At 47.8% G+C, this 144,179-nt stretch overlaps 5 protein-coding genes across 13 annotated transcripts in view; 4 read left to right on the forward strand and 1 right to left on the reverse strand.

The window, feature by feature from the left end:
• Positions 1–7,595: 7,595 nt before the first annotated feature.
• On the forward strand, positions 7,596–10,309 carry LOC138801471 (tripartite motif-containing protein 16-like). Its single transcript, XM_069984341.1, has one exon. The coding sequence runs from the start codon at positions 7,672–7,674 to the stop codon at positions 9,022–9,024; it is 1,353 nt and encodes a 450-aa protein (XP_069840442.1). The 5' UTR covers positions 7,596–7,671; the 3' UTR covers positions 9,025–10,309.
• Positions 10,310–22,727: 12,418 nt separating this feature from the next.
• LOC138801857 (E3 ubiquitin/ISG15 ligase TRIM25-like) lies at positions 22,728–24,287 on the forward strand. The gene has a single exon (XM_069984958.1). The coding sequence runs from the start codon at positions 22,728–22,730 to the stop codon at positions 24,285–24,287; it is 1,560 nt and encodes a 519-aa protein (XP_069841059.1).
• A 3,125-nt stretch (positions 24,288–27,412) lies between these two features.
• Positions 27,413–43,234, reverse strand: WDR24 (WD repeat domain 24). Of its 6 annotated transcripts, none has more exons than XM_069984342.1 (10): positions 43,160–43,234; positions 39,257–39,942; positions 36,242–36,419; positions 34,961–35,639; positions 32,113–32,228; positions 31,910–32,025; positions 31,721–31,825; positions 30,777–31,114; positions 29,579–29,763; positions 27,413–29,482 (listed from the first exon to the last, which is right to left on the reverse strand). In XM_069984342.1, the coding sequence occupies exons 2-10, from the start codon at positions 39,735–39,737 to the stop codon at positions 29,314–29,316; spliced, it is 2,367 nt and encodes a 788-aa protein (XP_069840443.1). In that variant the 5' UTR covers positions 39,738–39,942; positions 43,160–43,234; the 3' UTR covers positions 27,413–29,313. The 6 variants fall into 6 exon arrangements, with proteins under 6 accessions (XP_069840443.1, XP_069840446.1, XP_069840447.1 ...); XM_069984345.1 differs by lacking the exon at positions 43,160–43,234 and adding an exon at positions 43,072–43,116; XM_069984346.1 differs by lacking the exon at positions 43,160–43,234 and adding an exon at positions 42,427–43,065.
• Positions 43,235–49,264: 6,030 nt separating this feature from the next.
• FBXL16 (F-box and leucine rich repeat protein 16) lies at positions 49,265–108,436 on the forward strand. 4 transcript variants are annotated; one of them, XM_069982177.1, is made up of 7 exons: positions 49,282–49,350; positions 54,894–54,943; positions 102,245–102,943; positions 104,032–104,540; positions 104,791–104,875; positions 105,479–105,542; positions 106,650–108,436. In XM_069982177.1, exons 3-7 carry the CDS (start codon positions 102,257–102,259, stop codon positions 106,796–106,798), a joined length of 1,494 nt encoding a protein of 497 aa, XP_069838278.1. In that variant the 5' UTR covers positions 49,282–49,350; positions 54,894–54,943; positions 102,245–102,256; the 3' UTR covers positions 106,799–108,436. The 4 variants fall into 4 exon arrangements, with proteins under 4 accessions (XP_069838277.1, XP_069838278.1, XP_069838275.1 ...); XM_069982176.1 differs by lacking the exon at positions 54,894–54,943 and having other exon boundaries at positions 49,265–49,350; XM_069982174.1 differs by lacking the exons at positions 49,282–49,350; positions 54,894–54,943 and adding an exon at positions 78,860–79,272.
• Positions 108,437–143,035: 34,599 nt separating this feature from the next.
• The window catches only part of METRN (meteorin, glial cell differentiation regulator), an 8,848-nt gene continuing 7,704 nt past the window's right edge, over positions 143,036–144,179 (forward strand). Inside the window, exon 1 of the mRNA XM_069982178.1 lies at positions 143,036–143,299. Within this exon, the coding sequence (XP_069838279.1) occupies positions 143,208–143,299 (92 nt within the window). The 5' untranslated portion in view covers positions 143,036–143,207. The remainder of the gene's footprint in view (positions 143,300–144,179) is intronic.

Here is a 144,179-nt window from a genome sequence, read left to right on the forward strand (position 1 = left end):
AGATAGATAGATAGATAGATAGGAGATAGATAGGAGATAGATAGATAGATAGATAGATAGATAGATAGATAGATAGATAGGAGATAGATAGGAGATAGATAGATAGGAGATAGATAGATAGATAGATAGATAGATAGGAGATAGATAGATAGATAGATAGATAGATAGATAGATAGATAGATAGATAGATAGGAGATAGATAGATAGGAGATAGATAGATAGGAGATAGATAGATAGATAGATAGATAGATAGATAGATAGATAGATAGGAGATAGGAGATAGATAGATAGATACAGGCTCGGACTGGGCCACCGGGGAGCCGGGGGATTCCCCGGTGGGCCCCGCCCCCTCCTCCCTCTTGCTGGGCCCTGCCCCTGAGCCGGAGAGGGGCCTCCTGTTTAGATCCCGTTTAGTATGGGGAGCTCAAGGGGGCCCCCTGCTGGCTCCCACACTGCTGTGGTGAGTAAAGATCGGCATCAGCACCGCCCGATGAGCTAATCATGGGCCCTCCCCTCCCCCTGCACTCAGTCAGTGTGGCCCAGCTCCCGGCACTGCTCTCTTCCTGCTTGTTATCAGGAAGATGCAGAGAGAAGGAGCAGCTGCAGGGCCCCTCCATCCCCCTCCCCTCTGCAGTGACATCTCTTCTCTTCTGCTACTGTGTGTGCTGTCGGTGCAGAAGAGAAGGGGGAGGGGCTGCAGGCTGCCGGGTCTGGCTGGGAGAAGAGGAAGTGAAGATGGAGACCAGAGGACTCCATGGAGCTTCCTGCCCTGCTTAACATGTGAGTTTTGTTTACTGTATATTTGTCTGTCTTTGTCATCTGTGTGTGTTTGTACATCTGTGTCATGTGTTTATGCATGTGAGTGTTATATCTATGTAATGTGCCTGTGTGTGTGTGTGTGCATCTACCATGTATATAGTGTATATTATGTAATGTAGTTCTATAGATATTTTATTGTATATATGTAATCTGCATGCTTTTGTATCTGTCTGTCCTGTGTGTGTGTGTGTTAGTATGATTAGATGTATGTATATATGTAAGGCTAGGTTCACACTGCGTTTTCAGCATCCGTTTAACGCATCCGTTTTTTGCAAAAAACGCATGAAAAACGGATTGCAAAAAACGGATTCATTTGTGTGCATCCGTTTTTCCATTGACTTCCATTATAAAAAAAAACGGATCCGTTTTTTTTTGGCGGACCAAAACGGACCAAAAAACGTTGCTGACCCTATTTTTCTGGACGTTAAAAAAAACGGATCCGTTAAACGGATGCTGAAAACGCAGTGTGAACCTAGCCTAAGGTGTGTTGTGTCTGCATGTTTGTGTATCTCTGTCATTTTGTGTGTGTGTGTGTATGTATGTATGTGTATGTGATGAGAAGACGTTCGCCTTTTGGAGGTCCCAGTTGTGCAGGAGATCTGTGAGGCAGGGCCGTTTCTATAGGCGGGCGGGCCGGGCGACCGCACGGGGCGCCGACAGCTAGGGGGCGCTGGTGTCACCCCTGCCCGCCCCATCATCTGCCCGCCCCATCATCTGCCCCTCTGGTCGCCCCTCCGCCTACCCCATCATCTGCTCTGCAGCTGCCGAGGCGCCGCCCGCCTGCAGCTCTGCTCAGCTTGTGGCCGGAGGCTGCATTCTGCCTCCGGCCACAAGAGGCCGCTCTCTCCCCCCCCCCAGAGCTCCAGCACAGGAGTGACGTCACTCCTGTGCTTGTGCTCAGAGCGGGAGAGAAGACGCAGGACCTGCTGTGCTGCATTGAGGTGAGTATAACTGTTTGTTGTTTTATACAGAGAGCCTGGGGAGATGCCTGGGGGGGATCTAACAGGGGAGATGGCTGCATATGGGGGATCTAGAAGGGAGATGGCTGCATATGGGGGGGATCTAACAGGGAGATGGCTGCATATGGGGGGGATCTAACAGGGAGATGGCTGCATATGGGGGGGATCTAACAGTGGAGATGGCTGCATATGGGGGGGGAATCTAACAGGGAGATGGCTGCATATGGGGGGGATCTAACAGGGAGATGGCTGCATATGGGGGGATCTAACGGGAGATGGCTGCATATGGGGGGATCTAACAGGGGAGATGGCTGCATATGGGGGATCTAGAAGGGAGATGGCTGCATATGGGGGATCTAGAAGGGAGATGGCTGCATATGGGGGGGATCTAACAGGGGAGATGGCTGCATATGGGGGGATCTAACAGGGGAGATGGCTGCATATGGGGGGGATCTAACAGAGAGATGGCTGCATATGGGGGGATCTAGAAGGGAGATGGCTGCATATGGGGGGGATCTAACAGGGAGATGGCTGCATATGGGGGGATCTAACAGGGAGATGGCTGCATATGGGGGGGATATAGAAGGGAGATGGCTGCATATGGGGGGGATCTAACAGGGAGATGGCTGCATATGGGGGGGATCTAACAGAGATGGCTGCATATGGGGGGGGAATCTAACAGGGAGATGGCTGCATATGGGGGGGATCTAACAGGGAGATGGCTGCATATGGGGGGGATCTAACGGAGATGGCTGCATATTGGGGGGATCTAACAGGGAGATGGCTGCATATGGGGGGGATCTAACAGTGGAGATGGCTGCATATGGGGGGGGAATCTAACAGGGAGATGGCTGCATATGGGGGGGATCTAACAGGGAGATGGCTGCATATGGGGGGGATCTAACAGGGAGATGGCTGCATATGGGGGGATCTAACGGGAGATGGCTGCATATGGGGGGATCTAACAGGGGAGATGGCTGCATATGGGGGGGGGAATCTAACAGGGAGATGGCTGCATTTAGGGGGGATATAACGGAGATGGCTGCATATGGGGGGATCTAACAGGGGAGATGGCTGCATATGGGGGGATCTAACAGGGAGATGGCTGCATATGGGGGGGATCTAACAGGGGAGATGGCTGCATATGGGGGGGGAATCTAACAGGGAGATGGCTGCATATGGGGGGGATCTAACAGGGAGATGGCTGCATTTAGGGGGGATATAACGGAGATGGCTGCATATGGGGGGATCTAACAGGGGAGATGGCTGCATATGGGGGGGATCTAACAGAGAGATGGCTGCATATGGGGGGATCTAGAAGGGAGATGGCTGCATATGGGGGGGATCTAACAGTGGAGATGGCTGCATATGGGGGGGGAATCTAACAGGGAGATGGCTGCATATGGGGGGGATCTAACAGGGAGATGGCTGCATTTAGGGGGGATATAACGGAGATGGCTGCATATGGGGGGGATCTAACAGGGGAGATGGCTGCATATGGGGGGATCTAACAGGGAGATGGCTGCATATGGGGGGATCTAACGGGAGATGGCTGCATATGGGGGGATCTAACAGAGAGATGGCTGCATATGGGGGGATCTAGAAGGGAGATGGCTGCATATGGGGGGGATCTAACAGTGGAGATGGCTGCATATGGGGGGGGAATCTAACAGGGAGATGGCTGCATATGGGGGGATCTAACAGGGAGATGGCTGCATTTAGGGGGGATATAACGGAGATGGCTGCATATGGGGGGGATCTAACAGGGGAGATGGCTGCATATGGGGGGGATCTAAGAGAGATGGCTGCATATGGGGGGATCTAGAAGGGAGATGGCTGCATATGGGGGGGGGATCTAACAGGGAGATGGCTGCATATGGGGGGATCTAACAGGGGAGATGGCTGCATATGGGGGGGGATCTAACAGGGGAGATGGCTGCATATGGGAGGGATCTAACAGGGAGATGGCTGCATATGGGGGGGGATCTAACAGAGAGATGGCTACATATGGGGGGGAATCTAACAGGGAGATGGCTGCATATGGGGGGATCTAACAGGGAGATGGCTGCATATGGGGGGGATCTAACAGAGAGATGGCTGCATATGGGGGGTATCTAACAGAGATGGCTGCATATGGGGGGGATCTAACAGAGAGATGGCTGCATATGGGGGGATCTAGAAGGGAGATGGCTGCATATGGGGGGGATCTAACAGAGAGATGGCTGCATATGGGGGATCTAGAAGGGAGATGGCTGCATATGGGGGGATCTAGAAGGGAGATGGCTGCATATGGGGGGGATCTAACAGGGAGATGGCTGCATACAGGGGGGATATAACAGGGAGATGGCTGCATACAGGGGGGATATAACAGGGAGATGGCTGCATATTGGGGGATCTAACAGGGAGATGGCTGCATAGGGGGGATCTAAATAATAGGGGATATGGCTGCATGGGGGGATCTGAATAACAGGGGAGATGGCTGCATGAGAGGGGGTAAGGGGGGGGTCCTACATAGGGTAGATGCCTAAATCGGGGTGAGGGGGCTAAATCATAGTGGGGATGCCTACATAGCAGGTGAGTAGGGCTAACTAACAGAGAAGATGTCTAAAAGAGGCAGGGGGCTAACTACCAGGGGGAGTGCCTACCATGGGGATGCTATCTGCTGGGAGGCTAACTAACTACCTAAACTGCCATGTCTCCGACATTGGGTGTTACTATATATAGGGGGGGATGTTTAACTATCAGAGAGATTACTTACAGGGGTTATGGCTAAATGCCTAAGGGGGTGGGGGATTACCTAAAGAGGGAATACTACATACTGGTGGCCTTACTATTGGGGGATCCCTACCTGCTACGTGCTGTGGAGATTTGCTACACTGCGGACACTATCTATTGGGGGAGGGGGGGGGGCAACCTGCACAGGGAGGCCTAACTTCTATACAGATGCACACAGGGGGGCCTGTGGACACTATTACTATATGGGGGCACAGCAGGGGATCCTACATACAGGGGGAAACCCACATACCTACTGACTTTACTGCAGATGACACAAAAAAAGTGGAAGTTGTTGAAAAAGTGCGGAGCCTAAGATATTTGTCTCGCAGGTTCAGAGGAGAAGGATCGTAGCTGCAAGAAATCATCATGGTGGTCCGGGCCAGATGGAGGATGAAAAGGAAAGTGACACCTCAAAGAAGACGTCACCTGTGAGCCACTGAATGCCTTTTTTTTTTTTCCCCTTCAAATTGAAAAGGGTTGAAAAACACTGCTCTATGCCATAATACACACACCACTTCTCCCTAGTAACAAACGCCCCCCGACACCACCTGGGGGGGGGGGGGCTCCTTTAGCAGGATTCGCCCTGTAGTTAAAATTACCTAGAAACTGCCCTGCTGTGAGGCTTAGGCGCCGATCAGCTGATTGAGGATTCTCACATCAAAGATGATAGGAGTTGTAGTAGACGTAACAGTAAGACTTTAATCAATGGATAATGTGTTTTGTAGAAAACCCTCAATAGATCTAACGAAGAAGGTTCCCCTCAAAACATCCATTGATTAAAGTCTTACTGTTACGTCTACTACAACTCCTATCATCTTTGATGTGAGAATCCTTAATAAGCTGATCGGCGCACAAGTCTCACAGATCTCCTGCACAACTGGGACCTCCAAAAGGCGAACGTCTTCTCAATTATTGCACCGACTCAAAAAATAAATATATAAGCAGCATCAGCTGCCGCAGTAGACGCAGGTAGGATAATGCACTCCATCTGAACAGAGTTTTAAAAAAGCAGCAGAGACAGCACCGAAGTAGTGAAAAAATTTTGTGACTTTATTCAAACCCTCTAATGTGATGTTTTGATTTTAGTCGCACAAGAGGGAGTGAATAAAGTCACTTTGGTGCTGTCTCTCCTGCGGAATGATTGTACCGAGTCTCCTGGTTGTGTTGAAAGGGCTGCAGATGGCGCCAAGGTGTATAAACCACCACTAAAGTGACTGGCAGTGTTGGGCTTGTAGCCCCCATGGTGAGCAGCAAGTTTAGCTACTGGCACAAATCTGTTCTGCAGTAATACGCCATATGCGCCTTATGGTGTTCTCTGCCTTTTCCTTGTACATGTATACAATGGCAGATCACACCTTGATAAGGCTAGATTCACACTATGTAAAAGTACTGCCGTTGTTGCCATTTGCAACAACGGCTGTACTCTGTACGGTGTAGGACACTGCCTTTACTGCTATGGGATCCCGGTCGGAGAGTACACACATGGTATACGCTTCGGCCGGGATCCCATACTGCGCCGCAAAGAACATGTCAGTTTTCGCCCGCCGCAATTCAGTGAATTGGGGCCGAATCCTCTGGTGCACTCCCATCTGCTTCTTCCGGTCCTAACTAAAAATCTCCAGTCTTCTAGTACTTATCAGCAGCTGTATGTCCTGCAGGAAGTGGTGTATTCTCTCTAGTCTGACACAGTGCTCTCTGCTGCCACCTCTGTCCATGTCAGGAACGGTCCAGAGCAGGAGAGGTTTTCTATGGGGATTTGCTGCTGTTCTGAGACAGTTCTGGACAGTCTCACTGTGTCAGACTGGAGAGAATACACCAAGTAAAGCAATTTACTGATCTGTAACTTCTGACATCAGAGTTGAAAATTGTTTTTTCTTTACCGGATAACCCCTTTAACGCTTTAATGACCACTGATATGCCATTCATGAAGGTCCTTAAAAGTCTTATTCTAGCCCAACAGCTTGTGGTGAGGCTAGAATAAACCGTCATGGGTCTCCTCTGCTGGAGATTGTAATAGAAGAGAAGACTAGATGGTCATTTTCTCCTTCATCTTCTGAGGCTGTGTTCACACATGACATTTTTCATATGTTTTTGCAGCAATATTCTTGAAATTTCATTTAGGTTTCTACATAAATAATCCTGTTTTACCGTAACTGCATAAACCAGTAACAACTGTACAAGTGACTGGCAGTGCACTAGCATTGCTGCTCACATACACAGCTCAATGCAAAGTCACTGTAGTAACGTGAAAGGTTTGCCGCTGATTATGGCTATGTTCACACTACGTAAATCTACGGCCGTAGTTCTCGCCGCAGAACTACAGCCGTAGATGTGCGGCGTGGAACATAGCATTGTTTGCTATGGGTCCGCAGAAGGACCTGGCAGTTCACACAGTGAAGCGAGCGGCTCCGGCCGCTTGCTTCACTCTGTGCTATGGGAAGCTCTGATGCGGGCGCGCGCTGATGCGCCCGCATCAGAGCTCCACGGAGGAAAGATCATCCGGCCGGTACTTAAGTACCGGACGTGATGATCTGGGCTGAGACCGGCCGTTCCGTGACCCGGCCGGAGTCACGGAACAGCTGGTCTCCTCCATAGTGTGAACATTGCCTTTGTCTGTGTATGTCGGGTGGGCCCCAAGAATCAATTTCCCTGGTGGGCCAAGGTACCCCAGTCCGACACTGGATAGATAGATAGATAGATAGATAGGAGATAGATAGATAGGAGATAGATAGATAGATAGGAGATAGATAGATAGATAGATAGGAGATAGGTAGATAGATAGATAGATAGATAGATAGATAGATAGATAGATAGATAGATAGATAGATAGATAGATAGATAGGAGATAGATAGATAGATAGATAGATAGATAGATAGATAGATAGATAGATAGTTTTGCATTGGCGCTCCACCTATAGTTATAGGATTTGGACTCTGTTCTCTACGTGACTCAGTAGTGAAGGTCGTAAACATAAAAGGTTCATTGCCATAACATTCCTTTTATTCCCTGCTCACAGCATAGAGCGTCTCCATTCACACCTGGTACTCTGCACATCAGGACGGCTTCCTCTGTTCTCAGGTTGCTCTCTGTAAAGTTTGCACTTGTTTGAAGTCTAAGATGGAGACGCCTCAATCTGGAAAAAAAGATGAGATCTTCTGCAGCTACTGCGTCCAGTCACCGATGCCTGCTACAAAGACATGTCTGCACTGTGAAGCTTCTCTGTGTGAAGAACACGTCAAGGTCCACAGTAAGTCTACAGAGCACATCTTGGTGGAGCCCACCACCTCCATCAAGGATATGAAGTGTTCCATCCATGATAAGGTCCTGGAGTTCTGCTGCTCCAAGGATGGAGCCTGTATCTGTGTGTCATGTTGTATCATCGGAGAACATCGAGGTCACAAGGTGGACTCACTCAAGGAAGCCTTTGAGAAGAGAAAAGCAAGTTTTAAAGATACAATGGACAACTTGGCTTTGGAGAGAGAAGAGAATGAGAAAAAACTGGAGAGACTGTTAAAGAAAAGAGACTACATGGAAGGAGCAGCTGAAGGGGTCACAGAAAGGGTGGCTTCTCTTTTCCAGGACATGGCGGAACAGCTTGAGGCTCTTAAGTCCAGGGCAATGAGTGAGGTCTCCAGGCAAGAGCAACAAGTCATGGGCCGGGTCAATGGTCTGATTGAACAACTGGAGAAGAAGAAGGATGAACTCTCAAAGAAGATGAACCACCTTGAGGAGCTGCGTAATGTGACCAACCCACTGACAGTTCTAAAAGAAACATCTCATGTGGAGGTCAAGCATAGGGGCTCTCGAAGAGCCAGCGAAGGTGACACAGATATCCAGGTGTCCACGAGTGTAGATGAAGGCCCCATCTCCCTCATCCTACACATAGGACTGTTAAACTTTGCTGAGAGTCTGCAGGACCTCAAAGCCTTAAGACAGTTCACGAATATAAAAAAGGCAGACATCACGTTCGATGTGAACACTGCTCAAAACAAAATCTTCATATCCAGTGACCTAAAATCCGCCACACACTCCACAACATCTCAGAGGTATCCGGAAACCCCTGAAAGGTTTAAGTCATGTCAGGTCTTGAGCACCAATGAATTCTTCTCTGGGCAACATTACTGGGAAGTGGATGTGAGTGAAGCCAAGAGGTGGATCATCGGGGTGGCCTACAAGAGCATTGAAAGGAAGATTGCGAGCAATGAGTCTTTTCTTGGATACAACGACAAGTCATGGAGCTTATTTTTCCAAAAATTCCTTGGAGTCTCCTACAACAATGTACAAAACACAGTGGTCTCCGATTCCACGGTGCAAGGAGTTGGGATCTACCTGGACTATGATGCCGGGTACCTGTCCTTCTATCAGCTCAACCCTAGCAGACACCTGCACACCTTCACCGCCAGCTTCTATGAACCTCTCCATGCCGCCTTCTACATATTTGACAACAGCTGCATTAAAATTAAGGATTAGCAGGAAAATCTTGAGATACAATTTGGGAACTGGAGCTTCTTAAACTCTTGACCTATCGAAGGATCCTTTTACGTCACCCATTGGTGTCTAATAAGGTACCAAGACATCTGCAAGACTTCTGGTACACTGGCAGCACTGGAGGACTATAGTATAAGTATGTACCACGTCTGTTATATTTAGGGGTTGTTAGGTGTGGCACCTATAAGACAAGAGTGTCCACCTCCAGTTTGGCTATATATCATCAGTATGTGTCTTCTCACAAGAAGGTCCGCAGATGTAAAGTGAGGGGACTGACTTTAAAGAGTCACTGTCATAGAGACATGTTAAAAGTTTTGATAAGTACAGGTCCAAGTGTTTGGACCCGTACCGATTGGGAGAATTAGCCGGGAGATGACCACACTGCATTGCATCCGCTTCCCGCACTGTGTAAGAAAAAAAAAAATCGGTCTCCATTTTTCTAACACAGTACTGGTAGTGAACTGGGCTGCAGTGCGTCTTCTTCCGGCTTGTTCTCCCAAATGGTACTGGTCTAAACACTTGGACCCGGACTGATCAAAACTTTTGTCATGTGTCTATGACAGGTCAAAAGTTATTTAAAACGACAGGTACACTTTAATGGGCCGAGCAAAGTCTACTACTATCTACTCTAAACATATACTTTATGGTATTTTGCTGTAGACTATGTTTTTGAGTCCCGTACCTGTATTGACCAAACTCAGTCAGTAGATTTTGTCCCTTAAAGTGTCGCCCTCTCTTTTAAAAGACTTTTAAAATATAAAAAAAAATTCATCAGTGGAGATTGAAATGCTTAGACTCCGACCGATCACCAGAACAAAGCGGAAGAGGAAGCGCTCGGTTAAGTGCTTTTCTCCCTGTCTCACTCATTGCTGCAAAACAACTATCAAGACGAGGAGAGAAAAGCTTGACCAAGGTTGGGGGCCTGAATATCCAGGTCCCGACCAATCCAAACTTTTTGTGACAATGACGCATTAAAGCCAATGGGCTCGGTGTCTGTTCGTGATGACTCATGACCCAAACCTGGTGTAAAGCCGACCTTACAACTGGTCTCTAACAGGAACGGATGAAGGACTGTTGAGGTCCTTGGAGGACATTTATTAAGACTGGCTTACGTGTATGGCGGTCTTAAATTAGGCCCTGCCCCCTTTTCCTGCCAAATTCACTAGGTGCACGCCTCTTACTGAATCCAGCCAGCCGTGTGCACGACCGTCCAGAAGGTGTAGATTTGAATCATGATTTACACAACGCCTCCTCTCCACCTTAACACCCCCCCCCCCCCCACACACACACACATACCCCCAGTGGCCCATCAGGTAAGCGGGGGGGGGGGGGGGGGGGGGGGGGGGGATATGGCAGGCGAACGCAAGGCAGAAGGGGCAAATCTGTGTCTTCTCCCTGGCTTTCACCCCAGCTGTAGGTTTGATAAATGTCCCCCCTAGAGTAAAACACTGTGTGATACCGCCACATACTGCCTGCATAACCAGGCTCGGAATCAGAGGCATTAGCCCCTGTTACCCTCTACTACTACTATATTTGAGTGTATCTAATCTACTCTCTGCATGGCACTGACTCCAATCCAAAGCAATACACTAATGTATAAAACAGGGGGGGGGAGCTCGTATGGCTGTAGAAGTGAAAGAAAGGTTTTCTATGGGGATTTACTGCAGCTTTGGACAGTTCCTGACATGGACAGAGGTGGCAGCAGAGAGCTCTGGGTAATACTGGAAAGAAAACATCACTTCCCGCAGGACATACAGCAGCTGATAAGTACTGGAAGACTGGGTATTTTTAAACAGAACTAAACTACAAATCTATATAACTTTCTGACGCCAGTTGATTTGAAAGACAATGTGATGGGATGGGAGGTGACTGAGCTCCGGGATTGTTATCACCATATAATATAACACTTCATGTCAACAACTGGCGCCGTCGTCTTTCTTCTCGTTCCAGGTTCTATAAAGTGATAATATAGCGTCCATAAAAGCAGATTAGCCCGGGAGCATGGCATTTAGAGGAGGATTATTAAGCCTGGAATCCCTCGGCTCATGACAACACTCAGCGTCGGACTGGGCCACCGGAGGACCGGAGCTATACTGTGTTGCCGCAGGCCCCCCTTGCCACACTCTTGTGACCGTAAGCAGTGTCTTGCTTGCGGTCACAAGAGGCAATCCGGCCCCCAGCTGATGCTGCGTCCCTGGGGGGGTGTCCCGCACCCGCCCGGCGCACGCATCAGGAAGCTCTGTGTACGCCGAAGGCCGGAATTCCAGTACAAGCGAGTGCGTATTTGAGATGCTCGCTGTACCGGAAGTAGCGGCCCCAGCGCGCACAGAGCTTCCTGATGCGTGCGCCGGGCAGGTGCGGGACTGGGAGTGTCAGCCGGGGATGAAGAGAAGAAGACAGCCGGCGGGGGAGCGAGTGGTTAGGTGAGTTTTTTTTTTTAATTACTTTTTTTATCTGCACTGGGGGGCATCTATAAGGGGGCTAACGGGGGCCGGCCATCTATAAGGGGGATATCGGGGGCATCTATGGGGGGATAACGGGGGGGGCATCTATAGGGGCTATTAGGGGGGAGATCTATAAGGGGGTTAACGGGGGCCGGCCATCTATAAGGGGGATATCGGGGGGCATCTATGGGGGGGCTATCAGGGGGGCATCTATAAGGGGGCTATCAGGGGGGGCATCTATAAGGGGGCAATCAGGGGAGAGTCTTCTCCCTGTGAGTCACCTGATGTAACTGCACTGTAATGTATATGGTGTATAGAGCGTGTGTGGAGCTGCGTCCACCTCTATATGACTGGATGAGGTGATAGTGATCTGTGTACAGTGGATGTTATTCAGTAGCATTAGTCAGCATGTGGGGTTATTATTTGCAACTTGTTATCTGGTACTGTGTTTTATTGGTTTTAGTATACAGGATTTGGTCAGTAAGGGCCCTATTACACCTACAGATTATCTGACAGATTTTTAAGCCAAAGCCAGGAATGGATTTGAAAAGAGGAGAAATCTCAGTCTTTCCTTTTTTACCTGTTCACTGTGTATAGTCCATTCCTGGCTTTGGCTCCAAAAAAATTGTCAGATAATCTGTTGTAATAGGGATGTAATAGGGCCCTAACAGTGTGGCGGTAATATGTATTGTGATAATATTTCCTTCCTATATACTGGTATTATTGGTAATATCGGTATTGATATATATCAATAGCATCGCTTGGTCATTAGTAACTGCGCTGTAATCGCTTACATAGTGTGCAGGGCCTGTGTACCATTGGTGTCTAAATGGTTCAGTGTATGGCAGTCCCATGGTCACTACAGTACACTAGTGCCATCATAATTAATCCAGATGCTGGGAGCTCCCAGGTCCAGTCCCCAGAACAGTGATAATATGGTAGGGGATCTCCCCTATTAGTGATGTTCTGGGGTCACTTCCCTACTCTGAGCCCCCACAGATCTATGTATTCTGATCTTCCACAAAGCCTCCAGTGTATAATGCACCTAGGACCCAACTACAACAGCTGCAGGCACTACAACTCCCAGCATGTACTGACAGTCTGCAGCCCTCAGGATATGCTGGGAGTTGTAGTACAGTAGTACAATCCTCTGATAGCTGCCGCTGTAAACAGATGTATTGCTGGACCTTTAGGGCTGATGGTTGTCACCCACAGATTGCAGCCACCAGGAGCCTCTGCACACAGTGATCTATTATAGTGTTGTCCTCTCAGAGACTACAACTCCCAGCATACCCTGAGAGCTGTATAAAGGTACGGGGTTCTGAGATTTGTCACAGATACAGATGAATCCAGGAAAGGGGCGGGTCAGCATGTCGTGTCTCACTGGTTCTATATTGGTGGGCCCCAAGGATCATTTCCTCTGGTGGGCCCCAGGTACCCCAGTCCGACACTGACAACACTCCCTGTCCCTCACGCTTGCAGTCCAGTGTTATCATAGGGAGGTTATCTACATCTCTCCAGTGAAGACAATGGAAGGATTTTCCTACAGCCAGAGTCAAAGAGATGATAACTGTTTAAAGGGGTTACCAAGAATTAAAGAAAACATGGCTGCCCTAAAGAGCGCCACACTTGTCGCCAGCTTGTGTGTGGTATTACAACTCTGCTTCATTTACTTCAATGGGAGTGAATTGTAATCCCACACATTGGTATTGGATAACCCCTTTAAAAAAAATCAGTATTGCCAACTGGTAATGGGATTGTGCTGTGAAATGGTCCTGGAAGTGGGAGGAGTTTATGCAAATATGTCCCAAGGTGGATGGATCTGGGTGTTCATTAAAACGTCCAATGAATGTGGTTGAAATATTGTAAGGTATGAGTGACTATGAGCCCATCAATAATGAAGCAGTCTGGATCTACACCCCCCGAAAAGCATTTATAAAGAAAAATGTACCTTTTTTTTCCCCCCTTCAACATTACTATTGTCAGCCATACTAAGAAGTCCCTGGCTGGCTGTATCTGCAACATTGTATCTTCTTTGTAATGTTGGGAGGGTTAGTCTGAGGTCAAGTTGCTGATAAACTCACTGTGATTAACCCTCCCAGCATTACAGAGTTGCAACAATGTTGCAGGTAAAGCCTGCCAGGGACTTGTTTACATCATGTGTCTCAGAAGGGAAGGGGGAGGAGGGGGAGACAGAGAGAAAAGCTCACACACATATTTTTGTGTCTTCAGCAGAAAGCAGCAGCTGAGAACTTGGGGAAGAAGAATGAATAGATGATAACAAGTATGGAAGAAATTGTTAGTCTCACCATGGGCAGCAACATATGTTTCAGTGGAATACCCCTGTAAATCCACTCAGAAAAGCAGCATCTTTACCATTTTGACTAGAGATGAGCGAACCTCGAGCATGCTGGAGTCCATCCGAACCCGATCCTTTGCCATGTGATTAGCGGTGGCTGCTGAACTTGGATAAAGCCCTAAGGTTGCCTGGAAAACATGGAGACAGCCAATGACTATATCCATGTTTTCCACAGAGCCTTAGGGCTTTATCCAAGTTCAGCAGCCACCGCTAATCAAATGCCGAACGTTAGGGTTCGGATGGACTAATTTTGACAGGACAGGTGTAATGCCTCTAAGTTTCCACTAGTTGGCAGCTGATTTTCTAGGCATTGGTCACAGTTGCTCTCCTCCAGAAGGAAGACGGCTCTGGAGCCTGGACACTGTCCACATACAGTATACATAAGATAACATGTGCGGTGATCCGTATACATACATGACCTACAAATACACGTATGACACACCACAATCCTCTGCTGAACCTTATGTAACAGGTAATTCTCCTTTAAGTAGCAAAGTACAAGGAGTTTCCCCGCTCAGCAGCATAAATACCAGAAATATTACAGATAACAATGTCAGGAATGTTAGCAGGAAGCGCCTCCGTGCACCGTGACCCGGATCATCAAGATTTTCAGGGTTTTAGAAAAACGAAAAAAAAAAAAAATTCTCCTGTAAATAGGAGACAAGCACTTCCTGGTGTGAGCTCCTTATTTCTACCACAAGATGGCGCTGAGGGAACATAGCGACGCCACCTACTGCTGTAGCTGCTGTGAATGCCGCAGGATGGTGAAGGGACACAGTTTACGGCGGCTAATAGCTGGCAAAACAAAATGTTTTTTATTCAAAGCAAGAATTCCACCAAAGGGGTACTACACGGAAATCTACTGGTGCCAGAAAGTTGTATAGATTTGTAATTAACTTCTATTTAAAAATCGTCAGTCTTCCAGTACGTATCAGCTGCTGTATGTCCTGCAGGAAGTGGTGTATTCTCCCCAGTCTGACACAATGCTCTCTGCTGCCACCTCTGTCCATGTCAGGAACTGTCCAGAGCAGCAGCAAATCCCTATAGAAAACCTCTCCTGCTCTGGACAGTTCCTGACATGGACAGAGGTGGCAGCAGAGAGCACTGTGTCAGACTGGAAAGAATACACCACTTCCTGCAGAACATACAGCAGCTGATAAGTACTGGAAGGCTGGAGATTTTTTAAATAAAATTTACAAATCTGTATAGTTTTCTGACACAATTTTCTTTATGTGGAGTACCCCTTTAAGTATTTTGGGATGCTGGGCCCCTGTGGTTAGGGGAAGACGGACGGACAGACGGATTCGGTATTCCTGGATCCCCTCACAGTAAGTTTCCTACATTCCCGGAGATAAGAGCCGTCTCTGCCAATCACAGCAGGGAGAGGATCCAAGATTCCCATCCTGTGTGTTCCTGCAGAATGATGGGTCTAGAGGAGGATTCATTGCTGCAGATGTTGAGCGTATTGCAGCCTCTCACTAGAACCGGAGTTACAATGGTGTCAGGCAGACATCTCACTGCTGCCGTGCTCCTGCTCGGGGCTGTGGTCTCCGCCATGTCAGGTGAGTGCTGCTTCTTCTCCACTGCTCGCGATACATCCACCGCCCACTCTACCTGCCATACATGTTTGGACATACCTACTTTGGTAAGTCTCCTCTGCTTTTAGGCCCTGTGGTGACCTATGACCCCTAGTAGTTGGGGCCCATTAGTACCCGACCTTTGAAACCCTACCAGTAGTGTTGAGCGGACTTGCCACCTTTAAATGCTGAAAGAAGTTGGATGGCGTCTTAGGGAGTCCTGGAAAACATAAATACAACCATAGGCCATATCCGTGTCTTCCTGGCAGCCCTAGGGCGGCATCCAGCTTCTCCAGCAGCCGGAAGTCAAATGGTTCCGAGAACGTTGCCAAACCCTAATGGTTCCCATCTCTTTATGGAATAAATCCAGTGATTCTCCGTGACATTTTATTGTTTCCTTTTAGACAAGATATACAGGAGATACCCAGGTTATACCAGCATGGTCCATGTCACTACATATAGGAGATACCCAGGTGATACCAGCTGTACATATATAATTATATACAGGAGATCCCCAGGTTATACCAGCTGTACATATATAATTATATACAGTATATACCCAGGTAATACCAGCTGTACATATATAATTATATACAGTATATACCCAGGTAATACCAGCTGTAAATATATAATTATACACAGGAAATCCCCAGGTTATACCAGCTGTACATATATAATTATATACAGGATATACCCAGGTAATACCAGCTGTAAATATATAATTATATACAGGAAATCCCCAGGTTATACCAGCTGTACATATATAGTTATATACAGGAGATACCTAGGTTATACCAGATGTACTGTACATATATAATTATATACAGTATATACCCAGGTGATACCGTCTGTACATATATAATTATATACAGTATATACCCAGGTTATACCAGCTCTACATATATAATTATATACAGGAGATACCCAGGTGATACCGGCTGTACATATATAATTATATACAGTATATACCCAGGTAATACCAGCTGTACATATATAATTATATACAGGGGATACCCAGGTCTATAATACTGCTCCTATAAACAAGAATATAACTACTATAATAGCAAACAAGAGTTCAGTCGGCTGATCAACAGCTGATCAACACGTTGCAGCGAAGCAGTACAATGGGCGGGATGCAACACACTGATGACTGCGTGGGGTGCCACCGTAAAAAACACAGATTCAATATTAAATGGTAGAAAAAGACGGCGCAGTCACCATTTATGACAGTCTTTAATTTCTCATTAGCGGTACATAGCCCCCAGGTCTTTTTCTACCATTTAATAACTACTATAATACTGCTCCTGTATACAGGAATATAACTATTATAATACTGCTCCTATATACAAGAATATAACTACTATAATACTGCTCCTATATTCAGGGATATAACTACTATAATACTGCTCCTATATACAAGAATATAACTACTATTATACTGCTCCTATATACAAGAATATAACTACTATAATACTGCTCCTATATATAAGAGTATAACTACTATAATACTGCTCCCTATATACAGGGATATAACTACTATAATACTGCTCCTATATACAAGAATATAACTACTATAATACTGCTCCCTATATACAGGAATATAACTACTATAATACTGCTCCTATATACAAGAATATAACTACTATAATACTGCTCCTATATACAAGAATATAACTACTATAATACTGCTCCTATATTCAGGGATATAACTACTATAATACTGCCCCCTATATACAAGAATATAACTACTATAATACTGCCCCTATATACAAGAATATAACTACTATAATAATATCGAGTGAGAGCTGGATGGCTGGCACTACGGGAATGCACACTATATTAGCAGTCCTGTGGAAAGGCAAGCTCTCTCCTGGATGTGATTACGGCTGATGGAGGTGCACAAAGCCCAAGATAACAGTCCAAAATGGAACAAGGTAGAAAAAGAGAGGCGGTCACTCACCATTAGTTGCCGAAAACATTCATTTATTCATCCGGGCATGAACAAAGCAGGGAAGGGGGAAGGTGGAGGAGCAGGTGCAATCAGACAAACGTTTTCACGCTATCGCGCTTCGTCAGGTCTGGCGTGTCTAACACAGGTGGGGGTGTGTTTATAGGTCATGTGACATATGTGAAAATAGTACAAAAAGTTATAAATTGCGAAAAACACATATGCAAAACACATTAAAACCAAGCCGGAGTAACATACTAGAATAGTAAAGCATTGAGGTCATTTCTCTCATTAAGACCAGACACCCCTGTAGCATCCAATCGGATGATCCATTTCGTCTCGCATTTTAAAAGGAGTTTGAGCCAGTCAATACCACTGCTGGGGGGGTTAACCCTTTCCAGGCCTATAATTCTTAAACATTTAGCGTCATTTGCATGATCGTTGCGTATATGATTAATAAGGCGTGGAACGCCCTTACCGGATCGCAGGGAATAGAGGTGCTCTTTGAAACGAACCCACATAGCTCTTTTAGTTTTCCCTATATAGTATCTATGGCAGGGGCAGATAACTGCATATACAACATGGGTCGTTTTACATGTTATAAATTGTTTTATGAAGCATTCAATGCCTCCGAGGACGATGTATGACTGTGCCAACACCTGAGGGCAGTATTGACACTGTCCACATCGTCTGTTGCCGGATGGCAGGGACTTAGTGAGCCAGGACTTAGGGCGATTAACTTTACCGGCCGAGAATATATCACCTATGGTTTTACTTTTCTTGAAAGTGAATAGGGGTTTGTTGAAGGCGGCACTTTTTATGTCCTCGTCCTGCTCCAAAATGTACCAATGCTACCTGATAATATTTTTCAGGGTCTCATTCATGGGAGAATTTTGGAAGGAGAACGTGAACCTTTTAAGGCTGTCATTGTGAAGCTTATTATCTCTCAATTTGGGTTTACGTAAGGAGGTGGTGCTTATATTACAGGCTTTAAGGTACGCGTCGTTGATGACGTCAGAGGGGTAACCTCTGGTCAACAAGCGGCTGTGCAACTGATTAGCCTGTACATGGAAGGACTCGTCATGGTTATTAATGCGTCTAATTCTGATCATTTGGCTATAGGGTATTGATCTTTTCACAGATGGAGGGTGTGAACTAGAATAATGTAACAAGGCATTAGATGCTGTTTCCTTACGGAACACTGATGTGTGAATAGAGTTATCTATAATTTCAATTTTGACATCTAAAAACTCCAGCTTGGTGCCACCAAAATTAGATGTAAAAAACATGTTCACAAAATTATGAGTATTCAGATATGTGACGAATTCAAGAAAAGTCTCAGGTGAGGCATTCCAAACAATGAAAATGTCGTCCACATATCTGAAAAAAGAAACAATGTATTTAATGAAAGGGTTATTGACAGAAAAAATTAAATTTTGTTCTAACCAAGAGAGAAAGAGATTGGCGTACGTACAGGAGACCGGCGTGCCCATCGCAGTGCCGGTCTCCTGACGATACCAATCTCCCTCAAACATAAAACAATTATTGCCCAAAACAAACAGAAGAGCTTCACTGATGAAGGATCTAAAGGCTGATGATTGACCCGTGCGCCCAAGGATGTGATCGACAGCCCCCACACCCGCATCATGAGGGATGCGGGTGTACAGGCTCTCGACATCGATGGACGCCATAGAATAACCAGACTGCCAAGAGATGGTGTCCAAAGCGTGCAGAAAGTCATTAGTGTCTTTCAAATAAGTGGCAAAGGTGGGAAGCAAAGGGCGAAGGGCCCAATCAAGATATTGTGATACTCCTTCCGTCACTGAGCCGACCGCCGAAACGATGGGACAACCCGGCGGCCGGCTCAGTGGCTTATGTATCTTTGGTAACAAATACCATTTTGGGGTGCGGGGGGAATCAGGAATGAGCTTTTCGGCTGTTTTCTGATCAAGGGCTTTATTAGCCACTGCTCTGTGCAGTAGTCCCGGCAACCGCTCTTTAATCTTGAGGGTGGGATCTTTGTCAATCTTGACGTACGTGATCGTCTCGCCTAGTTGGCGATAAGCCTCTTCTAAATAGTGTTTCTTCTGCATAATGACAGTGGAGCCACCTTTATCTGCACGCACAATTTTCAGATCGGGTCATTTTTTGAGCCAGTCCATTGCTCGTTTCTCACTCTGTGTCAGATTGTTCTCAGGCTTGGGATATACTTGCGCTTTAGCATCCCGGAGTACAGATTTGTAAAAAATGTCAATTGCCCCGCCTGGAGGAATCTGGGGAGAGAATGTCGAAGGCTTTCCTCCCAAGAAAGGCTCTTCTGTATGTACCACTGAACGTGATAAAGGTTGTTCACCGTCTAGGGTAGATAAGGTATGTATACTTGATAGGTCTTGGATAGTCAGTTCTTCTGGCATGAAGAAACCCAAGGGACCAATATGGTACTGGGGGGTGGAAAGCTCTAAATTAGACGTGGATGTTTTGTGGATACTGAAAAACTTATGTAGATTTATTTTCCTGATAGCCTTGAAAAAATCAGCCTCAAAGTTTTCATAGGAAAATTCTTCATGAAGGCCAAAGTTCAACCCTTTACTTAATAGGGAGTCGCAGCCGTCCGGTAGATCGACTCCTGAAATGTTGACTACATTAGGAGGATCAAGGGAGGTTATGTTGGTAGAGGTTACTTCCAAGATACCTGCTTCCGTTTGGGGGCTCTCTTGCGGTCTGTGTCTCTGCCTCCTCGTGCGCCCTCTCCGGATCGGCCTCCTAAAGGGTTGCCCCTGGATCTGCTGGGGTCCGACCTATGTTTATTGCCATTGTCAGACTGACTAGAGTCAGAGTCCGTTGTGCCATAATCCATAGCTTTTTGATGGAAGGCACTTTTATTTTTGTTGCTATGGACTTTTGTTTTATTTCTGGTATTCCAGGTAAACACCCGACCCTGGTCATAGTCCAGCTTATCTCTTAGAAATTTTTCTTTTCTTTTTTAATTTCTTTAATCTCATCCTGAAAGGAAAGCAGATGGTTGTCCAATTTCAAAAAGAAGGCAGTGACTTTATCCTCGGTCATGCGGTTAGTATATTCAGCTTTAGCCTTGAGAAGGTCTGCATTAACCCTTTCATGTTCTAGTTGGTTCCTGTTCAACACTAGAGACATAAGGTTGACCGCGTGCACATGATGCGCTTCTTGCCAAGCTTTATTAAAAGATTCATCCTCCTGGAACTGCGAGGGGGGTTTGAAAGATCTTAGTCCTCTTGGGACACGATTGCTGGCCGAATACGATTTGAGCGAATTCACCGCCCAAAAAAGACGTATTTCTTTCTCCGCTAAGGAGGTGATACGATTCTCCAGCGTTTTGAGATTGATGACCTCTACTTCTTCTTTAGTGTTACAAGCGGCAAAAAATGCATCTGCATCCACCCTTCCTGCATTCAGTGTTCTAATTGCGGAGCTGCCCGTAGTATCCATCTGGGTGTCGCTTTGTGTGCTCATGTGTGCTCAAGCCAGAAAAAACATGTACAACAATATCGAGTGAGAGCTGGATGGCTGGCATTGGTACATTTTGGAGCAGGACGAGGACATAAAAAGTGCCGCCTTCAACAAACCCCTATTCACTTTCAAGAAAAGTAAAACCATAGGTGATATATTCTCGGCCGGTAAAGTTAATCGCCCTAAGTCCTGGCTCACTAAGTCCCTGCCATCCGGCAACAGACGATGTGGACAGTGTCAATACTGCCCTCAGGTGTTGGCACAGTCATACATCGTCCTCGGAGGCATTGAATGCTTCATAAAACAATTTATAACATGTAAAACGACCCATGTTGTATATGCAGTTATCTGCCCCTGCCATAGATACTATATAGGAAAAACTAAAAGAGCTATGTGGGTTCGTTTCAAAGAGCACCTCTATTCCCTGCGATCCGGTAAGGGCGTTCCACGCCTTATTAATCATATACGCAACGATCATGCAAATGACGCTAAATGTTTAAGAATTATAGGCCTGGAAAGGGTTAACCCCCCCAGCAGTGGTAGTGACTGGCTCAAACTCCTTTTAAAATGCGAGACGAAATGGATCATCCGATTGGATGCTACAGGGGTGTCTGGTCTTAATGAGAGAAATGACCTCAATGCTTTACTATTCTAGTATGTTACTCCGGCTTGGTTTTAATGTGTTTTGCATATGTGTTTTTCGCAATTTATAACTTTTTGTACTATTTTCACATATGTCACATGACCTATAAACACACCCCCACCTGTGTTAGACACGCCAGACCTGACGAAGCGCGATAGCGTGAAAACGTTTGTCTGATTGCACCTGCTCCTCCACCTTCCCCCTTCCCTGCTTTGTTCATGCCCGGATGAATAAATGAATGTTTTCGGCAACTAATGGTGAGTGACCGCCTCACTTTTTCTACCTTGTTCCATAACTACTATAATACTGCTCCTATATACAAGAATATAACTACTATAATACTGCTCCCTATATACAAGAATATAACTACTATAATACTGCTCCTATATACAGGAATATAACTACTATAATACTGCTCCTATATACAAGAATATAACTACTATAATACTGCTCCTATATACAGGAATATAACTACTATAATACTGCCCCCTATATACAGGGATATAACTACTATAATACTGCTCCTATATACAGGAATATAACTACTATAATACTGCTCCTATATACAGGAATATAACTACTATAATACTGCTCCTATATACAGGAATATAACTACTATAATACTCCATCCTATATACAAGAATATAACTACTATAATACTGCTCCTATATACAGGAATATAACTACTATAATACTGCTCCTATATACAAGAATATAACTACTATAATACTGCTCCTATATACAGGGATATAACTACTATAATACTGCTCCTATATACAGGAATATAACTACTATAATACTGCTCCTATATACAAGAATATAACTACTATAATACTGCTCCTATATACAGGAATATAACTACTATAATACTGCTCCTATATACAAGAATATAACTACTATAATACTGCTTCTATATACAGGAATATAACTACTATAATACTGCTCCTATATACAGGAATATAACTACTATAATACTGCCCCTTTATACAGGAATACAACTACTATAATACTGCTATGTGTTTTCTCTCCACTACTGTGCCATCTATACATAACTTTTCCTGTCCTGTCCTAATCTTTACATGAACTCTTAGATTTTCTTCCCCCGGTCATGTGATTAGGGGCCGGCTCTGATGGTTTGCAGGTCCTAAAACCAGTGTGCCAGCATTTTCCGCATAGAAGCGACCTCTCGTGAGCTGTGCTGTACACATGAAGTCCCGTGTAGTGTGACATGGCTCTGGCCGTTTGGGGAGAAGAGCTGACATGCTGCATCTGTCTGGACATTTACACAGAGCCGGTCACCCTCTCGTGTGGTCACAGTTTCTGCAGGGAATGCATTCAAGACACATTCGAAACTCAGGAGGATCATGGGTTGTTCTCCTGTCCCGAGTGCAGAGCAGTCTTCAAAACACGGCCAATGCTTCAGAGGAACCTGAGGCTCAGTAATATTGTGGAGACTTTCCGGACCATCCAGAGCGAAAAGGGCAGCGTCATTCACTGCTCCTACTGCGTCCACTCCATAGTGCCGGCCATAAAGACCTGCCTGAGCTGTGAAGCTTCTCTGTGTGCCATCCACGTGAGGGTCCACAACACGTCCCTGGACCATGTCCTGGCAGACCCCACCACCTTCTCCAAGGACAGAAAGTGCTCGAAGCACAACAAGATCCTGGAGTATTACTGCACCCACGATGCCACTTGTATCTGCATATCTTGCCGGCTGGATGGTGACCACAGTGGACACTTGGTGGAGATGTTGGAGGAAGCTTCTGAGAAGAAGAAGGAGGAACTGAGAACAGTCCTGGAGAAGATGACTTCTAAAAGAAAACTTATCGAGGAGAACATCCAGACTCTGAAGGAACGAAAGGGAAAAATTCATAACAAGATGGTCACTCTGACGGAGCGGGTATCTGGACTCTTCGAGGAGATTACAGAACAGATGAAGGCTTTGGAGAAGGAGGTTCTGGGGGAGATCACCAAACAGAACGATCTGCTGTCACACTCAGTCTCAAATCTGATCCGTCAGATGGAGATCCAAAATGAAGAGCTGCTGGCACAGATTCTGGAGGTTGAACAGTTCTGTTCTAATCCCGATCCACTGACTGTTCTAAGGAAGAGAGTCCCAAACTACGACCTTCCTGTTGGAAGTATTCTGCTGCCAGACACTGGACACCTCGATGAAGGACTCGTGTCTCTCATGTTGCACACTGGTGTCGGTCACGTTGTCAGTCTCTTTTCTAATGGTGTCGAGAGTCGATTTCCCCAAACGATAAAGCCACGTAAGGTCTCACTAGATGTAAACACAGCCCATCATAAAATCCTCCTCTCCAGCGACCGTACCTGCGCGTCCAGCTCTCCCACCTCCATGAATTATCCCGATCGGCCAGAGAGGTTTAGATCAAGACAAATCCTAAGCTCCTCCAGTTTCTCCAATGGGAACCATTACTGGCGAGTGGACTTGAGCAAGGCCAAGAAGTGGATTATAGGAGTTGCCTACCGCAGTATTGAGCGGAAAGTGGACGGGGACAAGTCGTATGTAGGTTATAATGATAAATCATGGGGGCTAACCTTCCGGCAGTTTCTCTCGGCTCTGCACAACAAAACACACTGTAGGATTCCTCTGGAGGCTCCGCCGCAGAGAGTGGCAATCTATGTGGACTATGACGCTGGCTGCCTCTCCTTCTACCAGCTGCAACCCATGAGACACCTGCACACTTTCACCGCCACCTTCACTGAGCCGCTCTATGCCGCTTTCTACCTGTTTGAAGATTCGTGTATCAGAATTCTGCAATGAGCAGCTGCAGAACTATAAGTACCAGCATGTCCTCCCAGCCTTTCCTTCCTGATGCTCTAAAAGTAGGTATAAGGGAACTTTTATACTATGAGCTGCTGGGACTTGCTTATTTGTTTATGTAGTGTATACATCAGAGGTAATAAGAGTATACAGCTTGACACAGAAACAGTCTGTCCTGTAACGTGTCTATTTGTATTATTACAATGTTACTGCTTTTCTTCTATTGACCACCCGATGCTGCTGTACTTTCATAATTACAGTATACTCTCTTCTCCTGCTGACCACCAGATATCGTCGTACTTCTATAATTACAGTATACTCACTTCTCTCATTAACCACCAGGTGTCGTTGTATGATTATAAATTACAGTATACTCGCCTCTCCTGCTGACCACCAGGTGTCGCTGTATGATTATAAATTACAGTATACTCGCCTTTCCTGCTGACCACCAGGTGTCGCTGTATGATTATAAATTACAGTATACTCGCCTCTCCTGCTGACCACCAGATGTCTGTTGTATTATAAATTACAGAATACTCACTTCTCCCATTAACCACCACATATCGTTGTATTTATATAATTACAGTATACTCACTCTCTCATTACCACCAGATGTCGCTGTAGGATTATAAATCACAATATACTCACTTGTCCCCATGAAACCTGTATTGTCTCTATTTTCCCAGCTATGAATAAGGACTATTAGCACCTGTAAACAAGAAAAGAAAGCCCCATTCTGTAAAACATTAAAGGGGTTATCCAGTGCTACAAAAACATGGCCACTTTCTTTCAGAGACAATACGACTTGTCTCCAGTTCGGGTGCGGTTCGCGAATTAAAGGACAACTCCGGCGGGACCCCCCCCCCCCAAAAAAAAAAAAAAACACAGACACACACAGACACCATACTCACCATCCCTCCGGTGACGATCGCCACTCCATTCGCCCGCCGTCCGCCTCACCGTCACCTGCGTCCGCCGTCCAGCGATGTCTCTTGCTTCCGGGTCCATGAGAGAGAAAAGGCTGCCAGTGCGATTGCGCACCGGCAGCCTTTTCATTGGCTGGAGCGCATCACATGGCTTCCAGCAAGCTCAGCCAATCAGGGCTGGAAGCCATGTGATGCGCTTCACTCTCAATGAAGACGCCGAAGAGGAAGAAGACCCGGACCGCCCCCCAGCTCTGACGTCACCAGATGCCGCCCGGGAGAAGAGGACCGTGACGACCGTAATAGGTAATGTATACATTCTTTAACTTCCGGGGTGGGGGGTCGGAAAGTGGGGGAAGGGGGCCAGACCGGGTATTTAACCACATTACAAAGTTATATAACTTTGTAATGTGTGTTAAATAAGCCAAAAAAAATTTCGCCGGAGTTGTCCTTTAAGCTCCATTCACGTCAATAAAACGGAGTAGCAAAACCCTGCCAAAACTGGAGACAAGAGTGGGGCTGCTTCTGGTAGAAAGTGGCCATGTTTTTGTAGCACTGGATAACCCCTTTAAGGCTGGCACATGGATCTATAAAGGGTTACTCTGTGCATCCCTACGCACATTGTATGGCAGACTTACAGCAGCTTCCGTAATTCATGAGAAGTGAAGAAGTGTAGCTAAAGGCTTGTGGTGCAAAATTTCAGCTTGGGCATATCATTAGGGGACTGCCTCCTCTACTGTACTATATACCACTGTCCCCTCCAATGTACTGTGCCACTGTCCCCTCCAATGTACTGTGCCACTGTCCCCTCCAATGTACTGTACCACTGCCCCCTCCAATGTACTGTACCACTGTCCCCTCCAATGTACTGTGCCACTGTCCCCTCCAATGTACTGTGCCACTGTCCCCTCCAATGTACTGTACCACTGTCCCCTCCAATGTACTGTACCACTGCCCCCTCCAATGTACTGTACCACTGCCCCCTCCAATGTACTGTACCACTGTCCCCTCCAATGTACTGTGCCACTGTCCCCTCCAATGTACTGTACCACTGCCCCCTCCAATGTACTGTACCACTGCCCCCTCCAATGTACTGTACCACTGCCCCCTCCAATGTACTGTACCACTGCCCCCTCCAATGTACTGTACCACTGTCCCCTCCAATGTACTGTACCACTGTCCTCTCTAATGTACTGTACCACTGCCCCCTCCAATGTACTGTACCACTGTCCTCTCTAATGTACTGTACCACTGTCCTCTCTAACGTATTGTACCACTGCCCCCTCTAACGTACTGAACAAACTGCCCCCTGCCACTGCCAGAAGTGGCTTCATCCCATAACACCACACTGTTACTGACCAAATCCAATAGACCAGTATATACAAACATTATCACCATGTCTTCACCACATAGTGACTGATTGACTAATGCCACCATACCATTACTAAGAACCAGAGCTTGAGGCCCCTGCCCTGCCAGTCAGTACCAATCAGTGCTGCATTTAACTGTGCCCATTAGGGCTGCTCACAGAGGGATACTCGCAGCATGGGAAAAGGGGGGGAGTGGGACACATTGAGGCAGCTGGGTGGTATTACCCATGTATGTAAGTACAATATGACAGCTTACTCCCCTCCACAGCACTGCCCTACCCTCCCATCACTCTGTAGCACCCCCTGGAGGTCCCAGCTCTACCTGTGCCTCCCCACTAAATACCCCAGGTGCACAGACCACACACATCACCGGAGGGGAGTGTTAGAAAATGCCTGCAGGCTTTAATAAATACACGCACAAACTAAAACATGTCCGTCTTCCATAATGGCGGCCCGACGCAGGAGAGCCGAACCACCGCGAGGTAACTGTGAAGAGAAACTAAGCATGGCTCCTGCAAGAGAGACTGCACAGATCTGCCTAACCAGACGTGGTGACGGAGTGGGTGCCGGGGACCGGGGCCCAGCAAGCAGCAGGGGGTCACTGTGCAATGTATGATGGGTGTACAAGCCCCCGGCACACTTGTATGTATCAGATCCTCACAGACGTCAAGACCTCTGCTACCTGCCAACCAGGGGAAACATCTCATGTTTATAGATATCTGTCCCGGTCATGTGATATACGCACAGGTGATTGGCTCGCTAGTGTCCTGGTCATGTGATATATGCACAGGTGATTGGCTCGCTAGTGTCCTGGTCATGCGATATACGCACAGGTGATTGGCTCGCTAGTGTCCTGGTCATATAATATATACGCACAGGTGATTGGCTCGCTAGTGTCCTGGTCATACAATATATACGCACAGGTGATTGGCTTATTAGTGTCCTGGTCATGTGATATATGCACAGGTGATTGGCTTGCTAGTGCCCCAGTCATGTGATATATAAACAGGTGACTGGCTCACTAGTGTCCTGGTCATGCGATATAAACACACAGGTGATTGGCTCGCTAATGCCTTGGTCATGTGATATATGTACAGGTGAATGGCTTATTAGTGCCCTGACTATGTGGTATACGCACAGGTGAGTAACTCAATACATTATAGCTGTAATACACTGTAGAGAGCCACACACCTGTATGTATATTACATAAGCAGAGCACTAACAGGCCACTCACCTGTGTGTATATCACATGACCAGGACACTAGCGAGCCAATCACCTGTGCATGTGTGTATCGCATGACAAAGACACTAGCGAGCCAATCACCTGTGCGTATATCACATGACCAGGAGACTAGCGAGCCAATCACCTATGTGTATATCACATGACCGGGAGACTAGCGAGCCACTCACCTATGCGTATATCACATGACCGGGAGACTAGCGAGGCACTCACCTATGTGTATATCACATGACCGGGACACTAGCAAGCCACTCACCTGTGCGTATATCGCATGACCAGGACACTAGCGAGCCAATCACCTGTGCGTACATCACATGATCGGGACACTAGTGAGCCACTGACCTATGCATATATCACAGCACCAGGACACTAGCGAGCCAATCACCTGTGCGTATATCACATGACCGGGACACTAGCGAGCCACTCACCTGTGCGTATATCACATGACCGGGACACTAGCGAGCCAATCACCTGTGCGTATATCACATGACCAGGAGACTAGCGAGCCAATCACCTATGTGTATATCACATGACCGGGAGACTAGCGAGGCACTCACCTATGCATATATCACATGATCGGGACACTAGCAAGCCACTCACCTGTGCGTATATCGCATGACCAGGACACTAGCGAGCCAATCACCTGTGCGTATATCACATGATCGGGACACTAGCGAGCCACTGACCTATGCATATATCACAGCACCAGGACACTAGCGAGCCAATCACCTGTGCGTATATCACATGACCGGGACACTAGCGAGCCACTCACCTATGCGTATATCACATGACCGGGACACTAGCGAGCCACTCACCTATGCGTATATCACATGACCGGGACACTAGCGAGCCAATCACCTGTGCGTATATCACATGACCAGGACACTAGAGAGCCAATCACCTGGGTATATATCACATGATCAGGACAGATATTTATCTTCACTGAAAGGTTCCCACTGAACATGACAGCAAGCAGAGATGTTACACAGGCTCCTCTCCTCTCCACCCGGCGGGCCCAGGCTCCTCTCCTCTCTGCAGGCCCGGCCAGAAGACACTGCAGTCACTACACAGGAACAAGTGACCTCATACAGGGAGATGGGACATTACAGTGCAGGGAGATCCACGACTTCCGGACCCCATGAGCCGCTACAGGCTGCAGCGGGGGACAAAAATGGTCAACATAAAATAGATGAATATAAAGGATTAAAAAAAATACAGGAGCGTACTCAACTTAGAGGGGAACTCCAGGTGAATGGTCAGCTCTGGCTGGAGCTTCGCTTAATCCCCGACCACAAATGAGGAGGGGCTAAAGTCATAAAATAAAAGTGAGCTGTCCAGTACCCCGGAGAGCAGGGATTTACAGGGAAAAAACTTCAAATCAAGGAGGGGGGGGTAATAAAACACACGATATGGGATACTTATGGGAAAATCACTGTCATGGCGCCAACACACACCAGGGGGCGCTATGGAGCTTGTATATACAAATCCTATGTTCAGCTGTATTCACAGGGGTGACCGCAGCCGGCCGGGCAGTGAGAGTTCGTCTGCATCCAGTTCATGATGTGTTGGAGATGGCCGCCGTGCCCACAGCCCTGGCACCAGACAAAGAGGCCTTTCACCACATGGTGGCACACGGCACACATACTGGCACACTGTCGGCACCTGGGAAGGAAAGCCAAGAGAGCAAGGTCACCTTCTCTGATAATAAGGAGTGGTGGCTGTAGGGCGCCCCCTGTCTGCAGCCCCAGCGGCACTCACCGGTCACAGATCCAGCCCTTGTTGCTCATGGGTCGCTTGCAGTTGCTGCAGTTGATGTGGAGGGTGGTGGACGCCTGGTTCATGCAGTTGATGGCGCTGCACGTGCTTAGTTTGATAACCTGGTTGGAGACGTTCCACAGCTTGAAGCGTTGCAGCAGATCGATGTAGGAGGTGAACCAGTGCTCCTGCCGAAGAGAGTGTCCCGGGTCATACACAGTGGTGTGAGAGTCCTCCCCGGTCATAGACAGTGGTGTGAGAGTCCTCCCCGGTCATACACAGTGGTGTGAGAGTCCTCCCCGGTCATATACAGTGGTGTGAGAGTCCTCCCCGGTCATAGACAGTGGTGTGAGTCTCCTCCCAGATCATATACAGTGGTGTGAGTCTCCTCCCAGATCATACACAGTGGTGTGAGAGTCCTCCCTGGTCATACACAGTGGTGTGAGAGTCCTCCCCGGTCATACACAGTGGTGTGAGAGTCCTCCCCGGTCATACACAGTGGTGTGAGTCTCCTCCCTGGTCATACACAGTGGTGTGAGAGTCCCTGGTCATATACAGTGGTGTGAGAGTCTTCCCTGGTCATATACAGTGGTGTGAGAGTCCCTGGTCATATACAGTGGTGTGAGAGTCTTCCCTGGTCATATACAGTGGTGAAAGAGTCCCTGGTCATATACAGTGGTGTGAGAGTCCTCCCTGATCATATACAGTGGTGTGAGAGTCCTCCCTGGTCATACACAGTGGTGTGAGAGTCCTCCCCGGTCATAGACAGTGGTGTGAGAGTCCTCCCCGGTCATATACAGTGGTGTGAGAGTCCTCCCTGGTCATACACAGTGGTGTGAGAGTCCTCCCCGGTCATAGACAGTGGTGTGAGAGTCCTCCCTGGTCATACACAGTGGTGTGAGAGTCCTCCCCGGTCATACACAGTGGTGTGAGTCTCCTCCCAGATCATATACAGTGGTGTGAGAGTCCCCGGTCATAGACAGTGGTGTGAGTCTCCTCCCAGATCATATACAGTGGTGTGAGAGTCAGTGGTCATATACAGTGGTGTGAGAGTCAGTGGTCATATACAGTGGTGTGAGAGTCAGTGGTCATATACAGTGTACTCAGGGGGGCACCCCGCCACCAGCAGACGCCACTGTCACCAGATGATCCTGAGCATAACAATGGTGACAGTGGGAATAATCCCTATTGGGGTCTTTACCTGCATCTGTTCGTCTATCTCCTTGCGGATGCGATCTCCCAGCACGATAAGGACGGAGGCGGCCATCTGTACATCGCCCTGCTCCGCATAGTAACACAACATATCCCGCACTGTGGGGTTAAAGAAGTCCGAGGGAAGCCGGTTCTCATATAAGGCATGGGAGATGGAGATGAGGGAGAAGGACTCCACCGGGGTCAGGGACACAGTCTCGGCCTCATTGCCGCTGACATGCGGAGAGTCCGCCTTATCCTGTAGGTGATCCAGAGCTGAAGGGTTGTCCGTGATCTCATGACGCAGCGGGAAACCTTCCTGGGGGAGGACGTACTCCTGCTCCTCCGCTGTAACAGAAGAAGGTCCATTACTGGTGACCAGAACAGATCCGGCCCCATAGAGATTCATCTACACATCCTGTACTCCAGAGCTGCACTCACTCTTCTGCTGGTGGGGTCAATATATATACATTACATTACTGATCCTGAGTTCCATCCTGTATTATACTCCAGAGCTGCACTCACTATTCTGCTGGTGGGGTCACTGTGTACATACATTACTTATCCTGTACTGATCCTGAGTTACATCCTGTATTATACTCCAGAGCTGCACTCACTATTCTGCTGGTGGGGTCACTATGTACATACATTACATTACTGATCCTGAGTTCCATCCTGTATTATACCCCAGAGCTGCACTCTATATTCTGATGGTGGGGTCACTGTGTACATACATTACTTATCCTGTACTGATCCCGAGTTATATCCTGTATTATACTCCAGAGCTGTAATCACTATTCTGCTGGTGGGGTCACTGTGTACATACATTACATTACTTATCCTGTACTGATCCCGAGTTATATCCTGTATTATACTCCAGAGCTGTAATCACTATTCTGCTGGTGGGCTCACTGTGTACATACATTACTGATATGATGGGTGCATGTTACTCACGGTGTGGGTGCTCGTGCTCCACCATATACAGCTCGTCCTCGTCGCCCTCCACGTCCCCCAGGAGATAGTCTGCAGGGTCATCACTGCCCTCAGTCTCCTCGTTCTCTGTACAGTGAATAGGAGATGGTATGGGGTCAGTGAAGCAGTGGACAGTCGGGGGACCTCCATGGGGGGGGGGCGCCCTCTTACCGTCATTGTTTATGGCTGTGGAGTCCAGGAGAATGCTGTCGGCCCGGCTGTCCCCCTTGCTGTGCTCCAGTCGGGCCTCAGTGCCCATCCCCGGGGGCATGTCCTTAAGGTTAAAGCTGGAGAGAGGAGAAGAATTATAGTGGGGGGGGGGGGGGGGGTGTACTGGGGGTGCAGACAGGGTGCAGGAGCCGGCGTAACCTCACCTGTTCAGGAGGGGCAGGGAATTGACACTTTTGCCCATGCTATGGTTAAGGTTGGCAGGTGGCATGGTGCCCGGGCTGCAGTAGATGATTCTTAGCATTGTCCATGTCTGAGCGACCTGGAGGAAGACAGCGGAATACATGACAAGCTGGTGAAAACCCAGGGGCCTAATGCTTCTCACAACTGAGGCTCCGCTACAGTGTATAAGTGTAGCCTACACCGCCCGCCATGTGGAGCCCAGGTTACACACACACACACACCGCCTGCCATGTGGCGTCCAGGTTACACACACACACACACCGCCCGCCATGTGGCGTCCAGGTTACACACACACACACCGCCCGCCATGTGGCGTCCAGGTTACACACACACACACCGCCCGCCATGTGGCGTCCAGGTCACACACACACCGCCCGCCATGTGGTGTCCAGGTCACACACACACACCGCCCGCCATGTGGCGTCCAGGTCACACACACACCGCCCGCCATGTGGCGTCCAGGTCACACACACCGCCCGCCATGTGGCGTCCAGGTCACACACACACCGCCCGCCATGTGGCGTCCAGGTCACACACACACACACCGCCCGCCATGTGGCGTCCAGGTCACACACACCGCCCGCCATGTGGCGTCCAGGTCACACACACCGCCCGCCATGTGGCGTCCAGGTCACACACACACACCGCCATGTGGAGCCCATTCTACAGTCATGGCCAAAAGTTTTGAGAATGGCACAAATATTATATTTTCCATGATCTGCTGCCCTCTGCTTTTTATGTGTGTTTGTCAGATGTTTTTATCACATACAGAAATATAATTGCAATCATATTATGAGTAACAAAAGCTTATACTGACAGATAGATGAGTTACTGCAGCATGTCAATATTTGCAGTGTTGACCCTTCTTCTTCAGGACCTCTGCAATTCTCAATCAACTTCTGCACCAAATCCTGACTGATAGCCGTCCATTCTTGCACAATCAATGCTTGCATTTTGTCAGAATTTGGTGTTGGTTTTTGTTTGTCCACCCGTCTCTTGATGATTGACCACAAGTTCTCAATGGGATTAAGATCTGGGGAGTTTCCAGGCCATGGACCCAAAATCTCTATGTTTTGTTCCCTGAGCCATTTAGCTATCACCTTTGCTTTATGGCAAGGTGCTCCATCATGCTGGAAAAGCCATTGTTGATGGCCAAACTGCTCTTGGACGGTTGGGAGAAGTTGCTCTTGGAGGACATTCTGGTCCCATTCTTTATTCATGGCTGTGTTTTTAGGCAAGACTGTGAGAGAGCCGAATCCCTTGGCTGAGAAGCAACCCCGCACATGAATGGTTTCAGGATGCCGGTTACAGTTGGCAAAAGACAAGACTGGTGGTAGCGCTCACCTCGTCTCCGAATAAGCTGTTTTCCAGATGTCCCAAACAATCGGAAAGGGGATTCATCAGAGAAAATTACTTTCCCTCAGTCCTCAGCAGTCCACTCCCTGGACCTTGTGCAGAATATCAGTCTGTCCCTGATGTTTTTTCTGGAGAGAAGTGGCTTCTTTGCTGCCCTCCTTGAGACCAGGCCGTGCTCCAAGAGTCTCCGCAGTCTCACAGTGCACAGTACAGATGCACTCACACCTGTCGGCTGCCATTCCTGAGCAAGCTCTGCACTGCTGGTAGCCCGATCCTGCAGCTGAAACACTTTTATAAGACGGTCCTGGCGCTTGCTGGTCTTTCTTGGGTGCCCTGGAGCCTTTTTGGCAACAATGGAACCTCTCCTTGAAGTTCTTGATGATGCAATAGGTTGCTGACTGAGGTGCAATCTTTCTAGCTGCGATACTCTTCCCTGTTAGGCCATTTTTGTGCAGTGCAATGATGACTGCACGTGTTTCTTTAGAGATAACCATGGTTAACAGAAGAGAAACAATGATGCCAAGCACCAGCCTCCTTTTAAAGTGTCCAGTGGTGTCATTCTTCCTAATCATGACAGATTGATCTCCAGCCCTGTCCTCATCAACACCCACACCTGTGTTACTGGAGCAATCAATGAAACAATGTTAGCTGGTCCTTCTAAGGCAGGGCTGCAATGATGTTGAAATGTGTTTTGTGGGATAAAGTTCATTTTCTAGGCAAATATTGACTTTGCAAGTAATTGCTGTTAAGCTGATCACTCTTTATAACATTCTGGAGTATATGCAAATTGCCATTTTAAAAACTGAAGCAGTAGACTTTTTAAAAATTAATATTTGTATCATTCTCAACAATTTTGGCCATGACTGTATACACCGCACGCCATGTGGAGCCCAGGTCACACACCGCGCGCCATGTGGAGCCCAGGTCACACACCGCGCGCCATGTGGAGCCCAGGTCACACACCGCGCGCCATGTGGAGCCCAGGTCACACACCGCGCGCCATGTGGAGCCCAGGTCACACACCGCGCGCCATGTGGAGCCCAGGTCACACACCGCGCGCCATGTGGAGCCCAGGTCACACACCGCGCGCCATGTGGAGCCCAGGTCACACACCGCGCGCCATGTGGAGCCCAGGTCACACACCGCGCGCCATGTGGAGCCCAGGTCACACACCGCGCGCCATGTGGAGCCCAGGTCACACACCGCGCGCCATGTGGAGCCCAGGTCACACACCGCGCGCCATGTGGAGACCAGGTCACACACCGCGCGCCATGTGGAGCCCAGGGCACACACCGTGCGCCATGTGGAGCCCAGGTCACACACCGCGCGCCATGTGGAGCCCAGGTCACACACCGTGCGCCATGTGGAGCCCAGGTCACACACCGCGCGCCATGTGGAGGTTACAATGAGCATCTGATACAGTTCCCTCCCCCAGCACCGTCACCCATTGCTCACCTGCCATCTGTTCAGTTCTCTGGCCACTTTGGCATTGTGGTCACACAGTTCCGCCAGAGGTTTCCCGGCCAAGGCGTACCGCTCTGCAGTGGCCACGAACCAGCCCATGTCCCCACCATTTGCCTCAAACACCATCAGACCGCTGGAGATATTCTCAAACTGCTCCATGGGGTCCTGCTTCCTCAGAAAGAAGATGGGGTGCCGCCTGTCATAGGGCTTCCGATTGGAGTCATGGGAGGAGGAGGACGAGGAGGAGGAGATCAGGCTTTCCTTGGCTGCAAAGGCCAAGTCGCCGAAAAGTCCATAGCACAGGCCCTCAGGATTGGCGCGGTCTATGGGCCTGCGGGCATCTCTGAAGATGTGCTGGTACAAGGTGCTGTCCTTAGACCCCGAGAGCAAGAAGTACGGGTCGTGTAGGTGCCGCCAGATGATGCCCGTCGTCACGTCCTTGTGTTCTTCAAAAGTGGCAAAAGGTATGTAAGGCCGGCGCACGTCCCACACGTAGATGTTATGGTCCACCATCATGGAGCACGTCCCTATGTGGTACTTCCTCTCAGGGCGCCACTTCACCCTGGCCACAGAGGCGATCGTCTGGACGCAGTAAATTTCTTTGGCTCGGTTGGTGTTCATGTCCCACACTTTCACCATCTTATCACGGCCGCCGGTGGCCAGCCATCCTCTGGGGGAAGGAATTAAAAAGTGTTAAAGGGGTACTCCAGCGGAAAATATATACTTTTTCCAAATCAACGCATACCATAAAGTTATACATATTATGGAAGCGATGTATTCTTTCCAGTCCTTATCAGCTGCTGTATGTCCTGTAGGAAGTGGTGTATTCTCTCCAGTCTGACACAGTGCTCTCTGCTGCCACCTCTGTCCATGTCAGAAACTGTCCAGAGCAGCAGCGAATCCCCATAGAAAACCTCTCCTGCTCTGGACAGTTCCTGACATGGACAAAGGTGGCAGCAGAGAGCGCTGTGTCAGACTGGAGAGAATACACCACTTCCTACAGGACATACAGCAGCTGATAAGTACTGGAAGACTGGAGATGTAATTTACAAATCTGTATAACTCTCTGGCACAAGTTAATTTGAAAGAAAAAAAAAATTGGCATAGTTCCCTTTTAAGGCCTAGTCTAATACAAGGAGTAGGGGGATGCAGCTGCAGTTACTCTAATAGATTCAGGAAGGACAGACTATTTAAACTATTACCCCACCTGCTGTAGAAAGGGCATGACACGTCCTAGAACAGGACTCCTTCCACCATGTGCGGGGTACTTGCCTATCCTCAGGGTGCCAGTCACAGCAAAAGACAGGGCCATTGTGGGCAGTAAACATGCGCTCAAACCGGTCCGGCCGCCGGATGTCCCACAGCTGGACGTTTCCATTCTCAAACGTAGCGGCAAAGGTGAAGTAATCCCGAATGCTGAACTGGACGTCTCTCACGCTCTCCGACTGACCTGGGAACGGGAGGGGGATGCGGTCAGATCATGTACACGAGGTAACGGGGGCACAGACGCCATAAGAAGCTACACCCATACAGGTCAGTCTCCGCATTATTACACCGTACAGCCGCCTGATCACCGGGACCAGCTCAGGGCTCCAGCTCAGCTGCTGCAAAACTACAACTCCCATCAGGCCTTTGGTTGTCCAGGCATGAAGGGAATTTTTTGCAACGGCTGGAGAGACGAAGGTTTCTTATTGCTGCTTCAAACTCACAAAGGTTTTGCCTAGTGTGGACAGAACTAGGGCCGGGGCCACTAATCAAATTCATTCCATTAATTCACCTACAATTTGTAAATCGATTGAATTTGTTTTTTTTAAATCATTAATTCGATTTTCAAAAACAAACAAATAAAAATGTAGGGGGGCAGGGGCACTCCTGGCAAGCTGCTCCTCCTGCAGGTTAGAGTGGGACCGCTCACACAATATCATAGCCAGCTGGCCTGCCTGCAACAGAACCAGCAGCAGCCGGGCACTGACCAGCCCCTGGGGCATTACTGGAGAGGACTGGAGATTACTGGTGAGGTTTCGGACTGGTGTTCCGTCCCTTTGTATCCACCTAACTAAAACTACTACTCCCATTACTATGGCCACTACCACCTCCACTCCTGTTACTACTACTCCCATTACTATGGCCACTACCACCCCCACTCCTGATACTACTACTCCCATTACTATGGCCACTACCACCCCCACTCCTGTTACTACTACTCCCGTTACTATGGCCACTACCACCTCCACTCCTGTTACTACTACTCCCATTACTATGGCCACTACCACCTCCACTCCTGTTACTACTACTCCCATTACTATGGCCACTACCACCTCCACTCCTGATACTACTACTCCCATTACTATGGCCACTACCAACTCCACTCCTGTTACTACTACTCCCATTACTATGGACACTACCACCTCCACTCCTGTTACTACTACTCCCATTACTATGGCCACTACCACCTCCACTCCTGTTACTACTACTCCCATTACTATGGCCACTACCACCCCCACTCCTGATACTACTACTCCCATTACTATGGCCACTACCACCTCCACTCCTGTTACTACTACTCCCATTACTATGGCCACTACCACCTCCACTCCTGTTACTACTACTCCCATTACTATGTCTACTACCACCCCCACTCCTGATACTACTACTCCCATTACTATGGCTACTACCACCTCCACTCCTGTTACTACTACTCCCATTACTATGGCCACTACCACCTCCACTCCTGTTACTACTACTCCCATTACTATGGCCACTACCACCTCCACTCCTGTTACTACTACTCCCATTACTATGTCTACTACCACCCCCACTCCTGATACTACTACTCCCATTACTATGTCTACTACCACCCCCACTCCTGATACTACTACTCCCATTACTATGGCTACTACTACCTCCACTCCTGTTACTACTACTCCCATTACTATGGCTACTACCACCTCCACTCCTGTTACTACTACTCCCATTACTATGGCCACTACCACCTCCACTCCTGTTACTACTACTCCCATTACTATGTCTACTACCACCCCCACTCCTGATACTACTACTCCCATTACTATGTCTACTACCACCCCCACTCCTGATACTACTACTCCCATTACTATGGCTACTACTACCTCCACTCCTGTTACTACTACTCCCATTACTATGTCTACTACCACCTCCACTCCTGTTACTACTACTCCCATTACTATGGCTACTACCACCTCCACTCCTGTTACTACTACTCCCATTACTATGGCTACTACCACCTCCACTCCTGTTACTACTACTCCCATTACTATGTCTACTACCACCCCCACTCCTGATACTACTACTCCCATTACTATGGCTACTACCACCCCCACTCCTGTTACTACTACTCCCATTACTATGGCTACTACCACCTCCACTCCTGTTACTACTACTCCCATTACTATGGCCACTACCACCTCCACTCCTGTTACTACTACTCCCATTACTATGTCTACTACCACCCCCACTCCTGATACTACTACTCCCATTACTATGTCTACTACCACCCCCACTCCTGATACTACTACTCCCATTACTATGGCTACTACCACCTCCACTCCTGTTACTACTACTCCCATTACTATGGCCACTACTACCTCCACTCCTGTTACTACTACTCCCATTACTATGTCTACTACCACCTCCACTCCTGTTACTACTACTCCCATTACTATGGCTACTACCACCTCCACTCCTGTTACTACTACTCCCATTACTATGGCTACTACCACCTCCACTCCTGTTACTACTACTCCCATTACTATGTCTACTACCACCCCCACTCCTGATACTCCTACTCCCATTACTATGGCTACTACCACCTCCACTCCTGTTACTACTACTCCCATTACTATGGCTACTACTACTTCCTGTCCAGATACTACTACTCCTGTTACTATTGCTACTACTCCTCTTATTCCTGATACTACTACTCCCATTCCTGCTACTCCCTTTATCTACTACTCCACCACTCATCCACAGTAAATAAATCGAGATTTAAATAGAGAGAAAAAAACAAGATTTTATCTTTTGGCCATAGACCTGGTCCTAGACAAAACTGTAACAGACCCTCATTCTAATGGTGCGTTTACACAGACAGATTTATCTGACAGATTATTGAAGCCAAAGCCTGTTCTCTGTTCATAGTCTGTTCCTGGCTTTGGCTTCAACGATCTGTCAGATAATCTGTCTGTGTAAACGCACCCTTACACTAGACAGGAGAGTTCCTCTAAGTTCCTGATATATAGGACATGTGATCACCTGAGAAGGTGCTGACAGAGTCCTTCTTGCGGAGGTCGAAGCACTTCATGAAGCCATCTTGGGATCCGCTGAGCAGCATGTAGACCTCGGTGGGGTGGAAGCAGACCTTGTTTACTGTCCTCTTGTGCTCGGTGAAGAGCTGGTCCTGCTTGTTCCTGGAAGGTTTGCCCAGGTTCCAGGTCACCACCACGCCATTGGTAGCAGCCGTGGCCAGCAGGTTCTCGTCCATTTGGTGCCACACCACATCGGCGCAGCTGAAGTTGAGAGACGGCTTCCGTCCGACTCTTAGGTTCAGCTTCTCCGCAAAGTGGTCGTCCTCCATGGAGTAGATCTTAAATATGTTCCTCCCGGCCACCACTACCTGAGTGGCGTCGCGGCAAACACTGATGGCGTTGGCAGGGGCATCGAGGTGGCAGAACATGGTGCGTCCTGTCAGGGTGTTACCTCCCAGGGCCGTGGTGACCCTCGCCATCTTCTCCATGGCAGGTCCCCGGCCACTGGCCCCCTTCCACACGCCGCTGAGGGTCTCCACAAGAGCGGCTTTACAGACCAAGCACGAGAAACAGCATACCACTCCAAAGAAGAGGGGCCGGACAGCGAGGAGGGCCCCTAGGAGCCGGCCAATAGGAATCTACAGTCAACCTGGAGCTGTATGGAGACTGTGCAGAACCTCCGGAGAACAGGACCTGCAAAAGAGAAAGGAAAAGCTGAGGATTCTGGGAGGCATCACTGACTGGTCACATGACACTGTCAGATCCCGTCCTAACACTGACCCAACCAACCATAGCGAAACATACCAGTCAAGTCAACGCAAATCAAAACATAGAACCAAACAAGAAGAAGAGGGCTAAAAAGAGAAGAAGCAGCAGAGTATGTCAGGTAAACGGGGCCTCCCTATCCACTATGGCGTCTCCTTGGAGGGGCACCTCTGGTATTCCTGCTTAAAGAGGCACTCCTCCAATTCTCTCAATACACTTTTTTTTTTAGGTTTTCTATGTTTAAATCCACATTATACATATGGCCACAAGGCGTCTCCCCTTCCTGTCAAACAGTGATCCATGCTCCCACAGTTTGGTCTTTTTTTGTTTAAACAGAGAAAAGACAAACCACAGGAAGTCACCGTCCTTTGTGCGTATTGAATGACCCCCATTCCTGGGCGGCCACAGAGCAGGACAATCAGTATCAGAAAATCCTGGGTGTACTCGCATTGTATGGTCAGCTCTCCTGTCAACCGGCACCAAAACCTCTGTAATCACATAGTGACATCATACTGACTGAATTGTCCCATAACAAAGAGCATTGTCTCCTGATAAGCTGCAGAGCTCAGGAGAGAATTAGCTAAAGTTAATTGCCCTCAGGTGATATTTAAAGGAGAAGTCCAGTGAAAATTTTTATTAAAGTATTGTATTGCCCCCCAAAAGTTATACAAATCCCCAATATACAGGTATTACTGGAAATGCTTATAAAGTGCTTTTTTCCCTGCACTTACTACTGCATCAAGGCTTCACTTCCGGGATAACATGGTGATGTCACTTCCGGGATAACATGGTGATGTCACTTCCGGGATAATATGGTGATGTCACTTCCGGGATACCATGGTGATGTCACTTCCTGGATAAACATGGTGATGTCACTTCCTGGATAAACATGGTGATGTCACTTCCTGGATAAACATGGTGATGTCACTTCCTGGATAAACATGGTGATGTCACTTCCTGGATAAACATGGTGATGTCACTTCCTGGATAAACATGGTGATGTCACTTCCTGGATAAACATGGTGATGTCACTTCCTGGATAAACATGGTGATGTCACTTCCTGGATAAACATGGTGATGTCACTTCCTGGATAAACATGGTGATGTCACTTCCTGGATAAACATGGTGATGTCACTTCCTGGATAAACATGGTGATGTCACTTCCTGGATAAACATGGTGATGTCACTTCCTGGATAAACATGGTGATGTCACTTCCTGGATAAACATGGTGATGTCACTTCCTGGATAAACATGGTGATGTCACTTCCTGGATAAACATGGTGATGTCACTTCCTGGATAAACATGGTGATGTCACTTCCTGGATAAACATGGTGATGTCACTTCCTGGATAAACATGGTGATGTCACTTCCTGGATAAACATGGTGATGTCACTTCCTGGATAAACATGGTGATGTCACTTCCTGGATAAACATGGTGATGTCACTTCCTGGATAAACATGGTGATGTCACTTCCTGGATAAACATGGTGATGTCACTTCCTGGATAAACATGGTGATGTCACTTCCTGGATAAACATGGTGATGTCACTTCCGGGATAAACATGGTGATGTCACTTCCGGGATAACATAGTGATGTCACGACCCGACTCCCAGAGCTGTGCGGGCTGTGGCTGCTGGAGAGGATGATGGCAGAGGGATGCTCAGTGTCCCTCCAGTGCCCTGTGTCTCTCAGTGTCCCCCTGTCATCATCCTCTCCAGCAGCCACAGCCCGCACAGCTCTGGGAGTTGGGTCGTGACATCACCATGTTACCCGGGAAGTGACATCACCATGTTACCCGGGAAGTGACATCACCATGTTACCCGGGAAGTGAAGCCTTGATGCAGTAGTAAGTGCAGGGAAAAAAAGAACTTTATAAGCATTTCCCATAATAAGTGTATATTGGAGATTTGTATAACTTTTGGGGGGCAATACAATACTTAAATAAAAATATTTGCCGTACTTCTCCTTTAACCTGCATGAACAGGTGTCTTTTCCTTGTGAGAGCACAGAGGGCAGGGACTGAATGTTTGTTTGTTGAACAGAGAAAAGACCACATATCAGCCCGGAGGGGTACGGAGCACAGTTTGTCTGTATGTATAACACTAATTTAAATATAAAACATGTAATAAATACATAAATATAAGTATATTGCAAAACTGCTACAATCACAACCCCTGTCGATTTCTTAAAAAAAATTAAAAATTTTGCGACAGGTGCGCTTTAAGGTGCTGTGGTATACAGGGCTGATAGCTGTGCATGGATATAGGAGGCAGAGCACCTTGGCTTCATGGCTCGTCAGGGGTCTCCTGCATAGTCCTGTTGGTTTCTCCCTGTCTGTATATACGCTATGCAGATAGTGCTATATACCAGCTGGTGTTGTGTATACCTGACACACTGGGGTCTCGCACCTTGCCTCCTGGGTGTAGCTACCACTATGGTATATAGGCTGCTCTCTCCTGACCGCCATGTACTAGAGTCACTAGGAGCCTCCTTGTTTCCTGACATTAGGAGGGGTCATTACACGAGTCCCAGGCAGCCAGCTATAGGGGAACCCCGAGTCCCAGGCAGCCAGCTATAGGGGAACCCCCGAGTCCCAGGCAGCCAGCTATAGGGGAACCCCCGAGTCCCAGGCAGCCAGCTATAGGGAAACCCCAAATCCCAGGTAGCCAGCTATAGGGGAACCGTAGTAAGCTATGGGAGAACTACAAGTCCCAGGCAGTCAGCTGTGGGAGAACCCCGAGTCCAAGGCAGTCAGCTATGGGAGAACCCCGAGTCCCAGGCGCAGTCAGCTATGGGAGAACCCCGAGTCCCAGGCAGCCAGCTATAGGGGAACCCCCGAGTCCCAGGCAGCCAGCTATAGGGGAACCCCGAGTCCCAGGCAGTCAGCTATAGAAGAACTACAAGTCCCAGGCAGTTCGCTGTGAGAGGACAGGTCCGTGCAGTAATGTATAGGAGAGCTACATGTGACAGTAAGGGAGGCACAGCTATACACAGGGATAAAGTTGCAGGAGGGAAGCAGAATGGCGCTACACCCGCTGTGTCCGCTCTCTAACCCTTGGGAGAGAAGCCCCAGAGGCCGGATAGCCGTTACCGATAACCCCCGCCCCGGTCACCGCCACCCCCGACACACGGGACACTCACCGGCTCACTCCTTACACCGGAAACAGCCGAGTTTGTAAATGGTCCTCCGCTTATTTTCTTCCCCCACCTGCTTGTTGGTCACAGAAGAAAGGTTCCGCGCTCGCAAGGTTCCGCCTGCAGCAAATCCATTGCGTGAGTGAGTGCAGAGCTGCACATCCCATACATCCCACCCAGGGATCTCCAGCTGATCTACAACTACAGCTCCAAGCCACTGGCTGCCCGGGCATGCTGGGAGTTGTAGTTTGGCACCAGCTGGAGAGCCACCTTGGAGATCACTGAACTTGACATGGTATATCGGGAACACAGAGCATGGCGGTGGCCGCATAACACAATGGACACCATGATAAAAACCCGACTGATGTGTCGATGATGTCCGCCATGTGGTGGATACGGTGTCACCATAATTTCTGTTTATAACTAGTGTTGAGTGGACCTGATAAACTGTTCGGGATCAGCAACGTTCTCTAAACCTGACTGCTCTGCTGGCCGCGAACCTAGGATTCATGGGGCCCTATATCAAAGTACTGGGGCCCCATGAATCCTGTACGCCCTCACATACTCACCTGGGCCAGCTCCCTGATGTTCCTTCGTTTTACCAGCTCCCCAATGAGTGACATCACTCATGTGCTGAAGAGCTGGGAGAGCGAACTCCGGGGGTACTGCTCCGGAGAAGGGGAGCATGTGTATGGGGGGGCCTCTTGTGGCTGGTGGCGACTGCAGCTTCAGTGACGCAGCTTCATTTATTCTAATAGAGCCACTTCATGGAGGGGAGATTGTCCCACCAGGGGCCAGTGGGCCTGCTCCCAGTACTTCATGCCAGTCCGGGCATCCCGGCGCTGGTGCTGATCTATTAAGGTATAATACCCAAAATTACTTTAAGGCGCTTTAGTGTTCACACACCGTATATTTTCGTAAAACCATGGCCGTTATACAACGGCCGTCATTTATACGGAAGTATGCCTGCCATTGCTGCCTATGGAATCCCGGGATCCATAGTGGCTCCGCAAAAAACTATCAGTTTTGTGCAGCCGCTATTCATTGAATAGCGGCCGCAGAAAACCCAGTCAGTGCACACAGTGGAATGAGCGGCTCTGACCGCACGCTCCATAGTGTGCTGTGGGGAGTTCTGATGCAGGCGCACACGGATGCGCCCGCATCAGAACCCTGCGGCCCTAAAGATCATCCGTCTGCTACTGCAAAATTTTGGGTCACGGAACGGCCGGTCTCTAACTATGTATGAACATAGCCTAACTGTGAACGTTCATCACAAAAGCGCACAGTTAAGGGGCCTGTGGTCCCCCTTAGTGCATGGGCCCCATAGCAGTGGCGTGGTCTGCCTGTAGCTACACCACTGTGCTCGGCGTTCAATTCCCCGCAGCTGCAGAAGTTAGATGCTACCCTAGTGCTGCCAGGAAAACATGGGTACGGCCTATGGGGGGGATTTATTAAACTGGCCCAGTTGCCCCTAGTAACCAATCAGATTCCACCTTTCATTTTCAAAGGAATTAGTGAAGAATGAAAAGTGGAATCTGATTGATTGCTAGGGGCAACTAAGCCAATTCTACTTTACACTCCTTTGCTATATCTCCCCCTATGGCTATAGTCATGTTTTCCAGGACTCCCTAGGGCGACATTCAACTTCTGCAGCAACAGGAAATCAAGCACAGAGCGTTTAGGTTTGGATATCGTTGTCAAACCATTTGACAGGTCCACTTCACACTATTCATGACACCAAGAGCAGTACATTTTGCCAGGATCCTAAAGTATACCTCATACATGGTGACTGCCTTAAAGGAGTTAACCAAGATTTCTTGGTTGGGGCGCTGCTTTTGGATATAAACAACAGATGCAGCTGTACAGGTTCCCTTTGACCATGGACTGAGCAGAGCCATGCGTGATCAGGGTATCTGTTAATGGACAATAGTTTGGAAATTGATTAAGAAATTTCACACCGATTTTTTCTTATGACCAACTTAAAGGGGAATTCCACATATCTATATTATACTGGACCTGCTGGGTACATAAAAAGAACCTATACTCGCCTACCTCACTCCCTCGGGGATCACTAAGTGCCGTCTTCTGGCCCGCTGCTCTACTTCTTACTTCTCTGCTCAGCCAATTACTGACTACACGACTGTCCCCCCTTGGCTGAAGAGGCAATCACTGGCAAGACGAGCCTGTATTTTACAAACCGGTGTCAGAAAAGTTATATAGATTTGTAATTTACTTCTGCTTAAAAATCTCCAATGTTCAGGAATTAAAGCAGCAAAGAGCACCGTGTCAGACTGGAGAGAATACACCACTTCCTGCAGGACATACAGCAGCTGATAAGGAATTAAAGGCTGGAGATTTTAAAATAAAAGTAAATTACAAATCTATATATATCTTTTTGAAACAGGTTGATTTCCCCTTTAAGTTTACAGCAGCTGATAAGTACTGGAAAACTGGGGATTTTTTAATAGAAGTTAATTACAAATTTAACTTTTTGGAACCAGTTGATTTGAATTTTTTTTTCTGGAGTACCCCTGTAAGAACAAGAGAGGGAAGAAGTTGTCACAGGGGAGAATGGACTCTTTTCTTATGTTCATGGTAGTCCTGGTATAATATAAAATAATGCAGCTATCTGGAACGCCCCTTCAAGGGTTTTACTTTTTGATGGCATACAGTGCACTGACACAAAGGCAGCATTGTCTGCTCCACTGCAGGATGGGCCAGGCAATACAGATCTGTACTGAAACTATAATGTATCCCTATGATCCCTATAGATTACTGCTGTTGGTTCGGGACTTTTCCATGGGGCGACAGCGCACGTCCTGAGAAACACAATGAGAAGTACGACTGTGTGTGCTAAAACTGCATACAACCCTGTGCACATGTGGGAGATGCAGCTATTTACTACTCAAAAAGTGAGTGTGTTCCTGCAGCGTTATCCTGCAGAGGCAGTGACCGTTAACATCCACAAGATGGCGCTAATCCTATAGAACTGGATTGTTCACATAGAGCATATGAGGCCAGATGGTACCTCTCGCTGCCCCTGGAACCTGAGCCAGCAATATGTATGAAGATATAGAGGGTGAACACTGACCTGTCACAGCTAAGGGTTTGTTACACTGTATCAGTGTATTATTATTATTATTATTATAATTATTATTATTATTATTACTATCAATATGAAAGGGGAAGAGTAAGGATCTGAGCAACTGTGACAAGGGGCGAAACCTGGGGTAGGCGTCGGGGTTGGATCATCACCAAAGCGACCATTTTTGTGTAGTGTTCCCGGTATTTAGTGGACGTGGTTATGAGGGGGCTAAGGGGTCATTCACATATCCGTACATGTACAGTTAGATTTCTACGCATGTGTGAATGACCCCTAAGGCTAATTGACGTGTGTGGAGGGGGTGAAGGCAAACCATCACAAAAAAAGCTGCTGTAAAGCAAACTGCTGAAAAACTCCCTGCTGGCTGTGATAGAAAGGAGTCAGATCACACAGGACATGGCAGCTTGGTGTATATGAGGCCCCAAAGAGCGGGCAAAGCCCATGTGACACCTGTCCACCCCCGGATAGTGTCTACAAGGGACATCAGAACCGAAGCAATGGCAGAAGGCGTCTTGTCTGATCACATTCTCCATCTTGTGGACGGCCGGGTGCATGTCTGTCACTGACCAGGGGAGGAGATGGCAACAGGATGCATTATGGGAGGAAGACAAGGTGGTGGAGGCAGTGTGATGGCCAATAATGTGCTGGAGACCTTGTGTCCTGGCATAATGTGGCACATGCCACCTACCTAACCAATTAACACCCACCCCACCCCCCCATCATGACAAAGAGACCCCTAATGGCAGCAGATAGTGACTTGAATCTCACAGGTCTATGGGATTCGCGCCCTGGGGGGACATCACAGGGATATGGAGACCAGACCTTTGGGGTCACGACATGAAGGAGGGGACACGCTATTAGGCAGGTGGCATTAAACTCAAACTTAACTTCTGATATGCTGCCACCCATGATGAGACTAACAATTCCTTCCATACTTATGTATTCAGTCTCCTTCCCCCAGTCCTGAGCTGCTGCTTTCTGCTGAAGACACAAAAATCTGTGAGTGAGCTTTTCTCTCTGTCTCCCCCCTTCTGAGACACAGGATGTAAACAAGTCCCTGTCTGGGTGTATCTGCAACTTTGTTGCTTCTTTGTAATGCTGGGAGTGAGTTCATTAGCAACCTGACCTCAGAATAAGCTCCCAGCATTACAAAGAAGCTATGAAGTTGCAGATACAGTCTGCCAGGGAGTTATTTACATCAGCTGTCTCAGAAGGGAGGGGGAGACAGAGAGAAAAGCTCACACATAGATTTTTGTGTCTTGAGGAAGGAAGAACTATGGGGAAGGAGACTTAATAGATAATAACAAGTATGTACAGCAACATATCAAAAGTAATGTTTGAGCAGAATCCCCCTTTAATGTGATGGCTGATGGGTGGGTATATTCTCATGTGTCTTATGAGCGGGGGAGGATGCGGCAGCGAGGCTCCTGTTATATAACCAGAATATTTGCAGGAAGCATTGGGGAGAGAAGTGACGCACAGCACATCCTATATTTGTTCGTCACGCAGAGAGGAGAGATCTGTAGTGAGTCAGCGGTCGTGACGCTCACAGTACAGGGGGACACCGGCAGGAATAGACGTCTGTCACCTGTGCTGCCAGATGGGATCAACGCCTGATGCCGGGCACCCCGGACATCGCACAGTCATAGAGATTATACGTTATTGTAAGGGTGGACTATCTGCAGACAGTACTCCATGTTTCTATGTCCTGAGCCTGACCCATTGTGAGGAAACGAGGAAGTGACTGGAGGCGACACATCCAGCTCCCCCCGAAGTGACTGGAGGCGACACGTCCAGCTCCCCCTGAAGTGGCCAGAGGTGACACATCCAGCTCCCCCGAAGTGACTGCAAGCAACACGTCCAGCTCCCCCCGAAGTGACTGGAGGTGACACATCCAGCTTCCCTTAAAGTTACTGGAGACGACTTGTCCAGTTCCCCCCGAAGTGACCGGAGGTGACACGTCCAGCTCCCCCGAAGTGACCGGAGGTGACACATCCAGCTCTCCTTGAAGTGACTAGAGGCAACACGTCCAGCTCCTGGGCCCCAGTGCATCTGTATCAAGGCCCCCAGCTCCATGTATAACACTGCTTGAGGTGTGACCGCTCCTTATGGTATACAAGTGCAGCCCATTACCTGGCCTATAGCCTTCATCCCGACTGCTCCCCAGCACAGTGGGGATGAGGAGGATTGGACGGAGCATGGGGCACCATGGGCATTTATAGGGGCATCTGAGACAGGAACCAAAGGCTGCCATTCATGGGGGATTAAAGGTGGGGTTCTATGGGGCACAATATGCGGGAATTGATGGGGGCATCAGAGGAAGACAACAACAGGGACATCAGAGGTCAGAACCTAGGGGTGTCAGGGGCAGGCATATATGGGGGTATCAGAGCATTAATGGGGGTATTGGAGCCAGACATTTATTGGGGTATCAGGGACAGGCATTTATGGGGGTGTCAGAGCAGGGTATTTATGGGGGTATCAGAGTCAAGCAATGTATGAGGACACTTGAGTTGGGGGGCACCATACAGCATTCATCTTGGCTACCTCTAGGAACCTCAGGGATACCTTGTGTGGCAAATAACAAGTGCAAATAATCAGAAATAATCTTAAAATCGATCTTTTTTTATTGACAAGTAACTCCTACAGCACAGCAACACCATGACTGACAGGGTCTCCATGGAAACCTCTGACAAGTCTTGTGTCTCGTATCGTATTGCACACTGTATAATGTTAGTAGAAAGCTTTAGCAATAATGTTTTCACAACATAAATCATATTTTATTAGCAAAAATGTCCCTCCATTATAAAGATAATTGGCTGCTGCCCTTAATAAACATGGCCGCCGCGCCCCCGTGCATCTGTTAATTGATTGGCCGCCTCTCCGGAAGTCGTGTGAGCGCAGCAGCAGGCACTTCCGCCCTCATTGCCCTTTCTGCGGGCATTGTTATTCTGCTCGGCTGCGGCTGTACGTGCGTCATAGTGACGTCACTGCGCTCCTGCTCTTTGTGGAGGGGTCACCCAGCCGCAGGCAGTGCGGGGGAGGAGGAGAGAACTGTTTGTGGTAGAAATCATTGTCAGTGCACAGGCATCAGGTGGGGGACTACAACTCCCAGCGTTATTACACAGTTCCTCCATGTTTATTATTCATGCTGGCAGCTGACTCTGAATAGGCCCAAGAGCTGACAGTTCCTCACACATCTCCCTGGTGGCAGGGCCCATGGGCACAGACTGGCACAGTCACATGTATAACCCAGCAGAGCCCCCTGCTATCCTGATGGTGAGCGGCCTGTGGCGGTGGTATCTCCATTACCCCCTGTATAATGAGGGGGCACGATACCTGATGGCACCCGGGGGCCGGGCATGGAGAAGCCTGGATTACACTATAATTACTGATAATATGCCCACAGCTGGACCAGTGTGATTACCGCCATCACCTGGCTGCTAACACCGTATATTCTATACCAAGATGATGCCTCACATATTACATCTATATATGTATGGTTATTACCCATAGGGAGCAGTATTATAGTAGTTATATTCTTGTATATAGGGAGCAGTATTATAGTAGTTATATTCCTGTATATAGGAGCAGTATTATAGTAGTTATATTCTTGTATATAGGAGGCAGTATTATAGTAGTTATATTCCTGTATATAGGAGCAGTATTATAGTAGTTATATTCTTGTATATAGGAGAAGTAGTATAGTAGTTATATTCCTGTATATAGGAGCAGTATTATAGTAGTTATATTCCTGTATATAGGGAGCAGTATTATAGTAGTATATTCTTATATATAGGGGCAGTATTATAGTAGTTATATTCCTGTATGTAGGAGCAGTATTATAGTAGTTATATTCCTGTATATAGGAGCAGTATTATAGTAGTTATATTCTTGTATATAGGGGGCAGTATTGTAGTAGTTATATTCCTGTATATAGGGAGCAGTATTATAGTAGTTATATTCTTGTATATAGGAGCAGTATTATAGTAGTTATATTCCTGTATATATGAGCAGTATTATAGTAGTTATATTCCTGTATATAGGGAGCAGTATTATAGTAGTTACATTCTTGTATATAGGAGCAGTATTATAGTAGGTATATTCCTGTATATAGGGGGCAGTATTATAGTAGTTATATTCTTGTATATAGGAGCAGTATTATAGTAGTTATATTCTTGTATATAGGAGCAGTATTATAGTAGTTATATTCTTGTATATAGGAGCAGTATTATAGTAGTTATATTCCTGTATATAGGAGCAGTATTGTAGTAGCTATATTCCTGTATATAGGGGCAGTATTATAGTAGTTATATTCTTGTATTTAGGAGCAGTATTATAGTAGTTATATTCTTGTATATAGGGGCAGTATTATAGTAGTTATATTCCTGTATATAGGAGCAGTATTATAGTAGTAGTTGGTACACGGGGCAATATGGCTTGATCAATTCATATACAGACACTCTGGTGTTGATTTTTAATATAGGCCTAGCGGCATTAGTATCAGCCATAGATGGGATGTGCAGTGGTTCCATTCTCTCCAGTTCGTGTATTATAGTAGTTATATTCTTGTATATAGGAGCAGTATTATAGTAGTTATATTCCTGTATATAGGGAGCAGTATTATAGTAGTATATTCTTATATATAGGGGCAGTATTATAGTAGTTATATTCTTGTATATAGGAGCAGTATTATAGTAGTTATATTCCTGTATATAGGAGCAGTATTATAGTAGTTATATTCTTGTATATAGGAGCAGTATTATAGTAGTTATATTCTTGTATATAGGAGCAGTATTATAGTAGTTATATTCCTGTATATAGGAGCAGTATTATAGTAGTTATATTCTTGTATATAGGAGCAGTATTATAGTAGTTATATTCCTGTATATAGGAGCAGTATTATAGCTGTTATATTCCTGTATATAGGGAGCAGTATTATAGTAGTTATATTCCTGTATATAGGGGGCAGTATTATAGTAGTTATATTCCTGTATATAGGGGGCAGTATTATAGTAGTTATATTCTTGTATATAGGAGCAGTATTATAGTAGTTATATTCCTGTATATAGGAGCAGTATTATAGTAGTTATATTCTTGTATATAGGGGGCAGTATTATAGCAGTTATATTCTTGTATATAGGAGCAGTAATATAGTAGTTATATTCCTGTATATAGGAGCAGTATTATAGTAGTTATATTCCTGTATATAGGAGCAGTATTATAGTAGTTATATTCCTGTATATAGGAGCAGTATTATAGAAGTTATATTCTTGTATATAGGAGCAGTATTATAGTAGTTATATTCCTGTATATAGGAGCAGTATTATAGTAGTTATATTCTTGTATATAGGGGGCAGTATTATAGTAGTTATTCGGTTCAGGGAAGAAACAGAGTGCTGCACCTCACACCTATGGCTGATACTAGTGCCGCTAGGCTAAATAAAAAACACATCAGAATTTTGTGTATGAATTGATCAAGCCATACTGCCCCATGTACCATCGTGCAGGTATCTGATACACATGGGTCCCTACACTAAGTCCACACCGTGCCAGTCAGTGGCCACCAACCCCGCAGGCGTGCACAGCCAGGGAGCGGGGGCCATGGGACGGCCCTGCGACCCCCATGCCACAGGACCAGACCCAAAAACACCACACCAGAACCCGGCCAGCACCACCGGCGGAGAAGGTCGCCCCCAAGCAGCATAAGTCTGGATAAGGTATTACACTCACCATAGCTGCAGCAAACAGAATTAGCAGGATATGTCTGTGCTCACATGTCTGGACCCTATGTCTTCCCCATTCTGTGAGAGCAGCAATGGTAAGTGTAATACCATATCCATACTTGTGTCGTTTGGGGGCAGCCTTCCCCGCCGGTGGTGCTGGCTGGGTTTTGGTGGGGCTTTTTGGGTCTGGTCCTGTGACATTGGGGTTGCAGGGCCGTTCCATGGCCTCCCTTCCCTGCATGTGCACGCTTTGCGGGGTTGGCGGTCGCTGACCGACACAGTGTGGAGTTGGCGTAGGGACCCGTGTGGACCAGAGGACCTGCGCGGTGGTACACGGGGCAATATGGCTTGATCAATTCATATACAGACACTCTGGTGTTGATTTTTAATATAGGCCTAGCGGCATTAGTATTAGCCATAGATGGGATGTGCAGCCGTTCCACTCTCTCCAGTTCGTGATTATAGTAGTTATATTCTTGTATATAGGAGCAGTATTATAGCAGTTATATTCTTGTATATAGGGAGCAGTATTGTAGTAGTTATATTCTTGTATATAGGGGGCAGTATTATAGTAGTTATATTCTTGTATATAGGGGCAGTATTATAGTAGTTATATTCTTGTATATAGGAGCAGTATTATAGTAGTTATATTCCTGTATATAGGGGCAGTATTATAGTAGTTATGTTCTTGTATATAGGAGCAGTATTATAGTAGTTATATTCTTGTATATAGGAGCAGTATTATAGTAGTTATATTCCTGTATATAGGAGCAGTATTATAGCAGTTATATTCTTGTATATAGGAGCAGTATTATAGTAGTTATATTCCTGTATATAGGAGAAGTATTATAGCAGTTATATTCCTGTATATAGGAGCAGTATTATAGTAGTTATATTCTTGTATATAGGGAGCAGTATTATAGTAGTTATATTCCTGTATATAGGAGCAGTATTATAGTAGTTATATTCCTGTATATAGGAGCAGTATTATAGTAGTTATATCCCTGTATATAGGAGCAGTATTATAGTAGTTATATTCCTGTATATAGGAGCAGTATTATAGTAGTTATACTCCTGTATATAGGAGCAGTATTATAGTAGTTATATTTTTGTATATAGGGGCAGTATTATAGTAGTTATACTCCTGTATATAGGGGGCAGTATTATAGTAGTTTTAGTTCAGGGAAGAAAAAGTGCTGCACCTCACACCTATGGCTGATACTTGTACCTCTCGGCTGCATTAACAACATCAGAATTCTGTATGTGAATTGATCAAGCCACACTGCCCCATGTACCGCGTGCAGGTATCTGATACACATGGGTCCCTACACTAAGTCCACACTGTGCCGGTCAGCGACCACCAACTCCCGCAGGCGTGCACAGTCAGGGAAGGGAGGCCATGGAACGGCCCTGCAACCCCCATGCCACAGGACCAGACCCAAAAATGCCACACCTAAACCCAGCCAGCACCACCGGCGGAGGAAGCTGCCCCCAAACAGCACAAGTCTGGATAAGGTATTGCACTCACCATAGCTATCTGACTGGCACGGTGTGGACTTAGTGTAGGGACCCATGTGTATCAGATACCGGCACGAGGTACATGGGGCAGTATGGCTTGATCAATTCATACACAAAATTCTGATGTGTTTTTTATTTAGCCAAGCGGCACTAGTATCAGCCATAGGTGTGAGGTGCAGCACTCTGTTTCTTCCCTGAACCGCATTATAGTAGTTATATTTTTGTATATAGGGGCAGTATTATAGTAGTTATATTCCTGTATATAGGGGGCAGTATTATAGTAGTTATATTCTTGTATATAGGAGCAGTATTATAGTAGTTATATTCTTGTATATAGGAGCAGTATTATAGTAGTTATATTCTTGTATATAGGAAGCAGTATTATAGTAGTTATATTCTTGTATATAGGGGGCAGTATTATAGTAGTTATATTTTTGTATATAGGGGCAGTATTATAGTAGTTATATTCCTGTATATAGGGGGCAGTATGATAGTATATTCGTATACAGTTCAGTATCATAGAAGGTGTAATCAGAGAGATATTTTATTTTCCAGCATAGTTTAATGGGATATATAGTAAGAATATATACTGCTGATGGTTTCTCCTCCATGGATTGCAGTATTCAGAGTGACTACAATTGCCTTTTTAGTGGATGACAAGCAGGGAATCACCTCTTACAATGGCCCTGGGCCTGGACTCTGTCCTGTCTGTATAATTTTTCCTCCTCCGTCAGTGTGACATGCAGGGTGTGACAGTGCGGTATATCTCCGCCGTCTGCTCTCTCCAGGGGGTCCGGCTTAGTATTTCCTCAGGCAGATAATTCTCATGGGTCAGTGTCCCACATCCCGGCCTCCACATAGAGATGGTGAATCTTAGGAGCTCAGTAATGACACACATGCAGCATTATTCATGACCCCCCTCTGTGACGGCTTAAACCCATCATGTCATGTAGAGTGTAAGCTCTAGTGACTATGGTTTTGTCAGTGTTTAAATGATAATACGGCTCATCCTGGTCCTCGCTACGCTCCCTTCCTGTATTATCCCTATTCCTGACCATAATAAGACCATTGGGGTTGTGATGATTTCATGTCATCTATAGGGATGGGGCTACCCACACCATCCTCCTCTATATCCTTGTATATTGGGTTATGAGTCCCTCAGGACATCTTGGTGGGCCGTTAAATGGACGTAAACTGTTTACTTGGATGTAAACGTAAGTGGCGGCCATGTTGATTTGGAACCTTGAAAACACTGGGTGACTTTTTGTGCAGGCGCTCTGACTGTGATGTCGGCCATATTGTCTGGTACTCTGCTTTCCTATACCTTCCCCTTCATGTACAGTTTCCCTGTGACTACTCTTCCCCTCTAAGCTCATTCTTTTCTCATCCGCAGATGCAGATACATGACACGTGAGGCTGTACGGCGGACCTCACCACATATCAGTAAGGGAAGGGTTAAAGCGGTGCCCTGATTATCATGGAGGACCTGTGTATCTTATAGAGCCGCTGTATCTGTCCTTAGAAGCTTCTTCCAGAGAGGCCCCCCGCTCCTGCCTATAAATAGATGCAGACTCCCCCCCCCCCCCCCGTCCTCCCCCGCTCTCTCTACATCCAGGGAGCCGGGAAAAATATCCCGTTGCCAGGCGACCACTGTTACTGGGGGAGACGGCCATTGCTAGGAGACAGCAGTTGCCGGGGCGACAGAAGAGGCCTGTCTCATCCGCACTGCAGTTGGACTGATCATGTCTATCCGAGGATGGGATGAGGAGGAGGAGGATGGGGGTGATACTACTGACTCAATGAACGGCTTCCACATAGGGATGACATCCCAGTCTGTGAGGATGTATGATGCGTGAGGGAGAGAAATCACTATACAAGTGCATCACAATACATTAGATTTGCATCAGAAAGTGCTCCCCCCCCCCCAGTAATTCAATTCATAAAGTTAAACCCCCTATATTATATATAGTGATTACACACATTATATATATAGAGAGAGTCATTAGACACATATATATTATATATAGTCATTAGACACATTATATATATAGAGAGTCATTAGACACACATATATAATATATAGTCATTACACACATTATATATATAGAGAGAGAGTCATTAGACACACATATATAATATATAGTCATTACACACATTATATATATAGAGAGAGTCATTAAACACATATATAATATATAGTCATTACACATATATTATATATATAGAGAGTCATTAGACACACATATATATATGTATATAATATATAGTCATTACACACATTATATGTATAGAGAGAGAGTCATTAGACACATATATATACAGTATATAATATGTGTAATGACTCTATAATATATACAATATGTGTAATGATTCTATACAATATAAATGTGTAATGATTCTATATAATATATATAATATGTGTAATGATTATCTATAATATATATAATATGTGTAATGATTATCTATAATATATATAATATGTGTAATGACTCCTATAATACCTCCTAGATCTGAATGAATGAAATCTTCTCAGTGATACTTTGTCATGTACAAAGTTGAATGTGCTGACAACAAAGTCACACGCATCATCAATGGAAATCCCATGTATTACCCAATGGTGGCCGGGATTTGGAGTCACACACAAAATTAGAGTGGAAAAACACACTCCAGGCTGATTAAACTTTGCTCTAATGTCCTTAAAACAAGTGACAATGAGGCTGAGTATTGTGTGTGGCCTCCAACTGCCTGTATGACCTCCCTACAACACCTGGGCATGCTCCTGATGAGGTGTCTGTATGACCTCCCTACTAGGCCCAGGTATGCTCCTGATGAGGAGGCTGTATGACCTCCCTACAAGGCCCGGGCATACTCCTGATGAGGTGTATGACCTCCCTACAAGGCCCGGGCATGCTCCTGATGAGGTGTCTGTATGACCTCCCTACAAGGCCCGGGCATACTCCTGATGAGGTGTATGACCTCCCTACAAGGCCCGGGCATGCTCCTGATGAGGTGTCTGTATGACCTCCCTACAAGGCCCGGGTATGCTCCTGATGAGGTGTATGTATGACCTCCCTACAAGGCCCGGGCATGCTCCTGATAAAGTGTATGTATGACCTCCCTACAAGGCCCGGGCATGCTCCTGATAAGGAGGCTTTATGACCTCCCTACAAGGCCCGGGCATGCTCCTGATTAGGTGTATGATCTCCCTACAAGGCCCGGGCATGCTCCTGATGAGGTGGCTGTATGACCTCCTTACAACCCCTGGGTATGCTCCTGATGAGGTGTCTGTATGACCTCCCTACAAGGCCCGGGCATGCTTCTGATGAGGTGTCTGTATGACCTCCCTACAAGGCCCGGGCATGCTCCTGATGAGGTGTCTGTATGACCTCCCTACAAGGCCCGGGCATGCTCCTGATGAGGTGGCTGTCTGACCTCCCTACAAAGCTCGGGCATGCTCCTGATGAGGTGGCTGTATGACCTCCCTACAAGGCTCGGGCATGCTCCTGATGAGGTGGCTGTATGACCTCCCTACAAGGCCCGGGCATGCTCCTAATGAGGTGTATGACCTCCCTACAAGGCCGGGCATGCTCCTGATGAGGTGGCTGTCTGACCTCCCTACAAGGTTTGGGCATGCTCCTGATGAGGTGGCTGTATGACCTCCCTACAAGGCCTGGGCATGCTCCTGATGAGGTGTCTGTATGACCTTCCTACAAGGCCTGGGCATGCTCCTGATGAGGTGTCTGTATGACCTCCCTACAAGGCCCGGGCATGCTCCTGATGAGGTGTCTGTATGACCTCCCTACAAGGCTCGGGCATGCTCCTGATGAGGTGCCTGTATGACCTCCCTACAAGGCCTGGGCATGCTCCTGATGAGGTGGCGGATGGTCTCCTGAGGGATCTCCTCCATGACCTGGACTAAAGCAGCCGCCAACTCCTAGACAGTCTGTCCTGCAACATGACATTGGTGGATGGAGCGAGACACGATGTCCCAGATGTGCTCAATCTGATTCAGGTCTGGGGAATGGGCGGCCAGTCCATAGCTTCACTGCCTCCATCTTGCAGGAACTGCTGACACTCCAGCCACATGAGGTCTAGCATTGTCCTGCATTAGGAGGAACCCAGGGTTGTAGAGTCCGTCTCATGCTACCACGAGTGTGAAAGCACCACCAACATTCAAAAGTGACCAAAACATCAGCCAGAAAGCCTTGGTAGTGAGAAGTGGTCTGTGGTCCCCACCTGCAGAGCCCTCCTGTATTGAGTGTGTCGTGCTAATTGCCAATAATTTTTACCTGTTGTCTATTCCATTTGCACAGCAGCAGGTGACATTGTCAGTCAGAGTTGCTTCCTAACCGGACAGTTTTGATTTACCTGGAGTTATATTTTGTTGTTTAATGCTGCGTTTACACAAAGCGATAGTTCGCCCAATCGATCCTTTAACGATTTTGAAATCGTTAAAAAAATCGTTATTGCGATCATTTGTTCACACTTGTGTTGTTTGGTGACAGCCTTCTCCGCCAGCGGTGCCTTCTGGGTTTTGGGGGGGCCCTTGGGGATTGGTCCTGTGACATTGTGGTTGCAGGGCCGGTCTACGGCCTCCCTTTCCTGTTTGTGCTCGCTTTGCAGGGTTGGCGGTCGCTGACTGACACGGTGGTGAGTTAGTGTAGGGACTCATATGAACCAGGAGACCTGCACGTGGTACATGGGGCAATATGGTTTGATCAAATTATATACCAACTTCCTGGCGTTGGTTTTTAAATGTAGCCGAGAGGCATTAGTGTCATCCATAGGTGTGAGGTGCAGCAGCTCCTTTCTCTCCCTGTCCGCAATAGTTTTTAAGACCACATAAGCCCATCTTTCACATAGGGTAAATCATTGAAGGACTGTTTAATCGAAGCGATCTGCGAATTTTTAGCAAACGGCGATTAAAGAACATGTTGAAAGATCAAAATGAACCATTTCTCGCTCGTCGCTTGATCGCTTGCTGTGTTTACACGGAACGATTATCACCCAAATGCGATCGTTATTGCAAAAATTCAAACGATAATTGTTCAGTCTAAATGCAGAATACTGCAGGCAGGGAGGAGCAGCAGGATACTGCAGGCAGGGAGGAGCAGCAGGATACTGCAGGCAGGGAGGAGCAGCAGGATACTGCAGGCAGGGAGGAGCCGCAGGAAGAAGGATACTGCAGGGAGGAACAGCAAGATACTCCTGGTAAGGAGGAGCAGCAGGATAAAGGATACTGCAGGCACGGAGGAGCAGCAGGATACTGCAGGCAGGGAGGAGCAGCAGGATACTGCAGGCAGGGAGGAGCAGCAGGATACTGCAGGCAGGGAGGATCAGCAGGATACTGCAGGCAGGGAGGATCAGCAGGATACTGCAGGCAGGTAGGATCAGCAGGATACTGCAGGCAGGGAGGAGCAGCAGGATACTGCAGGCAGGGAGGAGCAGCAGGATACTGCAGGCAGGAAGGAGCAGCAGGATACTACAGGCAGGGAGGAGCAGCAGGATACTGCAGGCAGGGAGGAGCAGCAGGATGCTGCAGGCAGGGAGGAACAGCAGGATACTGCAGGAAGGGAGGAGCAGCAGGATTCTGCAGGCATGGAGGAGCAGCAGGATACTACAGGAAGGGAGGAGCAGCAGGATACTGCAGGCAGGGAGAAGCAGCAGGATTCGGCAGGGAGGAGGAGCAGCAGGATACTGCAGGCAGGGGGGAGCAGCTGGATACTGCAGGCAGGGAGGAGCAGCAGGGTGCAGGATACTGCAGGCAGAGAGGAGCAGCAGGATACTGCAGGCAGGGAGGAGCAGCAGGATACTGCAGGCAGGGAGGAGCAGCAGGATACTGCAGGCAGGGAGGAGCAGCAGGATACTGCAGGCAGGGAGGAACAGCAGGATACTGCAGGAAGGGAGGAGCAGCAGGATACTGCAGGCAGGGAGGAACAGCAGGATTCTGCAGGGAGGAGGAGCAGCAGGATACTGCAGGCAGAGAGGAGCAGCAGGATACTGCAGACAGGGAGGAACAGCAGGATACTGCAGGAAGGGAGCAGCAGCAGGATACTGCAGGCAGGGAGGAACAGCAGGATTCTGCAAGGAGGAGGAGCAGCAGGATACTGCAGGCAGGGGGGAGCAGCTGGATACTGCAGGCAGGGAGGAGCAGCAGGATACTGCAGGCAGGGAGGAGCAGCAGGATACTGCAGGCAGGGAGGAGCAGCAGGATACTACAGGCAGGGAGGAGCAGCAGGGTACTGCAAGCAGGGAGGAGCAGCAGGATGCTACAGGCAGGGAGGAGCAGCAGGATACTGCAGGCAGGGAGGAGCAGCAGGATACTGCAGGCAGAGAAGAGCAGCAGGATACTGCAGGCAGGGAGGAGCAGCAGGATACTGCAGGCAGGGAGGAGCAGCAGGATACTGCAGGCAGGTAGGAGCAGCAGGATACTGCAGGCAGGGAGGAACAGCAGGATACTGCAGGCAGGGAGGAACAGCAGGATACTGCAGGCAGGGAGGAGAAGCAGGATACTACAGGAAGGGAGGAGCAGCTGGATTCTGCAGGCAGGGAGGAGCAGCAGGATACTGCAGGCAGGGAGGAGGAGCAGGATACTGCAGGCAGAGAGGAGCAGCAGGATAATGCAGGCAGGGAGGAACAGCAGGATACTGCAGGCAGGGAGGAGGAGCAGGATACTGCAGGCAGAGAGGAGCAGCAGGATACTGCAGGCAGGTAGGAGCAGCAGGTTACTGCAGGATACTGCAGGCAGGGAGGAGGAGCAGGATACTGCAGGCAGAGAGGAGCAGCAGGATAATGCAGGCAGAGAGGAGCAGCAGGATACTGCAGGCAGGGAGGAACAGCAGGATTCTGCAGGGAGGAGGAGCAGCAGGATACTGCAGGCAGAGAGGAGCAGCAGGATACTGCAGACAGGGAGGAACAGCAGGATACTGCAGGAAGGGAGCAGCAGCAGGATACTGCAGGCAGGGAGGAACAGCAGGATTCTGCAGGGAGGAGGAGCAGCAGGATACTGCAGGCAGGGGGGAGCAGCTGGATACTGCAGGCAGGGAGGAGCAGCAGGATACTGCAGGCAGGGAGGAGCAGCAGGATACTACAGGCAGGGAGGAGCAGCAGGGTACTGCAAGCAGGGAGGAGCAGCAGGATACTGCAGGCAGGGAGGAGCAGCAGGATACTGCAGGCAGAGAAGAGCAGCAGGATACTGCAGGCAGAGAGGAGCAGCAGGATAGTGCAGGCAGGGAGGAGCAGCAGGATACTGCAGGCAGGTAGGAGCAGCAGGATACTGCAGGCAGGAAGGAACAGCAGGATACTGCAGGCAGGGAGGAACAGCAGGATACTGCAGGCAGGGAGGAGAAGCAGGATACTACAGGAAGGGAGGAGCAGCAGGATACTGCAGGCAGGGAGGAGGAGCAGGATACTGCAGGCAGAGAGGAGCAGCAGGATAATGCAGGCAGGGAGGAACAGCAGGATACTGCAGGCAGGGAGGAGGAGCAGGATACTGCAGGCAGAGAGGAGCAGCAGGATACTGCAGGCAGGTAGGAGCAGCAGGTTACTGCAGGCAGGGAGGAGGAGCAGGATACTGCAGGCAGAGAGGAGGAGCAGGATACTGCAGGCAGAGAGGAGCAGCAGGATAATGCAGGCAGAGAGGAGCAGCAGGATACTGCAGGCAGGGAGGAGCAGAGTTGATTGGTCAGCATTACTGAGCAGCCAAAAGCTGGCTGTACAGGTCAATGCAGATGTCAGGTTGCCACGCAGCAGATCCTTGGATCGTTCACCAAATTGATTAGACATTGTATCTATAGCTAAATAGTATGTGGGACTCATAAGTAGAAACCACAGCAATGAGGTCACCCTTTCGGACCCACAGGGGATTCCTTTGTATAGGCATTAGTGGGGGTCCTAGCAGTATGGACCCTCAATGATCGTGTATGAATGTCCTCAGATATCGATATAACTGGAAAATCCCTTTACTGTATTCCAGCTGCCAACATCCCAGAATCCTCTGCTGGATCTTGGCTCAGTATTGATACAACAGTGAGCTGCACATACTTGATGACAATAACAATGGGGGTGGGGGGGGGTAAAGGGAGAGTGAGGTGCGTGCAGAGCGGGAAAGCGTGTCGTGTGAGCGTGTTTCTATTTTCAGCCTGGCTCCCTCCTCCCATCACCTTACACCAGAGAAACCTGATCAGACTCTTAAATAATCGAGAAGGGAAGAGAAGCAGATGGACATATCAAGAAGAGAGGGCCGATACAAGGTGGGAGCAGATGTGGACCCTCTCATCGTGACACCCCACAAACTATGTGAGCAGGGAGACAGAAACCATAAAGAAAGAGGAAATTATATAGAACAAGATGGGGATTGTAAAATGGGATTTCATGGTGTCTTCTCTTAAAGAGATAAACTACCCTTAATGAATAACATATCAGAAGATGCTGTGACTGGTGGGTGAGCTGCTATAGTACTGCTGCTATATATATATATATATATATATATATATATATATATATATATATATATATACTATAATGCACAAGCCACAGAGAGCAGGGTGTTGGCACTATCCTTTAATTTAGGCATCACATCGAGGCAAGGAAAGAGGAAAGGATAGTAGCTGCAGGATGGAGCCACTAGCTGAGACTAAGGCTGGGTTCACACTACGTTTTTGCAATCCACTTCTTTTCATCAGTTTTTTTCGGAAAAAAAAACGGATTAAAAACTGATGGAAAAAAAACGTTGCAATTGCGTGCATCCGTTTTGATTAGTTTTTCCAATGACTTCCATTATAAAAAAAAAATGGATCAAAACGGATCCGTTTTGTGTGTACGCTAAAAAAAAACCATCTGTTTTGATCAGTTTTTTTTTATAATAGAAGTCTATGGAAAAACAGATCAAAACGGATGCACGCAATGGCATGGGTTTTTTTCATCAGTTTTTAATCCGTTTTTGTTTGTTTTTTTTTTAAACTGATGAAAAAAACAGATTGCAAAAACATAGTGTGAACCCAGCCTAACACAACCAGGAACGTTTTGCAAAACAGGAACAGAGTGTAACATCTCAGCCATGCTGCCCCCATGTTCCTGCATGGGTGTCACGGCCGCGGCGGCGTCCCGTGCTCGGGGCCGCCGCCGCGACTCCCCACTGCCCCATGCAGCAGCCGGTGTCCGTAGGCAGGGACCCGGCGCTGCTGTCACTTCGGCCCCGGGGGGCGCCTTACCTCTCCACGCTCCTGTCCGTCGCTGTGCCGGCCGGCGCGCGCATCCCCGCCTCCTAGGGCGCGCGCGCGCCGGCTGTCTCAGATTTAAAGGGGCAGTGCTCTCCTAATTGGTCCATGTGCACAATCACTCCCTATAAATTCCAGCCCTGCCCCACTACAGGTGTTGGAGCCTCTACATGCTTCCCATAGCGTTTGGCCCAGCTCCCTGTTGTTCCTGATACCTGTCCGCTACCTGGTCCCTAGTCCTTGTTCCTGTTTCCTGCTTCCCGTCTCCCTGCTGTTCCTGTGTTCAGCCTGTCATCTGCGGTACGCCTACACGCCACTGTCAGTACCTACTCCTGCCACGCCTCGCCTGCCGTCACCAGCAACCAAGCCAGGGGTAGCGACCTGGGGGTCGTCTGCCGCAGCAAGTCCATCCCGCTTTGCGGCGGGCTCTGGTGAAAACCAGCGGCCCCTTAGACTCCGCTCCCTGGTGAGGTCTGTGCCATCGCTGGTGCCGGTCCAGTGGATCCACTACTCCAGGCGTTACAGTAGGCTCCAACCATGGATCCCGGCGAGGTGCCTGATCTCCGTGACGTCGCCAGAGTGGTCGCTCAACAGGCCCAACAGATCCAGCAGCAGTCGCAGCAAATCCAGCAATTGACTGCCGCCCTACAGCAGCATACTACAGGCCAGCGCTCACCACCACCTGCAGCCACCTCGGGACTTCGATTGGCCCTCCCGAATAAATATGGAGGCGATCCCAAGTTGTGCAGGGGATTCCTGACTCAATGCACAATGCATATTGAACTGTTAAGTAGTCAGTTTCCCACCGAGCGCTCTAAAGTGGCCTTTATCATCAGCCTATTGGAGGGTAGAGCTCTGGCCTGGGCCACGCCATTGTGGGACCGTGATGATCCTGTTGCTGCCAATCTCCGGGCCTTCCTGGCCGAGTTTCGCTCCGTCTTTGAGGAACCTGCCCGTGCCACCTCAGCTGAGACTGCTCTTCTCAACCTCTCTCAAGGGAACTCCTCTGTCGGTGACTACGCCATCCAGTTCCGCACCCTGGCAGCTGAATTGGACTGGAACGAGGCCGCCCTAGTAGCCACCTTCAAGAAGGGCCTATCCAGCCGAGTGAAAGACGTACTCTCCGCCCGCGACCTCCCTCCTTCTCTAAACGATCTTATCTTACTGGCTACCAGAGTCGACAACCGGTTTTCCGAGAGAGAGGAGGAGGTCCGGCAGGAACGACGACTGAGCCTGCCCCGTCGCCATCCTCGGCTGGCACCGGTGTTCCAGAGTCCCGTTGCTCCAATACCCCAGTCGTCTCCAGAAGTCCCTATGCAGGTGGAACGAGCTCGCCTGACGACTGATGAGAGAGCCCGTCGGATGGAGCTGAATCTCTGTCTCTATTGCGGTGGTGCAGATCACTACTGGCAGAGATGTCCCCAACGTCCTCAGCGTCCGGGAAACGCTCGCACCTAGGTCCGGTGGGAGAGGCCTCCCTAGGTGTGAATGCCACCTCTCCAAGGTTGACTATACCCGTCTCCATCCAGACGCCTTCAGGACAAGTTTTCCAGACTACTGCCCTCATCGACTCTGGCTCTGCTGGCAGTTTCATCTCTGCTTCTTTGGTCCAAAGATGGCGGTCACCCGTGATCCAGCTAGCCCAACCCCGGTCTATCTCTTCGGTTACGGGGGAGATTCTTACCGAAACTGTGCACTGCCAGACGGCACCCCTAGCCCTCCAGGTGGGCGCCTTACATCAGGAGAGGATCTCCTTCTATGTCTTGTGCCATTCCTCTTCTAACATCCTGCTGGGTCTTCCTTGGCTGCAATTTCATACCCCTAAGCTGGACTGGAGAACTGGGGAGGTTCTCAGCTGGGGCCAGGACTGTCATAATCGGTGTCTGAGATCTCCTCAACCCAAGTGCTCTACGAGATCACCTGCTGATGTCAAGCCTCTAGCCGGTCTACCGGAGGACTACCAAGATTTCGGTGATGTTTTCTCGGCCAAGGAGGCGGACTCTCTACCACCTCATCGGGCCTATGATTGCCCTATAGACCTTCTTCCCGGGGCGTCTCCTCCACGTGGTCGGGTATACCCTCTCTCTGTGCCCGAGACTGAAGCCATGTCCTCCTACATCCGGGAGAACTTACAAAAGGGCTTCATCCGTAAATCCACGTCTCCCGCTGGCGCAGGATTCTTCTTTGTCCAGAAGAAGGACGGTTCCCTTCGCCCATGCATAGACTACCGGGGCTTGAATAAGGTGACTGTTAAGAATCGCTATCCTCTTCCACTTATTCCTGAACTATTCGACCGTCTTCGTGGAGCTAGGATCTTCTCCAAGCTGGATCTCAGGGGAGCGTATAACTTGATCCGTATTCGTAAAGGAGACGAATGGAAGACCGCTTTCAACACCAGAGATGGGCACTACGAATACCTGGTCATGCCATTCGGCCTATGCAATGCCCCAGCGGTCTTCCAGGAATTCGTGAACGACATCTTCCGAGACCTCCTCTATGTCTGCGTCATTGTCTATTTGGATGACATTTTGGTCTTCTCCCCAGATCAGCAGACTCATGTGGCACAAGTGCGTCAGGTCCTCCGAAGACTACGGGCCAATCATTTATACGCCAAGCTTGAGAAGTGTGTTTTCCATCAGCGCAGTCTTCCATTTCTTGGCTATATCGTCTCCAACCAGGGTCTACAAATGGATCCGGCCAAGCTCTCAGCTGTCCTCCAATGGCCACGCCCTGTGGGACTTAGAGCTATCCAGCGTTTCCTTGGATTCGCCAACTATTATCGGCAATTCATCCCGCACTTCTCTACCCTGGTCGCACCCATCGTGGCTCTCACTAAAAAGAAGGCGGACCCCAGACGTTGGCCTCCAGAGGCCGAACAAGCCTTCAATAGCCTCAAGTCTGCCTTTGCCTCTGCTCCTGCCCTAGTCCGCCCGGATGTCTCCAGGCCGTTTTCTCTCGAGGTCGATGCTTCTTCTGTGGGCGCAGGAGCCGTTCTCTCGCAAAGGGACACTACAGGCAAGACCAGAACCTGCGGGTTCTTTTCTAAGACTTTCTCCCCTGCCGAGAGGAACTATACTATTGGGGACCGTGAACTCCTGGCCATTAAGTTGGCACTGGAGGAGTGGCGTCATCTACTAGAGGGGGCTAAACACCCCGTTAACATCTACACGGACCACAAGAACCTCCTCTACCTCCAGTCGGCTCAACGCCTCAATCCCCGGCAGGCCAGGTGGTCTCTCTTCTTCTCTCGGTTCAACTTTACCATCCATTTCCGTCCAGCCGAGAGGAATCTAAAGGCCGATGCATTATCCCGAGCATCCGATGTCATGGGGCAAGAGGAATCTCCTCGACACATAATACCTCCCGATCGCCTAGTACCAGTTGCCACTTCTACTCTGCAGCAGTTGCCTCCCGGTAAGACTTATGTGCGCCCCGCACTCCGTAAACGCATCTTGAAATGGGGCCATTCCTCTATGGTGGCCGGGCATCCGGGAGTTCTAAAGACCGGGCAACTGATCTCCCGCCACTACTGGTGGCCTAGCCTACTCCAGGATGTCAAAGACTTTGTGGCGTCCTGTACCATCTGTGCCAGAAACAAGTCCTCTCATCAAAGACCTGCTGGCCTACTTCAGCCCTTGCCAGTTCCAGACCGCCCCTGGTGTCATATAGGCATGGACTTTGTCACAGACTTACCTCCATCTGCGGGTAACACAGTCATCTGGGTTGTCACGGACCGCTTCTCCAAGATGTCCCACTTCGTGGCTCTTCCTGGATTACCATCAGCCCCTCGCCTGGCCCAGCTGTTCTTTCAGCATATCTTCCGCCTCCATGGTCTTCCTCTTCATATAGTCTCTGACAGAGGCTCACAATTTGTCTCCAGATTCTGGCGTGCTCTCTGCTCTCAACTCCAAGTGAAGCTGGACTTCTCTTCGGCCTATCATCCCCAGACCAATGGGCATGTGGAGAGGGTCAATCAGGTCCTTGGCAATTATCTTCGACATTTCGTCTCCGCTCGCCAGGACAACTGGTCCAGTCTGCTTCCTTGGGCAGAGTTTTCCTACAATCATCTGGACTCGAGCTCCACAGGCAAGTCACCCTTCTATGTGGTCTATGGACGTCACCCTCGTCCTCCTCTGCCTCTCTCTCCATCCTCTGAGGTCCCAGCCGTGGAGGAGTTGTTATCTGACCTGCAGTCAATCTGGGAACAGACTCGACAATCTCTGCTCAAGGCATCTGTCCGCATGAAGGACCAGGCTGATAAGAGAAGAAGACCCGCCATGAATTTTCTCCCTGGTGACAAAGTCTGGCTCTCGGCCAAATATGTCCGACTCAAGATTCCCAGCTACAAGTTGGGTCCTCGATTCCTCGGTCCTTTCTCGGTGCTAAAACGCCTCAACCCTGTCACCTACAAACTCCGCCTACCCCCTACAATGCGGATTCCAAACGCCTTCCATGTCTCCCTCTTAAAGCCAGTGGTCCTCAACCGGTTCTCCGATAAGGCTTCGCTCTCTGCTCCACAAGCCGTCTCTGATGACGTTTACATTGTCAAAGACATTCTGGCTATGAAAACTGTCAGAGGGAGACGATCCTTCCTAGTGGACTGGAAAGGATTTGGTCCTGAGGAGAGGTCCTGGGAACCCGAGGCTAACATCCTGGACCAAGACCTCATCAAGAGGTTCCTACAGGCCAGAAAGAGGGGGAGGCCAAAGGGGGGGGGTACTGTCACGGCCGCGGCGGCGTCCCGTGCTCCGGGCCGCCACCGCGACTCCCCACTGCCCCATGCAGCAGCCGGTGTCCGTAGGCAGGGACCCGGCGCTGCTGTCACTTCGGCCCCGGGGGGCGCCTTACCTCTCCACGCTCCTGTCCGTCGCTGTGCCGGCCGGCGCGCGCGTCCCCGCCTCCTAGGGCGCGCGCGCGCCGGCTGTCTCAGATTTAAAGGGGCAGTGCTCTCCTAATTGGTCCATGTGCACAATCACTCCCTATAAATTCCAGCCCTGCCCCACTACAGGTGTTGGAGCCTCTACATGCTTCCCATAGCGTTTGGCCCAGCTCCCTGTTGTTCCTGATACCTGTCCGCTACCTGGTCCCTAGTCCTTGTTCCTGTTTCCTGCTTCCCGTCTCCCTGCTGTTCCTGTGTTCAGCCTGTCATCTGCGGTACGCCTACACGCCACTGTCAGTACCTACTCCTGCCACGCCTCGCCTGCCGTCACCAGCAATCAAGCCAGGGGTAGCGACCTGGGGGTCGTCTGCCGCAGCAAGTCCATCCCGCTTTGCGGCGGGCTCTGGTGAAAACCAGCGGCCCCTTAGACTCCGCTCCCTGGTGAGGTCTGTGCCATCGCTGGTGCCGGTCCAGTGGATCCACTACTCCAGGCGTTACAATGGGCCATGTGTCATACTGCAGAAATGCCCGCTCGGCCAATCAGTGAGTGAGGCGGGACACAGCTGCAGTCAGTGACTGGCTGAGCAGGTAGTTCCTGTGGCGCCTCGATGACAGAGAGATGATAAATCTGGGCCTATGGCTGACCCCCTCTCTATCACTATATCTGACCTCTATATCAGGGGCGTAACTAGAAATGGCTGGGCCCCACAGCAAACTTTTGATTGGGCCCCCCCCCCCTCCTCGACCAACCACTATGCCATCAACACACCCAGCTCTACACAGGTTCTATACACCATATAAATTACACTGCAGTTATATTAAGTGACTCACAGGGGACGCCTTCTCTCATTAGAGTTGTTTCCTTTTCATTTTCTTCTCCATCTGTCCTGGGCCATTATAAGAACTCCGAGCCACGAATCCACAGAATCTGCCAGACAGACAAATTAGGCTCTGTGTAGACAGCTTATAGATTGCCCCTTGTTCAGTCCTCCATATAGATGGCCCCATGTGCATCTACTATAGTAGAGATCCCCCTCTGTGTAATCCATTTATAGTAGATGACACCCTCTGTGCATCACCTATATCAGAGGTAGGGAATCTCTGCTCTCCAGCTTCTGCAAAACTACAACTCCCATCATGTATGGACAGTCAAAAATAAAGCTGTAGTTTTGCAATAGCTGGAGAGCCAAGGTTCCCTATCCCTGCCCTACAGTATATGGTCCCCTCTGTGTAGTCCTCTTAGATGACCCCTCTGTGTCAACCCCCCCAGTGTAGTTCCCCTTATAGATGCCCCCTAGTCCCCTTCATAAATGGCCCCTCTGTGTAGTTCCCCTTTTAGATGGCCCACATTCCCCATAAAAGTAGCCCCCAGTGTTGTCCATCCCCGTCCCGCATATAGGTAGCCCCCAGTGTTGTCCATCCCCGTCCCGCATATAGGTAGCCCCCAGTGTTGTCCATCCCCGTCCCGCATATAGGTAGCCCCCAGTGTTGTCCATCCCCCATATAGGTAGCCCCCAGTGTTGTGCATTCCCATCCCCCATATAGCCCCCAGTATTGTGCATCCCCCCATATAGCCCCCAGTATTGTGCATCCCCCATGTAGCCCCCAGTGTTGTCCATCCTTAGCCCCCAGTGTTGTCTATCCTTAGCCCCCAGTATTGTGCATCCCCTTCCCCACATAGCCCCCAGTATTGTGCATCCCCTTCCCCACATAGCCCCCAGTATTGTGCATCCCCTTCCCCACATAGCCCCCAGTATTGTGCATCCCCTCCCCCACATAGCCCCCAGTATTGTGCATCCCCTTCCCCACATAGCCCCCAGTATTGTGCATCCCCTCCCCCACATAGCCCCCAGTATTGTGCATCCCCTTCCCCACATAGCCCCCAGTATTGTGCATCCCCTTCCCCACATAGCCCCCAGTATTGTGCATCCCCAGCCCCCACATAGCCCCCAGTATTGTGCATCCCCTTCCCCACATAGCCCCCAGTATTGTGCATCCCCTTCCCCACATAGCCCCCAGTATTGTGCATCCCCTTCCCCACATAGCCCGCAGTGTTGCCCCTCTGATTAAAAAAACAAACACATAACTCACCTAACCCCACGCTCCCCCGTCGGTCGCCGGTCTCCTCTTCTCTCTGCCTCCGCCCGATGAGCAGCCCTCTAGTGAAGTCCCGGCAGCGTCATCGCTGAGCGCTCAGTGTGCGCCGCGGCGGCTGGGACTTCCGGTTTGTGTTCTTAGTACCGGAAGTCCCAGCCGCGGCGGCGCACACTGAGCGCTCAGCGATGACGCTACCAGGACTTCACCAAAGAGCTGCTCATTGGGTGGGACACTCTTGTGATCGCAAGCAGAATGCTTGCTTGCGGTCACAAGAATGATTGACAGGGCGGGAAGCCTATGGCTTCTCGCGCTGTCAGTCAGAACACTGAACACCCGGGAGGCCCGCTCGGCCGCCGGGTGTTGCAAGCGGTCATCTTCGGGGGGCCAAGGCCACGGGCCCCCTGATGTTAGGGGCCCCGTAGCAGCCGCTACGGCTGCTACGGCGGTAGTTCCGCCCCTGCTCTATATTACAGGGATCTGGCATTGTTAGCAGTTTTTCTTTATGGTGAATATTTAGTTAGAAACATAGAAGACTGTCAGCAGGAAAAGAGCACCTGCTCCATCTAGTCTAGTTGTGAGTTGTTCAGGACATGGAGGCTGGAGACTGGCTGCATCCACTGCACACACAGGAGAAACTGCTTTATATCTTTGCCTTAGGGTCCTATTACACTGAGCGACTTTTAACGACTAACGATAAACGATCGAAAACGAGAATGTTTATTGTTAACCTGAAATCGTTCCCCTATTACACAGAACAATAATCGTTAGTTACGATTGTTACTATGATCGTTATTGCGATTGTTACTATGATCGTTTATTCCTTCTGATCCCAGAAAAACAATGGACAATGTGCAATTACACTGAAAAATTAATGAAAAAACGCGGAACTTGAGTGAATGAATGTGGAATTACAGCGAACGATTAACAATAATTTTAGGTTCAGATCCAAATAAACAATCAACGACATACGAACGATTTTTCGATCGTTGCCTGCAATTACACAGAACGATTATAGTTTAAATTTGAACGATTTACCAATTTTTCGCACGTCTATCGTCTCGTGTAATAGGGCCCGTATTCACTCAGAAGTCACACCCAGATTCTTTAGGCCATTACACTGAAGCTGCTGAGCCAGATCTACTTTACCCCAGTGTTATAAATAACTCTACTGGTGTCTGACTGGTCATTTATGAAGGAGTCGGTGCCAGATAAAATTCAGGAGTTGGAGTTGGAGTCGTGTTTCGGCTTACTGACTCCATGGCCCTGATTGCAGGTCTCACTGACTCCCAGGGTGTGTTACAGGAATTTTGAGAGGGTATCCTAAGGGTACTATTACACGGAACGATAATCGGCCGAATCGGCACGATGACAACGACCATCGGCTGATCGTTGATATAGGTTCTGACCTATTTTCGACGGGAGCCGACCGCGCACTGCTACGTGTAATAGCAGTGCATGGCCGGCGACTGACGATATACATTACCTATCCACGTTCCAGGGCTGCTCCTGCGGTCTTCTCCCCGGGTCCCACTTGCTCTAGCTTCAGAGCGGCCTGTCAGCTGACAGGCCGCCCAGCCAATCATAGGCCGCGGCGGTCCCGGCCTGTGATTGGCTGCCTCCACCCATGAGGGTCTTATTGCTAATTCTGCTGTCTAAAGGTAAAGACCCTAGAGACATCTAGAACTGGAGGCCAATTGAAATGTTGACAGGAAGATTCTGGCAAAAATTCTGTTTTCTCGGTTTGTTTGTCCTCTGCATCGTTGGCGGGCTGCTTGGGACCGTAAAAGAGTGGAACATCTCTGGAGGGGTCATCTAAATCAGGGAGACGTTTGAGAGATGTAAGACTCTGAGATGTGGGACATATGTTGTAGATCTATCTATGGGCCACTTTATCAAAGTATTCTGGGACAATTCATTGACTGGCTGAAAACGTTATATTATGAGGCCAGGTTGGCAGGGTGATGGTTTGAGGGTTGAGACCGGGGTGTCACAAGTTTGCCCACTGAGTCCACAGCTATGGACCTGTTCCTGTGAGGCCTTAGGGTCTCTAATCAACCTTAACCCTTAGACGACCCAGGGCGTATAGTTACGCCATGGAAGTCTGTCCCCAGACGACCTAGGGCGTAACTGTACGCCCTGGGTGTTTCTCCCGCTATGAAGCGTGCTCCGGAGCGGAGCGCGCTTCATAGCAGGTGGGGGCCGGCTGCAATCAGCAGCCGGGACCTCACCGGTAATGACACGCTGCAGCGATCGCGCTGCCGCGTGTCATTAACTCCTTAAACGCCGCGATCGCGGCGCGACCGCGGCGTTTAAGTGTAAGTGACAGGGGGAGTCCCCTGTCACTTACCGATCGGGACCCCCGCAGTGTGACTGCGGGGGTCCCGATCAGTAAAACAGGCCGCCGGAGGTCTCTCACCTGCCTCCGTGCGGTCTGATCGGCGATCTGCTACACTGAGCCTGTACAGGCAGGTTTAATGAGCAGATCGCCGATAACACTGATCAATGCTATGCCTATGGCATAGCATTCATCAGTGTAAAAATCCAAGTAGTGAATGTAAAAGTCCCCCAAAGGGACTTCAAATGTGTAAAAAAAAAAAAAAGTTAAAAACACTAACACACTACCCCAAAACCCCTCCCCCAATAAAAGTTGAAATCACCCCCCTTTCCCATTATATAAATAAAACATATAAAAATAAATAAATAGATAAACATATAATATACCGTAGCGTGCGTAATTGTCCGATCTATTAAAATATAACAAGCGTCATTGCGAACGGTAAACGGCGTACACGAAAAGAGGGAAAAAAGTGCGCGGATTACCGATTTTATGTTACATTATATATATAAAAAAATTAATAAAAAGTGATCAAAACGTCCGATCTTCACAAATATGGTATTAATAAAAACTAGAGATCATGGCGGAAAAAATGACACCCCATACAGCCCCGTAGGTGAAAAAATAAAACCGTTATAAGCGTCACAATAGTCCCATTTTATTTATAATTAATTGCCAAAAAAAAGGATTTCATTTAAAAAAAATATATAACATTAGAGAATCTGTGTAACCTGCATATGGTTGTGTTCGGACTGACCTATAGAGTAATTGTATCATGTCGCTGTTACCATATAGTGCATTACGTAGACACAGGAACCCCCCAAACGTTACCATATTGCATTCTTTTTTGCGATTTCACCAATTTATATCTTCATAAATAATATATTTGGAATTCCATCATACATGTTATGGTAAAATGAATGACGCCATTACAAAGTACAACTATTCCTGTAACAAACAAGCACTTACATGGCCTTGTAGATAGAAAACTGAGAATGCTGGAGCTCTTAGAAGGGGGGGGAGGGAAAAACGGAAACACTAAGATCAAAATTTGCGCGGTCCACTGGGTCATTTTGGGCCTGGTCCTCAAAGGGTTAAAGGGGTTATCCAGCGCTACAAAAACATGGCCACTTTTGCACCACTCTTGTCTCCAGTTCAAGTGTGGTTTGCAAATAAACTCCATTTACTTCAATGGAACTGAGTTTCAAACCTCACCCAATCTGGAGACAAGAGAGGGGGAAGAGTGGGCATGTTTTTGTAGCCCTGGATAACCCCTTTTAGTCAAGCTTTCTGGACACTGAATACGGACCTGGATTTTCATCTACCACAATTTGCTAAGGTCTCCACCCATATTAAAATCCTTGGGGTTTAAGGGCCAGTTCAGACGGAGTAGAAGAGGCAAAATTCCACGACGGAACTCTCCGCCACAGAATCCCGCCTGCCTCAGTATCATACAGTCTGTCTATGGGAGGGCCAACGCGCCTCCTCTCTCCACTAGGTGTGCTAGCCGTCCCATAGACAGACTGTATGACACTGAGGCAGACCGGACTCCACGGCGGAGAGTTCCATCGCGGATAATTCAGCCCTAAATTGTGAGGAAAATATTATTTTGGGGAACATATTGGACATAAGTTTATATTGGAACACAGAGGGGGCAGCGTTATTATGTGAAGCAATACAGTTGCTGCCTCAAACATTATTAAAATCATATCTGAGGGGCTTGCAAGAAAAAAATAATAGACAAAAAAAAAAAAATCAAGAATCACCCATAATGTAAAAAAAAAATCTAACTGTATTTTTTGGTCATATCATCCACTGTATACACTGTTATATACTGCTACTCTATCTTTCATATTACAGTCAGGCCTTATTGCCCCCTCTGGCTACTTTGTGCCCTCCTTCATCTCTCCAACACTCTTCTCTCTGGTTTGTTGATGGCAGTGGCTGACTCCACAAGATGGCCGCCTCCACTAGGCCCATGTTGTGCCACCCTCCTGTATTATCCTCCGCACTATTAATTATTGACGTTCCGCATATTATTTAACCATCTGCAGCTTTTTTATACAGCGTGATATGTTTTATTTGAGTCTAATTAAACTTTAATAGTTGCACCAGGAGGGGAGACGGCGGCCGGAGTGAAATATAAATGAGCCCGGGCTTTAATTACCGGTGGGGACACGAGGAGGAAGCGTCTTATCCGCTAGGGTTAAGTATGAATGGAGGTTTTATTAGGGATGCCAGAAAACACTGTATGCTGCTCCTCCTCTGTCTGTTCTCATTGCTGGCATTAAATGTTAGTACGTGTATGATGTACCTGAGACATTCCCTGCTACCTCAATCACCCAAAGCCAATGACCCAATGTGCCAGTATCTGGCAACCTTCCTGGTGAATGATGTGATTTCTGTGCCCCTTAGAGGTGAGGGGAAGCAATACATTTCCAGTCCACATAAATCCTACACTTTCCTCTTCTAGATCATAAGGAAATGAGACTCTGTGTCTGGTGGATCTGTTGTGTAGAAAAATGCAAATGTCTAGGACTTCTCAGTCCCTCCAGCGGGCAAAGACCTACGACTCCATGAGGGACAGAGGAACACAGCATTTTGGAAAGCAACACTTCCTTCTTCTAACAAGTCAACCGGGTGGGGTGACAGGGCACTTCCTGCTCCTATTACATCTAAGAGATGAGGTAACAGGGCACTTCCTGCTCCTATTACATCTAAGAGATGAGGTAACAGGGCACTTCCTGCTCCTATTACATCTAAGAGATGAGGTAACAGGGCACTTCCTGCTTCTATTAGGTCTAAGAGGTGGGGTTACATGGCACTTCCTGCTTCTATTAGGTCTAAGAGGTGGGGTTACATGGCACTTCCTGCTTCTATTAGGTCTAAGAGGTGGGGTTACATGGCACTTCCTGCTCCTATTAAGTTTAAGAGGTGGGGTAACAGGGCACTTCCTGCTTCTATTCGGTCAAAGAGGTGGGGTTACATGACACTTCCTGTTACTATTAAGTTTAAGAGGTGAGGTAACCGGGCACTTACTGTTTCTAATAGGTCTAAGAGGTGGGGTAACATGGCAATTCCTGCTTCTATTAGATCTAATAGGTGGAGTAACAGGGCACTTCCTGCTTCTATTAGGTCTAAGAGGTGGGGTTACATGGCACTTCCTGTTACTATTAAGTTTAAGAGATGGGGTAACAGGGCACTTCCTGCTCCTATTACATCTAAGAGGTGGGGTAACAGGGCACTTCCTGCTTCTATTAGGTCTAAGAGGGGGGGTAACAGGGCACTTCCTGCTTCTATTAAGTTTAAGAGGTGGGGTAACAGGGCACTTCCTGCTTCTATTAAGTCTAAGAGATGAGGTAACGGCACTTACTGTTTCTAATAGGTCTAAAAGGTGGGGTAACATGGCAATTCCTGCTTCTATTAGGTCTAAGAGGTGGGGTAAAAGGACACTTCCTGCTTCTATTAGGTCAAAGGGGTGGAGTAACAGGGCACTTCCTGTTTCTATTAAATATAAGAGGTGGGGTAACATGGCAATTCCATCTTCTATTAGGTCTAAGAGGTGGAGTAACATGGCACTTCCTGCTCCTATTCGGTCTAAGAAGTGGGGTAATTGGGTACTTTTTGTTTTTTGACAGGGTTTATCCAGCATTAGCGAAACATGGCCACTTTCCTGCATAGATAGCACCACTCTTGTCTCCAGGTTGGATGCAGGTTTTTCGTCTCTTTGAAGTGAATGGAGCTTAATTGCAAACTGCACCTGACAAGAGTGGTGCTGTCTCTCGAATTAGATGGCCATGTTTTTCTAACACTGGATAACCCCTTTAAGTCTAAGAGGCGGGTAAAAGGGCACCCCTGGCATTGAGTATTGAGATCTCAGGATCATACATGGCTGCACCACCTGGAAACCAATCCAGATCTTGTGCTGTGCTAGAAGTGAAGGCTTCCATCCAAGGCAGCTCATTGGTTGGGGCGCACATACTTTTTACCCTGTACTGTGTATATAGACGTATTCTCAGCAGTACAGGGAGATGATCCATCAGAGCTCCGCCGCTCCCTGCAGCAGCCGTCTCCATCAATCTCCACATGAATCTGATGACTCCAGCATCACTTGTGGCGAGGTGTATATTTCTCACTCTCCGAGTTACAGAACAGGTCACATGACTCTCACCGTACGGCACAATCTGCTCTTTGGTCTCACATGATTATTTAATAAAGGTCTATGATGTTCATGGGTGACATCCATGAAACTGACCTGTAGGATGGGGGAGGGGTAATAACTGGAATAGCAGCAACACAATGACTTACGGAGGAAAGATCAGCTGATCACGCAGCATTACTGATGACATCACAGATCACAAAGTGGCATCTTACTAAAGAGAGTGACTCAATAGTAGTTTTAATATAGATGCTTTCTGGGAATACATACAATATTACCATAGCACCGGCGCTATACTGTACTGTGCACAGTTTAATACCGTAATGATTATAATCTGCAGTATTCTAGATTTCTTTACAGCCTAATGATAAGAGTGATCCATATAAAGATATAAAAATATACAAGAATATAACTACTATAAGACTGCCCCCTAGGTTAAAGAATGTAACTACTATAATAATATCTCCCTATATACAAGAATATAAGTACTATAATACTGCCCCCTATATACAGGAATATAACTACTATAATACTGCTCCTATATACAAGAATATAACTACTATAATACTGCTCCTATATACAGGAATATAACTACTATAATACTGCTCCTATATACAGGAATATAACTACTATAATACTGCTCCTATATACAAGAATATAACTACTATAATACTGCCCCTATATACAGGAATATAACTACTATAATACTGCTCCTATATACAAGAATATAACTACTATAATACTGCTCCTATATACAGGAATATAACTACTATAATACTGCTCCTATATACAAGAATATAACTTCTATAATACTGCCCCTATATACAGGAATATAACTCCTATAATACTGCTCCTATATACAGGGATATAACTACTATAATACTGCCCCTATATAGAAGAATATAACTACTATAATACTGCTCCTATATACAAGAATATAACTACTATAATACTGCTCCTATATACAAGAATATAACTACTATAATACTGCTCCTATATACAGGAATATAACTACTATAATACTGCCCCTATATACAGGAATATAACTCCTATAATACTGCTCCTATATACAGGAATATAACTACTATAATACTGCTCCTATATACAGGAATATAACTACTATAATACTGCTCCTATATACAAGAATATAACTACTATAATACTGCTCCTATATACAAGAATATAACTACTATAATACTGCTCCCTATATACAGGAATATAACTACTATAATTCTGCTCCTATATACAGGAATATAACTACTATAATACTGCTCCTATATACAGGGATATAACTACTATAATACTGCTCCTATATACAAGAATATAACTACTATAATACTGCTCCTATATACAGGAATATAACTACTATAATACTGCTCCTATATACAGGGATATAACTACCATAATACTGCCCCCTATATACAGGAATATAACTCCTATAATACTGCTCCTATATACAGGAATATAACTACTATAATACTGCTCCTATATACAAGAATATTACTACTATAATACTGCTCCCTATATACAGGAATATTACTACTATAATACTGCTCCTATATACAGGAATATAACTACTATAATACTGCTCCTATATACAGGAATATAACTCCTATAATACTGCTCCTATATACAAGAATATAACTACTATAATACTGCCCCCTATATACAGGAATATAACTACTATAATACTGCTCCTATATACAGGAATATAACTACTATAATACTGCTCCCTATATACAGGAATATAACTACTATAATACTGCCCCTATATACAGGGATATAACTACTATAATACTGCTCCTATATACAAGAATATAACTACTATAATACTGCTCCTATATACAAGAATATAACTACTATAATACTGCTCCTATATACAAGAGTATAACTACTATAATACTGCTCCCCATATACAGGAATATAACTACTATAATACTGCCCCTACATACAGGAATATAACTACTATAATACTGCTCCTATATACAAGAATATAACTACTATAATACTGCTCCTATATACAGAAATATAACTACTATAATACTGCCCCCTATATACAGGAATATAACTACTATAATACTACCCCCTATATACAGGAATATAACTACTATAATACTGCTCCTATATACAGGGATATAACTACTATAATACTGCTCCTATATACAAGAATTGGAGGCATCCTGTAGGGGTGGGTCACTGTTATCTCCCCCCAGGAGGAGGTGCTGCTCAGTGGGGAGCAGGCAGTATCAGGGCGGTGGGGGATCGGGGCAGGTGAGTGTAGTATATTACTATTATTATTATTATACTATGATTTATGTTGTCACCATCCTGTGTGGGAGCAGCTGTGGCCCCTATGATAGTATTACACTGCCTATATATCCTGATCCTGGCTGGGCCCGCATCCCCCTGTATACAGATGATGTATACACCCAGGGGGTGGCTGTGTATAGCGGTGACGAGGCGGAGCAGGCATAGCAGAGCTCATCCTGTCCCCGGCACCTTCCAGCCCCAGTGGTGTAGGGCTCAGGAGGAGGGGACGGTGACTCTGGAGAGGAGGAGGAGGAGGGGAGAGACAGCCGGGGAGGAGGCAGCCCGGAGTCATGAATTATTGATAATAATGCTGATGTCTCTTTAAGCCGTGTGTGACACCCTGTGTGTGTGTGAGTGTGCACTCAGTGGCGGAGGGCGGGCGGGCGGCAGGCATCATCCTGGGCTTCATCTCTCTGCTGACAAAGGGAAGATTGGCTGAAGGATTGGGATTTTTCTCGCCAGCTTTGCACCTGCAGGTGTCTCCCCCCCCCCAGTCCTCGGGTATTAGGGAGGATGGCGCCCCCCGACTGAGGCCAGGAGGATCCCTGCGGATGGGCTGTCATCCGGCTGGATACAAGATGCTGCCTGACTGACCTGTTTTGGCTGCCGTAGATGATGCTTTAGCTTGGACGTTGGGATTGTGCGGACCCCCGGCCCCCTCCTCCCCCCAGGGCTCCCCCCAGGGCTGTCACCGGCAGCTGGCTGTCACCTGTCTGGACCATAACAATCGTGGAGGCAGCGATGCCATGAGCAGCCGAGGCGGCAGCGCTGACGGTAAGAGGCTGTACACTGTGTGATACCTACATGATGGAGGCTGCAGAGCATCCTCCCCGCACCGAGACAGGGAGGGGGACAGGGAGCTAATACACAGGGACCCGCCGTATACACAGGGACCCGCCATATCCTTATATGCAGGGACCCTCCGTATACACAGAGACCCGCCATATCCTTATATACAGGGACCCTCCGTATACACAGAGACCCGCCGTATACACAGAGACCCGCCGTATACACAGGGACCCGCCGTATTCTTATATACAGGGACCCGCCGTATACACAGAGACCCGCCGTATACACAGGGACCCTCCGTATACACAGAGACCCGCCGTATACACAGGGACCCGCCGTATCCTTATACACAGGGACCCGCCGTATCCTTATACACAGGGACCCCCCGTATCCGTATACACAGAGACCCGCCGTATACACAGGGACCCGCCGTATACACAGAGACCCGCCGTATCCTTATACACAGGGACCCGCCGTATACACAGAGACCCGCCGTATCCTTATACACAGGGAACCGCCGTATCCTTGTACACAGGGACCCACCGTATCCTTATACACAGGGACCCGCCGTATCCTTATATACAGGGACCCGCCGTATCCTTATACACAGGGACCCGCCGTATACACAGGGACCCGCCGTATCCTTATACACAGGGACCCGCCGTATACACAGGGACCCGCCGTATCCTTATACACATTGACCCGCCGTATCCTTATACACAGTGACCCGCCGTATCCTTATACACAGGGACCCGCCGTATCCTTGTACACAGGGACCCGCTGTATCCTTATACACAGTGACCCGCCGTATCCTTATACACAGTGACCCACCGTATCCTTATACACAGGGACCCTGCGTATACACAGAGACCCACCGTATACACAGGCACCCGCCGTATCCTTGTACACAGGGACCCGCCGTATCCTTGTACACAGGGACCCGCCGTATCCTTATACACAGTGACCCGCCGTATCCTTATACACAGGGACCCGCCTTATCCTTGTACACAGGGACCCGCTGTATCCTTATACACAGTGGCCCGCCGTATCCTTATACACAGTGACCCACCGTATCCTTATACACAGAGACCCGCCGTATACACAGGGACCCGCCGTATCCTTATACACAGGGACCCGCTGTATCCTTATACACAGGCACCCGCCGTATCCTTGTACACAGGGACCCGCCGTATCCTTGTACACAGGGACCCGCCGTATCCTTGTATACAGGGACCCGCCGTATCCTTATACACAGTGACCCGCCGTATCCTTATACACAGTGACCCGCCGTATCCTTATACACAGGGACCCGCCGTATCCTTGTACACAGGGACCCGCTGTATCCTTATACACAGTGGCCCGCCGTATCCTTATACACAGTGACCCACCGTATCCTTATACACAGGGACCCTCCGTATACACAGAGACCCGCCGTATACACAGGGACCCGCCGTATCCTTATACACAGGGACCCGCTGTATCCTTATACACAGGGACCCGCCGTATCCTTATATACAGGGACCCGCCGTATACACAGGGACCCGCCGTATCCTTATATACAGGGACCCGCCGTATCCTTATACACAGGGACCCGCCGTATACACAGGGACCCGCGGTATACACAGACCCGCCGTATCCTTATATACAGGGACCCGCCGTATACACAGAGACCCGCCTTATATACAGAGACCCGCCTTATCCTTATATACAGGGACCCGCCGTATCCTTATACACAGGGACCCGCCGTATACACAGGGACGTATACATAGGGACCCGCCGTATACACAGTGACCCACCGTATCCTTATATACAGGGACCCGCCGTATACACAGAGACCCGCCGTATGCTTATATACAGGGACCCGCCGTATCCTTATACACAGGGACCTGCCGTATACACAGAGACCCGCCGTATTCTTATATACAGGGACCCGCCGTATCCTTATACACAGGGACCCGCCGTATCCTTGTACACAGGGACCCGCCGTATCCTTATATACAGGGACCCGCCGTATCCTTATATACAGGGACCTGCCGTATCCTTATACACAGGGACCCGCCGTATACACAGAGACCCGCGGTATGCTTATATACAGGGACCCGCCGTATCCTTATACATAGGGACCCGCCGTATACACAGGGACCCGCCGTATCCGTATACACAGGGACTCGCCATATCCTTATACACAGGGACCCGCCGTATCTGTATACACAGGGACCCGCCATATCCTTATACACAGGGACCCGCCGTATCCTTATATACAGGGACCCGCCGTATCCTTATATACAGGGACCTGCCGTATGCTTATACACAGGGACCCACCGTATCCTTATACACAGCGACCCGCCGTATCCTTATACACAGGGACCCGCCGTATACACAGAGACCCGCCATATCCTTATATACAGGGACCCGCCGTATCCTTATACACAGGGACCCGCCGTATCCTTATACACAGGGACCCGCCGTATCCTTATATACAGGGACCCGCCGTATCCTTATATACAGGGACCTGCCGTATCCTTATACACAGGGACCCGCCGTATCCTTATATACAGGGACCCGCCATATCCTTATACACAGGGACCCGCCGTATACACAGAGACCCGCCATATCCTTATATACAGGGACCCTCCGTATCCTTATATACAGGGACCCGCCGTATACACAGGAACCAGTCGTATCCTTATATACAGGGACCCGCCGTATCCATATATACATAGACCCGCCGTACCCTTATATACAGGGACCCGCCGTATCCTTATACACAGGGACCCGCCGTATCCTTATATACAGGGACCCGCCGTATCTTTATATACAGAGACCCGCCGTATACACAGGGACCCGTCATATCCTTATATACAGGGACCCGCCGTATCCGTATACACAGGGACCCGCCATATCCTTATATACAGAGACCCGCTGTATCCTTATATACAGGGACCTGCCGTATCCTTATACACAGAGACCCGCCGTATCTTTATATACAGGGACCCACCGTATCCTTATACACAGGGACCCGCCGTATCCTTATACACAGGGACCCGCCGTATACACAGAGACCCGCCGTATCCTTATATACAGAGACCCGCCGTACCCTTATACACAGGGACCCACCGTATCCTTATACACAGGGACCCACCGTATCCTTATCTACAGGGACCCGCCGTATCCTTATACACAGGGACCCGCCGTATCCTTATACACAGGGACCCGCCGTATCCTTATACACAGGGACCCGCCGTATCCTTATACACAGGGACCCGCCGTATCCTTATACACAGGGACCCGCCGTATCCTTATACACAGGGACCCGCCGTATCCTTATACACAGGGACCCGCCGTATCCTTATATACAGAGACCCACCGTATCCTTATACACAGGGACCCGCCGTATCCTTATACACAGGGCCCCGCCGTATCCTTATACACAGGGACCCGCCGTATCCGTATACACAGGGACTTGCCGTATACACAGGGACCCGTCGTATCCTTATATAAAGGGACCTGCCGTATACACAGGGACCACTCCTATCCTTATATACAGGGACCCGCCGTATCCTTATACACAGGGACCCGCCGCATCCTTATATACAAGGACTTGCCGTATCCTTATACAAAGGGACCCGTCGTATCCTTATACACAGGGACCTGCCGTATGCTTATACACAGGGACCCGCCGTATACACAGGGACCCGTCGTATCCTTATATACAGGGACCCGCCGCATCCTTATATACAGGGACCCACGGTATCCGTATACACAGGGACCCATCGTATCCTTATACACAGGGACCCGCTGTATCCGTATACACAGGGATCCGCCGTATCCTTATACACAGGGACCCACCGTATCCATACACACAGGGACCCGCTGTATCCGTATACACAGGGATCCGCCGTATCCTTATATACAGGGACCCGCCGTATCCTTATATACAGGGACCCACCGTATACACAGGGACCCGCCGTATACACAGGGACCCGCCATATCCGTATACACAGGGACCTGCCGTATACACAGGGACCCGCCGTATCCTTATATACAGGGACCCACCGTATCCTTATATACAGGGACACACCGTATCCATACACACAGGGACCCGCCGTATCCATATACACAGGGACCCGTCGTATCCTTATACACAGGGATCCGCCGTATCCTTATACACAGGGACCCGCCGTATCCTTATCCACAGGGACCCGCGGTATCCTTATATTCAGGGACCCGCCGTATCCTTAAATACAGGGACCCACCGTATCCTTATCCACAGGGCCCCCCGTATCTATATACACAGGGACCCGCCGTATCCTTACACAAAGGGACCCGCTGTATCCGTATACATAGGGTGCAGGCCATAGACCCGCTGTGTCCTTCTACACAGGGAGCAGCCGTATCCTTATACACAGGGAGCAGGCCATGGACCCACCGTATCTTATACACAGGGACCCGCCGTATCCTTATACACAGGGACCCGCTGTATCCTTATACACAGGGACCCGCCGTATCCGTATACACAGGGACCTACTGCATCCTTATACACAGGGATCGCCGTATCCTATTACACAGAGACCCGCTGTATCTGTATACACAGGGAGCAGGTCATAGACCCGCTGTATCCTTATACACAGGGACCCGCCGTATCCTTATACACAGGGAGCAGCCGTATCCTTACACATAGGGACCCGTCGTATCCTTATACACAGGGAGCAGGCCATGGACCCCCCCCCCTTCCCTTATACAAAGAGACCTGCCGTATCCTTATACACAGGGACCCGCCGTATCCTTATACACAGGGAGCAGCCGTATCCGTATACACAGGCAGCAGCCGTATCCTTATACACAGGGAGCAGCCGTATCCTTACACACAGGGACCTCCCGTATCCGTATACACAGGGACCCACCGTATCCTTATACACAGGGACCCACCGTATCCTTATACACAGGGAGCAGCTGTATCCGTATACACAGGGACCCGCCGTATCCTTATACACAGTGTGCAGCCATATCCTTACACACTGGGACCCACCGTATACACCGTGCCCGGTCCCCTCACTGTAGACATGGTATGGGGCAGGTGATGGGCAGTGCCCGGTCTCCTCCTCACTGTAGGGATGGTATGGGGGTAGGTGATGGGCAGTGCCCGGTCTCCTCACTGTAGACATGGTATGGGGCAGGTTATGGGCAGTGCCCGGTCTCCTCAATGTAGACATGGTATGGGGCAGGTGATGGGCAGTGCCCGGTCTCCTCCTCCTCACTGTAGGGATGGTATGGGGCAGGTGATGGGCAGTGCCCGGTCTCCTCCTCCTCACTGTAGGGATGTATGGGGCAGGTGATGGGCAGTGCCCGGTCTCATCCTCACTGTAGACATGGTATGGGGCAGGTGATGGGCAGTGCCCGGTCTCCTCCTCACTGTAGGGATGGTATGGGGCAGGTTATGGGCAGTGCCCGGTCTCCTCAATGTAGACATGGTATGGGGCAGGTGATGGGCAGTGCCCGGTCTCCTCCTCACTGTAGGGATGGTATGGGGCAGGTGATGGGCAGTGCCCGGTCTCCTCCTTACTGTAGGGATGGTATGGGGCAGGTGATGGGCAGTGCCCGGTCTCCTTACTGTAGGGATGGTATGGGGCAGGTGATGGGCAGTGCCTGGTATCCTCCTCACTGTAGGGATGGTATGGGGCAAGTGATGGGCAGTGCCCCGTCTCCTCCTCACTGTAGGGATGGTATGGGGCAGGTGATGGGCAGTGCTCGGTCTCCTCCTCACTGTAGGGATGGTATGGGCAGGTGATGGGCAGTGCCCGGTCTCCTCACTGTAGGGATGGTATGGGGCAGGTGATGGGCAGTGCCCGGTCTCCTCCTCACTGTAGGGATGGTATGGGCAGGTGATGGGCAGTGCCCGGTCTCCTCCTCACTGTAGGGATGGTATGGGGCAGGTGATGGGCAGTGCCCCGTCTCCTCCTCACTGTAGGGATGGTATGGGGCAGGTGATGGGCAGTGCTCGGTCTCCTCCTCACTGTAGGGATGGTATGGGGGCAGGTGATGGGCAGTGCCCGGTCTCCTCACTGTAGGGATGGTATGGGGGCAGGTGATGGGCAGTGCCCGGTCTCCTTACTGTAGGGATGGTGTGGGGCAGGTGATGGGCAGTACCCGGTCTCCCCACTGTAGAGATGGTATGGGGCAGGTGATGGGCAGTGCCGGTCTCCTCCTTACTGTAGGGATGGTATGGGGCAGGTGATGGGCAGTGCCGTCCTTCTCCTCACTGTAGGGATGGTAGGGGGCAGGTGATGGGCAGTGCCCGGTCACCACACTGTAGGGATGGTATGGGGGCAGGTGATGGGCAGTGCCCGGTCTCCTCCTCACTGTAGGGATGGTATGGGGCAGGTGATGGCAGTGCCTGGTCTCCTCCTCACTGTAGGGATGGTATGGGGGCAGGTGATGGGCAGTGCCCGGTCTCCTCCTCCTCACTGTAGGGATGGTATGGGGCAGGTGATGGGCAGTGCCCGGTCTCCTCCTCCTCACTGTAGGGATGGTATGGGGCAGGTGATGGGCAGTGGCCGGTCTCCTCACTGTAGGGATGGTATGGGGCAGGTGATGGGCAGTGCCCGGTCTCCTCACTGTAGGGATGGTATGGGGCAGGTGATGGGCAGTGCCCGGTCTCCTCCTCACTGTAGGGATGGTATGGGGGCAGGTGATGGGCAGTGCCCAGTCTCCTCACTGTAGACATGGTATGGGGCAGGTGATGGGCAGTGCCCGGTCTCCTCCTCACTGTAGGGATGGTATGGGGCAGGTGATGGGCAGTGCCCGGTCTCCTTACTGTAGGGATGGTGTGGGGCAGGTGATGGGCAGTGCCTGGTCTCCTCCTCACTGTAGGGATGGTATGGGGCAAGTGATGGGCAGTGCCCCGTCTCCTCCTCACTGTAGGGATGGTATGGGCAGGTGATGTGCAGTGCCCGGTCTCCTTACTGTAGGGATGGTGTGGGGCAGGTGATGGGCAGTGCCCGGTCTCCTCCTCACTGTAGAGATGGTATGGGGCAGGTGATGGGCAGTGCCCGGTCTCCTCCTCACTGTAGGGATGGTATGGGGCAGGTGATGGCAGTGCCTAGTCTCCTCCTCACTGTAGGGATGGTATGGGGCAGGTGATGTGCAGTGCCCGGTCTCCTTACTGTAGGGATGGTATGGGGCAGGTGATGGGCAGTGCCCGGTCTCCTCACTGTAGGGATGGTATGGGGCAGGTGATGGGCAGTGCCCGGTCTCCTCCTCCTCACTGTAGGGATGGTATGGGGCAGGTGATGGGCAGTGCCCGGTCTCCTCCTCCTCACTGTAGGGATGGTGTGGGGCAGGTGATGGGCAGTGCCCGGTCTCCTCCTCCTCACTGTAGGGATGGTATGGGGCAGGTGATGGGCAGTGCCCGGTCTCCTTACTGTAGGGATGGTATGGGGGCAGGTGATGGGCAGGTCCTGGTCTCCTCCTCACTGTAGGGATGGTATGGGGCAGGTGATGGGCAGTGCCCGGTCTCCTCACTGTAGGGATGGTATGGGGCAGGTGATGGGCAGTGCCCGGTCTCCTCCTCCTCACTGTAGGGATGGTATGGGGCAGGTGATGGGCAGTGCCCGGTCTCCTCACTGTAGGGATGGTATGGGGCAGGTGATGGGCAGTGCCCGGTCTCCTCCTCCTCACTGTAGGGATGGTATGGGGCAGGTGATGGGCAGTGCCCGGTCTCCTCCTCACTGTAGGGATGGTATGGGGCAGGTGATGGGCAGTGCCCGGTCTCCTCCTCACTGTAGGGATGGTATGGGGCAGGTGATGGGCAGTGCCCGGTCTCCTCCTCACTGTAGGGATGGTATGGGGCAGGTGATGGGGCAGTGCCTGGTCTCCTACTCACTGTAGGGATGGTATGGGGCAGGTTATGGGCAGTGCCCGGTCTCCTCCTTACTGTAGGGATGGTAAGGGGCAGGTGATGGGCAGTGCCCAGTCTCCTCCTCATTGTAGGGATGGTATGGGGCAAGTGATGGGCAGTGCCCGGTCTCCTCCTCACTGTAGGGATGGTATGGGGGCAGGTGATGGGCAGTGCCCGGTCTCCTCCTCACTGTAGGGATGGTATGGGGGCAGGTGATGGGCAGTGCCCGGTCTCCTCCTCACTGTAGGGATGGTATGGGGGCAGGTGATGGGCAGTGCCCGGTCTCCTCCTCACTGTAGGGATGGTATGGGGGCAGGTGATGGGCAGTGCCCGGTCTCCTCCTCACTGTAGGGATGGTATGGGGGCAGGTGATGGGCAGTGCCCGGTCTCCTCCTCACTGTAGGGATGGTATGGGGGCAGGTGATGGGCAGTGCCCGGTCTCCTCCTCACTGTAGGGATGGTATGGGGGCAGGTGATGGGCAGTGCCCGGTCTCCTCCTCACTGTAGGGATGGTATGGGGGCAGGTGATGGGCAGTGCCCGGTCTCCTCCTCACTGTAGGGATGGTATGGGGGCAGGTGATGGGCAGTGCCCGGTCTCCTCCTCACTGTAGGGATGGTATGGGGCAGGTGATGGGCACTGCCTGTGTAGTAACTGTAATGATGTAGCTGTGCTATTACAGCACCGCATTGATTCAGTTTCCCGGCTCCCGGCATCATATTTATCATGATGGGCAGCGAAAGAGTCCAGTACGAGGCTGCCCTGTCATAGCTTCTGTTCTCCATGGAATGGGGGAATAAGCCCTTAGTTTGGTGAGGCAGCAGCTCTAGGAAGAGTCCAGATTGTTCCATCTACTTCCATGTAAGAATTGTGGAGGCCGCTGAGCTCTCAGGGCAGTAGAGATGGGTTTGTCTTCTACAGATATGTCTCCTTCACATTATCCTGAGGTCTCTGAGCTCTACTGGCAACTCTCTCCTCCTCCACACAATCCAGTCTCTGAGTTCTACTGGCAACTCTTTCCTCCTCCACACAGTCCTGTCTCTGAGCCCTACAGGCAGATCTTTCCTCCTCCACACAGTCCTGTCTCTGAGCCCTACAGGCAGCTCTTTCCTCCTCCGCACAGTCCTGTCTCTGAGCTGTACAGGCAGCTCTTTCCTCCTCCGCACAGTCCTGTCTCTGAGCTGTACAGGCAGCTCTTTCCTCCTCCACACAGTCCTGTCTCTGAGCTCTACAGGCAGCTCTTTCCTCCTCCACACAGTCCTGTCTCTGAGCTCTACAGGCAGCTCTTTCCTCCTCCACACAGTCCTGTCTCTGAGCTCTACAGGCAGCTCTTTCCTCCTCCACACAGTCCTGTCTCTGAGCTCTACAGGCAGCTCTTTCCTCCTCCACACAGTCCTGTCTCTGAGCTCTACTGGCAACTCTTTCCTCCTCCGCACAGTCCTGTCTCTGAGCTGTACAGGCAGCTCTTTCCTCCTCCACACAGTCCTGTCTCTGAGCTCTACTGGCAACTCTTTCCTCCTCCGCACAGTCCTGTCCCTGAGCTCTACAGGCAGCTCTTTCCTCCTCCGCACAGTCCTGTCTCTGAGCTCTACAGGCAACTTTTTCCTCCTCCACACAGTCCTGTCTCTGAGCTCTACAGGCAGCTCTTTCCTCCTCCGCACAGTCCTGTCTCTGAGCCCTACAGGCAGCTCTTTCCTCCTCCACACAGTCCTGTCTCTGAGCTCTACTGGCAACTCTTTCCTCCTCCACACAGTCCTGTCTCTGAGCTCTACAGGCAGCTCTTTCCTCCTCCACACAGTTCTGTCTCTGAGCTCTACAGGCAGCTCTTTCCTCCTCCGCACAGTACTGTCTCTGAGCTCTACAGGCAGCTCTTTCCTCCTCCACACAATCATGTCTCTGAGCTCTACAGGCAGCTCTTTCCTTCTCCTCCGCACAGTCCTGTCTCTGAGCTCTACAGGCAGCTCTTTCCTCCTCCACACAATCATGTCTCTGAGCCCTACAGGCAGATCTTTCCTCCTCCGCACAGTCCTGTCTCTGAGCCCTACAGGCAGCTCTTTCCTCCTCCACACAGTCCTGTCTCTGAGCTCTACTGGCAACTCTTTCCTCCTCCGCACAGTCCTGTCTCTGAGCTCTACAGGCAGCTCTTTCCTCCTCCACACAGTCCTGTCTCTGAGCTCTACTGGCAACTCTTTCCTCCTCCACACAGTTCTGTCTCTGAGCTCTACAGGCAGCTCTTTCCTCCTCCGCACAGTCCTGTCTCTGAGCTCTACAGGCAGCTCTTTCCTCCTCCACACAGTCTTGTCTCTGAGCTCCAGGTAGCCCTTTCCTCCTCAAAGCTTGGTGTTTGCTCTGATATACATTGTCAGCTGTGACACCTTTATATAGACAGGGGGCGGAGTCTGTACAGATCCCGTCCAATCAGCTGAATATACCACATGTGACTCTACTTAGCTCTTTAGGGTCCATTTACACAGAAAGATTTGAAGCCAAAGCCAGGAATGGCTTTGAAAAGAAAAGTAATCTCGGGCTTTCCTTTATGACCTGTTCTGTGTTTATAGTCTGTTTCTGGCTTTGGCTTCAAATCTTTGGCAGATAATCTGTCAGATAATCTTTCTGTGTAAATGGACCCTTCCCTCTCCTCCTCCTAATACACAGATATCAGGACACTGACCTCTCCACCTCCTAATACACAGATATCAGTGCCGGACCCTAGTGTGTTATATCGTGATGCCAGTGACGGTTGGGCACACAGGTATGGTGGCACACCTGTTTTAAGTTTAAAGGGCCGCTTGTACCTTGTTCCCCTGTGGACAGTGACCTGCCGGGCTGCTGAGGGGTCCCCTGGGCTGTTATCACGTTGGGCCCGAGTGGTGTAGTGACCCTCCCGGACTATTGGAACTGCCACCCACAGAAAGGGGAAATGTCCCAAGGAGTGTGTGCATACTGTGCTGGTGCAGGGCGAAGAATCACAGTCTCTTTACCATAAATAATCTCTTGTTTACTCTGAAAGTACTTGTGTGCAGCAGAACATACAGCTGTGCCTTGACAGGATACCTTACACTTGATAATACACTTGATAATATAGGATCCTGATCTGTGATAGGAGTATAGCGAGGAGTACAGTCGTGCTGACTGGGTTGCGTGTTGAGAGATACATAGAAGAATCAGAGGAGCAGAGAGGAGGATGTTGTGAGAGCCCCAACCCAAGCACTAATGTCCTCTGCCGGGACGTTGGAGGATGAGGTAGTGATATAAGAATACTTGTGCCCATGCATCGACCTTTGTCGAAATGAACCACATGTTGCCCTACCAGTGTTGGGGGACCCGTCCTAAAGGGTGACACAAGTCCCAGACCCTGTTACCTTTGATGAGTGGAAAGCTGAGGGTTTCCTGCTGACAACTGCGAGATAAAGTTCATAGGCTTCTAGCAACTTTGCTCTATCCGGATCAGTTCCTAGCTTTTTGCCTTTTGTGGATACTGTCCTGCACTGTGACTCTCCTAGTCCACGGCGTGGGTTGAAATAATCTCTGACTTGTCCTCTCCTGTAATGGGTTTAACACTGCATAGTGCTTAGTAAGGTTGCTTGAGGAGAAACTGTTAGGTGCGTCCTAGCTCTACAAAGTCTAGTGACCAAAGACCTCATATGAGGGCCCAAAAGGAGCCACTTTAGGGAGCGTTCTAGCTTGCTTCCTTTCCCTACAATGTTTAACACAAAAGACCTCTACACTTCTTCTACCCACGTGATTTCCTATCTACAGCCCCCTGTAAGGTGTGCTGTGAATGGGTAAAGAGTGCATAAAGAAGTAAATTAAGAAATGATAGGACAGAAGAAGATGTGACACTTAAGTAAACAATAACTTTTTCCATACTTCAGCTGTGCAGCAACTGAGTACACAGCGACATCTAGTGGCGAAACTTTATCACTACTACATCACCACTTACAGTAAAGGCTTTTGTGAAGGGTGTATCCAATAGCAACACCCGTGGTTGGACATCACATACTCCCCCACTTGAGAAAAGCCGTCAATGGCATAACACCTTGAGAAAAAGACTGGACATTTGGATAAGGCACAGCATGGGTTATAAAATACAGATATATATTATACAACTTTTTTTTTGTTTTGGGCAATAATACAATTGTCCACAATAAAATCAGGAACACTGGATGCATCTGTCCATATACACCCTGATTGTTGCTAGGATGCGTCAGTTCTGTAAAACAACGAGGCTTGTTCCTCACAAGAAAGGGGAAGGAAGGAAAGGGGAATCACGGCAATGCCGGGTGCAGGGTCTTTAACAGGGGATATTGCAAGTGGACGCTGTGGAAGTGGTGGTTACTGGAGTTGGAGTTGTGGTCACAGCAACGTTGTAAGTGACCTGGGGCTGTACCTGGGACACTGTGGGGCATCTGTCACAGCTGCAGCAGGAGTGGCAACAGAAGCCGTAGCAGCAGCTCTCCGCCTGATATCTTGTTTAGGTAATGGTGGAGCTTTGGAACTTGTGGTATTGGCCACAACAACCTGTTCTTCCATGGCTTTCCGCCTGTGGTAAGCTTCCCAGGTTTCATTCCAGTCCTGTGATGCAGTGGCCTTAAACGGTTCCTGGATGTAAAACTTAGGTCTGGTGACAATAGCGGCCCACTTTTCTATCTCAAATATATTTGAGGTATAGTCAATGATCTTACCCTCCTTTAGGTTATGGTGAGTTGCAGGGAGATATGACCTTTTGACGGCCCGACAATTCACATGGATATGCTCACCAATGTAGGAATCTTGGATGACCCTGAAGCCTTCCTCCTTATCAACGGAAATTACAGTGGCTCTCCACCTTTCTAAGGGTTTCTCACCTGGGCGCGGTTGGTCAAATCGTCTGATGAACTCTTTCTCCAGCTCTGATGCGGTTACCCACCGGGTAGCTGTGTCACTGGTCCGGGGTTGAGCTGTCACTGCCAGTGCTGTCTTGCCTGGTGCATTTTCCCGTTCTGCCGCCGGATGACAGAAGGGTGGCTGCTTAGCCGGGACAACTTCTCTCAGAATGTCCAGGAAATGCGGAGTCCTGCTGAGGTGGACTCTCTGCGGCAGCGGAGGTAGTGGAGGCAGTTTTGCCGGAATCTTGAAGCTGAGCAGTGGCGCCAGAATAGCCACGCAGTTGTTGTCGTCAAAGGCGGCCTCCGCCGAACTATTGGTGCTACCACTGACAGAGAGGGGAAATGTCCCAAGGAGTGTGTGCATACTGTGCCGGTGCCGATCCCTACAAAGTCCAACACAAATGACCTCTACACTTCCTCTACCCACATGATTTCCTATCTACAGCTCCCTGTAAGGTGCACTGTGAATGGGTAAATAGTGCATAAAGAAGAAGTAAAGTAAGAGATGATAGGACAGAAGAAGAAGATACTCCCATAGGTTCACAGGAGACATGTGACACACAAGTAAACAATAACCCTTTCCATACTTCAGCTGTGCAGCAACATCTAGTGGTGAAACTTTATCACTACTACTGACCCCCTCCTCCTCGAAATACACAGATATCAGACCCCTCCTCATCCTTATACACAGGTATGCACTTTTTTTGTTTTGTTTTATCAATTACACAAGAAATATATTGTTTTCTCTTCCTGTTAAACATGTTTCTCGGCTGTCATGTTCGGACATTCTCGGCTGTCAGTCATACGTGCAGCATTCCGTCACTTGTGTTTCCTTTGGCTCAGTGTTGTTGTTTTATGTTTCCACTGTTCAATCACAGGCATGTGACCTCATTGCTGTCATTATGACATCACCCTCCAATCACAGCGTGACCAATAGCCAATACCAGGTCACATGACTCCCCTCTATGCTGCTCCTCACAGTAACATAGTTCAAGCAGATGTATAGGGTGTTAGAGGGGATGTGTGCCAGGTTCTAGTGTATTAGGAAAGCACAGCTGCTTTCTACAGCGCCACCCCAGTCCTCAGCTTGTGTGCAGAATTACAACTCAACACCATAGCACTTCTTTTTTTCCACCTACAGACCCCCATGAACCCTTTTTTATTTGCGCCACTAATTGTACTTGCAATGTCGGACTTAATTTTTCCATAAAATATGCTGTGAAACCGGGAAAAAAAATATTTGCGCAGTGAAATTGAAAATAAAACGCATTTTTTTTTATTTTGGGGGAGGGGGGTTGTGTTTACACAGTTTGTCCTATGGTAAAACTGTCTTCTTATCTATGTTCCTCAAGTCGGTAAGATTACAACAATAGGTAACTTGTGTAACTTTTATTTTATTTGACGGCTTTTAAAAAATTAAAACCGTTTTAAAAATCTAAATGCTCCTAAAAATCGCTCTATTCCTAGGCTTATAACGCTTTTACCCTTTTGTCTTTGGGGCTGTGTGAGGTGCCATGATGTGTTCTTTCTATTGGTACCTTGATTGCGTATATGCGACTTTTTTCGTCGCTTTTTATTACAATTTTTCTGGATTTGCAATTTTGCACTTTGGCGGATTTTTGCGCTTACGCCATTTACCGTGTGAGATCAGGAATGGGATAATTTAATACATCGGGCGATTACGCACGCGGCGATACCAAACATGTTTGTTTATTTATTTATAGATCCCCCTGGAGGACTTCTATATACACAGCACTGATCTCCCATTGAGATCAATGCTGCGTATATTACCGAGCACTGATCCATTAGATCGGTGCTCTATTGGTCTGATCTACTGCACACCAGATCAGCAGAATACCGATCCGGGATCAGCGTCATCCCGACGCTGAGGCCCGGCCAGGTAGCTTAAACAGATCATTATGACAGCTGCATCTAAACAGCTCATTAGCGGGTGTGGCGATTGGACCGCGCCCGCTAATAACTGCGGTCCCAGGATATTAATAGCACCGGGATCTCGGCAGTTCAAGCACGTACAGTTACGTCCTTGGTCGGGAAGAGGTTAATAGAACTGAGCTGCAGTACCATACACAAACTGAGGACAGGAGTGGCACTGTTTTTGAAAGAAAGCAGCCATGTTTTCCTAGTCCTGGATAACCTATTTAGAGCAGGTTCCTCCGGTTCTCACCCTCCCTCCATTCACAGACAGTCTACACAGCGACGCGTTGATTTATTTTGGCCGCTTCTCTCTATGTGAAGACGTAGGAAATAACCAAGCGTTGAGCGCTGAGCCCGGCTTGTGTTTCCACTGCCTGCCACGTCCCCTGACAGTGCGGCAATGTTCAGCTCCGTGGGTGGAAGCAGCAAGGCGCCAGCCGCTCGGTGCACCATGGCATCGGGAGAGATCTCCTTCTGACCTCACGTCCCCTTTCATTCATGGCTTTGTCTCCATTGAGCCCTGAGCAGGAAGTGTGTCATTACCATAAAACACGGCGGCTGTCAGCTCGTCCTCATTTACAATGACTAAGTACATGGCTGCCTCACTCAGCGCTCTCCCGAGGACGCATCGTAAACCGTCAGCCCATGATTTCTCTCTGGATCAAACCAATTCTGAATCGATCTCATCGACTTACAGCATTAACGTCAATTCATTTTCCTCTATGGCTTTTAACTGATCCCACTATGTCACTGCTCCGGGCGTAGGAACGGATAAAGCTGCCTTCCAGCATATTCCTGTACATCCCTAAGGGTTCTCGTTTAAATCCTACACAAAATAGACTACAAACACCATGATCCAAAAATATACGTAGCTGTCACTTTAAGTGATAAGGACCACTTAGACACGCCTACTTTACCCTGCACTGTCCTACTGCAAAGCATCATGGTCCTGACTGTCAGCGCCAAGAAAACCACAAATACAGTTGTTGTTTTTTTCTCATTTTTTTTAAAGAACCTCATTCATACCTTGTAGCCTTTAAGGGGTGGTGCATAATGTGCATTACAGTCTATAGCATCGGTGTTCATTATAATGTTTGTACTCAAAGGACATATCATATAGAATATTACATGAGAACCTGTCACAGGCCGCATAATAAGGGCAATAATTCAGCTGTACGCCGACGTCTGCAGCAAATACAACCTCATAACACCAGGCATAAATGCTCAATAAACTACAGAGCACTGGATGCTGCACCTACAGAGTGTAATAAACATGTCAGGCGAATGTAATGAGGAAGGAGACAAATACAACAAACACAGCCCAGCCCATCACTCCTCCTAACACCAGAATAAAATCCTTAATACTATAATACCGCTCCTATATACAGGAATATAACTACTATAATACTGCCCCCTATATACAGGAATATAACTACTATAATACTGCTCCTATATACAGTAATATACTGTAATACTGCCCCCTATATACAGGAATATAACTACTATAATACTGCTCCTATATACAAGAATATAACTACTATAATACTGCTCCTATATACAAGAATATACCTACTATAATACTGCTCCTATATACAAGAATATAACTACTATAATACTGCTCCTATATACAGGAATATAACTACTATAATACTGCTCCTATATACAAGAATATAACTACTATAATACTGCTCCTATATGTACAAGAATATAACTACTATAATACTGCTCCCTATATACAGGAATATAACTACTATAATACTGCCCCCTATATACAAGAATATAACTACTATAATACTGCCCCCTATATACAGGAATATAACTACTATAATACTGCTCCTATATACAGGAATATACTACTATAATACTGCTCCTATATACAGGAATATAACTACTATAATACTGCCCCTATATACAGGAATATACTACTATAATACTGCTCCTATATACAAGAATATAACTACTATAATACTGCTCCTATATACAGGAATATAACTACTATAATACTGCTACTATATACAGGAATATAACTACTATAATACTGCTCCTATATACAAGAATATAACTACTATAATACTGCTCCTATATACAAGTAAATGAAGGGGAGGGGTTGTTCCTTATAGTACAGGACTATGGTGTGCAGTATCAGTGATACTTGGAGGAGTAGTTGCTGGTGAGGCGGTCGCTTGGCCCGGTACAGTTGTGTGTCTCTATAGAGCGCCCTGTTTGTGTAGGTGATGATAATTTTGCAGCAATTGTGATGCTTTTCAGCGAGAACATTTTAATGGCAAACACTTAGGGTCTATTTTCCTTTTACTTAGAGGGAAGGAAGTGACAATTGCAGGGAAGTAATGATTTGTGCGGGCGCAGTCACCCAGGAAGCGTCCTCCATCGCTCTCCATCCCTCTAAGTGGTTTTATCCTCTTGACAAAAATTTATGACAGCACGGTGCTAATGGGGGGGGATGTTAAAGGCAGTTGCTAGGCAACAACCTGCGCTTCGGCCGCCTAAATTATAGGCCCCAGATGCTGTCCGTCCAGGCTAAGCACATCTTGGTCAGAAGTGAAGAAGATGAAACATGGCCACTTATAAAAGTCACTGATGTCTGCCCTTGTATGTAAAGCTGTACCATGGTGTCAGCCCCTCCTGACACACTGCAACGGAGCCTCACCTTTCCGGGGCAGCAGGCGGCCATCTTAGGGAGGAATTAGAGGGATTCTGAGGGGCTCTTATATACATTACAAGAACTGTGAGACTTCACTTTCAGATCATTTCCCTGGATGGGGCCCTCCATCGGACCCCCCCCCCCCCCCCCGCCAGACCTGCCCCTCCCATCCCCCAGACCTCTACCCCCAGACCTGCCCCTCCCATCCCCCCAACCTGCCCCTCCCATCCCCCAGACCTCTCCCCCACAGACCTCTTCCCCCCAGACCTGCCCCTCCCATCCCCCAGACCTGCCCCTCCCATCCCCCAGACCTCTCCCCCCCAGACCTCTTCCCCCCAGAACTGCCCCTCCCTTCCCCCAGACCTCTCCCCCCCCCCGGATGAATTCCGATTCTTGTTCAAGATATGGAAAAAACAATGTTCAATACTTTATTAAATATTCATGCGCTCTGAGCCTGGAGCATCGGCCCCCAGGAAACGGGAACAATTAATGGGTGACCTTTAACCCCGACATCCCCGACAAAGTGGAAAACAGCCGCGTGACGGTCCAGGAGACGTCCGTGTCATCCATACACTTGTGAGGATGGGGTGGCACTCTATTTGTTCCAAATTTTTTTAGTATCCCGGCTCGTCCCTCCAGGGGTTAGAAAAACTTATGAGGCCCAGACACAACACAAGCGATTCCTCCTCCACGCGAGTTTCTGCATTGTAGCTGGGACACAGGTATCGGGACACTGCAGAAGCTGCACAAGAATCAGTATAATGCGGGCACTTGGGAGTGGTTCCCAGTCTGGCAGATGGTTCACCGGCCGCTCGGCCTTATCTCACATTTGTGCTTCTTGGACCTTTTGATTTGAAGGGACGGTTTAAGATCCTCAAAGCTTTAAGACTCTAGCTGCCTCTTTATCCGTGTAAGATAACTGTGGACGTTCTCTGCCAAGGACTCCTCCTGGGAGTTGCATCGTTCAATACAGAACTAAATATAATGCGGCCATTACCCAGAGTTCATTGTTACCGACCCAATAGATGAGGTCAGATCACGGCTTAAAGGGGCAACATTAGCAAAACATGGCTGTTTTCTTATAAACAGCGCCGCTTCTGGTTGCATCTGGGATTGCAGCTCAGTGAAGTAATCATACAACCAGGAGACAGAGAGCAGCCATGTTTTGGGGCCGAGGGGGGGGGGGGAGGGGAGGAGGGGGGCGCCCCAGTCTGTTGGCACCGGAGAAGGGGGGTGCCCCAGTCTATAGGCATGGGGGAGGGGGTGCTCCAGTATTTAGGCACAGGGTGGGGGTGTCCCAGTCTATAGGCACATGGGGGGTGCCTAAGTCTATAGGCACAGGGGAGGGGGGTGCCCCAGTATTTAGGCACAGAGGGGGGGTGCCCCAGTCTATAGGCAAAAGGCGGATGGGGTGCTCCAGTATATAGGCACAGGATGGGGGAGGGGGCCAGTCTATAGGCACAGGGCGGGGGGGTGCCCAGTCTATAGGCGAAGGGGGCAGGGGGGGGTGCCCAGTCTATAGGCAAAGGGGCATAGGGCGGATGGGGTGCTCCAGTATATAGGCACAGGGTGGGGTTGTCCCAGTCTATAGGCACATGGGGGGTGCCCCAGTCTATAGGCATGGGTCAGGGGGGTGCCCCAGTATTTAGGCACAGAAAGGGGGGGTACCCCAGTCTATAGGCAAAGGGGCAAAGGCCGGATGGGGTGCTCCAGTATATAGGCACAGGGTGGGGGGAGGGTGTTGCCTCTGCCAATAGGCACAGGGCGGGGGGGGGGGTGCCCCAGTACATAGGCACAGGGCGGGAGGGGGGGGCAGTCTATAGGCACAGGGAGGGCGGGGTGCTCCAGTATATAGGCACCAGGCGGAGGGGGGGCAGTATATAGGCTGCGGGCGGAGGGGGGGCAGTATATAGGCTGCGGGCGGGGGGGGGCAGTATATAGACACAGGGCGGGACAGGGGGGGCAGTCTATAGGCACAGGGAGGGCGGGGTGCTCCAGTACATAGGCACCAGGCGGAGGGGGGGCAGTATATAGGCTGCGGGCAGGGGGTGGGCAGTATATAGGCACAGGGAGGGCGGGGTGCTCCAGTACATAGGCACCAGGCGGAGGGGGGGCAGTATATAGGCTGCGGGCGGAGGGGGGGCAGTATATAGGCTGCGGGCGGGGGGGCAGCAGGCAGAGGCTGTGCTGGACGCTTCGGTGCATATGGTGGATGGTGTGAATGATAATGGAGCCCGGCAAGTGACATGTGTGAACACGACAGCAAGCGTTACATGGGCAAACATTTCTCAGAATAGGATGGAGCGGCGCCAGCTACCGCCAAACCCCCTGAGGAAGACGCAGTGATCTCGCCCTCGGCCGTGCTCGGCTCTTGCATCATCCGTCCTATTCTCGTCTCCTATTCCCACATGGTGTTGTCTCTGCCACATTCATCTCTGCCTTCCTGCTCTCCTCCCACCTCTTCCTCTCTGCTGACAGTCCACCATCTTCTCTCCCACACATCCATCACATCCATGCTGCTGGTGCGGGGAGGAAGCGCTCAGCCGGGAACCAGCCGCTCACACTGCATCCCAGCGCCATGATACATGTGTAATGCTGCTAGCTGGCAGAGGGCCATGGGGGCGGTATCACACAGGATGGGCTTAGATACAGCAGTGTAAGAGGCAGTATCACACAGGATGGCCTTAGATACAGCAGCGTAGGAGGCAGTATCACACAGGATGGCCTTAGATACAGCGGCGTAGGAGGCAGTATCACACAGGATGGCCTTAGATACAGCGGCATAGGAGGCAGTATCACACAGGATGGGCCTAGATACAGCAGCGTAGGAGGCAGTATCACACAGGATGGGCCTAGATACAGGGGTGTAAGAAGCAGTATCACACATGATGGGCTTAGATACAGCGGCGTAAGAGGCAGTACCACTTGATAGGCTTAGATACAGCGGCTTTGTAGACAGTATTGTACATGATAAACTTAGATACACTTAGTTACACGAGTTAGTAAGCAGTATCACACATGATAGGTTGAGATACAACAATTTAATAGACAGTATCGCACACAATAGACTTAAATACAGCAACTTAGTAGAAAGTATCACACATGACTGGCTTGGATACAGAAACTTCACCGACAGTGTCACACATTAGTCAGCTATCATACATAGTTACCCTGGATCAAAAAAATCAGTACCACATAAGGCTTAGATACAGCAGCTCAGTATACATTCACAGCTATGATAGGCTTAGATCCTTTGGATGAACAGATACTATTGCACATCACAGGCTTAGATACAGTGGCTCAGCAGACAGCATCACATATGATGTGCTTAGATACTGAACCTCAGCAGACAGTGTCACACTCATAGGCTTAGATACAGTGGCTCAGCAGACAGCATCACATATGATGTGCTTAGATACTGAACCTCAGCAGACAGTGTCACACTCATAGGCTTAGATACAGTGGCTTATTAAACAGTGACAGAAGATACCCTCAATGACAGTAACACATGATTGGCTTAGATACATGGCTGAACAGACAGTGTTACACATTTCATGTTACGTCATGCATTAGATGCAGTTGCTCGGCAGACTGTATCACACATGAAAGGCTTAGATACAGCAGCTAGGTAGCACCCTGTTCCTGTAGATACATTGGTCTCATTGGTTTTCATCTCAGCAGTGATTTCCATTGGGGTCCGGCGGTCTCTCCCCCTCTGGCGCTCGGGTCATCAGTACGGATCATTGGAGATATAAGATAATTGTCATCACCTTATAATTACGTGGGCGGGGGAGGGGGGGCACTCTCCGAGCTTCACGTGTGATTATCAGGTAACAGACAGGATGCCGCATTCATTGTTAGTATCTACCAGAAGGCTCCAGTATAATGGCTGTAATCTTAACATATGCAGAATCGTCATCATGCCGGAGCTGAAAGTCTTTGTGTGATACAGTTGTCACCATGGTTCCCTTCTAGACCTCGTCCACCTGATTAAAATGACACATCCGCCATTACTGTACGATGTTTCTGTGACAATCTATACAGCCTGCAGTTCCACTAGTCACCACAAGTGTCAGTATTTCCCACAAACACTGATGAGACAGCTCCGCCCCTTCCTCCCAATCTGAATAAAATCGCGCTTGGTCACAGCTTTGATATTCCGAATACAATAACATTGGACTGAATTGTCTCCCGGAAATAAGGAACCCCTCTCTCTTATCATTGAAATGAGAGCTACACAGGTATAGGGTTTACACAATTAATGGTAAAGCCCCTTTAAGTCACAGATACATCTATATAAGAAAGAATCCTTGTGTAATTGCTGGAGTTCTCTTTGCTCGGGCCCAGACTCATAGTTTAAGTCCTTAAACCGTGTGTTTATGATGGTGGCTGCTTCATCTCATAGGCCTCAGGACAGACAGATTAGGTGACGACTAACGGTGTTGTACAGCCAGCTGTAGTGATGAAAGGGTTAATTGTACCGAGAGCATCTTCTTTATGGCCCTTTATGAAAAGCGTTTACACGTCCCCGTCCCCCCCCCCCCCACACACACACACACAATAATGGAGCGTGTACATTATTTAACCTGTCTGGAGGTAGCGGTATTGATCCGCCATCTCCAGGACTGAAAATAGACTCCCTCTTCACTGCACATTAATAGTTTTTTACTACCCCTTCAAAAATGGCCGCCCCCAGTCAGTATCAGTGTGTTTATGTAACCATTTTGTGTCCGACCTGACAAAGAAAAGTCTTATGATTAGTTAAGTTTCCTTCATGTATACAGTAGAACTGGGGGGGGGGGGCACAACTGCACCCACTAAATCTGCCCCCAAAGTGCCAGCCAGGCAGCCGGGAAAACTGAGCTCCGCCCCTCTAACTCCATAGCAACAGAGCTCTCCCTGTTACCAAGGAGTCAGGACTGTAGGGTCAAGTGACACTAATTAGCTCTGCTCATTGGCTGAGATGACTCGGAGGGGAGGGGCCTAGGTGACAGCAGGATTTTCGGCCCACTAACTAGCACTATGTGCACTTTAGACAGCCATGGTTCTATGTAAGATACTGTAATATAAAGGAACGTACTATACTAAGTAAATGACGTGTGTGTATAGTAAATAAGGTGTCCTCAGTGTAAATGAATAACTTCCTGTGACTACAACTCCTAGCATGCTCGGAGCGCAGTGATGGTTACAAAGGCTGCAGACTATTGCTCTGAATGTTCCGTATATTCAGGACGTTGTGTTTCAGCACCATGGAGAGCGTACATGTGCGAGGAGGAACGTCCCAACCCTCTGCCGTCTGTATCCCTGACTATATTCGTTGTCTGGGGTCTTAAAGGGAAACTCCTGCCGTGACCGATCGCACCGTGACTGATGTGGGGATCATCCCTGATCACATGGTTATGATATTTTAGAAAGTCCTTGTTCTTGGTGTCTCCCACCATGTCTGAGGACAGGACACAGATGTCATATTCTCTGTCCTGTGGGAGGAGCTTTGTCCTGTGCTCTTCATCGCCCCCTGCTGTGTATTGCACACCATAACAGTCTTTTATATTGCAATCTTGAACCTGACCCATATCTTATGCTTCTCTTCCTTGTAGTGAGTTGAAAACATGTCGAATACAACAAACGGAGACACCAAGGCCCAATGTTTACCGAGGAATGGGCTAGTGAAAATCCCTGGACCTACCAACGGGCTGGGCTCCGCCAGCATCACCAAAGGGACGCCAGCTGTCAAGAACCGTATATGCCAACCGCCCTCTGTGCCATCCATCTTAAGTCAAGCCTTCCCCAAGCACCAAGAGCATGTCCCCCCTTCAGTGTTACCCATCCTTCCGCCTCCCCCAACCCACACTATCCCACTGGGCCTTAGCCCCGGAGAAGAGAACCCACCAATCCCGTGTGGGCCCTCATTGGACAGAATCCACGGTCAGGGAATGGATTGTCACTTGGCCCTCGATGAAAAAATCCTAAACCGGCTTTTCTCTTATTTCTCGGCTTGTGAGAAGTGCGTACTGGCACAGGTCTGTAAGACATGGAGGCGGGTTCTGTACCAGCCCAGGTTCTGGGTAGGCCTGACGCCAGTCCTACATGCCAAGGAACTATACAACATCCTACCCACGGGGGAGAAGGAGTTTGTCAGTCTGCAGGGATTCGCTGTGCGTGGTTTTGATTCTTTCTGTTTGGTCGGAGTATCGGATTTGGATATCTGTGAATTTATTGACAACTATCCACTGTCCAAAAAGGGGGTGAAGTCTGTGAGTCTAAAGCGGTCAACAATCACGGATGCTGGCTTAGAGGTAAAGAAGAGATTTCATCGACCTAGTAATAATGGTTATAAAGGAGGTTTCCACCCTACACTATAATACTGCCCCCTATATACAAGAATATAACTACTATAATACTGCCCCCTATATACAGGAATATAAGTACTATAATACTGCTCCTATATACAGGAATATAACTACTATAATACTGCCCCTATATACAGGAATATAACTACTATAATACTGCTCCTATATACAAGTATATAACTACTATAATACTGCTCCTATATACAGGAATATAACTACTATAATACTGCCCCTATATACAAGAATATAACTACTATAATACTGCTCCTATATACAAGAATATAACTACTATAATACTGCCCCTACATACAAGAATATAACTACTATAATACTGCCCCCTATATACAGGAATATAACTACTATAATACTGCCCCCTATATACAGGAATATAAGTACTATAATACTGCTCCTATATACAGGAATATAACTACTATAATACTGCTCCTATATACAGGGATATAACTACTATAATACTGCTCCTATAAACAGGAATATAACTACTATAATACTGCTCCTATATACAAGAATATACCTACTATAATACTGCTCCTATATACAGGAATATAACTATAATACTGCTCCTATAAACAGGAATATAACTACTATAATACTGCTCCTATATACAGGAATATAACTACTATAATACTGCCTCCTATATACAAGAATATAACTACTATAATACTGCCCCTATATACAGAAATATAACTACTATAATACTGCCCCCTATATAAGGAATACTTGTGTGGCAGCTTTCTCACTATACACTATTTATTCTCTCCTTATAACTATATTGGTAAATGTTAGATATAATACAATCTAATTCTCTACCCCTGTACAGTATATGGTAATTTCTTCTGCCACCTGGTGGTCATGTACAGCATTGCAGTAGTGTAGGTATGTATTCTGTTAGCACCTACCTGCTTATGGTTTGTGGCTTGTAAAGCACTGACATATTCCATAGCGCTGTACAGACAATGACACCGTTGACATGTGTTTCCTCAGATGATAAATCCCCAGGTTTGCTGTCCCCGCAGGTGATGCTGGAGCAGATGCAGGGGGTGGTCCGGCTGGAGCTGTCGGGGTGTAATGACTTCACGGAGGCCGGCCTGTGGTCCAGTTTACACGGACGCATCACATCTCTTAGTGTCAGTGACTGTATCAATGTGGCGGATGACGCGGTGGCCGCCATCTCCCAACTCCTCCCCAACCTGGGCGAACTGAACCTTCAGGCCTACCACGTAACGGACACGGCGCTGGCGTACTTTACCGCCAAACAGGGCCGCGCCACCCATACACTGCGCCTCCACTCCTGCTGGGAGATTACCAACCACGGGGTGGTCAACGTGGTCCACAGCCTGCCCAACCTGACTGTCCTCAGCCTTTCGGGGTGCTCCAAAGTGACGGATGATGGGGTGGAGCTGGTGGCTGAAAACCTGAGAAGACTCCGAGGGCTGGACCTGTCCTGGTGCCCCCGACTAACAGACACCGCACTGGAGTACATCGCCTGTGACCTGCACAAGCTGGAGGAGCTGGTCCTGGACAGGTGGGTGCTAGGCCGGATGGCATAGTCATTCTCAAACCAAATGGTAGCCTATCCAAGATGGCGCCTGAAGAAGCCCCTTTGCTCCTTGACTTGCAGTACCACTCTCCACCACTGCCGATAGGCCCTAGGATTCAATGCAATAGCGCCCCCAGCACTAATCTATATCTGTTTCCATCAGGCTAATAACTCATTCTAAGCTCTATGGGCACAATGAGGGATATAGCATTAGTGTTTGTGTTACTCTCTCCAGGTGTGTACGGATCACAGACACCGGGCTCAGCTACCTGTCCACCATGTCATCACTCCGCAGCCTGTACCTCCGCTGGTGCTGCCAGGTAACTACTGCGATGTAGCATCCATGTCCTAGCGCATGGCTTCTAATGTTATACTGGATGTTATCATGTGTGATACTGTATCTAATCTTCTCATGTGTGATACTTTCTGTTGAGCTGGTGGATGATAACTCACAGCTACATCTCATGTCTTAGTGATCATATCATGTAAACATCCACAGAACAGGGAGAAAGAATCAGTGAGCTCTTGACTTTAAGGGTTTGTCCGGAGAGCAGAAGACAACTGAAGCCTTCTGCTCCCCGCCACTTGCTTCCTGACATTCAGTGTCTTGGAATTATTCATTTTGTACAATCCCTTTAAATTCAAGAGGTCACTGTTTCTCACTGCTCTGTGGATGTTTACACAAAATGATCACTAAAACATGAGCGGTATAACTGTGTGTTAGTTTACTTACATGGTGGTCGTCTATAACTGTGAACAATCCAATCAAAATGTATTGGTCTCGAAATCCAGCTAATTCTAAAGGGTTCACTTACTTTTTCTTACTGTAAGCCTATCAGGTGTAATGCTGAGCTGCTATATCTAAGCTCATTGTGTGTGATACTAGATGAATCTGATTACTAAAGCTTCATCTTCTGTTTCAGGTACAAGATTTTGGTCTGAAACATCTCCTGGGAATGAAAAGTTTACGTCTCTTATCTCTGGCCGGTAAGTTTATCATTTGTTGCACATTCTATTATCTGAAATTGGTTGGATAACAGTATGGTGTATGATGGTGGTTGGAGACCTGTATGGTGGATGATGGTGGCTGGAGACCAGTATGGTGGATGATGGTGGTTGGAGACCAGTATGGTGGATGATGGTGGTTGGAAACCAGTATGGTGGATGATGGTGGCTGGAGACCAGTATGGTGGATGATGGTGGTTGGAGACCAGTATGGTGGATGATGGTGGTTGGAGATCAGTATGGTGGATGATGGTGGTTGGAGACCAGTATGGTGGATGATGGTGGCTGGTTCACAGTGCGCTGGATGTTGGTGGTTGGATACAAGTATGGTGGTGGATGAAGGTGGTTGGAGACCAGTATGGTGGATGAAGGTGGTTGGAGACCAGTATGGTGGATGATGGTGGTTGGAGACCAATGTGCTGGATGATGGTGGTTGGAGCACAGTGTGCTGGATGTTGGTGGTTGGAGCACAGTGTGCTGGATGTTGGTGGTTGGAGAACAGTATGGTGGATGGTGGTGGTTGGAGAACAGTATGGTGGATGATGGTGGTTGGAGACCAGTATGGTGGATGATGGTGGTTGGAGACCAGTATGGTGGATGATGGTGGCTGGTGCACAGTGTGCTGGATGATGGTGGTTGGAGACCAGTATGGTAGATGATGGTGGTTGGAGACCAATGTGCTGGATGTTGGTGGTTGGAGCACAGTGTGCTGGATGTTGGTGGTTGGAGGACAGTGTGCTGGATGTTGGTGGTTGGAGCACAGTGTGCTGGATGTTGGTTGTTGCAGACCAATGTGGTGAATGATGGTGGTTGGAGACCAGTATGGTGTATGATGGTGGCTGGTGCACAGTGTGCTGGATGAAGGTGGTTGGAGACCAGTATGGTAGATGATGGTGGTTGGAGACCAATGTGCTGGATGATGATGGTTGGAGGACAGTGTGCTGGATGATTATGGTTGGAGGACAGTGTGCTGGATCTTGGTAGTTGGAGCACAGTGTGCTGGATGTTGGTGGCTGGAGAACAGTAGGATTGTTGGTGGTGGTTAGAGATGTCCCTTAGATACTCATCATTCTCCCGGTCTATCTACAGGTTGTCCTCTTCTCACCACCACCGGCCTTTCGGGTCTTGTTCAGCTTCAGGACCTAGAAGAACTGGAACTCACTAACTGTCCTGGTGCCACTCCTGAGCTCTTCAAGTACTTCTCGCAGCACCTGCCTCGTTGCGTGGTGATCGAGTAATCAGCAGGAGCCGAGTGTTCAAAAATATTCGAGCAGTATCCTCCGAAACCATTCCCAGCACTGACCGGAGACTCTGGCTGCGGGAGTATGACACCCGAGTCATTGATTTGCTGACAAAGTAGAGAGCAAAATCTGGGAGATATTTCACACTCCGGTTTGTGAAGACCTCATTCCATGTCCCGAAGTCAGGGTTGTATTATTTCCCGCGCCTCATCTCTTGTCTTCTCTGTCGTGGATTGATACTCACAACAAGTAGAGCCGGCTCCCATCCGAAACCCCATCGACGTTCTCTCTCTGCAAGGATTCTATGGTGTGAGGTGGAGTACAACACATTGTGGAGTGTTGCGTCCAGGCCCAGTGGTGGTCCTCCATCGTTTGGTTACTAATGCTGACAAAGATGATTATTTTTGGTTGTTTACTTCTGGATTGGAGTTGATTCTGGATTTTTTTTACATCCCAAAGTTAGGAAGATCAAAGAATACAGTACCAGCGACATGAAGAGTTTCTGCCGGATTATGGGGTTTCTTCTTTTAATGGAGAGTTTTCTTAGAAAGGTTCTGCTTGGCTGTTGTAAGGTCTGGACTCCACCGTATGGCTCAGATGGAGTAGTTGGAAGGATCCATCCTGTACCGCACTCTAGTGTCGCCTTTCTTTTTTTTACACTTTGTCGACCTTTGGTCTCTATATATAGTATGGACGTTTCTAACATCTGCCTGTTGCTACTTCTTGCTCAACGTTTCAATATCTTGTCCTAGAGGAACCACCTTCACGATGGCTTTTGGTGACTCAAGTGTCCTATGGGAGTTGTGGTGGTGGTGGCACATCGAAAGAAACCAAGACATTAGACGTAAAATAATGGAGGACCACCAAAGCTCGGTCACGTTGAGTCGATTGCCTGCTACTTTCTACACTCAAGAAGATCTTGGTTTGCCTTTGGTGGTTGTCGTGCCGTATCTTGCCTAATGTTGATGCCGCCAGATGCGTAGGGTAGACTGTATGACGTGGTGTAGACTGTGACCAGAGGGACATCAGGCAGGAGATACCTTGTATAAACCTTTGCTTGGATCGGGAGGGGTTCCGTCCCTTGTACATCTTCCCGGCTTGCCCTAGTGCCTGTACATTGATGCTGTTGCTCGACTTACTGCTTTCATCCAGATGGAGGACATTACTGTTCATCTCTCCCCTCCATGACCTGCCCCCTTGAAGATCAGGGAGAAGAAGCAGTGTGGGTTTTTTTTTTCTTACGACATTTGTGCTTTTTGACACCTTTGTTCTGAGTTCACGAGAACCGTGAGAAGTCACTTGGATGACGTGATAGTAAAAAGGAAGCTTCAGGGGTTAACATACAATCAGATTCCTTTTCTGTTCTCTCACCGTCTCGTACTGTCTCTGTCCATCTCTGATTCCACAGGGTCTCTCTCTCTCTCTCTTTAGGTATCGCCCCTCTCATCTCTCTCTCTCTCTCTCTCATTTTCCCATATAACACAGTCCGTCTCTCTGTATGCGTGTCCCATCCCCCGCATGTTTCTTTCCTTCTGTCTCTTTTTCGGACTCTCTCTCTCTCTCATTTCTGGAGAGCACTGTCTATGGAACAATCTTGTGCTGTTTTTTCACCATGCTTTAAATATATTAAAATATATAAGAATTCCAAGTTTTCATCCAGAGGAACATGGCCGCTCGTCTCTGTCTCGTCACTTTCTTCACCTGTTCTACTGATTTCTATGTCTGCGGAAGTTCAGCTCTCTATCGCCTATGGCTGGTGCTGGTCTGCATCGCACGGTTATTGAGGCAGTATATGGCACTACTATATCTAGACTGTGTGGCGGTATATGTATATGTGGATCTATCACCGTGGGATTGCAGCAGTATTTTTGGGTGCCATTATAAATTGTACTGTATGAAATTACTACTTTGTAGCACTATGATTCGACCATATGGCAGTATCATATGTAGTCACTATTCATATATTTAGGCAGTTTGCTATTCGTGGACTGTATGGCGCAGTTATATGGAGATGAAATGATTTGTGAAAGTAAATAGTGAGATTATTTAGAAACTTATGTGAGCACTCTCTGGCAGTATTATATGGAGATGGACTGGTCTGTTGATATTACCTAAGCAGTGATTGGCAGTATTACTTGGAGACTGAGCTGCACTTTTGTGGTGTATGCCAGTGTTACATTTTCCTTTGTGGACTGTTTGGTGATATTATTTAGGTCACTTTTATACGGTACTATTATATAGAAAGCAAAGTATTAACTCGGAACTGGTTTGCACTCTTAGGCTATGTTCACACAGCATTTAACAGCGTCTGTTGCATAGCATCGGACGTTGTTAAACTGCTGGCCGCTGGGCTGCATTCAGGATGTTCCTGCAGCCGATACCTCTGTATCAGCTGCAGGAACGTTTTTTTTTTTTTTACTATTAACTTGTGGGCACCGTTGGGTGTGCAGGTAATGTCGGGTGTTCAAGCAAATCAATTAACCATTCACTTCAATGTAAAGTACGGCCGCCGCCACACATTACATTGTATGAACAGCTATTATTTCTGGACATTTTTCACTGAACAGCGTCCAGAAATAATAGGCAGGTACATTATTTTAATGCCCATTCTAAAGAACAGGCGTTAGAATAACGATATGGTAACACAGAGGGCGCCATTGCATTGACTTCCATGCAATGCCGCCCCTGCAGTAAAGAATGGACGCTGATTCCATTGCAATCAGTGTCTGTTCTTTACTAAAAAAAAAAAAGAACGAAGTGTGAACATAGTCTTATGTGGTGACACTAGCATTGTATCACAACGGTTTGCTGGTATCATTTGGAGTATGTTATTTGGTAGTTGCATGGTTGACTGGGATCACTATATATACATACTGACTGGCATTATTACTACATGAGATATATATATATATATATATATATATACACACACACACATATATACAGTGATACCTTGGTTTAAGAGCAACTTGGATTGAGAGTGCTTTGCAAGAAGAGCTCACAGTTTTTCAAAATTGTAAGAGCTTCCTGTACTGGGTGGGGGAGTGGGGGAGGGGCATGGTCTGCTATACCCCCTCTCTCCCGGACAGAGAGCGCTGCATTTATGTGCCCACAAATACCCTGCTCATTCCTTTATACTTCCTGCAGTCTCTGACAGCCCTTGTGTTTCCCATCCCCTCCATTCCTGCTATAATATGCCTGCACTCACACTCAGCTATACACACTGCTGCTATAATGTGCCTGCACTTACACTCAGCTAAACACACTGCTGCTATAATATGCCTGCACTTACACTCAGCCATTCACACTGTTGTATAGAAAAGTTTCTGTCACTGTCCTCCTGCACAGCTCTGTGATTCTCACTTCCTGGTCCATGCTGAAAATACACCCCTTCCCCATTGCTGTCATGTGAACACACAGACCTCTGACAGCAGCCCTGCTTCTCTATTCTAGCCTGTTGTACTACACTACTGCATAATGGGGATCTGCAGCTCCATCCTTAATCTACAAACAACCGCTGTGTTATCAGGGTTATGCAGTTACTATACATTATACACCACATGCTGATTGCTATACTGTACAGTAACTTATATATCACATATCCAGCTGCTGTGTTATCAGGGTTATACAGTTACTATACATTATACACCACATGCTGCTATACTGTACAGTAACTTATATATCACATATCCTGCTGCTGTGTTATCAGGGTTATACAGTTACTATACATTATACTCCACATGCTGATTGCTATACTGTACAGTAACTTATATATCACATATCCAGCTGCTGTGTTATCAGGGTTATACAGTTACTATACATTATATACCACATGCTGCTATACTGTACAGTAACTTATATATCACATATCCAGCTGCGGTGTTATCAGGGTTATACAGTTACTATACATTATACTCCACATGCTGATTGCTATACTGTACAGTAACTTATATATCACATATCCAGCTGCTGTGTTATCAGGGTTATGTAGTTACTATACATTATACACCACATGCTGCTATACTGTACAGTAACTTATATATCACATATCCAGCTGCTGTGTTATCAGGGTTATACAGTTACTATACATTATATACCACATGCTGATTGCTATACTGTACAGTAACTTATATATCACATATCCAGCTGCTGTGTTATCAGGGTTATACAGTTACTATACATTATACTCCACATGCTGATTGCTATACTGTACAGTAACTTATATATCACATATCCAGCTGCAGTGTTATCAGGGTTATACAGTTACTATACATTATAAACCACATGCTGCTATACTGCACAGTGACTTATATATCACATATCCAGCTGCTGTGTTATCAGGGTTATACAGTTACTATACATTATATACCACATGCTGCTATACTGTACAGTAACTTATAATATTACAGATTCTGCTGTTTCTGAATGTTTGTTTCATCTGTTCTACATGTTATTCAGAATAATAAATCATTATTTTTGGGGTGTGGAACCAATTGTCTGTATATCAGTGATTTCTTGTAGGAAAATTTGCTTTGGTTTAATGGCCCTATTTCACGGAACGATTATCGTTAACGATAACCGCTTTGTGGAATTGGTGTTAACGAGCGAACGAAAAAGGCGAAATCGTTATACTGTCGTTCAAAATAGTTTTTCAGCATGTCGAAAAAAAGACGTTGGTCTTTGAAAGATAATTCGCTAATCGGTTCATATAATTAGAAATCTTTCAGTCGTTTGTAAAAAGGTTTAAAAAAAGTAGGTGTGTCGTATGGTCATGATCACCCCGGCGAACGTTTTAAACGACCATGTAACGACCGCAAAATAATCGTTACACTACATATATCGTTCACGTTATGTGTTATCGTTCGCTTAAAAAAATCGTTTACTGATCGTGAACGAGCGGTCGTTGGAGCAAGTTTATGAACGATAATCGTTCCGTGGAATAGGGCTATAAGAGTGGATTTGGAATACAAGGCACAGCTGTATATTAACTGGCATTATTAATATATAAGTACAGTGGTGCCTTGTATTCCAAATAACTCTTAAACCAAAGCAAATTTTCCCACAAGAAATCACTGATATACAGACAATTGGTTACACACCCCAAAATAGTAATTTTTTTTATTCTGAATAACATGTAAAACAGATGAAACAAACATTTAGATGCAGCGGAATATGTGATATTATAAGTAACTGTACAGTATAGCAGCATGTGTTATATAATGTATAATAACTGTATAACCCTGATAACACTGCAGCAGCTGGATATGTGATATAAAAGTTACTGTTAAGTATAGCAATCAGCATGTGGTATATAATGTATAGTAAGTGCATAACCCTGATAACACAACAGCTGGATATGTGATATATAAGTTACTGTACAGTATAGCAGCATGTGGTATATAATGTATAGTAACTATATAACCCTGATAACACAGCAGCTGGATATGTGATATATAAGTTACTGTACAGTATAGCAATCAGCATGTGGTGTATAATGTATAGTAACTGTATAACCCTGATAACACAGCAGCTGGATATGTGATATATAAGTTACTGTACAGTATAGCAATCAGCATGTGGTATATAATGTATAGTAAGTGCATAACCCTGATAACACAACAGCTGGATATGTGATATATAAGTTACTGTACAGTATAGCAGCATGTGGTGTATAATATATAGTAACTGTATAACCCTGATAACACAGCAGCAGCTGGATATGTGATATAAAAGTTACTGTACAGTATAGCAGCATGTGGTATATAATGTTTAGTAACTGTATAACCCTGATAACACAACAGCTGGATATGTGATATATAAGTTACTGTACAGTATAGCAGCATGTGGTGTTTAATGTATAGTAACTGTATAACCCTGATAACACAGCAGCTGGATATGTGATATATAAGTTACTGTACAGTATAGCAATCAGCATGTGGTATATAATGTATAGTAACTGTATAACCCTGATAACACAACAGCTGGATATGTGATATATAAGTTACTGTACAGTATAGCAGCATGTGGTGTATAATGTATAGTAACTGTATAACCCTGATAACACAGCAGCTGGATATGTGATATATAAGTTACTGTACAGTATAGCAATCAGCATGTGGAGTATAATGTATAGTAACTGTATAACCCTGATAACACAGCAGCTGGATATGTGATATATAAGTTACTGTACAGTATAGCAATCAGCATGTGGAGTATAATGTATAGTAACTGTATAACCCTGATAACACAGCAGCTGGATATGTAATATATATGTTACTGTACAGTATAGCAGCATGTGGTGTATAATGTATAGTAACTGTATAACCCTGATAACACTGCAGCAGCTGGATATGTGATATATAAGTTACTGTACAGGATAGCAGCATGTGGTGTTTAATGTATAGTAACTGTATAACCCTGATAACACAGCAGCTGGATATGTGATATATAAGTTACTGTACAGTATAGCAGCATGTGGTATATAATGTATAGTAACTGTATAACCCTGATAACACAGCAACTGGATATGTCATATATAAGTTACTGTACATTATAGCAATCAGCATGTGGTGTATAATGTATAGTAACTGTATAACCCTGATAACACAACAGCTGGATATGTGATATATAAGTTACTGTACAGTATAGCAGCATGTGGTTTATAATGTATAGTAACTGCATAACCCTGATAACACTGCAGCTGGATATGTGATATTACTGTACAGTATAGCAGCATGTGGTATATAATGTATAGTAACTGTATAACCATGATAACACAGCAGCTGGATATGTGATATATAAGTTACTGTACAGTATAGCAGCATGTGGAGTATAATGTATAGTAACTGTATAACCCTGATAACACAGCAGCTGGATATGTGATATATAAGTTACTGTACAGTATAGCAGCATGTGGTATATAATGTATAGTAACTGTATAACCCTGATAACACAGCAGCTGGATATGTGATATATAAGTTACTGTACAGTATAGCAATCAGCATGTGGTATATAATGTATAGTAACTGTATAACCCTGATAACACAGCAGCTGGATATGTGATATATAAGTTACTGTATAGTATAGCAATCAGCATTTGGTGTATAATGTATAGTAACTGTATAACCCTGATAACACTGCAGCAGTTTGTAGATACAGGATGGAGCTGCAGGTCCCCATAATGCAGTAGCGTAGTACAACAGGCTAGAATAGAGAAGCAGGGCTGCTGTCAGAGGTCTGTGTGGTCACATGACAGCAATGGTGAAGGGGGTGTGTTTAGCATGGACCAATCAGGAAGTGAGATTCACAGAGCTGTGCAGGAGGACAGTGACAGAAACTTTTCTATACAGCAGTGTGAATGACTGAGTGTAAGTGCAGACACAATATAGTAGGAGTGTGTATAGCTGAGTGTAAGTGCAGGCACATTATAGCAGGAGTGGAGAGGATGGGAAACATTAGGGCTGACAGAGACTGCAGGGAGCATGAAGGAATGAGCAGGACAGATGTGGGCACAGTGTAGCAGCACTCTCTCTGGGGAGAGAGAAGTTACAGCTATGAAGAGATTACCTCCACAGTCCTGTCCCCTGATGTAAGCCCCAGCCTGAAGTGGATCTGCTATGATTTGGAAGGTAAGGGAGACTTCCTGGTCAGAGTACAGGGCTGTAGACCCCGCTATGCAGACCATGTCCCTCCCCCACTCCCCCTCCCACCCAGTACAGGGAGCAATTCAGGAAAGAAAAGAGTCCTGCACCTCACACCTATGGCTGACACTAGTGCCACTCGGCTGCATAAAAAACATCAGAATTTTGTGTATGAATTGATCAAGCCATGCTGCCCCATGTACCGCGTGCAGGTATCTGATACACATGGGTCCCTACACTAAGTCCACACTGTGCCGGTCAGTGACCACCACCCCCGCAGGTGCGCACAGTCAGGGAAGGGAGGCCATGGAACGGCCCTGTGACCCTCATATCACAGGACCAGACCCAAAAATGCCACGCCAGAACCCGGCCAGCACCGCCGGCGGAGAAGGTCGCCCCCAAACAGCACAAGTCTGGATGAGGTATTGCGCTCACCATAGCTACTGCAGATAGAATGGGACAAACAGGAGGGATTAAAAGCAAGTGCACTCAGGTGTCTCCTGCTGATTGCGGTCATGTGGGTCTTCCAGGAGGAGTGCAAAACACAGAGAAAGAAAGAAAGCAAAAAGCAATACAGGAGAGAAAAGAGTGCTGCACCTCACACCTATGGCTGACACTAGTGCCTCTCGGCTGCATAAAAAACATCAGAATTTTGTGTATGAATTGATCAAGCCACACTGCCCCATGTACCGCGTGCAGGTATCTGATACACATGGGTCCCTACACTAAGTCCACACTGTGCCAGTCAGTGACCACCACCCCCTCAGGCGTACACAGTCAGGGAACGGAGGCCATGGAACGGCCCATGGCAGCCTTCCTCGCCGGTGGTGCTGGCTGGGACTTTTTGGGGGGGCATTTTTGATCTGGTCCTGTGACATGGGGGTTGCAGGGCCATTCCATGGCCTCCCTTCCCTGCATGTGCACATATGCGGGGGTGGCGGTCACTGAACGACACGGTGTGGAGTTAGCGTAGGGACCCGTGTGAACCAGGAGACCTGCACGTTGGTACACGGGCGATATGGCTTGATCAATTGATATTCCAACATCCTGAAGTTGGTTTTTTAAAATAGGCCTAGCAGCATTAGTATCATCCATAGGTGTGATGTGCAGCCGCTCCTCTCTCTCCATGTCGGATTTTGCATTTTCCTCCCCTTTCTGGGCAGCTGGCACTCCCCTTTAAAAGACCCATGTGACCTAAGTCAGCAGAGCATATACCTGTGCTCACACGACAGTACCTCCATGTTTTTCCCATTCTGTCTGCAGCAGTTTTGGTGAGTGTAATACCATATCCATACTTGTGGTGTTTGGGGGCAGCCTTCCTCGCCGGTGGTGCTGGCTGGGACTTTTTGAGGGGGCATTTTGGGTCTGGTCCTGTGACATGGGGGTTGCAGGACCACTCCATGGCCTCCCTTCCCTGCATGTGCACGCTTTGCGGGGGTGGCGGTCACTGACCGGCACAGTGTGGAGTTAGCGTAGGGACCCGTGTGAACCAGGAGACCTGCACGTGGTACACAGGGCGATATGGCTTGATCAATTCATATACAGACATCCTGAAGTTGGTTTTTTAAAATAGGCTTAGCAGCATTAGTATCAGCCATAGGTGTGATGTGCAGCTGCTCTCCTCTCTCCATGTCGGACAGTACAGGGAGCTCTTACACCAAGTCACAATTTTGAAAAACTGTCAGCTCTTCTTGCAAAACGCTCTTAATCCAAGTTATTCTTAAAACAAGGTTCCACTATATATATATATATATATATATATATATATATATACTGACTAGATACCGATATATATATATATATATATATATACTGACTGGTATTATTACTATAATACCCAACACCGCGAATCAATTAACCATTCACTTCAATGTAAAGTGCGGTTACCGCACATTACTTTGTGTGAACAGTGATTATTTCCTGACGCATCTCACTGAACAGTGTCCAGAAATAATAGGCAGGTATAGCACTATTATATAGAGAGTAAATAGATGTGTTAAAGGGGTTATCCTGGCTTAGAAAACCATAGGGGCTTCCTTCCAAAAACAGCACCTCTCCTGTCCTCAGTTAGGGTGTGGGATTTGCATCTTAGTTCAATTAAAGTGAATTGAGCTCAATTGTAATACCGCACACAGCCTGAGCACAGGAGTGGCGCTGTTTTGAAAGAGAATAGTTGTGCTTTTTATAATCCTGGATAACCCCTTTAACTGGGGACTGGTTGGCACTCTTGTCTGTCACAGTTTGGCGGTATTATTTGTGCCCTATTATCGGCTGGTTGTATGGCTGTTATATGCTGCTTTTATTACTATTATTGTATGAGTTACACTATAATAGGAGTACTGTCCCCTGTCTCTATGGCACCAGTATTCCGTTTCTTGGTCACTGTTTGACACTATTATGTTCTGCTTTTTTGGCCACTATATGGCATTATTGTGTGTTGGTAGTATTTATACAGTATGTAGCGGTATATTATATGAGGAGGGGATTGTGAGTGAGTCTCCTCCCACATAAAGAGGCGGCATTATCATACGCGACACCAATTATTCTACCTATATACATATGACGCTATAGTCCAGATTGGGAATGTGACGGCAGCTGTTGGGGGTTCACATACTTTTCAGCCTGTAGTTCCTAGCAGTGTCCAGCAGAGGTCGCCTGAGCACGCACCTTGCCTCCTCCTGGCGGGCCCCAGGTCGACTGGGCCTGCTGTGCTCAGCTGTTGCACAGTCTGCTGTGCTGGAGGAGCAGAACACACGATTACACAACTGATTTTACACTTGCGAGACGGTGGGAAAGGACGATGGTGGGAAACGCTGGAGAACGGAATCGGTGCCAAGAAGGAGACCTCATTAACCCGTCGAGCACAGCATCGGAGGTGTCAGCAGAGGAGGCTTCACGCCGCACAAGGAGGCTGATCTGTATTCTTATAGGATTTAGGACTGGAAAGGAAAAGAAAAAGTGATGGCGGATGGAGGAGAAATAAGAAAGTAACAATTAGTCATAAATGTGTTTAAAGGGGAACTCCGAAATGTTTGTTGTTTGTTTTCTTTCTAATCAACTGGTACCAGAAAGTTATACAGATTTGTAAATGACTTCTATTTAAAAGTCTCCAGTCTTCCAGTACTTATCAGCTGCTGTATGTCCTGCAGGAAGTGGTGTATTCTTTCCAGTCTGACACAGTGCTCTCTGCTGCCACCTCTGTCCATGTCAGGAACTGTCCAGAGCAGCAGCAAATCCCCATAGAAAACCTCTCCTGCTCTGGACAGTTCCTGACATGGACAGAGGTGTCAGCAGAGAGCACTGTGTCACACTGGAGAGAATACACCACTTCCTGCAGGACATACAGCAGCTGATAAGTACTAAAAGACTGGAGATTTTTAAGAAAAGTAATTTACAAATTTGTACAAATTTCTGACACCAGTTAATCTGAAAAAAAAAAATCACTGGAGTACCCCTTTAATGTAACATGTACAAATAAATGTACTCCTACAATTATAGATAAGTACACATTGAGGCTGGGTTCACACTACGTATATATTTCAGTCAGTATTGTGGTCCTCATATTGCAACCAAAACCAGGAGTGGATTAAAAACACAGAAAGGATCTGTTCACACAATGGTGAAATTGAGTGGATGGCCGCCATATAACAGTAAATAACGGCCATTATTTCAATATAACAGCCGTTGTTCTAAAATAACAGCAAATATTTGCCATTAAATGGCGGCCACCCACTCAATTTCAACATTGTGTGAACAGATCCTTTCTGTGTTTTTAATCCACTCCTGGTTTTGGTTGCAATATGAGGACCACAATACTGACTAAAATATACGTAGTGTGAACGCAGCCTTAATAATAAATATACATACACACTATATACCCCTGAGCCTAGTCGGGCTGCTGAGCTCTCGGCGTCCTGCCCGTCTGCCTGTACTCCACCTGTAAACAGAGAGGGGGTACAGGGATCTATTACACCCAGTAGTAGTGTCTGGGCCTCGGCAGTGCCATCCAGTCACTATAACACGACTAATAATCACATAACTATTATAACTACATCCGTGCATGTTTATAATATTCTCCTCCACTAAAGAATATAGCGCTTGTCCCCTGATTATAAGGCGCGTGTGCTGCGAAACCTGCCGGGAGAAATCTAGAGATGATTATAAATCCCCCTGTACAGGATGACGCATCACATACAGCATCAGGTGTGATCGCCTCAGACACCTCAGCTACTAGAATGTTGGTTTCCTTTGGATTGATGGGCAGTGCCCACGTGGTGCTGAATCCCCTCAGCCGGTTGTCATGGTGTCTTCTCTCAGTCGGTAATAGTAGTTGTAGGTTTAGATTCACTTCCAGCTGGACAAAACCCCTTATTACGGAGAGGGTCATTATCCGCATTCCTCCCCTCCCCCCCACAGCTGTGTTTGGCCGTCCCGGGTCAGTGCCAGGGGGCCCAGCTGCAGTGACCAGTCAGCCATCTTGCCCTGGCTGGTATTGTGTGTCACCACAGCAACCGCTCCACACCAGGAGGATGGGACCTGATCCTAAATGAAGTTTAACCTTTGACCTCTTTGCACTGACCCCTGCGCGGCCGATTAAATTACCTTCATGACCGGCAGCAAAGTAGTTAATGCGTCCTGATGTTAAAGAAAATCAATATCAGGGGGTGGCAAGTCCTGAAAGATGTCTGCCACATACTATCAGTCATTATTAGGATGGTGATCGGTATAGGCAACCATCTTCAGTCCACTGTCCAATAGTCCATCAATAGTCTCACAGCTACTATCACAGTCTTAAAACGACTCTGTTAGAGCAACAGCTTTAGGCTATGTTCACACTACGTAAGTTTCCGGCCGTAGCGCGTTCCGTGAATAAGCGGCCGGAGACTTACGTAGTTTGCGCACAATGGAAAGTATACAATGTACGGCTGCACCGTTCACACTACGTACGAACTTACGCCCGGATCGTAAGCGGCGCCGTAAAAAATGAACCAGACCGTTGTTTGAAGACGAAAACTTACGCCCGTAGCGTAACATGCGGTCCCGTACGTAGTGGTGATTTCTTCATTTTTCAAGCTTTTTGTGCCGATCCAAAAGGTTCTGTGGGGTGTCCGGGGCTAGGCGAAGATTTCCAAGTAAAAGACCGCTGTCAGATCGCTACGTAGGGCGCTCAGGAAGCATAAGTAGACTACGGGCGTAAGTTCACGGTCCGTACGTAGCCAGCCGCAACTTGCGTAAATTCCCGGCCGGAGTTTAACACGTATATGTCTGGCCGCGAAAATATGCGGCCGGACATATACGTAGTGTGAACATAGCCTAAAAGTAAGTCTCATACTGATCATGTAGGAGTGACTCTCTTAGAGGAACCATCTTAAAAAAATTGTCTCATTTTGAGCATGTCAGTAGAGGTACTATCTTAAAGTTGCTGCCTCATATTGACAATGTCAGAGTGACTCTCGTAGAGAAACCATCTTAAAATAACTGTCTTATACTGATCATGTCAGAGTGACTCTCTTAGAGAAACCATCTTATGAAAACCTCTCCCTTTGAGTATGTCAAAATGACTTTCTTAGAGGGACTATCTTAAAGTTGCTGCCTCATATTGACAATGTCAGAGTGACTCTCTTAGAGAAACCATCTTAAAATAACTGTCTTATACTGATCATGTCAGAGTGACTCTCTTAGAGAAACCCTCTTAAAGTAACTGTGTTATACTGATCATGTAAGAGTGACTCTCTTAGAGGAACCATCTTATGAAAACCTCTCAAAATGACTTTCTTAGAGGAACTTTCTTAAAGTTGCTGCCTCATATTGACAATGTCACAGTGACTCTCTTAGAGGAACCGTCTTGAAGTGACTGCCTCAGACTAAACATCTCAGTGTGACCACCTTATTTTGACTACAAGTTTCGATCTCATTCTTAGCCTCTACGTGTTGTAGCTGAGGGAAACCTTCTCAGAATGGCCATCTCAGAGCAACCCGACTATAAGTGACTACCTCACTGTGACTATCACAGAGCTATTGTCTCAGAGTCACTGCCTCTAACTGACTGTCAGAGGCCCCATCTTAGTGGAACAAGGGTGTTAAAGTGGCTGCTGCAGACTAAACATCTCAGCGTGACCATGTTATTTTGACTATCCTAGTGTTACGATCTCAGGCTAACCATCCAAGTCTGAATATCTCATCGTATATGTCTCATATTGACCCTCTTAGAGTGAACAGCTTAAAGGGACTGCCTCAAGCAATGGTGTCAGACTGATCATCTCAGAGTGACCAAGTCAGATTAAAATCTAATTATGACTCAAAATGAGCATCTTAAAGCCGAAAGAAACCTCCAAGGACCATCTTAGAGCCCATCTAATTATAACTGTCTCACAGCAAATGTCTAAAAGTACCTGTCTCAAAGTAACAGTCTCAAAGAGCAGTGTTTAACTGATCATCTCAGGCTGAAGGTCTCAGTGTGATGTAAAAAAAAGATCTACCTTATTTACTCAAAGGACCGAGCTCTGAGCTTTACGGGTGGTGAGATGAGAGGGAAGCCTTGATTTACCTTTCAGGATCAGTGTGGATCATCTTTAACAGGCAGACTGGCTGAGCTTGCAGGCACACAGTGCAGGCTCTCTTCTGCACAGAGCAGAGACAGATTTTCCCTAATAACAGATGGTGAACTGCAGATTGCAGAGAAGTGAGACAGCTAGTTGCCAAACTTTTTTCTGGGGGAAGAAGTATTTTTTTTTAATAAAATGATTTAGTAATACAATAGGAGTCACATGGAGAGAAGGTGTTTGAAACTACAGCAGTGACCACTTGAAGTAATTTCCATCATTATTTTTAAACAACCTCAATGCAAGAAAATGGTCTAGAATCATGTCCCAATAGCGACGACAAAACGACCGCAAGAACGATCATAAGTAACAATCATTGTTCCATGTAATTGGGTGAACGACTTCAGGTCGTTCGCAATAGCTGTTGTTTGAGATAATTTATCGTTAACGATTATCTGAACGATAATTGTCCTATGGAATAGGGCTGCTAGGGTAAGGGCCCTATTACACGGGACGATTATCGTGCGAAAAATCGTTATATCATTCGAATGCAAACGATAATCGTAATTGCAGGCAACGATCAAAAAATCGTTCGTATGTCGTTGATCGTTGATTTAGATCTGAACCTAAAATTATCCTTAATCGTTTGCTAATCATTTGCTGTAATTCCACGTTTGTTCGCTCAAATTCCACATTTTTTCACTAATTGTTCAGTGTAATGGCACATTGCCCATTGTTTTCCTGAGATCAGAAGGAATAAACGATCACAATAACGACCATCTTTTTGTGTAATATGGTGAACGATTTCAGGTTAACGATAAACAATCTCGTTTGCGATCGTTTATCGTTAGTCGTTAAAAATCGCTCCGTGTAATAGTACCCTAACTGTCTCAGACTGACCACCACAGAGACTACTTGACTGAGGCTGACCATCTCTGTGCAACCATCTCATTGTGACTCTCTCAGAATAGGAAACTCAGTGACCTTCACAGACTAACCTCTCATCTCATTGTGATTGTGCCGAATTGACTGTCTTAAAGTAACTGTCTGACACTGACCACCATAGAGACAACCTATTGGAGATTGACCATCTCTGTGCAACCATTTTATTGTGAATGTCTCAGATTAACCATTGTAAAAGAAAACTGTGACCGGTGCGTTCATCACACTGTGTCAGAGAAACTTTGCTTAGACCATCACAGAGACAGCCTGTCCGATGTTGAGCGTCTCTGTGCAACCATCTCATGGTGACTCTGTGACCTTCTCGGATTAACCATAATATACCAACGTTCATCTTATTGTGACTCTCTCTGAGTCACCAGCTTTGTGACCTTCTCAGATGACCAACATTCATCTTATTGTGACTACCCCTGAGCGACCGTCTTTGGGTAACAGTCTCAGACCGACTATTTTAGTGAAGCTGTCTACAGTGACCATCTCAGGGACTCTCTCAGAATGACCTCCACGCGACCACCGTCTAAGTCCATACGAGACAGAGCCATGGGAAGTGTTTCATTATAAGATATTTGGCGCAGCCTCATTTGCATACTGTGAGATTCCTGACTGGAGGGACTATGGCGGGGGGAGCGGAATGTGGGACAAATCTGGGAATAATGAGGGATATTTCCTATATGTGAAGCTTCACGCTCAGACGTTCACACTGCGGGACGGGCGGCGGTGGAGAAGGGGGGGGGGGTCAATATTTGCACAATCCCCATGTGAATGTAATTGAGATTCCATCACTAGAGAGACAGCGTGATGGTAACCGTCCCCCTCCTCCTCCTCCTCGTCGGCTCCCCTCTTGTCTTTCCTGTGGATAACGTCATCCTCCAGATATGCAGCGACATGAAAGGCGAGTGAGCAGCCTCCATTCACTGATGCCGATGTATGAATGGGGAGCAGGCTCCAATCAGATCAGCCGCCATCTTATTGTATCACGCCCGGAGACCCCCATCACAATGAAATGGCTGACCAACACCCCCGGGTCACGGACATGATACGGACTCTATGGGTCTCATGTGTAAATATATGTACGGGCCACGTCGGTGAAAATGGTCACATATGGGTCATAAAATGGAGTCCGGGGTATGATATAGTGGGCGCCATGATGATACGGTGTAATGTGGATGGATGTGCGGTGATGACGGTGTTAAAAAAAATAAAGATGGTCGTAAATTTCATACGCACGATTTGGAATGGCGTTACCTAGCAACACTGGCAGCCATAACCTAGCAACGCTGATAGATACCATGAATGACTCCTATTAAACATATACCATAAGGAAAGTAGCTTAGGCAAACTACAACTCCCAGCATGCCTGTACAGCCAAGGTGTAAATGTCATCCATGCAGAGTCTCCTTATAACATGGTCTGGTCTGATGTAATGAGGCGGCAGCCATGTTGTGTGTTTCATCCTAATTGCAATAGCAGAAAAGCTTTCAGTCAGAGATGTCACTGGTTGCTATGGAGATTACTGCGCCTGACAACCAGGACGGATTTCATCATCACTGCCCCCCCCCCCAGTCACCAAAACACTGTGCTCTGCACCTGTCCCATCACCACTCCAATATTCCTCACCACTCCCATCATCCACAACACTCCTATCATCCACAACACTCCTATCATCCTCACCACTACAATATTCCTCACCACTCCCATCATCCACACCACTCCAATATTCCTCACCACTCCCATCATTGGCTCCACTCCAAGTATGATACGCACCACTCCCATCATCCACACCACTCCAATATTCCTCACCACTCCCATCATCCATACCACTCCCATCATCCATACCACTCCCATCATCCACACCACTCCAATATTCCTCACCACTCCCATCATTGGCTCCACTCCAAGTATGATACGCACCACTCCTATCATCCAAACCACTCCCATCATCCATTCAACTCCAATCGTCCTCACCACTCCCATCAACCACACCACTCCAATAATCCTCAAAACTCCCATCATCCATACCACTCCCATCATCCTCACCACTCCTATCATCCTCACCACTCCCATCATCGGCTGTACTCCAATCATTCACACCACTCCCATCATCTGCACCACTCTCATCATCCATACCGCTCCCATAATCCGCACCACTTCCATGATCCTCACCACTCCCATCATCTATACCACTCCCATCATCCGCACCACTTCCATGATCCTCACCACTACCATCATCCTCACCACTCCCATCATCTGTACCACTCCCATCATCCATACCACTCCCATCATCCGCACCACTTCCATGATCCTCACCACTACCATCATCCTCACCACTCCCATCATTCCCAGAGCTGTGTATCTAAGTAGATCATTTGCTACTTCTGAGCTGTGTCTGCGGAGCTGCTCTATTATATTGATACTGTCTTCTATTCCGCTGTATCTAAGCCTGTAAGAAACTTTCTACTGAGCTGCTGTATCTAAGCCTATCATGTCTGATACTGCCTGCTGAGCTGTGTATCTATGATTAGTATGTGTGATACTGTCTGCTAAGTTGCTGTATCTAATCCTATCATATATCATAGACCTCTGCTGTGCTATACATCTGAGGCCAATGAGCCCATCATGAATATGATGGTATAGAGCGCCCCCCTCTGGTGTTAAATTTGGCCCCATCACTGTAGTCAGGGGACGCTCCACCTGTTACATTAGTGATTGACCCCTACAGTGTAATTACAGGGGTCATCCAGCAGGGCGGCGATGAGTAACTTCCTCTAGGAAATGTTGAGCAGATCTGTCAAAATGTTCGGATTCAGCAACGTTATTTGAACCTGAACGCTCATCATGGATACATGAATACAGTCATAGGCCATAGGCTGTATCCATGTTTACTTCAGGACTCCCTAGGACGCATCCAACTTCTGCCGCCTCGGGGGATGAAACGATGAGAGTTCAGGTTTGAATAATGTTGCTGAATCCGAACATTTTGACAGGTGCGCTCAACGCTGCCTGCAGCAATGACACATGACAGACAGTCAGACGGCAGCTCCATAATCTTAAAGGGGCTTTACAGTGGTTGTGTATCTGTATTAGCTGGGTATGGCGGGAGATGCCGCCCCTCTCACCCCGCCTGTCAGTGCTGCCCCCCTGATAATCCCCCGGGCCGGCTCCCCCTGTGGCAGGTCCCATATGCAGCCATTAGTTCCACAGGCTTAGACCATTATAAGACAGAGTCCTGATCAGAGGTAATTACTGGCGGCCTTGTCCATGGACAATACTGCGCCAGGCTTCTCCCTCCATATTAGCACAGGCGGCTGCTGATGGGCCGGGGGGGGGGACCCTTCACAATCACATATTTCTGTGAGCTATAGGAAGCTTAATCAGGGGGCCCAAACCATGAGACAAGCCGGGGCCACAGCTCAACCCAGCTCTCCCAGACACCTGAGCGGTAGGAGGCTGCTGACATGTCGGATGTCATGGAAGCCTCTGGGGTACACACTACATGTACCTATAGGATCACACAGCCCAACATAGGCCCAGAGTGAGTCCTGTAGGCCCCAGCCAGTAATGTGCCATAGGTGTGTCCTATACAGGGAGTCTATAGGTGATGGACGCCGCAGTATGGGATCCATACTGGGGATCTCCCATGGCTGCCAGGAAACATTAGGCTGTGTTCACACCACCGCATGCCTACTGGTACTACAGGCGATGACTGTGCCCAGCAGGATCCATCTATTTATAAAGGGGTGTGCCGAGATCTGATGGGAAGGATAGGTTATTTGATAGATCTTTTGTTCTGCCAGATTCATTGTCGTGACAGATTCCCTATCCTGTGGAATCAGATGTTCTGATAGACCAGGTGTCCTGTGGAATCCACTTTTCATTTTAGCATATGAGATACCCTTTTTGAGGGATCCTCTTTTCCATGGGATCCACTGTTCTGGTAGATCCTCCCTTCGGTAAGATCCACTGTCCTGAGATCCCCTTTTCTGTGGGATCCAGTGTTCTGGTAGATCCTCCATTCTTTTGGGATCCACTGCTCTCATATCCACATGTTGTGATAAATCCACTGTGCTAAATGTTTTCATAGATCCTCTGTTGTATCCACTGTTCTAATAGATCCTCCATTCTGTGGGATCCACTGTCATAACATTCTCTGTTCTGTGGATCCACTGTTCTGATCCTTGACCCTATAGAATTCTCTTGGTTGATTGTCTGTAGATTCCCTCTTCAGTTCTAATGTTCTGATGAATCAGATATTTATGATGGATATGATTTTCTGATGGATCTCATGATCTGATGGATCTTGTGGTCTGACAGATCTGATGTTCAGATGGATATGATGTTATGATGGATCTCATATTTTGATGCGTTGGTTCTGATAGTTCTTCTAATAGATCTTCTGTAGGATCCCTTGTTCTGATCTTGTTTTTCTATTATGATCCATCTTCTACCTTGATAGAAACCCTCCTGCTTTTCTGGATCCCATTCTAGATCCGCAGTTTTATGTGGACCTTCTTAATGTCCATTAGATCCTCCATTCTGGCCGATCTCTTAGGATTTAGTTGATCTTTCTCTGGGGTCTGTGATCTGCTCGAGGCTGGTAAATCTGCTTAGCTCTTGTAATAGAATCTGTTGTGATAGATTTTCTAATCATATTAGTATACAGTATATATATATATATTGGGCTTCACTGACTGCCCCCCCCCCCCCGCCATATATTATATAACACCAACAAAGGCGTCTCAGTTCCCAGGACGGTCTCCATGATACAAGCACGGAGGACGAGGTTAAGATCAATGGAGAGATCCAGACCCCGTCCCCTCCTACACAGCCGGATCACAATCGTCCCACAGATAAGATGAAAGCCGCCGCTCACCCCCCGCTTCCTGCACATGGTACATCCTCATCCTATAGGACTTGTCTGTTTCTAGGAAAGCTGGGTGACAACCGTGCAGGGGCTGTAACTGTGGCCATATTGGTTGTCACCCAGCTTCCCCACAAACATGCAGAGACAGCGGTGACAGAAGACTGTATTATACGCTATATACCCTGATATCTATGCAGACAGGGGGTGGGGGGGATGTGAGCGCCCTCCACAGGCAGGGGATGCATCCTCCCCCCTCCCCGGCTGATGCTTACTCAGGGGGCACCCACCTGCCGGGGTATCATGTGCCCTTAATGGCTTTATTTTAGGAAGTGGCTCCTCACTATGGCTTCCCTCAGCTGTCATCACCCCGAGGAAGCCAGAGCCGCAGCCACACTAAGCCATTTAATCAGCTATTTATGTTACATGGCGCTGGGCCCTGGCAGCCGCTGCCACCGCCATAAATCACTGCTTATAAGGGCTGCAAAGTGCCAGTGTCTGTATACTACAGGGATAGATAGATAGATAGAGAGATAGATAGATAGATAGATAGATAGATAGATAGATAGATAGATAGATAGATAGGAGATAGATAGATAGATAGATAGATAGATAGATAGGAGATAGATAGATAGATAGATAGATAGATAGATAGATAGATAGATAGATAGATAGGAGATAGATAGATAGGAGATAGATAGATAGATAGATAGATAGATAGATAGATAGATAGATAGATAGATAGGAGATAGATAGATAGATAGATAGATAGATAGATAGTAGATAGATAGATAGATAGGAGATAGATAGATAGATAGATAGATAGATAGATAGATAGATAGATAGATAGGAGATAGATAGATAGATAGATAGATAGATAGATAGATAGATAGATAGATAGGAGATAGATAGATAGATAGATAGATAGATAGATAGATAGATAGGAGATAGATAGATAGGAGATAGATAGATAGGAAATAGATAGATAGGAGATAGATAGATAGATGGATAGCTAGGAGATAGATAGATAGATAGATAGATAGATGGATAGCTAGGAGATAGATAGATAGATAGATAGGAGATAGATAGATAGGAGATAGATAGATAGATAGATAGATAGATAGATAGATAGATAGATAGATAGATAGATAGATAGATAGATAGATAACGGCTGTTGTTGTTCTCCTCCATGTGACGTGTGACCCCCAGCACTGAGGACACTGCAGCTCATACAAGGAGATGTCTTCTCCCTCCTGCTCTTACTATGAATGTGTATGGTGCCACCCAAGGAGCCTTCCCAAAATACCAGGGACCCCCAGGAGGAAGGTGGAGGTCATCTGCGGGGTCTCCCAGCTGTAATGTCACTTGTTACTTACAGTTAGTGTTACACAGTGACTGTGACCTCATCCTGTGACCTCATCCTGTGACCTCATCCTGTGACATCTTCTCCTCAGGTCACCATCCCGGACATGGAGAATCTGAGCACATCAGCTGGAGAGAAGGATGGACAACTGGGGAGGGCACAGAGTGCAGCAACATATTGTCTCTTATGGGGGCACAGAGACTGGCACTGTTATACTATCAGGGGGCACAGAGGCTGGCACTGTTATACTATTAGGAGGCACAGAGGCTGGCACTGTTATACTATTAGGGGGCACAGAGGCTGGCACTGTTATACTATTAGGGGGCACAGAGACTGGCACTGTTATACTATTAGGGGGCACAGAGGCTGGCACTGTTATATTATTAGGGGGCACAGAGGCTGGCACTGTTATACTATCAGGGGGCACAGAGGCTGGCACTGTTATACTATTAGGAGGCACAGAGGCTGGCACTGTTATACTATTAGGGGGCACAGAGGCTGGCACTGTTATACTATTAGGGGGCACAGAGACTGGCACTGTTATACTATTAGGGGACACAGAGGCTGGCACTGTTATACTATTAGGTGGCACAGAGACTGGCACTGTTATACTATTAGGGGACACAGAGACTTGCACTGTTATACTATTAGGGGGTACAGAGGCTGGCACTGTTATACTATGAGGGGTACAGAGACTGGCACTGTTATACTATTAGGGGGCACAGAGGCTGGCATTGTTCTACTATTAGGAGGCACAGAGGCTGGCACTGTTATACTATTAGGGGGCACAGAGGCTGGCACTGTTATACTATTAGGGGGCACAGAGACTGGCACTGTTATACTATTAGGGGCACAGAGGCTGGCACTGTTATACTATTAGGGGCACAGAGACTGGCACTGTTATACTATTAGGGGGCACAGAGGCTGGCACTGTTATACTATCAGGGGGCACAGTGGCTGGCACTGTTATACTATTAGGGGGCACAGAGGCTGGCACTGTTATACTATTAGGGGGCACAGAGGCTGGCACTGTTATACTATTAGGGGCACAGTGTCTGGCACTGTTATACTATTAGGTGGCACAGAGGCTGGCACTGTTATACTATTAGGTGGCACAGAGGCTGGCACTGTTATACTATTAGGAGGCACAGAGGCTGGCACTGTTATACTATCAGGGGGCACAGAGGCTGGCACTGTTATACTATTAGGGGGCACAGAGACTGGCACTGTTATACTATTAGGGGCACAGAGGCTGGCACTGTTATACTATTAGGGGGCACAGAGACTGGCACTGTTATACTATTAGGGGGCACAGAGGCTGGCACTGTTATATTATTAGGGGGCACAGAGGCTGGCACTGTTATACTATCAGGGGGCACAGAGGCTGGCACTGTTATACTATTAGGGGGCACAGAGGCTGGCACTGTTATACTATTAGGAGGCACAGAGGCTGGCACTGTTATACTATCAGGGGGCACAGAGGCTGGCACTGTTATACTATTAGGAGGCACAGAGGCTGGCACTGTAATACTATTAGGGGGCACAGAGGCTGGCACTGTTATACTATTAGGGGGCACAGAGACTGGCAGTGTTATACTATTAGGGGGCACAGAGGCTGGCACTGTTATAGTATTAGGGGGCACAGAGACTGGCACTGTTATACTATTAGGGGGCACAGAGGCTGGCACTGTTATATTATTAGGGGGCACAGAGGCTGGCACTGTTATATTATTAGGGGGCACAGAGGCTGGCACTGTTATACTATTAGGGGCACAGAGGCTGGCACTGTTATACTATCAAGGGGCACAGAGGCTGGCACTGTTATACTATTAGGGGGCACAGAGGCTGGCACTGTTATACTATTAGGGGCACAGAGGCTGGCACTGTTATACTATTAGGGGGCACAGAGGCTGGCACTGTTATACTATTAGGGGCACAGAGGCTGGCACTGTTATACTATTAGGGGGCACAGAGACTGACACTGTTATACTATCAGGGGGCACAGAGGCTGGCACTGTTATACTATTAGGTGGCACAGAGGCTGGCACTGTTATACTATTAGGGGCACAGAGGCTGGCACTGTTATACTATCAGGGGGCACAGAGGCTGACACTTATACTATTAGGGGGCACAGAGACTGGCACTGTTATACTATTAGGGGGCACAGAGGCTGGCACTGTTATACTATTAGGGGGCACAGAGACTGGCACTGTTATACTATTAGGGGGCACAGAGGCTGGCACTGTTATACTATTAGGGGGCACAGAGACTGGCACTGTTATACTATTAGGTGGCACAGAGGCTGGCACTGTTATACTATTAGGGGGCACAGAGGCTGGCACTGTTATATTATTAGGGGGCACAGAGGCTGGCACTGTTATACTATTAGGGGCACAGAGGCTGGCACTGTTATACTATCAAGGGGCACAGAGGCTGGCACTGTTATACTATTAGGGGGCACAGAGGCTGGCACTGTTATACTATTAGGGGCACAGAGGCTGGCACTGTTATACTATTAGGGGGCACAGAGACTGACACTGTTATACTATCAGGGGGCACAGAGGCTGGCACTGTTATACTATTAGGTGGCACAGAGGCTGGCACTGTTATACTATTAGGGGCACAGAGGCTGGCACTGTTATACTATCAGGGGGCACAGAGGCTGACACTTATACTATTAGGGGGCACAGAGACTGGCACTGTTATACTATTAGGGGGCACAGAGGCTGGCACTGTTATACTATTAGGGGGCACAGAGACTGGCACTGTTATACTATTAGGGGGCACAGAGGCTGGCACTGTTATACTATTAGGGGGCACAGAGACTGGCACTGTTATACTATTAGGGGACACAGAGACTTGCACTGTTATACTATTAGGGGGCACAGAGGCTGGCACTGTTATACTATTAGGGGGCACAGAGACTGGCACTGTTATACTATTAGGGGACACAGAGACTTGCACTGTTATACTATTAGGAGGCACAGAGGCTGGCACTGTTATACTATGAGGGGTACAGAGACTGGCACTGTTATACTATTAGGGGCACAGAGACTGGCACTGTTATACTATTAGGAGGCACAGAGGCTGGCACTGTTATACTATTAGGGGGCACAGAGGCTGGCACTGTTATACTATTAGGGGGCACAGAGACTGGCACTGTTATACTATTAGGGGCACAGAGGCTGGCACTGTTATACTATTAGGGGGCACAGAGGCTGGCACTGTTATACTATTAGGGGGCACAGAGACTGGCACTGTTATACTATTAGGGGCACAGAGGCTGGCACTGTTATACTATTAGGGGGCACAGAGGCTGGCACTGTTATACTATTAGGAGGCACAGAGGCTGGCACTGTTATACTATCAGGGGGCACAGAGGCTGGCACTGTTATACTATTAGGAGGCACAGAGGCTGGCACTGTTATACTATTAGGGGGCACAGAGGCTGGCACTGTTATACTATCAGGGGCACAGAGGCTGGCACTGTTATACTATTAGGGGGCACAGAGACTGGCACTGTTATACTATCAGGGGGCACAGAGGCTGGCACTGTTATACTATTAGGGGGCACAGAGGCTGGCACTGTTATACTATTAGGAGGCACAGAGGCTGGCACTGTTATACTATTAGGGGACACAGAGACTTGCACTGTTATACTATTAGGGGGCACAGAGGCTGGCACTGTTATACTATTAGGGGGCACAAAGGCTGGCACTGTTATACTATTAGGGGACACAGAGACTTGCACTGTTATACTATTAGGAGGCACAGAGGCTGGCACTGTTATACTATGAGGGGTACAGAGACTGGCACTGTTATACTATTAGGGGGCACAGAGGCTGGCATTGTTCTACTATTAGGAGGCACAGAGGCTGGCACTGTTATACTATTAGGGGGCACAGAGACTGGCACTGTTATACTATTAGGGGGCACAGAGGCTGGCACTGTTATACTATTAGGGGGCACAGAGACTGGCACTGTTATACTATTAGGGGCACAGAGGCTGGCACTGTTATACTATTAGGGGGCACAGAGACTGGCACTGTTATACTATTAGGGGGCACAGAGGCTGGCACTGTTATACTATCAGGGGGCACAGTGGCTGGCACTGTTATACTATTAGGGGGCACAGAGGCTGGCACTGTTATACTATTAGGGGGCACAGAGGCTGGCACTGTTATACTATTAGGGGGCACAGAGGCTGGCACTGTTATACTATTAGGTGGCACAGAGGCTGGCACTGTATACTATTAGGAGGCACAAAGGCTGGCACTGTTATACTATCAGGGGGCACAGAGGCTGGCACTGTTATACTATTAGGAGGCACAGAGGCTGGCACTGTTATACTATTAGGGGGCACAGAGGCTGGCACTGTTATACTATTAGGGGCACAGAGACTGGCACTGTTATACTATTAGGGGGCACAGAGGCTGGCACTGTTATACTATTAGGGGGCACAGAGGCTGGCACTGTTATACTATTAGGGGGCACAGAGACTGGCACTGTTTATACTATTAGGGGCCAGAGGCTGGCACTGTTATACTATTAGGGGGCACAGAGACTGGCACTGTTATACTATTAGGGGGCACAGAGACTGGCACTGTTATATTATTAGGGGGCACAGAGGCTGGCACTGTTATACTATCAGGGTGCACCAGAGGGCTGGCACTGTTATACTATTAAGGGGCACAGAGGCTGGCACTGTTATACTATATAGGGGCACAGTGTCTGGCACTGTTATACTATTAGGTGGCACAGAGGCTGGCACTGTTATACTATTAGGTGGCACAGAGGCTGGCACTGTTATACTATTAGGTGGCACAGAGGCTGGCACTGTTATACTATTAGGAGGCACAGAGGCTGGCACTGTTATACTATCAGGGGGCACAGAGGCTTGGCACTGTTTATACTATTAGGAGGCACAGAGGCTGGCACTGTTATACTATTAGGGGGCACAGAGGCTGGCACTGTTATACTATTAGGTGGCACAGAGACTGGCACTGTTATACTATTAGGGGGCACAGAGGCTGGCACTGTTATACTATCAGGGGGCACAGAGACTGGCACTGTTATACTATTAGGGGGCACAGAGACTGGCACTGTTGTACTGTAAGGGGGCACAGAGGCTGGCACTGTCATACTATTAGGGGCACAGAGGCTAGCACTGTTATACTATCAGGGGGCACAGAGGCTGGCACTGTTATACTATTAGGGGCACAGAGGCTGGCACTGTTATACTATTAGGGGGCACAGAGACTGGCACTGTTATACTATTAGGGGCACAGAGGCTGGCACTGTTATACTATTAGGGGGCACAGAGACTGGCACTGTTATACTATCAGGGGGCACAGAGGCTGGCACTGTTATACAATTAGGGGCACAGAGGCTGGCACTGTTATACTATTAGGGGGCACAGAGACTGGCACTGTTATACTATTAGGGGGCACAGAGGCTGGCACTGTTATCCTATTAGGGGGCACAGAGACTGGCACTGTTATACTATTAGGGGGCACAGAGGCTGGCACTGTTATACTATCAGGGGGCACAGAGACTGGCACTGTTATACTATTAGGGGGCACAGAGACTGGCACTGTTGTACTGTAAGGGGGCACAGAGGCTGGCACTGTCATACTATTAGGGGCACAGAGGCTGGCACTGTTATACTATCAGGGGGCACAGAGGCTGGCACTGTTATTCTATTAGGGGCACAGAGGCTGGCACTGTTATACTATCAGGGGGCACAGAGGCTGACACTGTTATACTATTAGGGGGCACAGAGACTGGCACTGTTATACTATTAGGGGCACAGAGGCTGGCACTGTTATACTATCAGGGGGCACAGAGACTGGCACTGTTATACTATCAGGGGGCACAGAGGCTGGCACTGTTATACAATTAGGGGCACAGAGGCTGGCACTGTTATACTATTAGGGGGCACAGAGGCTGGCACTGTTATACTATTAGGGGGCACAGAGACTTGCACTGTTATACTATTAGGGGCACAGAGGCTGGCACTGTTATACTATTAGGGGCACAGAGACTGGCACTGTTATACTATCAGGGGGCACAGAGGCTGGCACTGTTATACTATTAGGAGGCACAGAGGCTGGCACTGTTATACTATTAGGAGGCACAGAGGCTGGCACTGTTATACTATCAGGGGGCACAGAGACTGGCACTGTTATACTATTAGGGGGCACAGAGGCTGGCACTGTTATACTATTAGGGGCACAGAGGCTGGCACTGTTATACTATTTAGGGGGCACAGAGACTGGCACTGTTATACTATTAGGGGGCACAGAGGCTGGCACTGTTATATTATTAGGGGGCACAGAGGCTGGCACTGTTATACTATCAGGGGCACAGAGGCTGGCACTGTTATACTATTAGGGGGCACAGAGGCTGGCACTGTTATACTATTAGGAGGCACAGAGGCTGGCACTGTTATACTATCAGGGGGCACAGAGGCTGGCACTGTTATACTATTAGGAGGCACAGAGGCTGGCACTGTAATACTATTAGGGGGCACAGAGGCTGGCACTGTTATACTATTAGGGGGCACAGAGACTGGCACTGTTATACTATTAGGGGGCACAGAGGCTGGCACTGTTATAGTATTAGGGGGCACAGAGACTGGCACTGTTATACTATTAGGGGGCACAGAGGCTGGCACTGTTATATTATTAGGGGGCACAGAGGCTGGCACTGTTATACTATTAGGGGCACAGAGGCTGGCACTGTTATACTATCAAGGGGCACAGAGGCTGGCACTGTTATACTATTAGGGGGCACAGAGGCTGGCACTGTTATACTATTAGGGGCACAGAGGCTGGCACTGTTATACTATTAGGGGGCACAGAGACTGACACTGTTATACTATCAGGGGGCACAGAGGCTGGCACTGTTATACTATTAGGTGGCACAGAGGCTGGCACTGTTATACTATTAGGGGCACAGAGGCTGGCACTGTTATACTATCAGGGGGCACAGAGGCTGACACTTATACTATTAGGGGGCACAGAGACTGGCACTGTTATACTATTAGGGGGCACAGAGGCTGGCACTGTTATACTATTAGGGGGCACAGAGGCTGGCACTGTTATACTATTAGGGGGCACAGAGACTGGCACTGTTATACTATTAGGGGACACAGAGACTTGCACTGTTATACTATTAGGGGGCACAGAGGCTGGCACTGTTATACTATTAGGGGGCACAGAGGCTGGCACTGTTATACTATTAGGGGGCACAGAGACTGGCACTGTTATACTATTAGGGGCACAGAGGCTGGCACTGTTATACTATTAGGGGGCACAGAGGCTGGCACTGTTATACTATTAGGAGGCACAGAGGCTGGCACTGTTATACTATCAGGGGGCACAGAGGCTGGCACTGTTATACTATTAGGAGGCACAGAGGCTGGCACTGTTATACTATTAGGGGGCACAGAGGCTGGCACTGTTATACTATTAGGGGCACAGAGACTGGCACTGTTATACTATTAGGGGGCACAGAGGCTGGCACTGTTATACTATTAGGGGGCACAGAGGCTGGCACTGTTATACTATTAGGGGGCACAGAGACTGGCACTGTTATACTATTAGGGGGCACAGAGGCTGGCACTGTTATACTATCAGGGGGCACAGAGGCTGACACTGTTATACTATTAGGGGGCACAGAGACTGGCACTGTTATACTATTAGGAGGCACAGAGACTGGCACTGTTATACTATTAGGGGGCACAGAGGCTGGCATTGTTCTACTATTAGGAGGCACAGAGGCTGGCACTGTTATACTATTAGGGGGCACAGAGGCTGGCACTGTTATACTATTAGGAGGCACAGAGGCTGGCACTGTTATACTATTAGGGGGCACAGAGGCTGGCACTGTTATACTATCAGGGGCACAGAGGCTGGCACTGTTATACTATTAGGGGGCACAGAGACTGGCACTGTTATACTATCAGGGGGCACAGAGGCTGGCACTGTTATACTATTAGGGGGCACAGAGGCTGGCACTGTTATACTATCAGGGGGCACAGAGGCTGGCACTGTTATACTATTAGGGGACACAGAGACTTGCACTGTTATACTATTAGGGGGCACAGAGGCTGGCACTGTTATACTATTAGGGGGCACAAAGGCTGGCACTGTTATACTATTAGGGGACACAGAGACTTGCACTGTTATACTATTAGGAGGCACAGAGGCTGGCACTGTTATACTATGAGGGGTACAGAGACTGGCACTGTTATACTATTAGGGGGCACAGAGGCTGGCACTGTTCTACTATTAGGAGGCACAGAGGCTGGCACTGTTATACTATTAGGGGGCACAGAGACTGGCACTGTTATACTATTAGGGGGCACAGAGGCTGGCACTGTTATACTATTAGGGGGCACAGAGACTGGCACTGTTATACTATTAGGGGCACAGAGGCTGGCACTGTTATACTATTAGGGGGCACAGAGACTGGCACTGTTATACTATTAGGGGGCACAGAGGCTGGCACTGTTATACTATCAGGGGGCACAGTGGCTGGCACTGTTATACTATTAGGGGGCACAGAGGCTGGCACTGTTATACTATTAGGGGGCACAGAGGCTGGCACTGTTATACTATTAGGGGGCACAGAGGCTGGCACTGTTATACTATTAGGTGGCACAGAGGCTGGCACTGTTATACTATTAGGAGGCACAAAGGCTGGCACTGTTATACTATCAGGGGGCACAGAGGCTGGCACTGTTATACTATTAGGAGGCACAGAGGCTGGCACTGTTATACTATTAGGGGGCACAGAGGCTGGCACTGTTATACTATTAGGGGCACAGAGACTGGCACTGTTATACTATTAGGGGCACAGAGGCTGGCACTGTTATACTATTAGGAGGCACAGAGGCTGGCACTGTTATACTATTAGGGGGCACAGAGGCTGGCACTGTTATACTATTAGGGGGCACAGAGACTGGCACTGTTATACTATTAGGGGCACAGAGGCTGGCACTGTTATACTATTAGGGGCACAGAGACTGGCACTGTTATACTATTAGGGGGCACAGAGACTGGCACTGTTATATTATTAGGGGGCACAGAGGCTGGCACTGTTATACTATCAGGGGGCACAGAGGCTGGCACTGTTATACTATTAAGGGGCACAGAGGCTGGCACTGTTATACTATTAGGGGCACAGTGTCTGGCACTGTTATACTATTAGGTGGCACAGAGGCTGGCACTGTTATACTATTATGTGGCACAGAGGCTGGCACTGTTATACTATTAGGTGGCACAGAGGCTGGCACTGTTATACTATTAGGAGGCACAGAGGCTGGCACTGTTATACTATCAGGGGGCACAGAGGCTGGCACTGTTATACTATTAGGAGGCACAGAGGCTGGCACTGTTATACTATTAGGGGGCACAGAGGCTGGCACTGTTATACTATTAGGGGGCACAGAGACTGGCACTGTTATACTATTAGGGGGCACAGAGGCTGGCACTGTTATACTATCAGGGGGCACAGAGACTGGCACTGTTATACTATTAGGGGGCACAGAGACTGGCACTGTTGTACTGTAAGGGGGCACAGAGGCTGGCACTGTCATACTATTAGGGGCACAGAGGCTAGCACTGTTATACTATCAGGGGGCACAGAGGCTGGCACTGTTATACTATTAGGGGCACAGAGGCTGGCACTGTTATACTATCAGGGGGCACAGAGGCTGACACTGTTATACTATTAGGGGGCACAGAGACTGGCACTGTTATACTATTAGGGGCACAGAGGCTGGCACTGTTATACTATTAGGGGGCACAGAGACTGGCACTGTTATACTATCAGGGGGCACAGAGGCTGGCACTGTTATACAATTAGGGGCACAGAGGCTGGCACTGTTATACTATTAGGGGGCACAGAGACTGGCACTGTTATACTATTAGGGGGCACAGAGGCTGGCACTGTTATACTATTAGGGGGCACAGAGACTGGCACTGTTATACTATTAGGGGGCACAGAGGCTGGCACTGTTATACTATCAGGGGGCACAGAGACTGGCACTGTTATACTATTAGGGGGCACAGAGACTGGCACTGTTGTACTGTAAGGGGGCACAGAGGCTGGCACTGTCATACTATTAGGGGCACAGAGGCTGGCACTGTTATACTATCAGGGGGCACAGAGGCTGGCACTGTTATACTATTAGGGGCACAGAGGCTGGCACTGTTATACTATCAGGGGGCACAGAGGCTGACACTGTTATACTATTAGGGGGCACAGAGACTGGCACTGTTATACTATTAGGGGCACAGAGGCTGGCACTGTTATACTATCAGGGGGCACAGAGACTGGCACTGTTATACTATCAGGGGGCACAGAGGCTGGCACTGTTATACAATTAGGGGCACAGAGGCTGGCACTGTTATACTATTAGGGGGCACAGAGGCTGGCACTGTTATACTATTAGGGGGCACAGAGACTTGCACTGTTATACTATTAGGGGCACAGAGGCTGGCACTGTTATACTATTAGGGGGCACAGAGACTGGCACTGTTATACTATCAGGGGGCACAGAGGCTGGCACTGTTATACTATTAGGGGGCACAGAGACTGGCACTGTTATACTATTAGGGGGCACAGAGGCTGGCACTGTTATACTATTAGAGGGTACAGAGGCTGGCACTGTTATACTATTAGGGGGCACAGAGGCTGGCACTGTTATACTATTAGGGGGCACAGAGACTGGCACTGTTATACTATTAGGGGGCACAGAGGCTGGCACTGTTATACTATTTGGGGCACAGAGGCTGGCACTGTTATACTGTAAGGGGGCACAGAGGCTGGCACTGTTATACTGTAAGGGGGCACTGTTATGGGTGTGCGTCCTTGAACTTTCCCCTCCATTGCCTAGCTCCTGCATACACCTATATCAAAGCTCATCACAGTGCAGACATCTATTGGTGCAACTCCCAGCTAAACTGGTTTTACCTGCCACAACCCAAAGCTCCATCCTTGACCTGACAAGGATAAGGTTCAGAAGAGAACCCCTTCCAGCTGCCGGAGGCGCCCGTCCTGACAAAGGGATAGTATCAGGTGCGGACATGAAAAACAGGACCGTCCAGAGATGGCAGACAGGACCCCTGAGGGAGACCGTGCACCTCCGCCATCACTAATCTATCACTTATTATACGGGATATCAGCAGTGACATCACACGGACCAGGAGGACTCCGCCATCACCAATCCATCACCAGTGACATCACACGGACCAGGAGGACTCCGCGATCACCAATCCATCTTACACGGACTATCACCAGTGATGTCACACGGACCAGGAGGACTCCACCTGACTCCGGCTATGACACCTCAGGTCTATAGACTATGTACTATACCCATCCTGGCCTAAGGGCTGAACAGATGTTGGACAAAGATTTGTCTCCACTTTACTCCACAGCCAATAATTTATATGTTCTGACTGGGAGAGGTAAGCCTGTAGACTCCAGAAGCGGCGGCTTATCTCACTGAAAACAAAAGGGTGAGACAGTTAAAATCCAACATGTCTTACCCCTCCAACATCATCTGTTGGGCCATACACATAAGATGGTCACCTGGTACTGCGGAAAATGGAGGATTTGGCCAACTTTCCATAGATAGATAGATAGATAGGAGATAGATAGATAGATAGATAGATAGATAGATAGATAGATAGATAGATAGGAGATAGATAGATAGGAGATAGATAGATAGATAGATAGATAGATAGATAGATAGATAGATAGATAGGAGAGAGATAGATAGATAGATAGATAGATAGATAGATAGATAGATAGATAATAGATAGGAGATAGATAGATATAGGAGATAGATATAGGAGATAGATAGATAGGAGATAGATAGATAGATAGATAGATAGATAGATAGATAGATAGATAGATAGATAGATAGATAGGAGATAGATAGATAGATAGATAGATAATAGATAGGAGATAGATAGATAGATAGATAGATAGATAGATAGATAGATAGATAGATATAGAAGATAGATAGGAGATAGATAGAGTGCAGTTCCTCTCCCCTTTTATGCTTAGTGATGACATGGTTGTGTACTTAGTGTGGGTCTCTGGCCTCCTCCATGTTGGTCACCATTCACACTGTGCGGCCATCACTGGGGGGTGGTGTTATATTAGAGGTGTGGGGTTTTGCGCCTGTGTGGGTTTTGTTGGTATACTGAATTGGTGAGGGGTGTGAGGTTTGGCACCTTCCTGGTATCGGTACAAGATGTGGGGAGGGGCACAAGCTGTAAAAAGTCTCAGCGAAGCCATAGAAACCCCCCAGGGGGTGAGAGCAGCAGATTTATAGGGTCCCACACATGGCATCCATGTATAAGGAGCAGGGCCCCCCCAGGGTCTGTATCATGTCCATAGAGGGGTCATGGGTGCGACTGTAATCTCTGCCCCCCAGTATATGATGTCCCCCTCCCTGGGGGCTGTTCACACCTCAGACTGCATTGTCCTGGGCGGCCACAGCTCCTCAATCATCCATTACAGGCCCATTACAGTGACAGCCCGCCTAGACCCCGGCCCAGGACAATGCACTGCATTCCACACACAACAAAGGGGGGAGGGGGCAAATACTTTCTACAGGAGGGGGCACTGGGCTGAATGCGGCTGCTGGCTCTTATTTACATACATCGGCCATTGTCTGGTGTATTGTGTTACTGAAACTAGTCCTGGCTGTAAGGGAGAGGGCGAAACTGGGGTCCAGAGGGCAATGGGGGGTGAACAGGGTCCAGGTATGGGGGACAATAGGGCCCTGCAGGTATAGGAGGCAATGGAGTCCTGCGGGTATGAGGGCAATAGGGTCCTGTGGGTATAGGGGGCAATAAGGTCCTGCAGGTATGGGGGGTAATATGGTCATGCAAGTATAGGGGGCAACAGGTCCCTACAAGTATGGGGGCAATATGGTCCTGCAGGTATGGGGGCAATATGGTCCTGCAGGTATGGGGGCAATATGGTCCTGCAGGTATGGGGGCAATATGGTCCTGCAGGTATGGGGGCAATATGGTCCTGCAGGTATGGGGCAATATGGTCCTGCAGGTATGGGGGCAATATGGTCCTGCAGGTATGGGGGCAATATGGTCCTGCAGGTATGGGGGCAATATGGTCCTGCAGGTATGGGGAGCAACAGGTTACTGCAGATGAGAAAACTGTGGGAGGACGGATAGAAAATGAAGATCATGTGAACATCATGTGAACAGAGTCTAAGAAAGCGAAACACGGACAAGTTTATTCTCCTTGTATTTTTTACTTTTATATTTCTTTTTATTTATATACCAACTTATACCGCAACGCTGTACATAGCCGGTCATCACCCAGACTGGTCCCTGTCCCCAATATCACCTATCTGTATCTCTCTATCTATCTATCTATCTATCTATCTATCTATCTATCTATCTATCTCCTATCTATCTATCTATCTATCTATCTCCTATCTATCTATCTATCTATCTATCTATCTATCTATCTATCTATCTATCTATCTGTCTCCTATCTATCTATCTCCTATCTATCTATCTATCTATCTATCTCCTATCTATCTATCTATCTATCTATCTATCTATCTATCTCCTATCTATCTATTTCCTATCTATCTATCTATCTATCTATCTATCTATCTATCTATCTATCTATCTATCTATCTCCTATCTATCTATCTATCTATCTATCTATCTATCTATCTCCTATCTATCTATTTCCTATCTATCTATCTATCTGTCTCCTATCTATCTATCTCCTATCTATCTATCTATCTATCTATCTATCTATCTATCTATCTATCTATTTCCTATCTATCTATCTATCTATCTATCTCCTATCTATCTATCTATCTATCTATCTATCTATCTATCTATCTATCTATCTATCTATCTATCTCCTATCTATCTATCTATCTATCTATCTATCTATCTATCTCCTATCTATCTATCTATCTATCTCTCTCCTATCTATCTATCTATCTATCTTCTATCTATCTATTTATCTCCTATCTATCTATCTATCTATCTATCTATCTATCTATCTCCTATCTATCTATCTATCTATCTATCTATCTCCTATCTATCTATCTATCTATCTATCTATCTATCTATCTATCTCCTATCTATCTATCTCCTATCTATCTATCTATCTATCTATCTATCTATCTCCTATCTATCTATCTATCTATCTATCTATCTATGTATCTATCTATCTATCTATCTCCTATCTATCTATCTATCTATCTATCTATCTATCTATCTCCTATCTATCTATCTATCTCCTATCTATCTATCTATCTCCTATCTATCTATCTCCTATCTATCTATCTCCTATCTATCTATCTATCTATCTATCTATCTATCTATCTCCTATCTATCTATCTCCTATCTATCTATCTATCTATCTATCTATCTATCTATCTATCTATCGACTATCTATCACTATACACAGAACAATGACTTCTAGTCTCCGCCAGAAGACATTTCTCATCCGTCAGGATTTCTTGGATTAAACTCCCACCAGTTATTTTATGGGAAATGTCGGTGTTGTAGAAGCGGTGTGGTGTGCCAGGACAGCGGGCATTCTCCAGACCCCTCAACCCACTTCAATGTTACAGAACATCTGGAGAAGGATCCTTCCCCCCCTCATCCTTCTTTACTCTTTAATTGTATTGTTCTCTTGTTACCCATGTGAAGGGGGATGGGACCAAACTTCTCCACTCTTTGCCTTTCTTCCCATTGGTGAGAAGTTTTGTATTGGCGACAGCTGATTGGAGGGCCGGACATTCCTCAGCCCTCTTTGTCGGCCTCCCCCTCCTCCATGTCCTGTCCTAGGATTTCCCAGAGTAGAGTAGAGGTATTCTGGATATGAGGGGGGTCTCATCATCATCTCTAGGATCTGTGTTCCCATGGCCGGTGGACATTTAAAGGGACTGGTGAGGAGAGGGCCGTGTTCTGAGAGGGTATAGCCCCAGCCATGTGCTTTATGTGAGGAGCCCGGACACGGTCTGAAGATGCTCTGCCTATATGTCTGGACATTTCTTACCGGGATCCTTCATTCCATCACCGCCAGCTCTCCGGAGAACCAGTGCAACTGGATGGGAAGGTAAGACCACCACCCAACTGGTGCCCCCGTAGGTGCAGCTACCACCCAGAAGATACTATGGCGGATATTCTGCTGTGACCAATACACCATGATACCAAAAGTGACCGGTTATAAATATAATCCCCCATATTATTATGATAGTCGTGTAATAGATGGTGCCGGGTCATTGAGGTCCAAGCAGAAACATCGTTCTTGACACTGGATCAGCTTCTCTTGTTTCCTATTATTTTTCATGACTTTTTATATTCTTATATATCTTTCTATGCGGCGGCTCAATTTTCAGTGGTGTCTGTCGTGGCAATGCTCATCATCAATAGAAATTTTAGAAAATTTCAAAAAGTTGCGCAAATTTCAGTCCAGTTTACCGAACAGTGAACTCAATTTTTTTTTATTTTTTTAGTTAGTTTTGTGTATTTGGCGGCAGCCATAGACTATACCCATGCAGATATAGTTTGAAATTCAATAACAGTGCCATGTGACCACTATCCACCAATTAAAACGGAGCCGATGATCGAGTATTTAAAAAAAAAAAAAAAGCCAAATTCTGAAGAAAGTTTCCGTATGCTTTGTGTATAGAAGCGGCCTGGTCTGGAGCGGACACCTGATGACCTCTCCGGGGGACGGATCAGGCTGTGATAGATCACTCATGACAGGCGGCGCCTACTGACCGTTGACCCTTTCCAGTCATGTTTATAGGTCACGGCTGATTGATTGCGCCAGTTCAGGATTTTTTGACAAGTCGTGTTAGATTGCAAGCTCTGTGGGCCAGAGGTTGACGTGCGGATGTAGTTTTGGATGGTGTCCAAGGAAGACGTCAGGAAGCGATCAGGGGCTTTTATTTATAGGTTCTGGAACTGATAGTGTTCTATCCAGGGAGGCG

Source organism: Dendropsophus ebraccatus, chromosome 9 (genome assembly GCF_027789765.1).
Source record: "Dendropsophus ebraccatus isolate aDenEbr1 chromosome 9, aDenEbr1.pat, whole genome shotgun sequence".
NCBI classification, from domain to species: Eukaryota; Metazoa; Chordata; class Amphibia; order Anura; family Hylidae; genus Dendropsophus; species Dendropsophus ebraccatus.

Excerpts from the sequence above, each read along its gene's own strand:
- LOC138801471 (XM_069984341.1), top strand. The coding sequence starts at position 7,672 with ATGGAGACGCCTCAATCTGGAAAAAAAGATGAGATCTTCTGCAGCTAC.
- FBXL16 (XM_069982176.1), top strand. The coding sequence starts at position 102,257 with ATGTCGAATACAACAAACGGAGACACCAAGGCCCAATGTTTACCGAGG. Across the intron at positions 102,944-104,031 it reads TCACGGATGCTGGCTTAGAG|GTGATGCTGGAGCAGATGCA; the intron begins GTAAAGAAGAGA and ends CTGTCCCCGCAG. Across the intron at positions 105,543-106,649 it reads ACGTCTCTTATCTCTGGCCG|GTTGTCCTCTTCTCACCACC; the intron begins GTAAGTTTATCA and ends GTCTATCTACAG.
- LOC138801857 (XM_069984958.1), top strand. The coding sequence starts at position 22,728 with ATGGCTCTGGCCGTTTGGGGAGAAGAGCTGACATGCTGCATCTGTCTG.
- WDR24 (XM_069984342.1), bottom strand. The coding sequence starts at position 39,737 with ATGGAGAAGATGGCGAGGGTCACCACGGCCCTGGGAGGTAACACCCTG. Across the intron at positions 32,229-34,960 it reads GAGAACTGAACAGATGGCAG|GTCGCTCAGACATGGACAAT; the intron begins GTGAGCAATGGG and ends GTCTTCCTCCAG. Across the intron at positions 31,115-31,720 it reads GGAGCACGAGCACCCACACC|CGGAGGAGCAGGAGTACGTC; the intron begins GTGAGTAACATG and ends CTTCTGTTACAG.